Source organism: Pseudophryne corroboree, chromosome 3 (assembly GCF_028390025.1).
Source record: "Pseudophryne corroboree isolate aPseCor3 chromosome 3, aPseCor3.hap2, whole genome shotgun sequence".
Lineage (NCBI taxonomy): Eukaryota > Metazoa > Chordata > Amphibia > Anura > Myobatrachidae > Pseudophryne > Pseudophryne corroboree.
The window spans coordinates 123,995,255-124,135,869 of record NC_086446.1 but is presented as its reverse complement, the minus strand read 5'-3'; the positions used below and the strand labels follow the sequence as shown (position 1 = coordinate 124,135,869).

At 46.4% G+C, this 140,615-nt stretch overlaps 2 protein-coding genes across 2 annotated transcripts; one reads left to right on the top strand and one right to left on the bottom strand.

Moving 5' to 3' along the window:
• Nucleotides 1-30,599: 30,599 nt before the first annotated feature.
• On the top strand, nucleotides 30,600-74,131 carry LOC135054945 (zona pellucida sperm-binding protein 1-like). Its single transcript, XM_063958439.1, has 11 exons — nucleotides 30,600-30,791; nucleotides 37,007-37,128; nucleotides 54,713-55,040; nucleotides 55,384-55,559; nucleotides 55,638-55,735; nucleotides 57,989-58,116; nucleotides 67,485-67,674; nucleotides 70,912-71,029; nucleotides 72,386-72,467; nucleotides 73,000-73,083; nucleotides 73,182-74,131. Exons 1-11 carry the CDS (start codon nucleotides 30,620-30,622, stop codon nucleotides 73,325-73,327), a joined length of 1,644 nt encoding a protein of 547 aa, XP_063814509.1. The 5' UTR covers nucleotides 30,600-30,619; the 3' UTR covers nucleotides 73,328-74,131.
• Nucleotides 74,132-74,440: 309 nt separating this feature from the next.
• Nucleotides 74,441-104,755, bottom strand: CAPG (capping actin protein, gelsolin like). Its single transcript, XM_063958440.1, has 10 exons — nucleotides 104,622-104,755; nucleotides 104,399-104,428; nucleotides 95,274-95,443; nucleotides 93,376-93,530; nucleotides 92,193-92,357; nucleotides 89,188-89,337; nucleotides 79,789-79,884; nucleotides 79,586-79,712; nucleotides 75,423-75,511; nucleotides 74,441-74,736 (listed from the first exon to the last, which is right to left on the bottom strand). The coding sequence occupies exons 2-10, from the start codon at nucleotides 104,419-104,421 to the stop codon at nucleotides 74,671-74,673; spliced, it is 1,041 nt and encodes a 346-aa protein (XP_063814510.1). The 5' UTR covers nucleotides 104,422-104,428; nucleotides 104,622-104,755; the 3' UTR covers nucleotides 74,441-74,670.
• Between the last annotated feature and the right edge of the window lie 35,860 nt (nucleotides 104,756-140,615).

The window sequence follows — 140,615 nt, the reverse complement described above, 5'->3', positions numbered from 1 at the left end:
CAATGTGACTGGAACTTTTTCACTGAATCATTTCATCTCCAAGCACCGCCTCCCCAGTTACCAAACCGACATGTTGCCGGATCTGGCTGCCTGTTTGTAATGGGTCTAAGGCAAGTCGCACCCGGAAAGGAGCCGTATATAAATCCTGGGTGTGACTCTGCAAGTTATACCGCTTTTATATCTAAATGCAATCGCATAATACAGAGAATGACCTTGATACTCCTCTCAAGTTATGTATCTTGTACTGTGACTGAAACACACTTTCTGTCTTCAGAGTAGAAAAGTAGTTTTCATACTTACCATTTTGGAGCCTCGTGGGCAATTATTTCAACTGGAGAGCCATTTAGTAGGTTTGATTAATGGGCAAGGCCCACTCCTAGTTGCTTAGAGAGTCAGATGTAGCCCAAGGGTCACATTTTGGTGGTCATTCCGAGTTGAACGCTCGTTGCCGGTTTTCGCTATGCTGCGATTTGTTGCTAAATGCGCATGGTACGCAGAGCGCATGCGCTAAGTTATTTAACACAAAACTTAGTAGATTTGCAGGTGTTTGTTTGACGCTTTTCAGTCGCACTGCTGATCGGTGAATGATTGACAGCAAAGGGGTGTTTCTGGGAGGTAACTGAGCGTTTTCCAGGAGTGTGCTAAATAACGCAGGCGTGTCAGGGAAAAACGTGGGAGTGTCTGGAGAAACGGGGGAGTGGCTGGCTGGCCGAACGCAGGGCGTGTTTGTGATGTCAAACCAGGAACTAAATGGACTGAGCTGATCCCAATCTGTGAGTAGGTCTGGAGCTACTCAGAAACTGCATGGTAATATTTAGTAGCAATACTGCTAATCTTTTGTTAGCAATTCTGCTAAGCTAAGATACACCCCAGAGGGCGGCGGCCTAGCGTGTGCAATGCTGCTAAAAGCAGCTAGCGAGCGAACAACTTGGAATGAGGGCCTTTGCCCATTACTGTTCTCCCACCTTCCTGTAATTAACACACTTCCCTTCAATTCCAGATGACCTTGCCTGCACCATTTCTCACCAGCTTTTTTTCTTGACAATCACTGTATCTTGATATTTCCCACTAATAACCCCTATTCCAGTAATTGTCTCCTTGCTATCTGAAACCCAAAACTTTTCACCTCAGATTTCTGGACACAGTTCCACCCTGAGTCAGAACCTGTTTACACTGCACATTGGACCTGGGTTATTCCCAGGTCAGCCCCATTTACACTGAAAGCGGGTCTTCCCTGCATGACACTCACACCCTCGCTTGAGGTGGACCTCTGCATACACAGCCAATCAGCAGCCTTTAAGCTTAGCCCGCGTCACGCTGTTTACACTGCACCGTTACCTGGGTCCAACCCTGGTAGCTAGCAGGTTTGGATTCCCTGGTCACTCGACTTCGGTTATTTTTCAAAGACCCTTTTACACCAAGCTGTGACTTGGGGTGTAGCCAGCAATAACCCAGGTCAAAAGCTCCTCGTTAAAGGGGTATTACTGATGGGAGAAAGGCAGAACTAATTGCATAGTTTATGCAAACAAGACCCTCCCCCACCCCCAAAGAAATTTTCTCTGACGTCCTAGTGGATGCTGGGAACTCCGTAAGGATCATGGGGAATAGACGGGCTCCGCAGGAGACTGGGCACTCTAAAAGAAAGATTAGGTACTATCTGGTGTGCACTGGCTCCTCCCTCTATGCCCCTCCTCCAGACCTCAGTTAGAATCTGTGCCCGGCCAGAGCTGGGTGCTCCTAGTGGGCTCTCCTGAGCTTGCTAGAAAAGAAAGTATTTGTTACGTTTTTTATTTTCAGTGAGATCTGCTGGCAACAGACTCACTGCTACGAGGGACTGAGGGGAGAGAAGCAAACCTACCTGCTTGCAGCTAGCTTGTGCTTCTAAGGCTACTGGACACCATTAGCTCCAGAGGGTTCGAACTCAGGGCCCGACATCGATCGTCCGTTCCCGGAGCCGCGCCGCCGTCCACCTTGCAGAGCCAGAAGACAGAAGAATCTACGAAAACGGCGGCTGAAGACTCCTGTCTTCATTAAGGTAGCGCACAGCACTGTAGCTGTGCGCCATTGCTCCCACAGCACACCACACACTCCGGTCACTGGGGGGGGGGGCGCACTGGGCAGCAATTAGTATACCTTTTGGCAAACTGCACATAGTACAGTTTATAAAACTGTATATGTACCTAAACCCCCGCCATTAACATTATCCAAAAAGCGGGAGAAGCCCGCCGCTGAGGGGGCGGGGCCTTCTTCCTCAGCACACCAGCGCCATTTTCTCTTCACAGCTCCGCTGGAAGGACGCTCCCCAGACTCTCCCCTGCAGTATACACTACAACAAGGGTAAAAAAGAGAGGGGGGGCACATAAATTTAGGCGCAAATGTGATATAAGCAGCTATTGGGAAAAATTCACTTTTTTGTTAGTGTAAATCCCTGTGTTATATAGCGCTGTGGTGTGTGCTGGCATACTCTCTCTCTGTCTCCCCAAAGGACTTTTGTGGGGTCCTGTCCTCAGAGCATTCCCTGTGTGTGTGCGGTGTGTCGGTACGGCTGTGTCGACATGTTAGATGAGGAGGGTTACATGGAGGTGGAGCAGGAGCAGATAAGTGTGGTGTCGCCCCCGACGGGGCCGACACCGGAGTGGATAAATATGTGGAAGGTATTAACCGACAGTGTCAACTCCTTACATAAAAGGTTCGATGACGCAGCAGCCTTGGGACAGCCGGCTTCTCAGCCTGCGCCTGCCCAGGCGTCTCAGAGGCCATCAGGGGCTCATAAACGCCCGCTAGCTCAGATGGCAGACACAGATGTCGACACGGAGTCTGACTCCAGTGTAGATGAGGATGAGACAAATGCACAGTCCACAAGGGCCATCCGATGCATGATTACTGCAATGAAAAATGTATTGCACATTTCTGACATTGACCCGGTTACCACCAAAAAGGGTATTATGTTTGGGGAGAAAAAGCTGCCAGTGACTTTTCCCCCATCTGATGAGTTAAATGAATTGTGTGCAGAAGCGTGGTGTTCCCCTGATAAGAAACTAGTGATTTCTAAGAGGTTACTGATGGCGTACCCTTTCCCGGCAACGGACAGGTTACGTTGGGAAACATCCCCTAGGGTGGACAAGGCGCTCACACGCTTATCAAAGAAGGTGGCACTGCCGTCTCAGGATACGGCCGCCCTAAAGGAGCCTGCGGATAGAAAGCAGGAGGCTATCCTGAAGTCTGTATATACACACTCAGGTACTATACTGAGACCTGCTATTGCTTCAGCATGGATGTGTAGTGCTGCAGCAGCATGGTCTGATACCCTGTCAGACAACATTGATTCCCTCGACAGGGATACTATTTTGCTAACCATAGATCATATAAAGGACGTCGTCTTATATATGAGGGATGCACAGAGGCACATTTGCCGGCTGGCATCTAGAATTAACGCAATGTCCATTTCTGCCAGGAGAGTATTATGGACTCGGCAGTGGACAGGCGATGCTGATTCTAAAAGGCACATGGAGGTTTTGCCTTATAAAGGTGAGGAATTGTTTGGGGACGGTCTCTCGGACCTCGTATCCACAGCGACAGCTGGGAAGTCGATTTTTTTACCTCAGGTTCCCTCACAGCCTAAGAAAGCACCGTATTATCAAGTACAGTCCTTTCGGTCTCAGAAAGGCAAGCGGGTCAGAGGCGCATCCTTTCTGCCCAGAGGCAGGGGTAGAGGAAAGAAGCTGCACCAGGCAGCCAGTTCCCAGGAACAAAAATCCTCCCCTGCTTCCACTAAGTCCACCGCATGACGCTGGGGCTCCACAGGCGGAGCCAGGTGCGGTGGGGGCGCGTCTCCGGAACTTCAGCAACCAGTGGGTTCGCTCACAGGTGGATCTCTGGGCGGTACAAGTTGTCTCTCAGGGATACAAGCTGGAGTTCGAGGCGACTCCCCCTCGCCGTTACCTCAAATCAGCCTTGCCAGCTGCTCCCAGGGAAAGGGAGGTAGTACTGGCGGCTATTCACAAGCTGTACCTCCAGCAGGTGATAATCAAGGTTCCCCTCCTTCAACAGGGACGGGGTTACTATTCCACAATGTTTGTGGTACCGAAACCAGACTGTTCGGTGAGACCCATTCTGAATTTAAAATCCTTGAACACTTATATAAGGAAGTTCAAGTTCAAGATGGAATCGCTCAGGGCGGTGATTGCAAGCCTGGAAGAGGGGGATTTTATGGTGTCACTGGACATCAAGGATGCTTACTTGCATGTCCCCATTTACCCACCTCACCAGGAGTACCTCAGGTTTGTGGTACAGGACTGTCATTACCAATTCCAGACGTTGCCGTTTGGTCTGTCCACGGCACCGAGAGTATTTACCAAGGTAATGGCCGAAATGATGATACTCCTTCGGAAGAAGGGAGTCATAATTATCCCGTACTTGGACGATCTCCTTATAAAGGCGAGGTCCAAGGAGCAGTTGTTAGTCAGTGTAGCACTATCTCGGAAAGTGTTACAACAGCACGGCTGGATTCTGAATATCCAAAAGTCGCAGCTGATTCCTGCGACGCGTCTGCTGTTCTTGGGCATGATTCTGGACACAGAACAGAAGAAGGTGTTTCTCCCGGGGGAGAAGGCCCAGGAATTGTCATCTCTGGTCAGGGACCTCCTGAAACCAAAACAGGTGTCTGTGCATCATTGCACGCGAGTCCTGGGAAAGATGGTGGCTTCTTACGAAGCAATTCCCTTCGGCAGATTCCATGCAGGGATCTTTCAGTGGGATCTGTTAGACACATGGTCCGGATCGCATCTTCAGATGCATCGGTTGATCACCCTGTCCCCGAGGGCCAGGGTGTCTCTGCTCTGGTGGCTGCAGAGTGCTCATCTTCTCGAGGGCCGCAGATTCGGCATACAGGACTGGGTCCTGGTGACCACGGATGCAAGCCTCCGAGGATGGGGGGCAGTCACTCGGGGAAGGAACTTCCAAGGACAGTGGTCAAGTCAGGAGACTTCACTACACATAAATATACTGGAACTAAGGGCCATTTACAACGCCCTGAGTCAAGCAGAGTCCCTGCTTCAAAACCAACCGGTGCTGATTCAGTCAGACAACATCACGGCGGTCGCCCATGTAAACCGCCAGGGCGGCACAAGAAGCAGGATGGCGATGGCAGAAGCCACAAGGATTCTTCGATGAGCGGAGAATCACGTCCTAGCACTGTCAGCAGTGTTCATTCCGGGAGTGGACAACTGGGAAGCAGACTTCCTCAGCAGGCACGACCTCCACCTGGGAGAGTGGGGACTTCATCCGGAAGTCTTCACACTGATTGTAAATCGTTGGGAATGGCCACAGGTCGACATGATGACGTCCCGCCTCAACAAAAAGCTAAAAAGATATTGCGCCAGGTCAAGGGACCCTCAGGCGATAGCTGTGGACGCCCTAGTGACACCGTGGGTGTACCAGTCGGTTTATGTGTTCCCTCCTCTTCCTCTCATACCCAAGGTACTGAGGATAATAAGAAAGAGAGGAGTAAGAACCATACTCATCGTTCCGGATTGGCCAAGAAGAACTTGGTACCCAGAACTACAAGAAATGATCTCAGAGGACCCATGGCCTCTGCCTCTCCGACAGGACCTGCTACAGCAGGGGCCCTGTCTGTTCCAAGACTTACCGCGGCTGCGTTTGACGGCATGGCGGTTGAACGCCGGATCCTAACGGAGAAGGGCATTCCAGATGAAGTGATTCCTACGCTGATAAAAGCTAGGAAGGATGTGACAGCAAAACATTATCACCGCATATGGCGGAAATATGTTGCTTGGTGTGAGGCCAGGAAGGCCCCAACAGAGGAATTCCAGCTGGGTCGATTTCTGCACTTCCTACAGTCAGGGGTGACTATGGGCCTAAAATTGGGGTCCATAAAGGTCCAGATTTCGGATCTCTCTATTTTCTTTCAAAAAGAACTTGCTTCACTGCCTGAAGTTCAGACATTTGTTAAGGGAGTGCTGCATATTCAGCCCCCTTTTGTGCCTCCAGTGGCACCTTGGGATCTTAACGTTTTGTTGGATTTCCTGAAATCCCACTGGTTTGAGCCACTTAAGACCGTGGAGTTGAAGTATCTCACGTGGAAGGTGGTCATGCTGTTGGCTTTGGCTAGGCGCGTGTCAGAATTGGCGGCTTTGTCCTGTAAAAGCCCATATCTGATTTTCCATATGGACAGGGCAGAATTGAGGACTCGTCCCCAATTTCTCCCAAAGGTGGTATCAGCGTTTCATTTGAACCAACCTATTGTGGTGCCTGCGGCTACTTGTGACTTGGAGGATTCCAAGTTGCTGGACGTAGTCCGGGCCCTGAAAATGTATGTTTCCAGGACGGCTAGAGTCAGAAAGACTGACTCGCTATTTATCCTGCATGCACCCAACAAGCTGGGTGCTCCTGCTTCAAAGCAGACTATTGCTCGCTGGATCTGTAGCACGATTCAGCTGGCACATTCTGCGGCTGGACTGCCGCAGCCTAAATCAGTAAAAGCCCATTCCACAAGGAAGGTGGGCTCTTCTTGGGCGGCTGCCCGAGGGGTCTCGGCTTTACAGCTTCGCCGAGCTGCTACTTGTTCGGGTTCAAACACATTTGCTAAATTCTACAAGTTTGATACCCTGGCTGAGGAGGACCTTGAGTTTGCTCATTCGGTGCTGCAGAGTCATCCGCACTCTCCCGCCCATTTGGGAGCTTTGGTATAATCCCCATGGTCCTTACGGAGTTCCCAGCATCCACTAGGACGTCAGAGAAAATAAGAATTTACTCACCGGTAATTCTATTTCTCGTAGTCTGTAGTGGATGCTGGGCGCCCGTCCCAAGTGCGGACTCTCTGCAATACATGTATATAGTTATTGCTTAACTTAAGGGTTATTGTTATGAGCCATCTTTTGAATGAGGCTCAGTTTTTTGTTCATACTGTTAACGGGGTATAGTTATCACGAGTTGTACGGTGTGTTTGGTGTGGCTGGTATGAGTCTTACCCTGGATTCCAAATCCTTTCCTTGTTGTGTCAGCTCTTCCGGGCACAGTTTCCCTAACTGAGGTCTGGAGGAGGGGCATAGAGGGAGGAGCCAGTGCACACCAGATAGTACCTAATCTTTCTTTTAGAGTGCCCAGTCTCCTGCGGAGCCCGTCTATTCCCCATGGTCCTTACGGAGTTCCCAGCATCCACTACGGACTACGAGAAATAAAATTACCGGTGAGTAAATTCTTATTTCTCTGACGTCCTAGTGGATGCTGGGGACTCTAAGGACCATGGGGAATAGCGGCTCCGCAGGAGACTGGGCACATCTAAGAAAGATTTAGGACTACCTGGTGTGCACTGGCTCCTCCCTCTATGCCCCTCCTCCAGACCTCAGTTAGAATTTTGTGCCTGGCCGAGCTGGTTGCACACTAGGGGCTCTCCTGAGCTCTTAGAAAAGAAAGTATATATTTAGGTTTTTTATTTTCAGTGAGATCTGCTGGCAACAGACTCACTGCTACGAGGGACTTAGGGGAGAGAAGCGAACCTACCTGCTTGCAGCTAGCTTGGGCTTCTAGGCTACTGGACACCATTAGCTCCAGAGGGATCGAACACAGGCCCAGCCTCGGTCGTCCGGTCCCGAAGCCGCGCCGCCGTCCCCCTTGCAGAAGAACGTCCAGCAAATCGGCGGCTGAAGGTAGCGCACAGCACTGCAGCTGTGCGCCATTGCTCCCCATGCACACCACACACTCCGGTCACTGATGGGTGCAGGGTGCTGGGGGAGTACCTTAGATTGGCAAAAAAACCCACATAATATAGTCCGTAGGACTATATATGTGTAAAATCCCCTGCCAAAAATATCCTTAAAAAAGCGGGAAAAGTCTGCCGAGAAGGGGGTGGGGCTATCTCCCTCAGCACACTGGCGCCATTTCTTCTCACAGCTCCGCTGGAAGGACGCTCCCAAGGCTCTCCCCTGCAGTTTCCAGGCTCAATTGGGTAAAAAGAGAGGGGGGGCACTAAATTTAGGCGCAAACTGTGTTTTTATAGCAGCTATAGGGGAAAAATCACTGTGTGTAGTGTGAATCCCTGCATTATATAGCGCTCTGGTGTGTGCTGGCATACTCTCTCTCTGTCTCCCCAAAGGACTTTGTGGGGTCCTGTCCTCAGTCAGAGCATTCCCTGTGTGTGTGCGGTGTGTCGGTACGGCTGTGTCGACATGTTTGATGAGGAGGCTTATGTGGAGACGGAGCAGGGGTCGATAAATGTGATGTCACCCCCTGCGGGGTCGACACCTGAATGGATGGACATGTGGAAGGAATTACGTGACAGTGTCAACTCCTTACATAAAAGGTTTGACGACATAGCAGATGTGGGACAGCTGGCTTCTCAGCCCGTGCCTGCCCAGGCGTCTCAAAAGCCATCAGGGACTCTAAAACGCCCACTACCTCAGATGGCAGACACAGATGTCGACACGGATACTGACTCCAGTGTCGACGACGATGAGACTAGTGTACATTCCAATAGAGCCACCCGTTACATGATTACGGCAATGAAAAATGTGTTGCACATTTCTGATATTACCCCAGGTACCACAAAAAAGGGTATTATGTTTGGGGAGAAAAAGCTACCAGTGGTTTTTCCCCCATCTGATGAATTAAATAAAGTGTGTGAAGAAGCGTGGGTTTCCCCCGATAAGAAACTGGTAATTTCTAAAAAGTTACTTATGGCGTACCCTTTCCCGCCAGAGGACAGGTCACGTTGGGAGACATCCCCTAGGGTGGATAAAGCGCTCACACGTCTGTCTAAAAAGGTGGCACTACCGTCTCCGGACACGGCCGCCCTAAAGGAGCCTGCGGATAGAAAGCAGGAGGCTATCCTGAAGTCTGTATATACACACTCAGGCATTATACTGAGACCAGCTATTGCTTCAGCATGGATGTGCAGTGCTGCAGCTGCGTGGTCAGATTCCCTGTCGGAAAACATTGATACCCTAGACAGGGACACTATATTGCTAACCATAGAGCATATTAAAGACGCAGTCTTATACATGAGAGATGCACAGAGGGATATTTGCCGGCTGGCATCTAGAATAAACGCAATGTCCATTTCTGCCAGGAGAGGATTGTGGACTCGGCAGTGGACAGGAGATACAGATTCTAAAAGGCACATGGAAGTTTTGCCTTACAAGGGTGAGGAGTTGTTTGGGGATGGTCTCTCGGACCTCGTTTCCACAGCGACAGCTGGGAAGTCAACATTTTTACCCCATGTTCCCTCACAGCCAAAGAAAGCACCGTATTATCAGGTACAGTCCTTTCGGCCCCAGAAAGGCAAGCGGGTTAGAGGTGCGTCCTTTCTGCCCAGAGGCAGAGGTAGAGGGAAAAAGCTGCAGCATACAGCCAGTTCCCAGGAACAAGTCCTCCCCCGCTTCCTCTAAGTCCACCGCATGACGCTGGGGCTCCACAGGCGGAGCCAGGTACGGTGGGGGCCCGTCTCAAGGACTTCAGCGACCAGTGGGCTCGCTCACGGGTGGATCCCTGGATTCTACAAGTAGCATCTCAGGGGTACAAGCTGGAATTCGAGACGTCTCCCCCTCGCCGTTTCCTCAAATCTGCCTTGCCGACAGCTCCCTCGGACAGGGAGGCAGTGCTGGAGGCAATTCACAAGCTGTATTCGCAGCAGGTGATAGTCAAGGTACCCCTCCTTCAACAAGGACGGGGTTACTATTCCACAATGTTTGTGGTACCGAAACCGGACGGTTCGGTGAGACCCATTTTAAATATAAAATCCTTGAACACTTATATAAGAAGGTTCAAGTTCAAGATGGAATCGCTCAGGGCGGTGATTGCAAGCCTGGACGAAGGGGATTACATGGTATCACTGGACATCAAGGATGCTTACCTGCATGTCCCCATTTACCCTCCTCACCAGGAGTACCTCAGATTTGTGGTACAGGACTGTCATTACCAATTCCAGACGTTGCCGTTTGGTCTGTCCACGGCACCGAGGGTATTTACCAAGGTAATGGCTGAAATGATGATACTCCTTCGGAAAAAGGGAGTTTTAATTATCCCGTACTTGGACGATCTCCTTATAAAGGCGAGGTCCAGGGAGCAGTTGTTGGTTGGGGTAGCACTATCTCGGGAGGTGCTACAACAGCACGGTTGGATTCTGAATATTCCAAAGTCACAGCTGGTTCCTACGACACGTCTACTGTTCCTGGGGATGGTTCTGGACACAGACCAGAAAAAAGTGTTTCTCCCGGAGGAGAAAGCCAAGGAGCTGTCATCTCTAGTCAGAGACCTCCTAAAACCGAAACAGGTGTCAGTGCATCACTGTACGCGAGTCCTGGGAAAGATGGTACCTTCTTACGAAGCAATTCCATTCGGCAGGTTCCATGCAAGAATCTTTCAGTGGGATCTGTTGGACAAGTGGTCCGGATCGCATCTTCAGATGCATCGGCAGATAACCCTGTCTCCAAGGACCAGGGTGTCTCTGTTGTGGTGGCTACAGAGTGCTCATCTACTAGAGGGCCGCAGATTCGGCATACAGGACTGGGTCCTGGTGACCACGGATGCCAGCCTTCGAGGCTGGGGAGCAGTCACACAGGGAAAAAACTTCCAGGGACTATGGTCAAGCCAAGAGACTTCCCTACACATAAATATTCTGGAACTAAGGGCCATTTACAATGCCCTAAGTCAGGCCAGACCCCTGCTTCAACACCAGCCAGTGCTGATCCAGTCAGACAACATCACGGCGGTCGCTCATGTAAACCGACAGGGCGGCACAAGAAGCAGGATGGCGATGGCAGAAGCCACAAGGATTCTCCGATGGGCGGAAAATCCCGTGTTAGCACTGTCAGCAGTGTTCATTCCGGGAGTGGACAACTGGGAAGCAGACTTCCTCAGCAGGCACGACCTCCACCCGGGAGAGTGGGGACTTCATCCAGAAGTCTTCAAAAATGATTGTGAACCGTTGGGAAAGGCCACAGGTGGACATGATGGCGTCCCGCCTCAACAAAAAGCTAAAAAGATATTGCGCCAGGTCAAGGGACCCTCAGGCGATAGCTGTGGACGCTCTAGTGACACCGTGGGTGTACCAGTCGGTTTATGTGTTCCCTCCTCTTCCTCTCATATCCAATGTACTGAGGATAATAAGAAGGAGAAGAGTAAGAACTATAATCATTGTTCCGGATTGGCCAAGAAGAGCTTGGTACCCAGAACTTCAAGATATGATATCAGAGGAACCATGGCCTCTGCCGCTCAGACAGGACCTGCTGCAGCAGGGGCCCTGTCTGTTCCAAGACTTACCGCGACTGCGTTTGACGGCATGGCGGTTGAACGCCGTCCTGAAGGAAAAGGGCATTCCGGAGGAAGTCATCCCTACGCTGATTAAAGCTAGGAAGGAGGTGACCGCAAACCATTATCACCGCATATGGCGAAAATATGTTGCGTGGTGTGAGGCCAGGAAGGCCCCAACGGAGGAATTTCAGCTGGGTCGATTTCTGCACTTCCTACAGTCAGGGGTGACTATGGGCCTCAAATTGGTTTCCATTAAGGTCCAGATTTCGGCTCTGTCGATTTTCTTCCAAAAAGAACTGACTTCACTGCCTGAAGTTCAGACATTTGTTAAAGGAGTGCTGCATATTAAGCCCCCTTTTGTGCCTCCAGTGGCACCTTGGGATCTCAACGTGGTGTTGGATTTCCTAAAGTCGCATTGGTTTGAGCCACTTAAAACCGTGGAACTAAAATATCTCACGTGGAAAGTGGTCATGCTGTTGGCCTTGGCTTCGGCCAGGCGTGTGTCAGAATTGGCGGCTTTATCATGTAAAAGCCCTTATCTAATTTTCCATATGGATAGGGCGGAATTGAGGACTCGTTCCCAATTTCTTCCTAAGGTGGTTTCAGCTTTTCATGTGAACCAACCTATTGTGGTGCCTGCGGCTACTCGGGACTTGGAGGATTCCAAGTTACTGGATGTAGTCAGGGCCCTGAAAATATATATTTCCAGGACGGCTGGAGTAAGGAAAACTGACTCGCTATTTATCCTGTATGCACCCAACAAGCTGGGTGCTCCTGCTTCTAAGCAGACTATTGCTCGCTGGATCTGTAGCACGATTCAACTTGCACATTCTGCGGCTGGACTGCCGCATCCTAAATCTGTAAAAGCCCATTCCACAAGGAAAGTGGGCTCTTCTTGGGCGGCTGCCCGAGGGGTCTCGGCTTTACAACTTTGCCGAGCGGCTACTTGTTCGGGTTCAAACACATTTGCAAAATTCTACAAGTTTGATACCCTGGCTGAGGAGGACCTGGAGTTTGCTCATTCGGTGCTGCAGAGTCATCCGCACTCTCCCGCCCGTTTGGGAGCTTTGGTATAATCCCCATGGTCCTTACGGAGTCCCCAGCATCCACTAGGACGTCAGAGAAAATAAGAATTTACTCACCGGTAATTCTATTTCTCGTAGTCCGTAGTGGATGCTGGGCACCCATCCCAAGTGCGGATTGTCTGCAATACATGTATATAGTTATTGCCTAACTAAAGGGTTATTGTTATTAGAGATGAGCGCCTGAAATTTTTCGGGTTTTGTGTTTTGGTTTTGGGTTCGGTTCCGCGGCCGTGTTTTGGGTTCGACCGCGTTTTGGCAAAACCTCACCGAATTTTTTTTGTCGGATTCGGGTGTGTTTTGGATTCGGGTGTTTTTTTCAAAAAACCCTAAAAAACAGCTTAAATCATAGAATTTGGGGGTAATTTTGATCCCAAAGTATTATTAACCTCAAAAAACATAATTTACACTCATTTTCAGCCTATTCTGAACACATCACACCTCACAATATTATTTTTAGTCCTAAAATTTGCACCGAGGTCGCTGTGTGAGTAAGATAAGCGACCCTAGTGGCCGACACAAACACCGGGCCCATCTAGGAGTGGCACTGCAGTGTCACGCAGGATGTCCCTTCCAAAAAACCCTCCCCAAACAGCACATGACGCAAAGAAAAAAAGAGGCGCAATGAGGTAGCTGACTGTGTGAGAAAGATAAGCGACCCTAGTGGCCGACACAAACACCGGGCCCATCTAGGAGTGGCACTGCAGTGTCACGCAGGATGTCCCTTCCAAAAAACCCTCCCCAATCAGCACATGATGCAAAGAAAAAGAAAAGAAAAAAGAGGTGCAAGATGGAATTATCCTTGGGCCCTCCCACCCACCCTTATGTTGTATAAACAAAACAGGACATGCACACTTTAACCAACCCATCATTTCAGTGACAGGGTCTGCCACACGACTGTGACTGATATGACGGGTTGGTTTGGACCCCCCCCAAAAAAGAAGCAATTAATCTCTCCTTGCACAAACTGGCTCTACAGAGGCAAGATGTCCACCTCATCTTCACCCTCCGATATATCACCGTGTACATCCCCCTCCTCACAGATTATCAATTCGTCCCCACTGGAATCCACCATCTCAGCTCCCTGTGTACTTTGTGGAGGCAATTGCTGCTGGTCAATGTCTCCGCGGAGGAATTGATTATAATTCATTTTAATGAACATCATCTTCTCCACATTTTCTGGATGTAACCTCGTACGCCGATTGCTGACAAGGTGAGCGGCGGCACTAAACACTCTTTCGGAGTACACACTTGTGGGAGGGCAACTTAGGTAGAATAAAGCCAGTTTGTGCAAGGGCCTCCAAATTGCCTCTTTTTCCTGCCAGTATAAGTACGGACTGTGTGACGTGCCTACTTGGATGCGGTCACTCATATAATCCTCCACCATTCTATCAATGTTGAGAGAATCATATGCAGTGACAGTAGACGACATGTCCGTAATCGTTGTCAGGTCCTTCAGTCCGGACCAGATGTCAGCATCAGCAGTCGCTCCAGACTGCCCTGCATCACCGCCAGCGGGTGGGCTCGGAATTCTGAGCCTTTTCCTCGCACCCCCAGTTGCGGGAGAATGTGAAGGAGGAGATGTTGACAGGTCGCGTTCCGCTTGACTTGACAATTTTGTCACCAGCAGGTCTTTCAACCCCAGCAGACCTGTGTCTGCCGGAAAGAGAGATCCAAGGTAGGCTTTAAATCTAGGATCGAGCACGGTGGCCAAAATGTAGTGCTCTGATTTCAACAGATTGACCACCCGTGAATCCTTGTTAAGCGAATTAAGGGCTGCATCCACAAGTCCCACATGCCTAGCGGAATCGCTCCGTGTTAGCTCCTTCTTCAATGCCTCCAGCTTCTTCTGCAAAAGCCTGATGAGGGGAATGACCTGACTCAGGCTGGCAGTGTCTGAACTGACTTCACGTGTGGCAAGTTCAAAGGGCATCAGAACCTTGCACAACGTTGAAATCATTCTCCACTGCACTTGAGACAGGTGCATTCCATCTCCTATATCGTGCTCAATTGTATAGGCTTGAATGGCCTTTTGCTGCTCCTCCAACCTCTGAAGCATATAGAGGGTTGAATTCCACCTCGTTACCACTTCTTGCTTCAGATGATGGCAGGGCAGGTTCAGTAGTTTTTGGTGGTGCTCCAGTCTTCTGTACGTGGTGCCTGTACGCCGAAAGTGTCCCGCAATTTTTCTGGCCACCGACAGCATCTCTTGCACGCCCCTGTCGTTTTTTAAAAAATTCTGCACCACCAAATTCAAGGTATGTGCAAAACATGGGACGTGCTGGAATTTGCCCATATTTAATGCACACACAATATTGCTGGCGTTGTCCGATGCCACAAATCCACAGGAGAGTCCAATTGGGGTAAGCCATTCCGCGATGATCTTCCTCAGTTGCCGTAAGAGGTTTTCAGCTGTGTGCGTATTCTGGAAAGCGGTGATACAAAGCGTAGCCTGCCTAGGAAAGAGTTGGCGTTTGCGAGATGCTGCTACTGGTGCCGCCGCTGCTGTTCTTGCGGCGGGAGTCCATACATCTACCCAGTGGGCTGTCACAGTCATATAGTCCTGACCCTGCCCTGCTCCACTTGTCCACATGTCCGTGGTTAAGTGGACATTGGGTACAACTGCATTTTTTAGGACACTGGTGAGTCTTTTTCTGACGTCCGTGTACATTCTCGGTATCGCCTGCCTAGAGAAGTGGAACCTAGATGGTATTTGGTAACGGGGGCACACTGCCTCAATAAATTGTCTAGTTCCCTGTGAACTAACGGCGGATACCGGACGCACGTCTAACACCAACATAGTTGTCAAGGACTCAGTTATCCGCTTTGCAGTAGGATGACTGCTGTGATATTTCATCTTCCTCGCAAAGGACTGTTGAACAGTCAATTGCTTACTGGAAGTAGTACAAGTGGGCTTACGACTTCCCCTCTGGGATGACCATCGACTCCCAGCGGCAACAACAGCAGCGCCAGCAGCAGTAGGCGTTACACGCAAGGATGCATCGGAGGAATCACAGGCAGGAGAGGACTCGTCAGACTTGCCAGTGACATGGCCTGCAGGACTATTGGCATTCCTGGGGAAGGAGGAAATTGACACTGAGGGAGTTGGTGGGGTGGTTTGCGTGAGCTTGGTTACAAGAGGAAGGGATTTACTGGTCAGTGGACTGCTTCCGCTGTCACCCAAAGTTTTTGAACTTGTCACTGACTTATTATGAATGCGCTGCAGGTGACGTATAAGGGAGGATGTTCCGAGGTGGTTAACGTCCTTACCCCTACTTATTACAGCTTGACAAAGGGAACACACGGCTTGACACCTGTTGTCCGCATTTCTGGTGAAATACCTCCACACCGAAGAGCTGATTTTTTTGGTATTTTCACCTGGCATGTCAACGGCCATATTCCTCCCACGGACAACAGGTGTCTCCCCGGGTGCCTGACTTAAACAAACCACCTCACCATCAGAATCCTCCTGGTCAATTTCCTCCCCAGCGCCAGCAACACCCATATCCTCCTCATCCTGGTGTACTTCAACACTGACATCTTCAATCTGACTATCAGGAACTGGACTGCGGGTGCTCCTTCCAGCACTTGCAGGGGGCGTGCAAATGGTGGAAGGCGCATGCTCTTCACGTCCAGTGTTGGGAAGGTCAGGCATCGCAACCGACACAATTGGACTCTCCTTGTGGATTTGGGATTTCGAAGAATGCACAGTTCTTTGCTGTGCTGCTTTTGCCAGCTTGAGTCTTTTCATTTTTCTAGCGAGAGGCTGAGTGCTTCCATCCTCATGTGAAGCTGAACCACTAGCCATGAACATAGGCCAGGGCCTCAGCCGTTCCTTGCCACTCCGTGTGGTAAATGGCATATTGGCAAGTTTACGCTTCTCCGACGACAATTTTATTTTAGGTTTTGGAGTCCTTTTTTTTCTGATATTTGGTGTTTTGGATTTGACATGCTCTGTACTATGACATTGGGCATCGGCCTTGGCAGACGACGTTGCTGGCATTTCATCGTCTCGGCCATGACTAGTGGCAGCAGCTTCAGCACGAGGTGGAAGTGGATCTTGATCTTTCCCTAATTTTGGAACCTCAACTTTTTTGTTCTCCATATTTTATAGGCAGAACTAAAAGGCACCTCAGGTAAACAATGGAGATGGATGGATTGGATACTAGTATACAATTATGGACGGACTGCCACGGTTAGGTGGTATAAAAAAACCACGGTTAGGTGGTATATATTATAATAATAATACAATTATGGATGGACGGACTGCCTGCCGACTGCCGACACAGAGGTAGCCACAGCCGTGAACTACCGCACTGTACACTGGTTGATAAAGAGATAGTAGTATACTCGTAACAACTAGTATGACACTATGACGACGGTATAAAGAATGAAAAAAAAACCACGGTTAGGTGGTATATATTATAATAATAATACAATTATGGATGGACGGACTGCCTGCCGAGTGCCGACACAGAGGTAGCCACAGCCGTGAACTACCGCACTGTACACTGGTTGATAAAGAGATAGTAGTATACTCGTAACAACTAGTATGACACTATGACGGTATAAAGAATGAAAAAAAAACCACGGTTAGGTGGTATATATTATAATAATAATACAATTATGGATGGACGGACTGCCTGCCGACTGCCGACACAGAGGTAGCCACAGCCGTGAACTACCGCACTGTACACTGGTTGATAAAGAGATAGTAGTATACTCGTAACAACTAGTATGACACTATGACGACGGTATAAAGAAAGAAAAAAAAACCACGGTTAGGTGGTATATATTATAATAATAATACAGTTATGGATGGACGGACTGCCTGCCGACTGCCGACACAGAGGTAGCCACAGCCGTGAACTACCGCACTGTACACTGGTTGATAAAGAGATAGTAGTATACTCGTAACAACTAGTATGACACTATGACGACGGTATAAAGAAAGAAAAAAAAATACCACAGTTAGGTGGTATATATTATAATAATAATACAATTATGGATGGACGGACTGCCTGCCGACTGCCGACACAGAGGTAGCCACAGCCGTGAACTACCGCACTGTACACTGGTTGATAAAGAGATAGTAGTATACTCGTAACAACTAGTATGACACTATGACGACGGTATAAAGAATGAAAAAAAAACCACGGTTAGGTGGTATATATTATAATAATAATACAATTATGGATGGACGGACTGCCTGCCGACTGCCGACACAGAGGTAGCCACAGCCGTGAACTACCGCACTGTACACTGGTTGATAAAGAGATAGTAGTATACTCGTAACAACTAGTATGACACTATGACGACGGTATAAAGAATGAAAAAAAAACCACGGTTAGGTGGTATATATTATAATAATAATACAATTATGGATGGACGGACTGCCTGCCGACTGCCGACACAGAGGTAGCCACAGCCGTGAACTACCGCACTGTACACTGGTTGATAAAGAGATAGTAGTATACTCGTAACAACTAGTATGACACTATGACGACGGTATAAAGAATGAAAAAAAAACCACGGTTAGGTGGTATATATTATAACAATAATACAATTATGGATGGACGGACTGCCTGCCGACTGCCGACACAGAGGTAGCCACAGCCGTGAACTACCGCACTGTACACTGGTTGATAAAGAGATAGTAGTATACTCGTAACAACTAGTATGACACTATGACGACGGTATAAAGAAAGAAAAAAAAATACCACGGTTAGGTGGTATATATTGTAATACAATTATGGATGGACGGACTGCCTGCCGAGTTCCGACTGCCGACACAGAGGTAGCCACAGCCGTGAACTACCGCACTGTACTGTGTCTGCTGCTAATATAGACTGGTTGATAAAGAGATAGTATACAATACATACAACAATATACTACTATACTGGTGGTCAGGCACTGGTCACCACTAGTCACACTGGCAGTGGCACTCCTGCAGCAAAAGTGTGCACTGTTTAATTTTAAATTAATATAATATTATGTACTCCTGGGGGCTCCTGCTATAACAACCTGCAGTGCTCCCCAGTCTCCCCCACAATTATTATAAGCTTTGCCTTTTATACATTGATGTGCAGCACACTGGGCTGAGCTGAGTGCACACAGACTGAGTCACACTGTGTGACTGGCTGCTGCTGTGTATCGTTTTTTTTCAGGCAGAGAACGGATATAGCAGAGAACGGATATATTATATTAAAATAAATAAAAGTTAACTAACAACAACTGCACTGGTCACTGTGGTAAACTCTGTCTGACTCTGCACAATCTCTCTCTCTCTTCTAATCTAATTTCTAATGGAGAGGACGCCAGCCACGTCCTCTCCCTATCAATCTCAATGCACGTGTGAAAATGGCGGCGACGCGCGGCTCCTTATATAGAATCCGAGTCTCGCGAGAATCCGACAGCGTCATGATGACGTTCGGGCGCGCTCGGGTTAACCGAGCAAGGCGGGAGGATCCGAGTCTGCTCGGACCCGTAAAAAAAACATGAAGTTCGTGCGGGTTCGGTTTCAGAGAAACCGAACCCGCTCATCTCTAATTGTTATGAGCCATCTGTTTGAGAGGCTCAGTTGTTAATCATACTGTTAACTGGGTATAGTATCACGAGTTGTACGGTGTGATTGGTGTGGCTGGTATGAGTCTTACCCTGGATTCCAAAATCCTTTCCTTATTGTGTCAGCTCTTCCGGGCACAGTTTCCTAACTGAGGTCTGGAGGAGGGGCATAGAGGGAGGAGCCAGTGCACACCAGGTAGTCCTAAATCTTTCTTAGATGTGCCCAGTCTCCTGCGGAGCCGCTATTCCCCATGGTCCTTACGGAGTCCCCAGCATCCACTACGGACTACGAGAAATAGAATTACCGGTGAGTAAATTCTTATTTATTCTACACATAATACATGTTATCTCTTTGGTAAACTCAGTGCTACTAGGAATGCATTTAGTTAATGCCCAAATATAAGGGATATCCGTAAAAATCGGGTGTGGTATGGCTGACTGACGGTCAGCAAACCGATGCCGGGATCCCGGCGGGGTGGAGCGAGTGCAGCAAGCCCCTTGCGGGCTCGGTGGTGACCTGTGGTTACCACGGGTTATATTCCCACTCTGGGTGTCGTGGACACCCACGAGTGGAAATAGTCCCTGTTGGTTGGCATGTCGACCGTCGGGATAGTGAGGGAGGTTGGTCACATGCATACCATCCGTAAAAATCAAACCCTAACAATTAAATATTGGGGAAAGGGAAGTTACTTTATTATGAAGGAAAATTGTAGGTTACAATGAGGTAAGTTTTTTTCCCACTTTATTTCTCTGACGTCCTAGTGGATGCTGGGAACTCCGTAAGGACCATGGGGAATAGCGGCTCCGCAGGAGACTGGGCACAAAAAGTAAAAGCTTTAGACTAGCTGGTGTGCACTGGCTCCTCCCCCTATGACCCTCCTCCAAGCCTCAGTTAGATTTTTGTGCCCGAACGAGAAGGGTGCAAGCTAGGTGGCTCTCCTGAGCTGCTTAGAAGTAAAAGTTTAAATAGGTTTTTTATTTTCAGTGAGTCCTGCTGGCAACAGGCTCACTGCATCGTGGGACTAAGGGGAGAAGAAGCGAACTCACCTGACTGCAGAGTGGATTGGGCTTCTTGGCTACTGGACATTAGCTCCAGAGGGACGATCACAGGTTCAGCCTGGATGGGTCCCGGAGCCGCGCCGCCGGCCCCCTTACAGAGCCAGAAGAGCGAAGAGGTCCGGAGAAAGCGGCGGCAGAAGACGTTCCTGTCTTCAAATAAGGTAGCGCACAGCACTGCAGCTGTGCGCCATTGCTCTCAGCACACTTCACACTCCGGTCACTGAGGGTGCAGGGCGCTGGGGGGGAGCGCCCTGAGACGCAATAAAAACGATATGTAAACCTTATATGGCTAAAAAAAAAATGCATCACATATAGCTCCTGGGCTATATGGATGCATTTATCCCCTGCCAGTTTCCTGAAAAAAGCGTGAGAAAAGGCCGCCGTGAAGGGGGCGGAGCCTTTCTCCTCAGCACACAAGCGCCATTTTCTTTCACAGCTCCGCTGGAAGGACGGCTCCCTGACTCTCCCCTGCAGTCCTACACTACAGAAACAGGGTAAAACAGAGAGGGGGGCACTATTGGCAGCTAATATATAAATACAGCAGCTATAACAGGGAGTAACACTTCTATAAGGTTATCCCTGTATATATATATATATAGCGCTCTGGTGTGTGCTGGCAAACTCTCCCTCTGTCTCCCAAAAGGGCTAGTGGGGTCCTGTCCTCTATCAGAGCATTCCCTGTGTGTGTGCTGGGTGTCGGTACGATTGTGTCGACATGTATGAGGAGGAAAATGATGTGGAAGCAGAGCAATTGCCTGTGTTAGTGATGTCACCCCCTAGGGAGTCGACACCTGATTGGATGGTAGTAATTAAAGAATTACGTGACAATGTCAGCACTTTGCAAAAAACTGTTGACGACATGAGACAGCCGACAAATCAATTAGTGCCTGTTCAGGCGTCTCAGACACCGTCAGGGGCGCTAAAACGCCCGTTATCTCAGATGGTCGACACAGACCCTGACACGGATACTGAATCCAGCGTCGACGGTGACGAGACAAACGTAATGTCCAGTAGGGCCACACGTTACATGATCACGGCAATGAAGGAGGCATTGAACATTTCTGACACTACAAGTACCACAAAAAAGGGTATTATGTGGGGTGTGAAAAAACTACCAGTGGTTTTTCCTGAGTCAGATGAATTAAATGAGGTGTGTGATAAAGCGTGGGTTTCCCCCGATAAAAAACTGCTGATTTCTAATAAATTATTGGCACTATACCCTTTCCCGCCAGAGGTTAGGGCACGGTGGGAAACACCCCCTAGGGTAGATAAGGCGCTCACACGCTTATCAAAACAAGTGGCGTTACCGTCTCCTGATACGGCCGCTCTCAAGGAACCAGCTGATAGAAGGCTGGAAAATATCTTAAAAGGTATATACACACATACCGGTGTTATACTGCGACCAGCGATCGCCTCAGCCTGGATGTGCAGCGCTGGAGTGGCTTGGTCGGATTCCCTGACTGAAAATATTGATACCCTGGATAGGGACAGTATATTATTAACTATAGAGCATTTGAAGGATGCATTACTATATATGCGAGATGCACAGAGGGATATTTGCACCCTGGCATCTAGAGTAAGTGCGATGTCCATTTCTGCCAGAAGAACGTTATGGACGCGACAGTGGTCAGGTGATGCGGATTCCAAACGACATATGGAAGTATTGCCGTATAAAGGGGAGGAGTTATTTGGGGTCGGTCTATCGGACCTGGTGGCCACAGCAACGGCTGGAAAATCCACCTTTTTACCCCAGGTCACCTCTCAGCAGAAAAAGACACAGTCTTTTCAAACCCAGTCCTTTCGTCCCTATAAGGGCAAGAGGGAAAAAGGCCGCTCGTTCCTGCCCCGGGGCAGAGGAAGGGGAAAAAGACTGCACCATGCAGCCTCTTCCCAGGAGCAGAAGCCCTCCCCCGCTTCTGCCAAGTCCTCAGCATGACGCTGGGGCTCTGCAAGCAGACTCGGGCACGGTGGGGGGCCGTCTCAAGAATTTCAGCGCGCAGTGGGCTCACTCGCAAGTGGACCCCTGGATCCTGCAGGTAGTATCACAGGGGTACAAATTGGAATTCGAGACGTCTCCCCCTCGCCGGTTCCTGAAGTCTGCTCTACCAACGTCTCCCTCCGACAGGGAGGCAGTATTGGAAGCTATTCACAAGCTGTATTCCCAGCAGGTGATAATCAAGGTACCCCTCCTACAACAGGGAAAGGGGTATTATTCCACGCTGTTTGTGGTACCGAAGCCGGACGGCTCGGTAAGACCAATTTTAAATCTAAAATCTTTGAACACTTACATAAAAAGGTTCAAATTCAAGATGGAGTCACTCAGAGCAGTGATAGCGAACCTGGAAGAAGGGGACTATATGGTATCTCTAGACATCAAGGATGCTTATCTCCATGTCCCAATCTACCCTTCTCACCAAGGGTACCTCAGGTTTGTGATACAAAACTGTCATTATCAGTTTCAGACGCTGCCGTTTGGATTGTCCACGGCACCACGGGTCTTTACCAAGGTAATGGCCGAAATGATGATTCTTCTTCGAAGAAAAGGCGTATTAATTATCCCTTACTTGGACGATCTCCTGATAAGGGCAAGGTCCAGGGAACAGTTAGAGGTCGGAGTAGCACTATCTCAGGTAGTGCTACGTCAGCACGGGTGGATTCTAAATATCCCAAAATCACAGCTGATTCCAACAACACGTCTACTGTTCCTAGGGATGATTCTGGACACAGTCCAGAAAAAGGTCTTTCTCCCGGAGGAGAAGGCCAGGGAGTTATCCGAGCTAGTCAGGAACCTCCTAAAACCAGGACAAGTGTCAGTGCATCAGTGCACGAGAGTCCTGGGAAAAATGGTGGCTTCTTACGAAGAGATTCCATTCGGAAGATTCCATGCAAGAACTTTTCAGTGGGATCTGCTGGACAAATGGTCCGGATCGCATCTTCAGATGCATCAGCGGATAACCCTATCTCCAAGGACAAGGGTATCTCTCCTGTGGTGGTTACAGAAGGCTCATCTTCTAGAGGGCCGCAGATTCGGCATTCAGGATTGGATGCTGGTAACCACGGATGCCAGCCTGAGAGGCTGGGGAGCAGTCACACAGGGAAGAAATTTCCAGGGCTTGTGGTCAAGCATGGAAACGTCTCTTCACATAAATATCCTAGAGCTAAGGGCCATTTACAATGCCCTAAGTCAAGCAAGGCCTCTGCTTCAGGGTCAACCGGTATTGATCCAGTCGGACAACATCACGGCTGTCGCCCACGTAAACAGACAGGGCGGCACAAGAAGCAGGAGGGCAATGGCAGAAGCTGCAAGGATTCTCCGCTGGGCGGAAAATCATGTGATAGCACTGTCAGCAGTGTTCATTCCGGGAGTGGACAACTGGGAAGCAGACTTCCTCAGCAGACACGACCTCCACCCGGTGGAGTGGGGACTTCATCCAGAAGTCTTCCAAGTGATTGTAAACCGTTGGGAAAAACCAAAGGTGGACATGATGGCGTCCCGTCTCAACAAGAAACTGGACAGATATTGCGCCAGGTCAAGGGACCCTCAGGCAATAGCGGTGGACGCTCTGGTAACTCCGTGGGTGTTCCAGTCGGTATATGTGTTCCCTCCTCTTCCTCTCATACCAAAAGTACTGAGAATCATAAGAAGGAGAGGAGTAAGAACGATACTCGTGGCTCCGGATTGGCCAAGAAGAACTTGGTACCCGGAGCTGCAAGAGATGCTCACGGAGGACCCGTGGCCTCTACCTCTAAGGAAGGACCTGCTCCAGCAGGGACCTTGTCTGTTCCAAGACTTACCGCGGCTGAGTTTGACGGCATGGCGGTTGAACGCCGGATCCTGAAGGAAAAAGGCATTCCAGATGAAGTCATCCCTACCCTGATCAAGGCCAGGAAGGATGTAACTGCAAAACATTATCATCGCATTTGGCGAAAATATGTTGCGTGGTGTGAGGCCAAGAAGGCCCCTACGGAGGAATTTCAACTGGGTCGTTTCCTACATTTCCTGCAAGCAGGATTGTCTATGGGCCTAAAATTAGGATCCATTAAGGTTCAAATTTCGGCCCTGTCGATCTTCTTCCAGAAAGAACTTGCTTCAGTGCCTGAAGTTCAGACGTTTGTCAAAGGGGTACTGCATATACAGCCTCCTTTTGTGCCTCCAGTGGCACCTTGGGATCTCAATGTAGTTTTAGGGTTCCTAAAATCACATTGGTTTGAACCACTTGCCACAGTGGATTTGAAATATCTCACATGGAAAGTGGTAATGCTGTTGGCCCTGGCTTCAGCCAGGCGCGTATCAGAATTGGCGGCTTTATCCTATAAAAGCCCTTACCTGATATTTCATTCGGATAGGGCGGAATTGAGGACTTGTCCTCAATTTCTCCCTAAGGTGGTTTCAGCGTTTCACATGAATCAACCTATTGTGGTACCTGTGGCTACTAGGGACTTGGAGGACTCCAAGTTGCTGGACGTAGTCAGGGCCCTGAAAATATATGTTTCCAGGACGGCTGGAGTCAGAAAATCTGACTCGCTGTTTATCCTGTATGCACCCAACAAGCTGGGTGCTCCTGCTTCTAAGCAGACGATTGCTCGTTGGATTTGTAGTACAATTCAACTTGCACATTCTGTGGCAGGCCTGCCACAGCCAAAATCTGTAAAAGCCCATTCCACAAGGAAGGTGGGCTCATCTTGGGCGGCTGCCCGAGGGGTCTCGGCTTTACAACTTTGCCGAGCAGCTACTTGGTCAGGGGCAAACACGTTTGCTAAATTCTACAAATTTGATACCCTGGCTGAGGAGGACCTGGAGTTCTCTCATTCGGTGCTGCAGAGTCATCCGCACTCTCCCGCCCGTTTGGGAGCTTTGGTATAATCCCCATGGTCCTTACGGAGTTCCCAGCATCCACTAGGACGTCAGAGAAAATAAGAATTTACTTACCGATAATTCTATTTCTCATAGTCCGTAGTGGATGCTGGGCGCCCATCCCAAGTGCGGATTGTCTGCAATACTTGTATATAGTTATTGTTACAAACAAATCGGGTTGTTTATTGTTGGAAGCCATCTTTTCAGAGGCTCCTACGGTTATCATACTGTTAACTGGGTTCAGATCACGAGTTGTACGGTGTGATTGGTGTGGCTGGTATGAGTCTTACCCGGGATTCAAGATCCTTCCTTATTATGTACGCTCGTCCGGGCACAGTATCTTAACTGAGGCTTGGAGGAGGGTCATAGGGGGAGGAGCCAGTGCACACCAGCTAGTCTAAAGCTTTTACTTTTTGTGCCCAGTCTCCTGCGGAGCCGCTATTCCCCATGGTCCTTACGGAGTTCCCAGCATCCACTACGGACTATGAGAAATAGAATTATCGGTAAGTAAATTCTTATTTTTACTAGCCATCTTATATAAGAAAAAAAAAAAAACATTCTACATGAAGAATATGAGTAGATGTTATAGGGACACACAAATAAACATTTGTTTGTGAAAATCACACCCGACCCCTATAGCAATGGCGTACATTATAATGCACAAAGTGTATCTGTACTCATGATAAATGTGCCTGGATTATAAACAAAGCACATTAATAAATCAATATGGAAGTAGGCTTTTGGGGACTCTTAGCTTCTAAATGCAGGACACACCTGACTTGTCCCAAATTGCCACCATAAAATGCGTTTACAGACTTATCTGCTATTGCTACCATATGTAAAGTGGCAATGATCTCAGGATGAATGCCGGTCAGCTACAGTGACTTGTATCTGGTTTATGACAGGTATATGTCACGTATGCGAAAGCTATTAGACATAAATGGAACTTTAAAAAATAAAAAAAAAAAGCATAATTCAGCAGAAACAACTATCCAAACACAAGCAGGAGTAAGTGGCAGAATCACGTAACTTGGCATAAGTGCGCATGCCCAGATGCACACACGCTTTACTGTCGCAACTGCTGCAGTAAGTATTCTGCATAAGACCCACATTATTCAAGGTGATTATTGGGAGGGGGGGTGATGGTATGCACCCACCATTACCATGTTACGGTCATCCTTTCTGGGGGACACTGCAGAATGTGGGATTAGACGAGGCTGGAGGAGTAGGCACTAAATACTTAGGCCACAGGTTCTCAAACTCGGTCCTCAGGACCCCGCATGGTTCATGTTTTGCAGGTCACCTGTAGATTTTTAAAATGTGACAGTTGGTGATCCACAGTGCACCGGCCGGGTGACATGGAAAACGTGAACCGTGTGGGGTCCTGAGGCCCGAGTTTGAGAACCACTGACTTAGGCTATTGGAGCAGAAACTCCCCCTTTCCCCCATAAGCCCTCCCATCTGCTCTTATTGTATCTATAGGTATGCATAACAAGCTAAAATACAATTATAAGTAAATGATAGCAGGCATCGGATATAGTCTCCATCCAGGTTTTATTACAATTTTTGGATATAATACACAGTCCTAATCAACATTCAGAAAAAAACTGAGTATGTAACAGATAAAAACCAGCAGGAACGTGCCGCTTACTCTGATTTGTGTTAGCTTCTAGTACCGAGGGGAGACCAAAACAAGCCCAGATGATAACCAAAACCAGCTGTACCGGGTCTCATGGGAAGAATCCGTATATATTTGTCAAGCTATGAGCGCTCCCCCCCCTCTTTTTTTCTTCTTAAATATCTAAATGTGTAAAAGCATGCAGACATGGTCAAAACAGAACAGAACTTCCCCCCCACACAGACCTGAAACCTCCCCAAACGCTCATTGAAAATAATGCACCAAATTGAACCCCCCCCTCCGAGTTGATAATCCCCCAATGCCTCAATGAAACTAATACCCTAGAACCATTGGCGTTTCTATAATGGGTGCAGTGTGTGCGAGTCACATGGGCCCCCAGGGTCCAGGGGGGCCCACCCCGCACACACTGCACCCATTTGCTTAATACTTACCTCTCTGAAGTTCCCTGTTGAAGCCATCCCTTTTCGGCAGCGCAATAGAGTCTGAACACTAGGGGGAACAAACTCTATTGCGCCTGCTGAAAACTCCGGAAAGATTGCACGGCGGCCATGTTTCCGGAGTTTCACGCATTAGCAAAATCTTTGGGAAAATGGCCACCGCGCCGTGTTCCCGGAGGTTTGCGCATGCGCAATAGAGTCTGTTCTCAGACTCTATTGGCTCGGAGAAGGGTGGCACCGCCGGGGGACTCCGGAGAGGTAAGTGTTAAATCCTGTGCATCAGTCAGAGAGGAGAGGGCCCCTGAAGCAGAAGGCTGCACACGGGCCTCCTCCTCTCTTAAAACGCCCCTGCCTAGATCTGCCAACTCAAACCTGATAATCCCCCTCCTCTCTGACTGATGCACATGCGGTATGTCTCAAGGAAAATAATGTCCCAGAATTGTCTGAGGGGAAGAGAGGGCTGTGCTGTAGCAGCCTAAGGGGCAGAGAGAGGTGCTGCAGCAGCTAGGGCACAGATAACTGCTGCAGCATCCAGGAAAGAGAGAGGTGCTGCAGCAGCTGGACTAGACAGAGAGATGCAGCAGCTGCGAGGGCAGAGAGTAGTACTGCAGGACAGAAGTATCCCTGCTGCACAGCTATAAGCAGACTGTGAGATAAATAAAGAGGGCGGCAGAGCTCCAGCAGGTGCCGGCTGTCAGCGTCTCCTGCTGTTGCCTCTGGCCTGCCCTGTTCCCTACCTAGTCCTGCACCCTTCTGCTCCTTCTCCTCCTGTTCTGCAGCTTCCTGTACAGTGGCCTGAGGGGGGGTGCGCCCTCTAATATTGTTTGCGCCTGGAGCTCGCACTCCACCGGAGCCACCCTTGCTACACCCCTGCCCTTACTGTACCTTATACCAATTTCAATTATATTTTGCCTGTTTTGGGCATGAAATAGGGGGGGCATCTTGTTGGTCAAGGCAAATTGCAAGTGGGTGATATGTAAGTGACCATCCTCTGTGGGTTCCAAGTGCCAAATTTGTCGACCAAGGCTGTTTAACCCTTGCACAACTACAACTACTTATTAAATCAATAAAAGTAGTACTTTACCGCACTATGGCCCTCATTCCGAGTTGTTCGCTCGCTAGCTGCTTTTAGCAGCATTGCACACACTAAGCCGCCGCCCTCTGGGAGTGTATCTTAGTTTAGCAGAATTGCGAACGAAAGATTAGCAGAATTGCGAATAGAAATTTCTTAGCAGTTTCTGAGTAGCTCCAGACTTACGCAGCCATTGCGATCAGTTCAGTCAGTTTCGTTCCTGGTTTGACGTCACAAACACACCCAGCGGTCGCCCAGACACTCCCCCGTTTCTTCAGACACTCCCGCATTTTTCCCAGAAACGCCAGCGTTTTTTCGCACACGCCCAGAAAACGGCAAGTTTCCGCTCAGAAACACCCACTTCCTGTCAATCACAGTACGATCACCAGAACGATGAAAAAACCTTGTTATGCCGTGAGTAAAATACCTAACTTTTGTGTAAAATAACTAAGCGCATGCGCTCTGCGAACCTTGCGCATGCGCAGTAAGCGACAGTTTGCAATATAGCGAAAATCGGCAACGAGCGAACAACTCGGAATGACCCCCCATAAACCCTATTCAGTGTGGTTTGCAAATTCTGCTTTTTAGCCGGATTTGCAATTCTTGGCTCGCATGCTGGGTGCCGCCCATCGCAGGGCAAGGCCGCCCAGCATGCCCCCCCCCCCCCCTGCAATCCACGCTGAAACTGCGGTTGCACCGTAATTTCAGTGTGATCGTAGAAAGTAGGGAAGCCTCTTGCTGGCGCAGCCTGGCTGCAATGGCAGGAGGGCCGCCACCATCTTTGTGATCGTAGTGGCTGTGTGTGAAGTCACGTAGCCGCCCCACTGACACCCACACCATGCCCCCCACGTTCGCGTCAGTACGTCCCCGTTTTCATCACAGTGCAGTCGCCCGCCTGCAGTAAATGCGGGCACACCCGCAGGATGGGCCCTGCGCATGCGCACTCATAAGCATTGTATTTTTTGCTGTTGGATTGCGAGTTGCTATAGGGTCCTGTATCATGCCCAAAACCTTATCTGGCCAGGCAAAATGCAATTGAAATTGGTGTAAGGGGGACACAATTTTGTTTCTACAATGCTAACTTATACCGCTTTTATACTAAAATGATGGGTCGCACCTGGGAGCCGTACACATGTGCTTCTCAGGTGCGACCCATGAAGAAACCCCTTTCAGGCAGCGGCCCGACCCAGCATATTGCCAGGTTAGTGATGTCATCTGCGGAGACAGCGCTTGGACATGAAATTATCTCCAAGCGTCGCCTCTTCTCTATGCAGTAAATGAGTCCCGGGTCATATCCTGCAAGCTAGCCGAGTTGGATTCCGGGTGACGGGACCCAGGTTAACCCTTTTACACCGATCCACTCCCAGGTTACTATGGTAATAACCTGCGTTTTTAGTGGCGGTGAAAAAAGGGGTATAAGTGATCTAACCTTATTTAATGGTTTTAATATTACATATTCTGAATAACAAGCTGGAGGATGAATAAGGAGCTGGCAAAAATAAGAAGCCAAATTCAGCCTTGTCAATTACAATCCAGGTGTTTAAGATATCCATGCTTGAGCAGAGGTGACTTACTTAGTACCTCAGTCAATTTGATTTAACCATCTGTACTCAAGCATGGATATCCTTAAAACCTGGACTGTAATGGCAGCATTTGGGAAATCCTGTGCAAAGGTCTGCTTCTCTCAGTGTGTGCAATTAGTGCTGTAGCACAGTGGTTCCCAAATGTGGTCCTTAAAGCACCCCAACAGTCTAGTTTTTAAGAATATCCATGCTTAGACACAGGTGACTTAATTATAGGCTTACTATACTATTTCTTTAAACTGGGACACTTATGAATTACACAGGTTCTGTGGCTGATTAAAACCAGGTAAAATGCATGCAGGCTTAAAGCCAGCCAGCCAGCCACAGAACCTGTGTAATTCATGAGAGTGTCCTGGTTTAAAGGCATAGTATGGTAAGCTTATTTAATTAGTACGTCAGTCAGTTTGATGATACTATCTGTGCACAAGCAGGGAAATCCCTAATACCTGGACAGTTGAGGTGCCTTGAGGACCTTGTTTTGGAACCCCTGCTGTAGCAGTCGGATTCACCAGTCTGTCTCTCCGAAGTCCAGGCTGGGATGCACACAAAAAGCTCAACTGAGGAAAGGGGCACTGCAGAGAGCTGAGCCATCCCGACATTGCATTATACGGAGGCTTCCAGTCTTCTTTACCCAATCCGTGTTACTTTTGCTGACAAATGGATAGTCCGAGTCTAGGAATCAGTAGTGATGGTTACATAAAACATAAAGGTACCTGCAATCCCCAGTAGCATGCACACAGCTGCAGGGAACAGTGCATTATATGTCAGGCTGCAATTAAGGGGTAGTTCCTTCTTGTATACAGGTGTTATAGTCACTAGTGTGATGATCTTATTCCATAATTAATCCACTCTAAAAAAGATATTCTAATTGCATTACAAATTACATGATTACTGCAAAGACTCCAAATTTTGCATGCTGCTGTTCCTGCAAACACCTATCTCATCTTACACCATACTGTATTGGGCACTTGCCTTATTTTATAGCCCTCAGGGTCATGCAACCCCTCCCCCACATAAAGTATAAATGCATCCACTAAAGGGTGGTGTCCCCCTCCCCATAATGGTTTCCTTCCACTTGTGCAGTGGTCTTGGAGTCCTCCTGGCCTGTTCCTGGCTCCTCCTCGGGTCATGCAGCAACTCCAGCAAGCCCGATTACCGGTGTGGGGAGGAGGGGGTGCAGCTCCGAGTGCCAGCTGGGTATTTGGGGAGCAAGGTTAAATTCCAGGTTCGAGGTGAGTAACTTAAGTTGATGAATGCAGAGAAGGTGGGTTGAGGTTTGTGTTGCTTGCATTCATACTACCTAACTGATTTTGTAGGCATTTGGGTTTTTGGTGTGGGTGTGTTTCTACCACCTCTGTAAAAAGAAAAGCACCGTTTATTTATTTATTTTTTTACATTTTTGGGGGGAACTTATTATTGTTTTGGAATTATTGATTTTTTTTGTTTTTTTGGCTACTTTTTTTTGTATGATTGCTTTTACAGGATTTGATTACATTTTTTAATAGCATATAGTATACATAACAATATATGTGTGTATAACTATAGATAGCATTTGTGATTTTTTTTTTTTTTTTTTTAGCTTTTCTTGTTTACACCTGAGTGGAGATGTTCTGGGTAGATGCTGTCTATTCATTGCATCTAGAGGGGTAGGGTAAGTTCTACCCCTTTCACACTGCCAATGCCGGATCCCACCCGGGAATTGGAAACTGGTCCTTCCCGGGTGGGATCCGGAATTGCCTGCTGCTGCAGGCTCCCCCAACCCGGCAATATGCCAGGTGGGTTGCCAAAGCAGCGGGAGGTGGAGGCGGTGCTGGGAGATGAGATCATCTCCGTGCCCACTGGCGTGCGCAGCACATTTTATTAGGGGGTGCATGGTCGGAAGGGTGTGTCTAGCACCGCCTTTTGGGCGTGTCTAGCACCAATTATTGATGGCCAACGCAATATAAAATATCCACCCTTGTACCAATCTTAATAAAGCAGATACATTGTCAGATGTTGTGGTGTGCACCAAACACCCCTGATGGCACTCACTGCAATTACACTGCTCCTCCTCAGCCTGGTCTGGCTCCCCCTCTCGTTACCCTGCAAGCTGCAGCAGCTTACTTACAAGTCAGTCACTCACTGACAGTCGCAGACTAGTACTGCTGCTGCTGGAAAAATGAGTGACGTGTCAATGCTGCTGCCGGCCGCCTGCCAGTATTGAATTTGTCTTCCTAAGAGGAACGCTGGCTCCATGCTGATCCTCATCAGTGGCTGGCGTTGGCATAGCATAGAAGGAGAGAGGTGGGCATGTGACAGGTAGGTATGCGAGCAGCATGACGTAATCACGTCACATCACACTGTTTTTGTACATGTGGAGCTGGGTATTTGAAAGCCGGTGGCAGTGGCACCCTTGATTAACACAGGCGTCCGGTCAGTAATGCAGTCCTGACAGGGTGCAGCACAGAGGGGACAGTAATCAGCCTGCTCTGATCGGGGTGCCAGACATTAGGAGGTGCCTGTGCGCACCAGGCACCCCCCCTGCGCACACCTATGTCCGTGCCGCCTCTCCCTGCTGTAGTAAACTGGTCCCGGGTTGCATCGACGCATCGACCCGGGAGCCTGTTTACGCAGCCACTGACTTGGTATTCAACCCGGGTATAACACTGCTTTATTCCCGGGTTGAATTGCCGGGTCAGGCGACACGCGATTTCTGCTATGCCCCTTTCACACCGCACACCGAGCCGGCAATATGCCGGGTCGATACCGGGTTATTTGTGCGGTGTGAAAGGGGTATTATAGACTAGGGTATGTTGACTAAGCAGTATATACATATGATTTTTACAGGTTTTGCCTGCCAGATTTAAGGGCGATAATAATTAATGGAAAACAAACCTGCATTTGCATTCACTACTATTACCATTTTTAAATACAGCAGGCAAAATCTGCATTGTGTGTTTAGAAAATCAATTGCTCGGTACAGAGTTTCCCAACCTCTTCCATTACAGTCCATGTTTTAAGGCTATCCATGCTTGAGCACAGATGTCTTAATTAGTAACTGTCAATTTGATATAACCATCTGGACTCAAGCATGGATATCCTTAAAACCTGGACTGTAATGGCAGAGGTTGGGAAGCTCTGGCTTAGTAAAAACACCCCTGTGTTTTGATTACCTCTAGTTAAGGTTGTAGGCTATAAGAGACCTTTGCTTTACTGTACATCTAGACTAAATGACATGTTCAGGTTATAAACGTTGGCAGATTTTAACTATGGACCACAGCTCTCCTAGGTAAAATCTGTCACCCTGATCCTTGTCAGTGAAGCCAGATGCAGTAAAAGACTGCACTTGCTTCACTGTGGCTGGCAGTGACTTCCTATAGAAGGTCCTACCTGTCTGTCACCCAAAGGATAGGCATTCCCATTGGGAGGTGTTTCCTCACTCATGGACGGCCAGACCAGGCTGCGATAAGCAGAGAGCTGGCTTCCTGTAGGTAGCCGATGCAGTCCATAGAAGCTGGGGCGTCTGCACCGGTCCATTACGCTGGTGCTGGGACCCGGGCTGGCTGTCTCCTTTCCTCTGACGGCACAGAAGTAGCGGCAGCCCCCCTACTAACTGTAGGTAGGTCGCCGCTGGTTATAAACAAATTATCTATTACAGGGGTCAGGGAACTTTTTTACCTTTTACTCCAAAATATATTAAGATACGCTGATGTTACCCCCTTGATTTGAAAGGAAGGAAATCGTATATTGTGCATATATACTGGTTATCACGGTTTATATGGCATTTCTGATATACTGTGTGTTTCTTTTTATTTTTGCCAATTATTTTTTGGCAATGAATGGGTTAATTAACACTTTCTCCCCAAAACACCGGAATGAATATTAGAAGGATGGACCACGACTTTTATGAGACAGATGGTCACATCCTCACCTCAATAATGTCAGTGGGAAGTTCCCACTGTTATGTGGGCCACTGTCTGATCCTGCAGAACTCCATCAGCGGTCAGCCACAGAACACTTCAAGTTCTGTGTGTGGGTTGGCGAGCCGCAGGCGGGAGGACAGGACAGCGCAGTATGGGCGAGTGTGAGGGAGTGCGGTGTGACGTCAGTACGTCACACCGCGGGCAGGAGCACAGCGCTGGGCGGGCAGGAGGGAGCGTGGTGTGACATCAGCACGTCACATCACGAGCTAAATGGGGCTGTGTCTCGATAGCGCGACCGTCCATTACCCCCACTGATCTATTACATCTTCTAGAGCAGCGGTTGCCAACCCGCGGCTCTTTCATCCTCTGCATGCGGCTCGATCCACTCCTGGCCACCGCTGCCCGACACACAGCAACTTCTAAGGCTTAGAAGTTGCTGTGCGTTAATCTTTCTACAGTCTCTCCGGCGTGTGGAGAGGGCAGGAGAGCGCAGCGCATGCTTCTCCTGTTCCTCTGACTCCTGCGGCGGCGTCTATCTTCAATTCAGTGCCTGCCCATGAGCCAACCAGAGCTCGCAGTCCGGCAGCTAAGCTCCTGATTGGCTGCCGGACCGCGAGCTCTGATTGGCTCACGGGCCGGGGCTGAATTTAAGATAGACGCCGCCGGAGTCGGAGGGTAGGGCGAGTGGGGCAAGTGCCCTGGGTGCCTTGGCAGGCCCAGCAGAGGGGGACGCCACCGGCGGCCAGGGCGTCATGCCCCACTCGCACCCGTCACACCGCAATGTGAGGGGAGGAGAGCGCACCATCTCTCCCTCCCCCCAATGTCCTCACCGCCGCTGCCAGCAGCGATGCGTGTGTCGGGTCTCCAGCGGCGTTAGCCAATCAGAGCTTGCGGACCGGCTCCTGATTGGCTGCCGGTCCGCGAGCTTTGATTGGTTAGCGAACCGGCGCCACATAGCTGCTGCCGGAGACCTGGAGCGGTGAGGGGCAGGAGAGGCACTGCGCTCTCCTCCCCTCGCATAGCACAGCCACGGGAACGGGAAGGAAGCGGTGAGTGACCGGGGTGGGGGGGCGGCAGCAATGTATCTGGCGCTGTGGGGTGCTGTATCTGTCACTGCATATCTGGCGCTGTGGGGCAATTGTGTATCTGGCACTGTGGGGCAATTGTGTATCTGGCACTGTAAAAAGGGGACTCTGCATGCGTACTGTGCAAAAATTGAATGAAGGTGTGCTGAGAGACGACACAAGGGGTGTAGATGATGGTGTGCTGAGAGGCGACACGGGGTAGGTGATAGTCATGTTGGCATGCCCCATTTACAGTGGCCACACCCCTTCTGGTGCGTGGCCACGCCCATTTTTGCATTCAGTAGGCGCACATACTACTTTTTGTGTTTTTTTTTGGGGGGGGGGGGGGCACTCTTCATCTTGCCCTGGGCTCCAAAAACCCTAGTTACGCCTCTGCATGTGGATCTGCACTGGGGGCATAGCTGGCACTGTGGGGGCATGTGGATCTACACTGGGGGCATAGCTGGCACTGTGGGGGCATGTGGATCTACACTGGGGGCATAGCTGGCACTGTGGGGGCATGTGGATCTGCACTGGGGGCATAGCTGGCACTGTGGGGGCATGTGGATCTGCCCTGGGGGCATAGCTGGCACTGTGGGGGCATGTGGATCTGCCCTGGGGGCATAGCTGGCACTGTGGGGGCATGTGGATCTGCCCTGGGGGCATATCTGGCACTGTGGGGATATGTGTATCTGAACTGGGGGCATAGCTGGCACTGTGTGGACATGTGTAGCTGGTACTGGGAGCATAGCTGGCACTGTTGGGATGTGTATCTGGCACTGGGGGCATAGCTGGCACTGTAAGGACATGCATAGCTTGTACTGGGGGGCATATATGGCACTGTGGGGGCATGTGTATCTGCACTGGGGGACATATCTGGCACTGTGGGGGCATGTGTATCTGCACTGGGGGACATATCTGGCACTGTGGGGGCATGTGTATCTGCACTGGGGGACATATCTGGCACTGTGGGGGCATGTGTATCTGCACTGGGGGACATATCTGGCACTGTGGGGGCATGTGTATCTGCACTGGGGGACATATCTGGCACTGTGGGGGCATGTGTATCTGCACTGGGGGACATATCTGGCACTGTGGGGGCATGTGTATCTGCACTGGGGGCATAGCTGGCACTGTAAGGACATGTGTAGCTGGCACTGGGGGCATATCTGGCACTGGTGGGACATGTATCTGGCACTGGGAGCATAGCTGGCACTGTGGGGATGTGTATCTGGCACTGGGGGCATATCTGACACTGTGGGGGCATGTGTATCTGGCACTGTGGGGGCATGTATATCTGGCACTGGAGGGGGGTATATGTGGCACTGGAGGCACCCATTTTTTTGGCATTTTTAGATGTATGGCACTGTACTGGGGCATTATATGTATGTGGCACTGTACAACATGACTAAAAACGGGGTTATGACACAAGGTCATACTCCTACAAATGTCATAGTGAAAGGTGTGCGCACAAAAATGGGGTGTGGCTTTGTGAAAACTAGGGGGGCCCCCCCATTTTTGTGCGTGCGCAAGTGGCTCTTACCCTTTACTACGGATCTTTTCTGGCTCTTTAACAAAAAGGGAGGTAATCTGCGCACTGGGGTGGTTTTACTGTATGGGATGTGCTGCTAGTCAAAAGGGTGTCCTTGCCCTTTGGTTCAATATGGATATCTGGTTTTCACCTGACTGCGCTCATCCCCCACAGTTTGAGTACTCATGAAATGATGCAAATGGGTACTTATATAAAGGTGTGTTTTACTTTCACATGTATCAAATATGACACTCAATATAATGAAACTTTTCTGGCTCTTCCTCTGACTGGTTGGACACCCCTGTTCTAGAGTATGTGGGAAGGTTATGATCTGGGCCAGATTTGCCATCAAACTGTGGGGCCCGGGACTGACAAAATAAACAGGGCCTCTCCCTCCCAAACAAAAGATTCAACTGCACTGCTCCACCCCTATGTGATGTCATACATTGTGATGTTGCATATAGGTGGAGTTTTGAGGACCTACAGGCACAGTTTAGAGATGTCCCTGCGGCCCAGGTTGTTGCTGATTCACAGACTGGTGTGGCTCTACAGGTATTGGCAGCAGGAGCAAGGGGTGGGCCCCCATTTCTGTAAACGCCCGGGACACTAGTCCCAACAGTCTCCCACTGATGGCTGCCCTGATCTGGTCATCCATTACACTGAAAGGACATTAACATACCCTCCAACTGTACCTTTTTAATAGGTACAGTACCTTTTTTTTTATGGTCTGTACCGATTTTTCGCTCTCCAAACTTCCATTCAAAGTATAGGAAAAGGGGCGGGACCACGCCCCTTTACCCGTGGCCACGCCCCCTTTTCTAATTTGTACCGATTTTTATGTATAAAATGTTGGAGGGTATGCATTAATGCCTGTATATATGAACATGTATCCGGTATATATGCTAGTATAAAGATATTAATAATAAAAGGCATGTCTGTTTTTGTCTCAGATGAGTTCCAAATGGGATATGATCTGGATGGGTGTCTGTCCAAATGTCTCCTCTCAGCTATAGAACCAAGTGGAGAAAGTGTCTTTTACACCCCATACAGTGTCTGTATTGCAGTTGTGAAGGTGGGTTAAACTTTCATACAAAACTTTCATGTGTGCTTCATACAAATTTACTAAGGATTCTGTTCAGCGGGTTTGTGTACTAAATCTGGCTTTATTTTGTCTTCATTTTATCAGCAAAGTCCTATGTATAAATGTTATATTAATTTTATTTTTTTCTGCTTGAAATCTGTCCACATTAAAACAATTAGCATCTTTTTCAACCCACAAGCTCCTAATACACTTATTTTATTTCCTAGTGACCCAGCCACTGGTTTAATATAAAGGGGATTTTTGTAGAAACAAACAGCACTTGTAAACACCTTTTATTTAGCCAGTAGGACTCGTTGTCAGAAGTGCCATGTTACCCATCCTCACAGAATTTTACCTTCTGCGATGCCACGTGCCAAAATCCTGCTGTTGGTCAGTGGCTGAGAGAGGCTGCAAAAGTTCAAGTTGTGTAACCCATACTACTAACACAAACGAATGAATATTGGGTTTACGGTGACTTGCTTGCATTAGAGCTAGTCTGCTCTCCAACAGGTCATGTTTTTAGAATTTCTTTAATCATGCACAGGTGAGTTAATCTAGTTTGCTGGGTCAGTAATTATCCCACCTGTTTTCCACAGACCTAAATCTTGAAAACATGACCTGTTGCTGTTACTTGGACTGAATTTGGAATCTCCTATACCAGTGCTTTTCAAAGCCAGTCCTCAGGACTGGCATCCCTACTAACAGTGTCTGTTTTCTAGATCTACTTTCTGGAGCACAGGTGTAGTCACTACCGACTGACACATTTTAAAAAGTTCCACTGTTGGTTGTGATTCTGTGAGGAAACCTGGAAAACATGCACTGTTGGTGTATCCTGAGGACTGGATATGAGAAGCACTGCCCTACACTAATCAAACTGATGGAGGCTGGTTACAGGGAATGATTATGCATTTTTCTCAGCTAGTACAGAGCACTTTGTTAGTATTATATGTGTATCATGCAATGGAGGTAGCAGAACAGACATATCACACAGCTCTGCAGTAAGCAAAATAAACCACTGAGTAGTTAAGCCTTTCAGCACCTACAGTGGGGATTGAAAGTTTGGGCACCCCAGGCAAAAATTCATTTTAATGTGCAAAAAGAAGCCAAGGAAAGATGGAAAAATCCCCAAAAGGCATCAAATTACAGATTAGATATTCTTAAAACATGTCAAAAAAAGTTTGATTTTATTTCCATCATCTACACTTTCAAAGAACAGAAAACAAAAAATGGCGTCTGCAAAAGTTTGGGCACCCTGCAGAGTTAATACCTTGTACTGCCCCCTTTGGACAGCTGAGACCTGGCAGTGTCATGGATTGTTCTCAATCATCGTCTGGAAAGACCAGTTGATGTCAATCTCAAAGGTTTTAAAAGCCAAGACTCATCTGACCTTGCTCCAACAATCAGAACCTTGGGTTCCTCTAAGCAGTTGTGTAGAACACTGAAACTGAGAATAGTTGACGCTCACAAAGCAGGAGAAGGCTATAAGAAGATAGCAAAGCGTTATCAGATGCCCATATCCTCTGTTCGGAATGTAATTAAGAAATGGCAGTCATCAGGAACAGTGGAAGTTAAAGCAAGATCTGGGAGACCAAGAAAAATATCAGACAGAACATCTTGCAGGATTGTGAGAAAAGCAATCAAAATCCACGTTTGACTGCACGATCCCTCCAGGAAGATCTGGCAGATACTGGAGTTGTGGTACACTATTCCACTATAAAGAGATACTTGTACAAATATGGTCTTCATGGAAGAGTCATCAGAAGAAAACCTCTTCTACGTCCTCACCACAAAAATCAGCGTTTGAAGTTTGCAAATTAACATATAGACAAGCCTGATGCATTTTGGAATAAAGTTCTGTGGACCAATGAGGTTAAAATCGAACTTTTTGGCCGGAATGAGCAAAGGTACGTTTGGAGAAGGAAGGGCACAGAATTTAATGAAAAGAACCTCTGTCCAACTGTTAAGCATGGGGGTGGATCAATCATGCTTTGGGGTTGTATTGCAGCCAGTGGCACAGGGAACATTTCACGAGTAGAAGGAAAAATGGATTCAATAAGATTCCAGCAAATTTTGGACGCTAACTTGATGCCATCTGTGAAAAAGCTGAAGTTAAAGAGAGGCTGGCTTCTACAAATGGATAATGATCCTAAACACACCTCAAAATCCACGGTGGATTACATCGAGAGGCGTAAACTGAAGGTTTTGCCATGGCCTTCACAATCTCCTGACCTCAACATAATTGAAAATCTATGGATAGACCTTAAAAGAGCAGTGCATCACAGACAGCCGAGGAATCTCAAAGAACTGGAAGACTTTTGTAAGGAAGAATGGGCGAAGATACCTCAAACAAGAATTGAAAGACTCTTGGCTGGCTACAAAAAGTGTTTACAAGCTGTGATACTTGCCAAAGAGGGCAGTACAAGGTATTAACTCTGCAGGGTGCCCAAACTTTTGCAGACGCCGTTTTTGGTTTTCTTTTCTTTTGAAAGTGTAAATGATGGAAATAAAATCAAACTTTTTTTGACATGGTATAAGAATGTCTAATCTGTAATTTCTCTGACGTCCTAGTGGATGCTGGGACTCCGTAAGGACCATGGGGAATAGCGGCTCCGCAGGAGACAGGGCACAAAATAAAAGCTTAAGGATCAGGTGGTGTGCACTGGCTCCTCCCCCTATGACCCTCCTCCAAGCCTCAGTTAGATTTTTGTGCCCGGCCGAGAAGGGTGCAATCTAGGTGGCTCTCCTGAGCTGCTTAGAATAAAAGTTTAGTTTAGGTTTTTTTATTTTCAGTGAGTCCTGCTGGCAACAGGCTCACTGCATCGTGGGACTAAGGGGAGAAGAAGCGAACTCACCTGCGTGCAGAGTGGATTGGGCTTCTTAGGCTACTGGACATTAGCTCCAGAGGGACGATCACAGGTACAGCCTGGATGGGTCACCGGAGCCGCGCCGCCGTCCCCCTTACAGAGCCAGAAGAGACGAAGAGGTCCGGTGAAATCGGCGGCAGAAGACATCCTGTCTTCAGACTAAGGTAGCGCACAGCACCGCAGCTGTGCGCCATTGCTCTCAGCACACTTCACACTCCGGTCACTGAGGGTGCAGGGCGCTGGGGGGGAGCGCCCTGAGACGCAATATAACAGTATATACCTTAGGTGGCAAAAAGAATACATCACATATAGCTCCTGGGCTATATGGATGTATTTTAACCCCTGCCATTTTTACACAAAAAAGCGGGAGATAAGGACGTCGTGAAGGGGCGGAGCCTATCTCCTCAGCACACAAGCGCCATTTTCCCTCACAGCTCCGCTGGAAGGACGGCTCCCTGACTCTCCCCTGCAGTCCTGCTTCAGAATCAGGGTAAAAAAGAGAAGGGGGGGCATTTTTGGCAGCAAATAACGATAATAACAGCAGCTATAAGGGAATAACACTTATATAAGGTTATCCCTGTATATATATATAGCGCTGGGTGTGTGCTGGCAGACTCTCCCTCTGTCTCTCCAAAGGGCTAAGTGGTGTCCTGTCCTCTATCAGAGCATTCCCGGTGTGTGTGCTGTGTGTCGGTACGCGTGTGTCGACATGTATGAGGAGGAAAATGATGTGGAGGCGGAGCAGTTGCCTGTGTTGGTGATGTCACCCCCTAGGGAGTCGACACCTGACTGGATGATTGTATTTAAACAATTAAGTGATAATGTCAGCAATTTGCAAAAAACTGTTGACGACATGAGACAGCCGGCAAATCAATTAGTGCCTGTCCAGGCGTCTCAGACACCGTCAGGGGCGCTAAAACGCCCGTTACCTCAGTGGGTCGACACAGACCCTGACACAGATACTGAGTCTAGTGTCGACGGTGACGAGACAAACGTAATGTCCAGTAGGGCCACACGTTACATGATCACGGTAATGAAAGAGGCATTGAACCTTTCTGACACTACAAGTACCACAAAGAAGGGTATTATGTGGGGTGTGAAAAAACTACCAATAGTTTTTCCTGAGTCAGAGGAAATAAATGAGGTGTGTGATAAAGCGTGGGTTTCCCCCGATAAAAAACAGCTAATTTCTAAAAAATTATTAGCATTATATCCCTACCCGCCAGAGGTTAGGGCGCGTTGGGAAACACCACCTAGGGTAGATAAGGCGCTCACACGTTTATCTAAACAAGTAGCGTTACCGTCTCCTGATACGGCCACCCTCAAAGAACCAGCTGATAGAAGGCTGGAAAATATCCTAAAAAGTATATACACACATACTGGTGTTATACTGCGACCAGCAATCGCCTCAGCCTGGACGTGCAGTGCTGGAGTCGCATGGTCGGATTCCCTGACTGAGAATATTGATACCCTGGATAGGGACAATATTTTGTTAACTATAGAACATTTAAAGGATGCATTGCTATATATGCGTGATGCACAGAGGGATATTTGCACCCTGGCATCAAGAGTAAGTGCTATGTCCATCTCTGCCAGAAGAGCGTTATGGACGCGACAGTGGTCAGGGGATGCGGATTCCAAACGGCACATGGAAGTATTGCCGTATAAAGGGGAGGAGTTATTTGGGGCTGGTCTATCGGACCTGGTGGCCACGGCAACGGCTGGAAAATCCACCTTTTTACCCCAGGTCACTTCACATCAGCAGAAAAAGACACCGTCTTTTCAAACTCAGTCCTTTCGTTCCCATAAGTACAAGCGAGCAAAAGGCCACTCCTTTCTGCCCCGGGGCAGAGGAAGAGGAAAAAGACTGCACCATGCAGCCGCTTCCCAGGAGCAGAAGCCCTCCCCTGCTTCTGCCAAGTCTTCAGCATGACGCTGGGGCTTTACAAGCAGACTCAGATATGGTGGGGGCCCGTCTCAAGAATTTCAACGCGCAGTGGGCTCACTCGCAAGTGGATCCCTGGATTCTACAGGTAGTATCGCAGGGGTACAAACTGGAATTCGAGGCGTTTCCCCCTCGTCGGTTCCTGAAGTCTGCTTTACCAAAGTCTCCCTCCGACAGGGAGGCAGTTTTGGAAGCCATTCACAAGCTGTATTCCCAGCAGGTGATAATCAAGGTACCCCTCCTGCAACAAGGAAAGGGGTATTATTCCACGCTGTTTGTGGTACCGAAGCCGGACGGCTCGGTGAGACCAATTTTAAATCTGAAATCCTTGAACACTTACATAAAAAGGTTCAAATTCAAGATGGAGTCACTCAGAGCAGTGATAGCGAACCTGGAAGAAGGGGACTATATGGTGTCTCTGGACATCAAAGATGCTTATCTCCACGTCCCAATATACCCTTCTCACCAAGGGTACCTCAGGTTTGTAGTACAAAACTGTCATTATCAGTTTCAGACGCTGCCGTTTGGATTGTCCACGGCACCTCGGGTCTTTACCAAGGTAATGGCCGAAATGATGATTCTTCTACGAAGAAAAGGCATTTTAATTATCCCTTACTTGGACGATCTCCTGATAAGGGCAAGATCCAGGGAACAGTTAGAAGTCGGAGTAGCACTATCTCAGGTAGTGTTACGTCAGCACGGGTGGATTCTAAATATTCCAAAATCGCAGCTGATTCCAACGACACGTCTACTGTTCCTAGGAATGATTCTGGACACAGTCCAGAAGAAGGTGTTTCTCCCGGAGGAGAAGGCCAGGGAGTTATCCGAGCTAGTCAGGAACCTCCTAAAACCAGGCCAGGTCTCAGTGCATTAGTGCACGAGGGTCCTGGGAAAAATGGTGGCTTCTTACGAAGCGATTCAATTCGGAAGATTCCATGCAAGAACGTTTCAGTGGGATCTACTGGACAAATGGTCCGGATCGCATCTGCAGATGCATCAGCGGATAACCCTGTCGCCAAGGACAAGGGTGTCTCTCCTGTGGTGGCTGCAGAGTGCTCATCTACTAGAGGGCTGCAGATTTGGCATTCAGGATTGGATCCTGGTAACCACGGATGCCAGCCTGAGAGGCTGGGGAGCAGTCACACAGGGAAGGAATTTCCAGGGCTTGTGGTCAAGCATGGAAACATCTCTTCATATAAACATTCTGGAACTAAGGGCCATTTACAATGCCCTAAGTCAAGCAAAACCTCTGCTTCAGGGTCAGGCGGTGTTGATCCAATCGGACAACATCACGTCAGTCGCCCACGTAAACAGACAGGGCGGCACGAGAAGCAGGAGGGCAATGGCAGAAGCTGCAAGGATTCTTCGCTGGGCGGAAAATCATGTGATAGCACTGTCAGCAGTGTTCATTCCGGGAGTGGACAACTGGGAAGCAGACTTCCTCAGCAGACACGACCTTCACCCGGGAGAGTGGGGACTTCACCCAGAAGTCTTCCACCTGATTGTAAACCGTTGGGAAAAACCAAAGGTGGACATGATGGCGTCACGTCTAAACAAAAAACTGGACAGATATTGCGCCAGGTCAAGGGACCCTCAGGCAATAGCAGTGGACGCTCTGGTAACGCCGTGGGTGTACCAGTCAGTGTATGTGTTCCCTCCTCTGCCTCTCATACCAAAAGTACTGAGAATCATAAGAAGGAGAGGAGTAAGAACTATACTCGTGGTTCCGGATTGGCCAAGAAGGACTTGGTACCCGGAACTTCAAGAGATGCTCACGGACGAACCGTGGCCTCTACCTCTAAGAAAGGACCTGCTACTGCAGGGGCCTTGTCTGTTCCAAGACTTACCGCGGCTGCGTTTGACGGCATGGCGGTTGAACGCCGGATCCTGAGGGAAAAAGGCATTCCAGAAGAAGTCATCCCTACTCTGGTCAAAGCCAGGAAGGACGTAACCGCAAAACATTATCACCGCATTTGGCGTAAATATGTTGCGTGGTGTGAGGCCAAGAAGGCCCCTACAGAGGAATTTCAACTGGGTCGTTTCCTTCATTTCCTGCAAACAGGACTGTCTATGGGCCTAAAATTAGGGTCCATTAAGGTTCAAATTTCGGCCCTGTCGATTTTCTTCCAGAAAGAACTGGCTTCAGTACCTGAAGTTCAGACATTTGTAAAAGGGGTGCTGCACATACAGCCTCCTTTTGTGCCTCCAGTGGCACCTTGGGATCTCAATGTTGTGTTGAGTTTTCTAAAGTCACATTGGTTTGAACCACTTTCCACTGTGGACTTAAAATATCTTGCATGGAAGGTGTCGATGCTGTTAGCCTTGGCTTCAGCCAGGTGTGTGTCAGAATTGGCGGCTTTATCATATAAAAGCCCTTACTTAATTTTTCATTCTGACAGGGCGGAATTGAGGACTCGTCCTCAATTTCTACCTAAGGTGGTTTCTGCATTTCACATGAACCAACCTATTGTGGTACCTGCGGCTACCAGGGACTTAGAGGACTCTAAGTTGCTTGACGTTGTCAGGGCCTTGAAAATATATGTTTCCAGGACGGCTGGAGTCAGAAAATCTGACTCGCTGTTTATCCTGTATGCACCCAACAAGCTGGGTGCTCCTGCTTCAAAGCAGACGATTGCTCGTTGGATTTGTAGTACAATTCAGCTTGCACATTCTGTGGCAGGATTGCCACAGCCAAAATCAGTAAAAGCCCATTCCACAAGGAAAGTGGGCTCATCTTGGGCGGCTGCCCGAGGGGTCTCGGCTTTACAACTTTGCCGAGCAGCTACTTGGTCAGGGGCAAACACGTTTGCTAAATTCTACAAATTTGATACCCTGGCTGAGGAGGACCTGGAGTTCTCTCATTCGGTGCTGCAGAGTCATCCGCACTCTCCCGCCCGTTTGGGAGCTTTGGTATAATCCCCATGGTCCTTACGGAGTCCCAGCATCCACTAGGACGTCAGAGAAAATAAGATTTTACTTACCGATAAATCTATTTCTCGTGGTCCGTAGTGGATGCTGGGCGCCCATCCCTACTGCGGATTGTCTGCAATACTTGTATATAGTTATTGTTACAAAAATTCGGGTTATTATTGTTGTGAGCCATCTTTTCAGAGGCTCCTTTGCGTTTATCATACTGTTAACTGGGTTCAGATCACAAGTTGTACGGTGTGATTGGTGTGGCTGGTATGAGTCTTACCCGGGATTCAATATCCTTCCTTATTATGTACGCTCGTCCGGGCACAGTATCCTAACTGAGGCTTGGAGGAGGGTCATAGGGGGAGGAGCCAGTGCACACCACCTGATCCTTAAGCTTTTATTTTGTGCCCTGTCTCCTGCGGAGCCGCTATTCCCCATGGTCCTTACGGAGTCCCAGCATCCACTACGGACTACGAGAAATAGATTTATCGGTAAGTAAAATCTTATTTTAATGCCTTTTGGAGATTTTTCCATCTTTCCTTTGCTTCTTTTTGCACATTATAATGAATTTTTGCCTGGGGTGCCCAAACTTTCAGTCCCCACTGTACTATCATAACTCCTGCACATGGACTACAAGGAGTGGCGGCAAGAGAGGGTGGGAGGGTACAAATAACCTGGGCCCAGGTCTGATGGAGAGGCCTAGGTCCATGCCTCTTGTGATTAGGCCATGCCCCCTAAAAAGTACCTGGGCTCAATCAGGCTTTATACTGCCCTTGCTGGGAGGCATGCCATGCTCCTGTGAGTGGCTGCTTCTCATGTGCTAGACATGCCCCTAAAGAGGTGTGGCCATGTCCCTATGTAGAGTTTTTATTTGGCACCTAATCTACACTCCTCAGACTGCAATAACTGAAGTCTAGGTTCTCGGCTACACCAACATAGGGGGATATCCAATTATCCCCGTCAAAACATCGGGTCTGAAAAACGTCCGCTTTGGGCCGTTGATCAGACTTTTTTCTGATGTTTCACAGTTTTTTGTGCTGCGGGGTACACTGGGCTCCACAACGATGGACAATGGGGTGTGGAGTAGGATCTTGATCCGAGGCACCAACAGGATCAAAGCTCTGACTGTTCCCAGAATGCACAGCGCCGCCTCCTCTATAACCCCGCCTCCCTGTACAGGAGCTCAGTTTTGTAGTTGGTGCTGCAGTAAGCAGGCACTTAACAGAGGGGCTGCTCCAGGCAGCCCTAAGAGCTTTTTTATGAAGAAAAAGTTAAGACTTCAAGGGCAGCAGCGGTGGTAAATGTCAGAAGACATTCACTGCTGCAGCTCCAGCTCTCCCCAGCGGCGCTGTACACTCCCGAGCCCTGGTTGCCGGGTAACTACAGCAGGAGGCTCCGGTTTTCTTCACGTCAGGCACACAACGGGGGCTCTCTGGGATCACGTGGCCGCGCTTCCGGAGGTGGTGAGTGTGTCCCGCTTGCGGGACCTGGTCTTTATCGCGATCCGGCGCGGTCAGTGCGAGGCGGGCTGCGCGTGCTGGCGGTGGACACTGGCAGTACAGGCGATCCCACTAGATCACCAGGGCATGGGTGCAGGTCAGGTTTTCTCTCTAAACCAGTTTAAAAAGAGCCCACAGTACCCAGTGGTTTTGCCAGCAGGGGGATAAGGCTTAGACATGAAGCCCCTCCCCCAGGGCACCATTTCCCGCAAATGTTCCCGTCCTGGAGCTGCATATCTGTCTATCCCTCACTCCCTGTCAGTGTCTGTGCACCATTATCCCTCAGCTTCACTGTTCCTGGGACTGCTTGGGCAAATCCTCCTGTGTAAAGCCGCCTGGTTGTCAGTGCTGTGACTTTACATGACACTTAAGCATTCTACCAGTCAGTGCTAGTTAAGAAAGAGTGCATTTAGTCAGGGTTTTCTAGTACAGTTACCCTGTGATATACATCCAGTTCTTACTGTGTAGTGTTATATCTATTGTGTCTGTATATGTATATGTGTGTATATGTATATATGCTAGTCCAGTGCAGTATTATTGTTAGTAATAACCTCTGCATTGTACAAACTGTGACTATCTGTGTGCATTTGATAGCTGAGTGGTGTCCATTTCGTGTCTTTCACTCAACCTGCTATCCCTATATTCTATAACCTGAGGGGGCTTGGTGCGTCAGGTTTTATATTGATATTGCATTTTCACAAAGATACTCTAATACGTATTTTTCTCTGATTTAGTCACCATATATCTCCTTTATCTCTGCTAGTGCTGACTACACTGCGCAGGGGTTTGGGTAGGAGGTATTGTGCTGCTGACAATTGTACTGTGGTACCTGATACTGCAAGTTATATCCTGTCTGCTTCTGAGGGTAACGGTTCTGGGTCTGAACACACTGCCGGTGTTGCTGAAGCCGCAGATCCCTATGAGGGGAATATAGCAGCTATGGGCTCTGGTTCTGGCGCTCCTTGCCCCCCAGTGGGACTGTGGCAACGGAGGCACATAATGACCCACCGTGGGCCGCTTTTTCCATGCTTCTCCATACAGTAGTTCATAAACTAACACCCCCTATGGGACCCCCGATGCCGGTACAACCGTTTGTGGTCCCTGCAGCTAACCCGCCGTGGGCGGACGATTTATCTGCTCAATTAAAGAAGTTGAACTAGTCCGTGACTACTAAAAAGTCTGACCATCGCTCACCTAAGTCCAAGGGGTCCTCTAAGCGACCGCTTGTCTCCTCACAATCCACTGCTGTCACTGACACCTCGTCGGATGAAGACGGCACTTACACTGACCCCACAGGTTCTGACTCAGATATGGCTGATGGGGAGGGTAGTTCACATGTGGATGTTCCTGATCTTTTGGAGGCTATTAAGTTGATTTTACAGATTACGGATGATCCCAAGCCCTCCGTCCCTCTTAAGAAACCAGATAGGTTCAAGCGTCAGAAGGTGGTTAAACAAGTTTTACCTCACTCTGACCACCTGGTGGATATACGTCAGGAACCCTGGGAAAACCCGGGTACGAAGTTTGTGCCTCAAAAGAAGATGCTGGCTCGCTATCCCCTCGTGCCAGAGCTGTCTAAGAATTGGGAAACGCCTCCTCCAGTGGACTCGCATGTGGCTAGGATGGTGGTTTCCTCAGCTCTGCCTGTCACTACCGTCACGTCTCTAAAAGAGCCTACGGATAAACGTGTGGAGGGTTGTCTTAAAGCGTTTTACACAGGCCCACTATTGCAGCTACATTGGCTGCACAGACTATTGAAGCATGGGCCTTGAAGTTAGAAGCTGAAATCTCCTCTGACCATGCTAGACAATGCTTGTCATATATTGTCACAGCTTCTCGTTATATTAAAGAGGCGGCTTCTGATGCCGGTATCCTAGCAGCCAAGGCCTCTACTATGTCAGTCCAGGCTCGCTGGATATTGTGGCTGAGATCCTGGTCTGTGGATCTTGACTCTAGAAAAACCCTGGAGGTACTCCCTTTCAAGGGAGAGATTCTGTTTGGGGAGGACTTAAATAAGATAGTGGCTGACTTGGCTACTGCCAAAACTGCCTGTTTGCCAAATACCGCTCCTTCTGTGTCGAAGGCTAAAGGTACTTCCTTTCGCCCCTTTCGTCCTTCAGGTAAAGCAAAAGGTCAGGCGTACAACAAGCAGGCCCACACTTCCAAACCTGGTAAGCCAAAGCCCAAAAGAGCTTGGGCGGCCCGCTAGCCAGCTTCCAATGCCGATAAGCCTGCCGCATGACGGGCGGGCCTCCCCCTCCTCGATTTTGCCAGACAGACATCCCGTTGGACCAGACAAAGGCAAACACTCTCCATTCGGTGGTACAGACCCTCCTGGATACAGGAGTCGTAGTACAGGTGCCTCTTGTGCAGAGGGGTCGGGGGTACTATTCTCCGCTGTTTTTAGTCCCGAAACCGAATGGGTCCTCCCGGACCATTCTCAACCTCAAGGCATTGAACAGGTTTGTGAAGATTTCCAAGTTCCGTATGGAAACCCTTCGCTCTATAGTTCTGGCCTTGGAACCTGGGGACTACATGGTCTCCCTGGACATACAGGATGCTTACCTGCATATTCCTATAGCAGCGTCACATCAGAAATATCTGAGGTTTGCTATTGGCAACCTCCATTACCAGTTTCGGGCGTTACCCTTTGGTTTAACAATGGCTCCGCGAGTCTTCACCAAAGTCATGGCGGTGGTACTCCGCCGTCAAGGGGTCAGGATACTGCCGTATCTGGACGACTTGTTAATCGTGGCAAATTCCCCAGAACTTATCCTACGTCATCCAGATATGACGGTCCGGTTTCTACAAGCCCACGGGTGGCTCATCAACTGGAAGAAATCCTCCCTGATCCCTGCTCAGAGCATGGTGCATCTGGGAGCGCTATTGGACACTCACAACCAGAGGTTGTTGTGTCATGAGAAAGTCCTGAAGCTTCAGGACAGGATTTGTTGCTTCCTTTCTCGTCCGCAAGTGTCGATACATTCGGCGATGCAGGTGCTGGGCCTCATGGTGTCAGCATTCGACATGGTGGAGTATGCTCAATTCCATTCTCGCCCCCTCCAGAGGCTGATTCTAGCCAAATGGGACTGCCTGCCTCACCGGATCAGGTCTCAAATGATCTCATTGTCTCCGCAGGTCCGTCTGTCGCTGCTCTGGTGGCTCCAGGACCAACAATTGTGCAGGGGCCGTCCCTTCTGGATATCCTACTGGGTCCTGTTGACGACAGATGCCAGTCTAAGAGGTTGGGACGCGGTGCTGGAGCAACACTCCCTTCAGGGTCGGTGGACCAAGGAGGAGTCCCTCCTCTCAATCAACATTCTGGAATTGCGGATGGTCTTCAATGCATTGAACCTAGCCCAGCATTTAATTCAGAACCGTCCTGTTCAAGTGCAGTCGGACAACATCACCACAGTGGCTTACATAAATCATCAAGGCGGCACTCGAAGCCGTCTGGCAATGAAGGAAGTCTCACGGATTCTACATTGGGCGGAACGCTATCTACCGGCCATATCGTCAATATTCATTCCGGGAGTCCTGAATTGGGAAGCGGACTTTCTCAGTCAGGACGTACATGCGGCAAGTGGGGCCTCCATCCAGAAGTTTCAACTCCTAGTGGAAAAGCGGGGTCTTCCAGACGTAGGTCTGATGGCATCTCGACACAATCACAAGGTTCCGGTCTTCGGAGCAAGGACAAGGGATCCTCAAGCTGCATTCGTGGATGCGCTGGTGGTACCGTGGAGGTTTCAGCTACCGTACGTGTTCCTTCCGGTGTCACTCCTGCCGAGGGTAATTCGGAAGTTCAAGCAAGAAAAAGGAAATCTGCTTCTCATAGCTCCAGCGTGGCCCAGACGGCACTGGTTCTCAGACCTGCAGGGCCTATCAGAGCATCCAATTCTACTTCCACAACGCCCAGACCTCCTCGTTCAGAGCCCCTGTGTCTACCAGGACCTAGCCCGGCTGTCTTTGATGGCGTGGCTCTTGAAGCTTCCGTCTTGAGGGCTAAGGGTTTTTCTAAAGAGGTCATTAAAACTATGTTGCGGGCCCGGAAACCGGCTTCTGCCCGGATTTACCATAGGGTCTGGCATTACTACTTTGTTTGGTGCGCTTCTAACAGTTATGACGCTTCCAAGTTTAGTACAGCCAAACTTTTTGCTTTTCTGCAACCGGGCCTGGATTTAGGCCTGCGTCTGGCCTCCCTCAGGGTTCATATTTCTGCCTTGTCGGTGTGGTTTCAGAGAAAAATTGCGACTTTACCTGATGTTCATACTTTCACTCTGGGTGTGTTGCGTATCCAACCTCCCTATGTCCCACCTGTAGCTCCTTGGGACTTGTCGGTGGTTTTGGAGGCGTTGCAGGAGCCTCCGTTTGAACCACTTGGTTCAGCTGATCTTAAGTGGCTTTCCCTTAAGGTGGTGTTCTTGCTGGCTTTTGCCTCTGCTAGAAGAGTGTCGGATTTGGGGGCCCTTTCCTGTAGTTCCCCGAATCTGATTTTTCACTGTGACCGGGCGGTACTTCGGACTCGTCCCGGTTATTTACCAAAGGTGGTGTCCTCGTTCCACCTTAATCAGGAGATTGTGGTTCCGGCCTTTCTCTCCTGATTTGTCTCCCAAAGAGCGGTCTTTGGATGTGGTACGGGCTCTCCGTATCTATGTGAAGAGAACTGCTTCTATTCGAAAATCTGATTCTCTTTTTTGTTTGGATTTCACAAATGTGGCTGGCCTGCTCACAAGCAGACTCTGGCCAGGTGGATTAGAATGGTGATTGCACATGCTTATGTGAAGGCTGGTCTGTCAGCTCCTGTTCATATTACGGCCCATTCTACTCGGTCTGTTGGACCTTCTTGGGCGGCCCAACGTGGTGCGACCCTTGAACAATTGTGCAAGGTGGCTACGTGGTCCTCCGGGAGCACGTTCATTAGGTTCTATGCCTTCAATACTGCCACTTCCCAGGATGCTTCCTTTGGACGCCGGGTTCTTGTGCCCGCTACAGTGCGTCCCCTCCCATAAGGAACTGACTGCTTTAGGACATCCCCATTGTCCATCCTTGTGGAGCCCAGTGTACCCCGCAACAGAAAATGAGTTTTAGGGTAAGAACTTAGTTGTTAAAACTCTCTGCGAGGTACACTGGGCTCCACAAGGCGCCCTCCCTGACGCACTTAGCTTCTTTGTGTTGGTATGGCATTAGCCGCTGACACTTCTCCTGTGAAAGTGTGGTGTATGTGGCTACTAACCGTTGTCGTCTCTTTTCCTGCTACTGCATTGGGCTGGTTAACTAAAAACTGAGCTCCTGTGCAGCGAGGTGGGGTTATAGAGGAGGCGGCGCTGTGCATTCTGGGAGCAGTCAAAGCTTTGAGCCTGTTGGTGCCTCGGATCAAGATCCTACTCTACACCCCATTGTCCATCCTTGTGGAGCCCAGTGTACCTCGCAGAAAGTTTTAACAACTAAGTTCTTACCATAAAACTTCTTTTTTTTTTTTTAAGAGGCTATCCTGTTAAATAGTGTCTAAAAAAACAAAACAAAACAACCCTTTCTAACGAAAACAGTGAAACCTGTGTTTTCGGGTGAAACAGCCCCATTTTTGGACGAAAACGGGGCTGTTTCCGGGAATTCTGCTTCGCCTTGCGGAGGCAGGTGAAACAAAATCTCTGATAAGCCGTCATGTGCCGCTGCTTATCGGGGCTAATTAGATGGCACCCGGCAGGACAATTAGCCTCGGTAAAAAAAATTGGGCTAATTGGTTATCCCCCATAGTATGTAAATGAATGAATGGGTTAACACATAGTTATATTTAATGATGTACTAAGCTTTGAAAAGTTATACATTTCACGGTGGTAAAGGGGTCTATTTATTAAGCCTTGGATGGAGATAAAGCACCAGCCAATCTGCTCCTAACTGTCCTTTTTCAAACGTAGGGCTAGATGCATCGTCGCTTGGAAAGTGATAAAATGGAGTGAAAAAGTCCCAGCCAATCAACTCCTAACTGCCATTTTGCAAACAGTCTGTGACATGGCAGATAGGACCTGATTGGTTGGTACTTTTTCACTCTCCATTTTATCACTTTCGAAGCAATGATGCATCTAGCTGACAACCTGTAACATGGCGGTTAGGAGCTGATTGGCTGGTACTTTATCACAGTGAAATTTATTACTTTTCAAGGTTTAGTACATCTCCCTAAAGCTGCATACACAGTGTGATATGAACTACCGATATGGACTATATAGTCCATATCGGTAGAAAAAATATTACATATCGCTCTGTGTATACAGCTTGCGATACAGATGCACTCAAGTTTGACTAGAAAGTTGACAATCTAGTGCATATTGGTATTGACCGATAAAAGCCTGCGATACAGATATATGCCCCCCTGTAATATAAGCCCAGTATTTAAATTAGCTATTTCTAGTACAGGTTGAGTATCCCATATCCAAATATTCCGAAATACGGAATATTCCGAAATACGGACTTTTTTGAGTGAGACTGAGATAGTGAAACCTTTGTTTTCTGATGGCTCAGTGTACACAAACTTTGTTTAATACACAAAGTTATTAAAAATATTGTATTTAATGACCTTCAGGCTGTGTGTACAAGGTGTATATGAAACATAAATGAATTGTGTGAATGTACACACTTTGTTTAATGCACAAAGTTATAAAAAATATTGGATAAAATGACCTGCAGGCTGTGTGAATAAGGTGTATATGTAACATAAACGCATTCTGTGCTTAGATTTAGGTCCCATCACCATGATATCTCATTATGGTATGCAATTATTCCAAAATACGGAAAAATCCCATATCCAAAATACCTGTGGTCCCAAGCATTTTGGATAAGGGAGACTCAACCTGTATAGTCAAAATCATCCATAGACAAAATTGCACCGTGTGTATAGTCCATATCAGAGGTTCTGGACAAGTTAAAGGAAAATTGCAAAGTCAAAATTGGCCATAACCAGAGTGTAGGACCGGTTATGGTTAAGATTAGTGATGTGCACCGGAAATTTTTCGGGTTTTGGATTCGGACGCGTTTTGGCAAAACCTCCCTGAAATTTTTTTGTCTGATTCATGTGTGTTTTGGATTCGGGTGTTTTTTTACAAAAAAACCTCAAACAGCTTAAATCATAGAATTTGGGGGTCATTTTGATCCCATAGTATTAACCTCAATAACCATAATTTCCACTCATTTCCAGTCTATTCTGAACACCTCACAATATTATTTTTAGTCCTAAAATTTGCACCGAGGTCGCTGGATGGCTAAGCGACCCAAGTGGCCGACACAAACACCTGGCCCATCTAGGAGTTGTAATGCACTGTCCTACTGTATGTATGTATGTATGTATGTATGTATACACATACATTGCGCACAACTTAAATGCACCACAGGTATGGATGGATAGTATACTTGACGACAGAGGCAGGTAGAGCAGTGGCCTACTGTACCGTACTGCTATATATTATATACTGGTGGTCAGCAAAATTATGCACTGTACTCCTACTATATATACTACAATGCAGCACAGATATGGAGCGTTTTTCAGGCAGAGAACGTATAATACTGCTGGTCACTGGTCAGCAAAACTCTGCACTGTACTACTCCTATATAATACTGGTGGTCCCCAGTCCCCACAATAAAGCAGTGTGAGCACAGATATTTGCAGCACACTGAGCACAGATATGGAGCGTTTTTCAGGCAGAACACGTAGATATTTGCAGCACACTGAGCACAGATATTTGCAGATCCCTGAACATAGAACTGAGAGGACGCCAGCCACGTCCTCTCACGATGATCTCCAATGCACGAGTGAAAAATGACGGCGACGCGCGGCTCCTTATATAGAATACGAATCTCGCGAGAATCCGACTGCGGGATGATGACGTTCGGGCGCGCTCAGGTTAACCGAGCAAGGTGGGAGGATCCAAGTCTGCCTCGGACCTGTGTAAAATGGGTGAAGTTTGGGGGGGTTCGGATTCCGACGAACCGAACCTGCTCATCACTAGTTAGGATAAGGCTTTAAAAAACAAAAACCATGTGTTGACCATTTGAATGTTGAACTTTCGACACTGCCTATTGACAGTCTACCATGTTACTGTCAATCTCAGTCCACACCCAGGGAGTAGACAGTAAATGTCTACTGTACTAGTGACTGGAAAAAGTCAGCCATTGTCATTTGAGACGCATTAAAAAATGCTTCACTCAGACTCGAGGTTAATTATCATTTGAAAAACGGCAATATGTTCAGGACTTTGCCCCAGAAAAGTCATAGTATTGCATAGTTTCATATGAGTTGTGGCTATTAGGAGTAAGCTGAATGGTTTAAACTGTGTTTTGTTTTTTGTTTTCTTCCCGAACAGGATGGTTTGTGGCTTCTCCGTGTGAGGTTGATTGGAGATGTGAAGACAGAAGACATTGATCTAATTTGTCCCAAACCAAAATCAAAGCACGATAGGGTAATTCCCCGTACTCACAAGCCCCGCAGTACCAGGTGGACCACGCTTAGCACACCTGTTGCCAAAACTCTGACCAAAAGTCTTGAGACAACAGTACACCATACAACGACCAATGTGATTCAGGATGATGACCGTAACAAAGTAACAATACTGCCAACAGTAGGTCACCGAACTAAGGAAATGGATATCGACATATCTACAACAGGCCCACCACCAACTGCAGAGCATTTAGGTGAGATCTGTGTAATGGAATTGCTGTCGCTTCTTTCTCCCATTGCATTGCTGCATGCTTTCAGGCTCTCCAACAGATGTTCTGCCAGTATTCAAGCACTGTCCCACCAGGAAGACTATAGTGACTGATTTAGTCAATCTTGGGTCCGACTCCCACTTACTGTGGTCATGGCTCCATCATGATGCTATATATAGTTTACAACTACTGACATAGCTCTGCTTGGGTATTTTGATATGATCCTAAACTCTGGGCAGACCATATCCTTGCTTTGGAGCATCACTTCTTTCGCAACCCTTAAGACTTTTCTTAAGTGATCTTCTTTCCAATTTTATTTTCTCTGTAGTGTCAGTAACTTGCTTCCCTGACGGGAGTTTCCGGTTGACCATCTCTCGCTATGTAACCAGTCCACCCTTGGAGTTGGCTTCAGTTGAACTGGATCCTGGCACATGTCCCTCCCCTATTTTGATGGGAGACTTCTTGGAATTTAATGGTCTCCTGACGACATGTGGTAGGCACCGGGTAAGGACTTATTAGGTGTGCCTGTGTACATAGCCTCGCATTGATACTGATGATGGCATCAGCCTGTCTGTCTTTCAGTTTTCCGAAGGTCAGCTGGTGTATGAGCTGTCTCTAACCGTAAAGCCGAATATTCTGGTCTCTGCTTTAGGATCTATAACCAGAGACGGTGAGGTCAGGTAAGTGTTATATTATAATAGTGTATGTTGGATGCTTTACTTTCTAATCTAATTTAAGGCTGAAACTGATGTATTTATGGGTTACCATCGTCTGGGATCCTGACGGTCAGCATCCCGGCACTGAGATCCTGTCCGCAGAATGGCAAGTGCAACGAAGCGCCTTGCGGGCTTGGTGGAGAGCACAGTTTATATTCCCACTCTATGGGTGCATGAGTGGGAACAGTCCCTGTTAGTTGGCTGGCGAGATGTCTGGATCTGTATTGTGACCGGTGGTCTCCTGACCACCGGTCACATAACTACATCCCGTATTTATACTATCCCTTTAAAAACAAGTGGCGGTCAGCTGTGTTAATGAGTTCATGCAATAGTTTGTACAACAGACACGTTCCAGTGTAAAGTCAGTTTGACGTTCAATTAAGCCTTTTTTGTTTTAAAATCTAAAATTAACCAGCTAAATTTACTGTATGCATTTGGAAGAATGGAACATCCTTTTTCCAGCTTCTTGCCTGTCCTGTTGGATGTGTTAAATTCATCATAGACATATGTACAGGTACACCCATTAGGGCTCCCCAACCTATCAAATAAATTGTAAGCATTGGGATTGGCAGACAATGAACCCATCAGTGTACTTATGGGCTGGGTGGTTAAGCAGTGACATTGGTGTGCGCTCCAATTTAGCGCAGTCATGTCATCGGCCAGTCCCCAGGAAGACGCGTTACCTGGAGGCAGGGTAGATATGCTGTGCAGGGGACAAATTAAGTGTGGCCACGAGCGCTGAGAAGAGCGGTGTCCCAACATGGAGACGTCTGATAAGAAGTCCTAGGAGCAGAGCTGGAGGGTGTGGAAAGGTTGGTTGCCCAGGGGTACTCGGGCGCTTTAGGTATGAGATGTTTCGCCAAGCTGCAGTCTCAGGAAAAGGGAAGTCACTCCCGTATGTAATGCACAAAGAGAAAGGTATTGAGACTGCGCTGAATTTGATGAATACAACAATGTTGATATATTAAATCAGTTTTATTCCTAAAATAGTTACAGTAGGTATATATTAAAAACTAGATGGGTAAAATGAGCACATGTCAGAAACAGTAGGTATAATTTCTAATTTGCAAATTTTCAAATAAACATTCTAAGGGGTTACCCAATTCGCCAGGTAGAGAAAGAGTTTGTGGAGATTTATGCATTGACCGTTCCAGATATTTTTCCCTGTAATGTTATAGTCCAGCTTTAAACAACAGTCTCAGAATTAAGCAAGGTCCAGTGGATGGACTATTTACCGTTAGAGGGTAATGTGCTCCAGAATCTTTGATGGAGAGCTCCTCATGCGTTACGGTTGGTACAGTCCTTTATGAAGTACTTGCTATATGCAGTCCGAGAATTTGGAAAGGCCGTCTGGACAAAGGTTAGGGAAATGGTTCGGTCCTCCTTCAAATCGATTCCTGGCGAGTGTCCCTGGTTCACCTGACGCGTTTCGCTGCAATCAGCTGGCAGCTTTATCAAAGGTACCCTAGGAGCAGAGCTGGAGGGGTATGACTAGTACAATGAGGGATCACTGAGATCAGGTGAACGGACTGTGGTAGGGGAGAAGACCGCAAACCTCTTACTGACACCCCTTTCACACAAACTACCAGGTGAAGAAGTTCTACCCGGTAATTTACTGCTCAACATGGGTCCTTTTTCTGTGTGAAAGGGTCAACCTGGGTTGAAATTCCTGGGACTTCGATCCAGGAATTTACCAGGGTTGGAGACCCGGGAATTTCGATCTGGGTTGACCCTTTCACACAGACGAAATACCTGTGTTGATCTGCAAATTAACGAGTAGAAATTCTTGCCCCGTAATTTGCTTGTCTGTATGAAAGGGGGGTCAGGAAGGGACCGGCAAAATGACCCGACACTGAAAAGGGTATGAGACTGTACAAGCTTCTAAAATTGGTCCAGCCTACACTAAATGTGCATGATGAGATTGTGGACTGTGCATCTGTATGTTAAACCAGGATTAATGCACTTGGTGAGTTCTCATGTTCTGGAATTTATCCACATGAATACTTATGAGCTGCACAAAGAACTGAAGCAGCCTCCCTGCAGTAAAGGCTTTATTATCATCCTACTATGTATTAAGCAGTGAAGGACCATACTGGCATTGGGTATGGTAAGCCGGCGGCTGGGATCATGGCTACAGTTGTTCTACCTCTTAACACATGTAATGCGTGTATTGTAATGCTTTCATGTTCACTCCTCTTCTTTTTTTTTTTTTTTAAGGATATCTGCTCAGTGCTCAAGCAATAGCACCATCTCTGTATGGGTGACTTCTCATGTGGCTTCTCCACCTCCGCTTCCATCCGTGTCAAACAGCGGAGAACTTGGTGTGGAGCTGCGCATTTCTAAAGGTACCCAGAACGCATACACTGCACTAGTAATCTACAATAGTTCCAGGTGGAGGTCTGGCTGTGGTACATGTACACTAACATTAAGCTGAACTAAAGAGCCAGATTTCAAAGGGCAGATGTACTAATCATTTGAGAAAGATAAAGTGGATGATGATAAAGTACCAGGCAATCAGCTTTTAACGGTCATTGTACAGGCTGTGTTTGAAAGTTGACAGGAGTTGGTTGATACTTTATCTCCAACTTTATCTCTCTCCAAGGCTTAGTACATAGACCATTGACATCATAAACAGGTGCATTAAATAATACTATCTTGGTTGTGTGTTTTAACCAAGAGGGGAGATTAGGTAAAAAGTACTGTACTTACTCCTGATATTCTAGCATCAGTGTCTGTAGACCCAGATATAGCTTTCGGTACTTAAAAGTGTGTGTGTATATGTAACTTGTTCTTATACAGAAGGTTATGTACAGTACTAAGTGGGACATGTACTAAGCAGTGATAAAAGTAGAGAAGTTGCCCATGGCAACCAATCAACTGCTCTGTAAATTTTAAGTATGTAAATTCTAAATGTTACATCAATGCTGATTGGTTGCCATGGGCAACTTCTCCACCTGTTAATTTCTCCACTTTTATCACTGCTTAGTACATGTCCCCCCTTAGTTTTGTAGAGTGATAAAGTTGAGAGATAAAGAACCAGCCAATCTGCTCCTGTCATTTTTCAAACACAGCCTGTAACATGGCATGTAAGAGCTGATTGGCCGGTACTTTCTCTCTACTTCCTTACTCTCAAAGGGTTAGTACATCTTCCTCTGTGAGTTACTAGGATTGGTTACCCATATACATGTAGCTGGGAAATCCTGATGTAAACAGTCCTCTGTGATATACACACAATCCAGGTCCGATGAATTATGGGGGTGTATGGAGGCCTCCATATAAAAACAGGCGCAACATCATGGCCGCACAAGGATGACCAGCTGCCCAGGTGGACACACAGTTGGCCATAAGTCATGAATATTAAAAATTTTGATGCAATTTTCTTTTACATATTTAGGGAGACACTGGGGCAGATAGTGTAGTGGTGTGCATGCCCACATGTCACTAGCCACACCCACACTGCACTGATCACACCTCTTCCCCTTCTCACAGTACTATGTTCATTGTTTCCAGTCCCGGGCCTATGTGGCCCTTAATCCGGCCCTGCACACAATACACTACTGAGTAAGGCACATGGAGTATCCCAACAATGTCCCCCAGTAAAAAAAGTATCCTTGCAGGCACACTGATGGACACAGATCACTGCTGGCTATGTGCGTAGTGACCCAGTGAGCAAAAAGCGGTGGTCAACGGTAGTCTTTGTTCTCATTAAATGCAAGTCCAACGTAAAGATCAAGATCTGAGATCTGTCCTGTGACGGGTGGTCTTCAGTTTGCCAGTGGCCGGGCTCCCGACGACCAGCATACCAACGCCGGAATCCCGACCGCCGGCATACCGACAGCTTTTCTCCCTCTTGGGGGTCCACGACCCCCCTGGAGGGAGAATAGATAGCATTGCACGCCACCGTGCCCGCAGCATGGTGAGCGGAGTGAGCCCGCAAGGGGCTCATATGCGCTCGCCCAGCTGTCGGCATGCTGGTGGTCGGGATTCCCGCGCCGGTATGCTGGCCGCCAGGAGCCTGACTGCCGGCATAACATACTACACCCCCCAGGACTTGGCCAATCCAGGAAGCAGCCAACTTTTCCCAGTGCATGCCATTTGCTGATGTGTGTCTTCCCATAGTCACCATGTCTGTTCAACCAGTATCCCTCTATTGCAGGCATTCCCAACCTCTGTCCTCAAGGGACACGAACAGTCTGGGTTTTAGTGAATCCAAGCACAGATGGTTAAATCAAAATAACGGAGTACTAATTAAGTCACCTGTGCGCAAGTATGGCTATCCTTAAAACCTAGACTTTTAGTGTTCCATGCGGATCATGGTTGGTCTAGTGATTGTGTGCTCCCACGGGTCGTTAATATCTTCTGGTTGGCCGTGCTGTACGACCAACAAGAAGATATTAACAATGCAGCATGGCATGTTAGATCGTACCGTTATAGCACTGCATTGTACAGTGTGTATAGGTGGCACGATATGTGGGCTGGCATATCGGCTGGGAACACATTGCTCTGATGTGTACCCAGCCTTAGGAGCTGATTGGTTGGTACTTTATCCCTCTCCAATACCCCTAAATATTATAGAAACCTTTTCCATATCATTTACCGCACATTAGCTCAACCATCATGATTACTGCAGGGTCCATATTTTGTTAATTTCTCTGACGTCCTAGTGGATGCTGGGAACTCCGTAAGGACCATGGGGAATAGCGGCTCCGCAGGAGACTGGGCACATCTAAAGAAAGCTTTAGGACTAGCTGGTGTGCACTGGCTCCTCCCCCTATGACCCTCCTCCAAGCCTCAGTTAGATTTCTGTGCCCGACGAGAAGGGTGCACACTAGGGGCTCTCCTGAGCTCTTTGTGAAAGTTTTAGTTTAGGTTTATTATTTTCAGTGAGACCTGCTGGCAACAGGCTCACTGCATCGTGGGACTAAGGGGAGAAGAAACGGACTCACCTGAGTGCAGAGTTAATCGGGTTTCTTAGGCTACTGGACATTAGCTCCAGAGGGACGATCACAGGTTCAGCCTGGATGGGTCACCGGAGCCGCGCCGCCGTCCCCCTTACAGAGCCAGAAGAGCGAAGAGGTCCGGTGAAATCGGCGGCAGAAGATGATCCTGTCTTCAGATAAGGTAGCGCACAGCACCGCAGCTGTGCGCCATTGCTCTCAGCACACTTCACACTCCGGTCACTGAGGGTGCAGGGCGCTGGGGGGGCAGCGCCCTGAAACGCAATAAATCGATAAAACCTTATATGGCTAAAATAAATGCATCACATATAACTCCTGGGCTATATGGATGCATTTAACCCCTGCCAAAACATATAAAAAAACGGATGATAAGGATGCCGAGAAAGGGGCGGAGCTTATCTCCTCAGCACACTGGCGCCATTTTCCCTCACAGCTCAGTTGGAGGGAAGCTCCCTGGCTCTCCCCTGCAGTCACTACACTACAGAAAGGGGTTAAAAAAGAGAGGGGGGCACAAATTAGGCGCAGTATAAACAATACAGCAGCTATAAAGGGAAAAACACTTATATAAGGTTATCCCTGTATATATATATATATATATAGCGCTCTGGTGTGTGCTGGCAAACTCTCCCTCTGTCTCCCCAAAGGGCTAGTGGGTCCTGTCCTCTATCAGAGCATTCCCTGTGTGTGTGCTGTGTGTCGGTACTTTTGTGTCGACATGTATGAGGAGAAAAATGATGTGGAGACGGAGTAGAGTGTCTGTAATAGTGTTGTCACCCCCTAGGGGGTCGACACATGAGTGGATGTACTGTTGAAATTGCGTGACAGTGTCAGCTTTGTATAAAAGACAGTGGTTGACATGGGACAGCCGGCTACTCAGCTTGTGCCTGTCCAGACGTCTCATACAGGGGCTCTAAAGCGCCCGTTACCTCAGATACAGACGCCGACACGGATACTGGCTCCTGTGTCGACGGTGAAGAGACAACCGTGATTTCCAATAGGGCCACACATTGCATGATTGAGGCAATGGTAAATGTTTACACTTTTCTGATAATATGAATACCACCAAAAAAGGGGTATTATGTTTGGTGAGGAAAAACTTCCTATAGTTTTCCTGACTCTGAAAAATAAAATGAGGTGTGTGATGATGCGTGGGTTTTCCTCCGATAACAATTGATAATTCTAAAAAGTTATTGGCAGTATACCTTTTCCCGCCAGAGGTTAGGGTGCGTTGGGAAACACCCCCTACAGGGGATAAGGCGCTCACACGATTGTAAGAACAAGGGCTCTACCCTCTCTTGAGATGGCCGCCCTTAAGGATCCTGCTGATAAAAAGCAGGAGGGTATCCTAAAATGTATTTACACACATACTGGTGTTATACTGCGACCAGCAATCACCTCAGCCTGGATGTGCAGTGCTGGGTGGCGTGGTCGGATTCCCTGACTGGAAATATTGATATCCTAGATACAGTATATTATTGCCTATAGAGCAATTAAAAGATGCTTTTCTATATATGCATGATGCACAGCGGAATATTTGCCGACTGGCATCAAGTATAAGTGTTTTGTATTCTAGTAAAGTGGTCAGGGATTCCAAACGGCATTTGGAAGTATTGCCTTAAAAAAGGGCATGTACCCTAGGTCGCCTCTCAAAATAAGACGCCGTATTATCAGGCGCAGTCCTGGTTGGCAAGCGGACAAAAGGGTTCCTCTTTTCTGCTCGTGACAGAGGGAGAGGAAAATGGCTGCAGAGATCAGCCAGTTCACAGGAACAGAAACCCTTTTCCACCGCTGCCAAGCCCTCAGTATGACGCTAGGGCTTTACAAGTTCAGGCACGATGGGGGCCCGTTCTCAGTGAATTTCAGTGCGCAGTGGGCTCACTCGCAAGTAGACCCCTGGATCCTTCAGGTAATATTTCAGGGGTACAAATTGGAATTCGAGACGTATTCCCCTCGCAGTTTCCAAAAGTCTGTTTTACCGACGTCTCCCGCTGACAGGGAGGCAGTTTTGGAAGCCATTCACAAGCTGTATTCCCAGCAGGTGATAATAAAGGTACCCCTCCTGCAACAGGGAACGGGGTATTATTCCACACTATTGTGGTACCGAAGCCAGACGGCTCGGTGAGACCGATTTTAAAATCTAAAATCTTTGAACACTTACAGAGGTTCAAATTCAAAATTGAGTCACTCAGAGCAGTGATTGCAAACCTGGAAGAAGGGGACTACATGATGTCTCGGGACATCAAGGATGCTTACCTTCATGTCAAAATTTACCCTTCTCACCAAAAGGTATCTCAGGTTATGGTACAGAACTGTCACTATCAGTTCAGACGCTGCCGTAGGGATGGTCCACGGCACCCCGGGTCTTTACTGAAGTAATGACCGAAATGATGATATTCCTTCGAAGGAAGGGAATTTTAGTTATCCTTTACTTGGACGATTCCCTGATAAGGGTAAGATCCAGAGAACAGTTGGAGGTCGGTGTAGCACTATCTCAGGTAGTGTTGCGGCAGCACGAGTGGATTCTCAATATTCCAAAATCGCAGCTGGTTCCGACGACTTGTCTTCTGTTCCTAGGGATGATCCTGGACACAGTCCAGAAAGAAGGTGTTTCTCCCGGAGGAGAAAGCCAGGGAGTTATCCGAGCTAGTCAGGAACCTCCTAAAACCGAACCAAGTCTCAGTGCATCAATGCACAAGGGTTCTGGGTAAAAATGGTGGCTTCCTACGAAGCAATCCCATTCGGCAGATTCCACACAAGAACTTTCCAGTGGAACCTACTGGACAAATGGTCCGGGTCGCATCTTCAGATGCATCAGCGGATAACCCTGTCACCAAGGACAAGGGTGTCCCTCCTGTGGTGGTTGCAGAGTGCTCATCTTCTAGAGGGCCGCAGATTCGGCATTCAGGACTGGGTCCTGGTGACCACGGATGCCAGCCTGCGAGGCTGGGGAGCAGTCACACAGGGAAGGAATATCCAGGGCTTATGGTCAAGCCTGGAGACAAAAATATCCTGGAACTAAGGGCCATTTACAATGCCCTAAGTCAAGAAAAGCCTCTGCTTCAGGGTCAACCGGTATTGATCCAGTCGGACAACATCACGGCTGTCGCCCACGTAAACACAGGGCGGCACAAGAAGCAGGAGGGCAATGGCAGAAGCTGCAAGGATTCTCTGCTGGGCGGAAAATCATGTGATAGCACTGTCAGCAGTGTTCATTCAGGGAGTGGACAACTGGGAAGCAGACTTCCTCAGCATGACCTCCACCCGGGGGAGTGAGGACTTCACCCAGAAGTCTTCCAACTGATTGTAAACCGTTGGGAAAAACCAAAGGTGGACATGATGGCGTCCCGTCTTAACAAGAAACTGGACAGATATTGCGCAAGGTCAAGGGACCCTCAGGCAATAGCGGTGGGCGCTCTGGTGACACCGTGGGTGTACCAGTCAGTGTATGTGTTCCCTCCTCTGCCTCTCATACCAAAAGTACTGAGAATCATAAGAAGGAGAGGAGTAAGAACGATACTCGTGGTTCCGGATTGGCCAAGAAGGACTTGGTACCCGGAACTTCAAGAGATGCTCACGGAAGACCCGTGGCCTCTACCTCTAAGAAAGGACCTGCTCCAGCAGGGGCCTTGTCTGTTCCAAGACTTACCGCGGCTGCGTTTGACGGCATGGCGGTTGAACGCCGGATCCTGAAGGAAAAAGGCATTCCAGATGAAGTCATCCCTACCCTGGTCAAAGCCAGGAAGGATGTAACCGCAAAACATTATCACCGCATTTGGCAAAAATATGTTGCGTGGTGTGAGGCCAAGAAGGCCCCTACAGAGGAATTTCAACTAGGTCGTTTCCTCCATTTCCTGCAGACAGGACTGTCTATGGGCCTAAAATTAGGGTCCATTAAGGTTTAAATTTCGGCCCTGTCGATTTTCTTCCAGAAAGAACTGGCTTCAGTACCTGAAGTTCAGACATTTGTAAAAGGGGTACTGCATATACAACCTCCTTTTGTGCCTCCAGTGGCACCTTGGGATCTCAATGTTGTTTTGAGGTTCCTTAAGTCACATTGGTTTGAACCACTCACCACTATGGACTTAAAATATCTCACATGGAAGGTGACGATGCGGTTAGCCCTGGTTTCAACCAGGCGTGTGTCAGAATTGGCGGCTTTTATCATATAAAAGCCCTTACTTAATGTTTCATTCTGACAGGGCAGAATTGAGGACTCGTCCTCAATTTCTCCCTAAGGTGGTTTCTGCTTTTCACATGAACCAACCTATTGTGGTGCCTGCGGCTACTAGGGACTTGGAGGACTCCAAGTTACTTGACGTGGTCAGGGCCCTGAAAATATGTTTCCAGGACGGCTGGAGTCAGAAAGTCTGACTCGCTGTTTATCCTGTATGCACCCAACAAGCTGGGTGCTCCTGCTTCTAAAGCAGACTATTGCTCGTTGGATTTGTAGTACAATTCAGCTTGCACATTCTGTGGCAGGCCTGCCACAGCCAAAATCTGTAAAAGCCCATTCCACAAGGAAAGTGGGCTCATCTTGGGCGGCTGCCCGAGGGGTCTCTGCTTTACAACTTTGCCGAGCAGCTACTTGGTCAGGGGCAAAACACGTTTGCTAAATTCTACAAATTTGATACCCTGGCTGAGGAGGACCTGGAGTTCTCTCATTCGGTGCTGCAGAGTCATCCGCACTCTCCCGCCCGTTTGGGAGCTTTGGTATAATCCCCATGGTCCTTACGGAGTTCCCAGCATCCACTAGGACGTCAGAGAAAATAAGATTTTACTTACCGATAAATCTATTTCTCGTAGTCCGTAGTGGATGCTGGGCGCCCATCCCAAGTGCGGATTGTCTGCAATACTTGTACATAGTTATTGTTAACTAAATCGGGTTATTGTTGTTGTGAGCCATCTTTTCAGAGGCTCCTTCGTTGTTATCATACTGTTAACTGGGTTCAGATCACAAGTTGTACGGTGTGATTGGTGTGGCTGGTATGAGTCTTACCCGGGATTCAATATCCTTCCTTATTATGTACGCTCGTCCGGGCACAGTATCCTAACTGAGGCTTGGAGGAGGGTCATAGGGGGAGGAGCCAGTGCACACCAGCTAGTCCTAAAGCTTTCTTTAGATGTGCCCAGTCTCCTGCGGAGCCGCTATTCCCCATGGTCCTTACGGAGTTCCCAGCATCCACTACGGACTACGAGAAATAGATTTATCGGTAAGTAAAATCTTATTTTTCATATGGCTACAATTTTTCATTCAAGTATCAACCTGCTGAGTATTCTAGCTAAGGGCAGATAAATGTGATTGTACAGAGAGATACCTGCAGGACTGATTTCCCCACATAGGCATGTCTTATCTCATATCTTCCTGATTCACTAGGCAATCATGCTGCTTTGCCTGCTGCTGAGCTAGCGCTGTCACTATTGCTTTCAGTGGAGCTTCATGCGTACATACCGGCAAATAACTGCATTAGTTCTGTGCACACAATGCCTGTGTGGATGTATCAACTGTCAATCACAGCATGTGACATGACAGTAAAGAGCTGATTGGCTGGTACTTTATCACCATGCTATTTATCTCTCCAAGGCTTGATAAATGGGGGCCTCCATGTTTTATGACGATCCGTTACCTTGGCAGGGGTATAATGGCATGATTGGATGGCTTTATATTCACTGGTATTCTATATAGTAAAAAAGCACATACAATTGTGTTTCCACTGCCATGGCGGTAGCAGTGTGTTCCAGTCCCCTGAAGTAGCATGTGTCTTTTTATACAAGTGCACGCTGCACATATATGTCCCACTAACCAGTATTTTATGTGCTACAAAGTACCAGCCAATCGGCTCCAAACTGCCATGTTACAGGCTGTGTTTGAAAAATGACAGTTATGAGCTGGTTGGCTGGTACTTTCTCTGTCCACTTTATCTCCATCAAGGGCTTAGTAAATAGACCCCACAGTCGCTATTAACCATCAATCACTGCGGGAATCTCTCTAATGCAGAAGAAACAGCCCTCAGTCTTGTATACATGCCAACATCTCAAATTCTTCTGAAACATCCAATCACAAGCGGTCCGCTAGTACCAGCGACCAACATCCTCCATTATTTGTACCTACCCCGGACAACCTGCTTTCATGGGTGTATATCTTGGGTCCCACATGTTTGCAATTGTGCAATCACCACTTACTGTACTTATTCTATTCAGAACGCCCCTCTCCCACAATCTGTTCACAAGAATATTTGTTCACACCTTGTTCTGGGCACTTGCACTGTGAATTCTCACAAGATAGCTATGCCAGCTGGTCCAGCAGACACTCTACATTGTGTACACAGCACTAATAGTACAACATCGGTCTTCTCACAACATTAATCCAGCCTATGATGGTATTGAATCATATTTTTGTGTTTCCTATTTGATATTACATATACAAAAAACCAATGCATAGTGGGCATAGTGCTGAAATTCCCAGAAATACTATGTAGAAGAGATGAATAATGGGAGAGTGGATGAACACTCCATAAACAAAGCCATCAAAGGACCGAATGTAGAATTATTGATCTATAAGAGTTGGGAGGTGTTTAGTCATCTGATGTATCAGAGAAATATCACACCGCTCTTCCATCAGTTTATTCTTCCACTATGTAAGGAACTTGCCTGCACGAGAGGCCAACGTAGAGGGATGTTGAGATGAGGTTCTGCGTATGGACTTCTTGCTAGAAGTTGTGTTCTTAATTGATGTATGTAAAATCTTTCCACCACAGGTTCCTCTTATTCCTCCTTTTACACAACAGTGGACTACCCCCTCCAGATTCTACTTCGAGAACTTGTGTTCTTTGAGGCTAGACTTCTACAGCCCTCTGATCCTAGGCTGCATCTTCGTCTACATCACTGTTGGGGAGCACCAAGCTTTGATCCTGTGTCCACCACAAAATGGAACCTAATTTATGATGGGTGAGTTACAATAACCTGAGTACCCTGAGTACTTTGCCACATTCTGATGGACTCACTCCCTAGGACAAGGGGCAGACAGGGTTAAGAATCCAGTTTCCTACAGGAAAGTTTATACACACTACCTGGGTGTTATTGCTGTGGAGTGTGTGAAGGATAAAAGGATTGTGTGATCCAGTGGGCAGAGCTTTCAATGCTGACCAGCAGACAGATGATAGCTAGGGCTGGTAGGACATAGCTAGTGTCAGGAAGCCATCTCATGCATACAAATGTGATGAGTAAAAAAGCAATAGGATTAAGCCAACTGCTGTGAGAAGTCAATCATTTGTAAGCAGATTTTTACTAAATGTGTGTATGTGTGATCACTGGGATCCTGACCGTCGAGATCCCATACTGAATCCATATCAATGGGAAGCAGTTTCCCGGCTGTTGGGATCCCAGAATCTCGACCGGGGCCCGGAATCCCCACTCGGTGGTGTGTGTGGGGGTGGCCCTCCCCTCCCCACCCCACCCCTCCCCTGTCCTGTGGGGTGATACATTAGTGTAGCAAGCGAAGTGAGCCCACGAGGGGACACGCTGTGCTTGTTGTCTGTATCCCACCTGTTGGAATTCTGGTGTTGGTCTTATGACCGCTAGGATTCAATACTGGGGGGGGGGGGGGGAGAAAATAAAAAAACACAAAAAAAACCACACACATATATATATATATATATATATATATATATATATATATATATATATATATATATATATATATATATATATATATATATATATATATATATATATATATATATATATATAAAAACACAAACAGCGGCACTTGGGGTCTTAAGCATTAAAAGTGTATTGAAATCACTTCATAGATCTATGAAGTGATTTCAATACACTTTTAATGCTTAAGAGCCCGAGTGCCGCTGTTTGTCTTACTGCTCCTGTCTTATTGATATCAGAGGGCACCAGGGCATGTTAATTTACCAATAGTGGGAGTGCCGGTACATCCTAGAACTATATATATATATATATATATATATATATATATATATATATATATATATATATATATATATATATATATATATATATATATATATATATATATATATATATATATATATCACACTGATTCAGTGCACCCTATGGGAGCTCTTCACACTGTCGTAAGGGACTACACCCCCTTAACCCTAGCACACCCTTGAGGCGTGCAATATTTGTATTGTATGGAGCATTACATCCAATCATAATTGTGAGTTTAAATATTGCACGGACAAAGGGTGTGTGATGGTTAAGGGGTCGTAGCCCCTAGCAACGGCGTGAACAGCGCACGCAGGGCCTGATGAATCTCCTAGTAGGTGCTGTGGTTGGGGGAGTGGCGGGTGTGGGGGAGACACGGATGGGGTCTGTGGGTGCCACAGGTGGGGGAGGGGCGGTTGCAGGGGTGTCGCTTGTGGGGGAGGGGTGGGTGCCGCGGGTGGGGGTCTGGAGCCACCGCAGGTGGGGGAGGAATGGTTGTGGTGGTCCCACGGGTGGGGGAGGGGCGGGTGTAGGGGTGCTGCGGGAGGGGGTCCGGAGCCACAGTGGGTGATGGAGGGTGGTGTGTGGAGGTGCCGCGGATGGAGACCAGAGGTAATGCGAGTTGGGGAGTGGTGGGTAATGCTTCTCCTCCTGGAAGCAGCTTAGCTGCTGTCCTCCCTTTGGCAGAGGCTCTCCCAGAGACTCGCCAAGCAGCCAGTCACTATTGTTAGCGCCGGTGTTCCAACGCGCCACATTACAATTAAGAAGATGCACTCAATAAACTACAGCTCCCAGCAGGCCTTAGCGCCAGAATGCTTCGGTGCTAAGGTCTGCTGGGAGCTGTAGTTTTAGTGCTTCTACTTCCCTGTAATGTGGTGTGTTGGGACACCAGCGCTAACAATAGTGACTGGCTGTCAGAACTGACTGACTCGCTGAATCAATGTAAAAGGTGAGTGCTGTGCCGTGTCAGTGACACTGCACACCCACTGCACTGCACAGCACTGCTTCCGCGTCCAGACATTACCCTCCGTTATATCACCCACTCTACCTGTTAAGTTAGTCATCTCGGGGCTTCCAGGCCGGCAGCCCAGATGCTATGTTGCAGAGTCAGGGCCTCGGGGGATCTGGGGATGACTGTGGCGGGGAGGCACATCTGTGTCTTCACGCGCAGAGGGGGCTCCGGTGCTCAGAGTATGCAGCGCAGGGAGGGCTATGAAAGCCTTCCGCTACGCCGCTTTCATACACATCTATGCCGGTGGCCGCAGCAGCTTTTGTTCTTCCTGTGCCTCAGCTAGGGGGTGGGGATTGTTGATGCTGGAGGGGGCAGGTGAACTGGTAGCAGGACAAGTTCTGTACTGATTTTTGGCTCTCCAGACTTCCATTGAAAGTATAGGAAAAGGGGCATGCCCACACCATGCCCCCTTTCTGAATTTTTACCGATTTTTTTTTTTTTTTTTTTTTTGTGTGTAAATTGTTGGAGGGTTTGTTGCTAGGGCCTATTTTGGGGTGTGGACCTGGAGCTGCAGCTCCATCAGCCCCATTGTTAATACTGCTCTGGGAACACACAGCAGCCAAAGGGCAAAGCCTCCCATTGGATGTAACCTGTGTGGGAGGGTGTTTCTCGCCCAATCAGCTGTGGACTGGGTGTGATTGACCTGCTGTATGTATATATGTGTATGTATATGTGTGTGTATATATATATATATATATATATATATATATATATATATATATATATATATATATATATATATATATATATATGTATATATATATGTGTGTGTGTGTATATATATATATATATATATATATATATATATATATATATATATTATGTATATGTATATATATATATATATATATATATATATATATATATATTATGTGTGTATATATATATATATATATATAGTATGTATATATATTACACTATTTTTTAACCCCTGTAATGTTCAGTAAATCCTACATATCAAGCTTAAGTGCAGCATTTTTTTCAAAACTGGAAGGTATCGAAGCCTAAAGAAAGTTTCTATTTTTAATGTTAAGTGTATATGCTAGTTGGCATGTGTACTATGAAAGGATGAGAGGTGCTTATCGTACATCTTATCAATGTGATTAAACCCTGTTTGACATTTGATTATTATCCTGCTCTGTAATGGAGTTTCCACTTGGAGAGCGGTATAACAAGACCAGATCTCCATGTGATGGATACTCTCGTCTCCACAGATGTCCATACTCAAAAGATGATCCGATGACCAAACTTCTGCCGGTACCCGTTCCCTCAAGTTATCAAAGATTTGTGGTCTCTGCCTTCACTTTTATTGGCTTTCCAAACAACACACAGGTAATGACTGAGCAAAGTAACTGACACTGTGGCGATCAAAGCTGGCTCTGAAAATACAGGAGTTTGGGGAAAATGTACTAAGCAGTGATAAGCGTGGAGAAATGAGCCAGTGGAGAAGTTGCCTATGGCAACCAATCAGCTGCTCTGTATAATTTTAAAGTATGCAAATTATAAATGTTAGTTCAATGCTGATTTGTTGCTATGGGCAACTTCTCCACTGGCTCACTTCTCCACTCTTCTCACTGCTTAGTACATCTCCCCCCTAAGTAACATGATTCCCTGTATCTCCTAACACTGGTATTGAGGTAACAAAACATTTCTCATACTTCCTGTCCTCGTAGATTCAGTTTCCTCGGCGTGCATGGCTGATGCAATATGGAAATGTTTTGGTTTTACGAGCATTCTCTGGATTTCACAATTCACATATTACTTAAACATGTCTATATCATGCTTACCAGGAGCCTGCATTGTAAAACAGCTGCTTGCACAACTTCCTACTGGCTGTTATATGGAGATGCTTTGCAAAGGAAAATGCTCTTTTGCAGTTTAGATGGAAATATAAGTCTGTATAGGTTGTGAGGGATAACTTGTTCATACTCTAGATTGCAGAAAGCATTACACGATCACCCATGATAGTGGACAGAAAGCAGGAGGGGTATCTCAATTATTAGGGGAAAGAATACTTTACCTTAAATCTGGCTGTGTCACAATAAGACTGGGGTTTTGTGTTCAGTTATGCAGACTTAACTTTCAGATACAACTTCACAAACTCAAGATAAAGGGCCAGATGCATTATCGTTTGGAAAATTATAAAATGGAGAGTGAAAAAGCACCAGCCAATCAGGTCCTGTCATGCCACAGGCTGTGTTTGAAAAATGGCAGGTAGAAGCTGATTGGCTGGTACCTTTTCACTCCATTTTATAATTTTCCAATCAGCTTCTACCTGCCATTTTTCAAACACAGCCTGTGGCATGACAGGACCTGATTGGCTGGTGCTTTTTCACTCTCCATTTTACCACTTTCCAAACGATGATGCAACTAGCAATGTCTGCTTTTATTTTCCACGCTGTTGCAACAGATACTTGCTGTCCTCACACTTACAGGATTGACCCCTTATACTGTAAGCTTCTGAGGCAGGAACTGATGTGAATGATAAATATTCTTTGTAAAATGCTGCATAATATGGTGATGCTATAGTAATAAAAATGGTACCCTACAAGTTTACCCTACTCTCACTTTTGTGCATGAATTTGAACCTCACAGCAATATTACTGCTAATATATTTAAATACATTAGGCATGTAAGAATTTATATGTAAATTTCAAGTTCATAAATTACTATTCCGTTGTCTCCCAGGTGTATATTTTCTGCAGTGTATCCGTCTGTCTGCCTTCCTTGTCTGAAAGCTGTACATCAGAGTGTGGTAACCTCACACACAGTAAGTCCATTAGTTTATTACTGTCACTCTGGTTCCTTGCTCCCTGTTCTCCCCAAGTATACTGTAACTTCATCATGGCTGTCTTCCTGTCTAACTTGCACCTTGCCCACCCTACCCCTCTCCAATATGACTTCTTAACTGGCTTTTTCTCTCCCAGCATTCCTCATGGCTCACTACCAGTCAGGCTTACTCACAGCCTGCCCCTTCCTTCATGACTTCCTACCTAACTTGCTTTCATTCCTCTCAAATATGACTAATCTGCTTGCTCCCTTCAAGCTGATATTCTTTTTTGGTTTGCTCCCCTCCCAGTTTCCATCATGGCTGACTTCCTATCTGACTTACTACTTGCCCCTCCACCACTGTCCATTATGACTTTCTATCTGGCTTGCTCCCTCCCAGCTTCCATCATACCAGTCTTCCTGTCATGCACCCCACTGTTATGACTTCCTATCTGGCTTGCTCACTCCCAACTTCCATCATGGTTGGCTTGCTGATGTCCCCTAGCTCCTCCTTTGTACTCTTTCTTCTTTAGGAGTTCGACGTTCTCAAGCTAATTCGTTGCACTTGCTGAGCTCCACCGGGCCGCTCATTTTCCAGCAGGACGACGGAGAGTCGGGTACAGACATAAATTAAAATAAGAAAAAGAGCTGATATGGCTCGTCCTGGTTTTCTAACATGCCCTTTCTCTCCTACCCTCTACAAATGTCTCCTCAGGAATCTACTGGCTCCAGCACCTGATGCCAGCTGTTTCATGGACCATAATCGCAGCAGCATTTCTGATCGTATTGCTACTACTTACTAATACTCTGAAGTGCCGTTATTTTGCTGTTAATTTCAAAAGTAATTTACAACTTAGATGAAACTGTCCTAATCTGTAATGTCCCTGCACTTGTGGATATTAAAGAGTTTACAGAAACCTATTTATACAGCCCTTAGTGCTTGTGCATAAGACTAGGGGACTATAGCCTTTTCAGATGTAGACTTTACACAATAGGAGGCTGGGTTCAAGGAACTTACTGTTTATTTTATACACCACCTCCATCTGCTCTAGATGAATCTGTGATTCTATGAATATAGAAGTCTCATTTCATGTGAGTGAACCACAGCAGTGGAATGGGCAGTGTCTCCTTAAAATGACTCTTGGGCCATTGTTTTACGTAAAACATGGAGAGTTACCAAAGCGTGGAGAGACAACGTACTAACAAATCAGCTTGTAATTTTACAGGCTGTGTTTGAAAAATGTCAGGAGCTGATTGGCTGCTACTTTGGGGTCTATTTACTAAGCCTTGGGTGGAGGTTAAGTACCAGCCAGTCAGCTCCTAACTGCCATGTCACAGGCTGGGTTTGAAAAATGTCAATCAGCTCCTAACTGTCATTTTTCAAACCCAGCTTGACATGGCAGTTAGGAGCTGATTGGCTGGTACTCTATCTCCGTCCACTTTATCTCCTTTCAAGGCTTAGTAAATAGACCACTTAATCTCTCTCCAAGCAGTGATAAATCTCCCCAATAATTTGTTACTCCTCCGTGATGACCAGTAAAATAACATTACCTTCAATGCTTATGAATCGCTCTTTAGGATTATACGTAACCATAAATACAAGCTACCCTGAAGGGTGTGTTCTTGCTGTTTAAAATTTTGTATGAATAAAATTCTTCACAGATATTGGGGCATTTTTTTTAGAAGTTTTGAAATATATTTTTGAATTTTCAAATAAAGATTGAGAAATATTGTTGTGGCTTGAGGATGACCTGCGCAGTACTCATGCAGGTTCTGCAGTGCATGCCTCCTCCCTTACTTCTCTCTACGGGGGGAGGCTGAGGTAGGGGGTTGTGAACTGTGAGTGACAGGGATATTATGTGAGTAGTGTCAAACAGGTGGCAGCTTTCATGCTAGTGCATGGTTAATGAAGCAGGGCTGAGTCTTACTGGTGTTCAGCATCACTGCAGGTGGTAAGGGCAAAGGAACACAAACTTTATATGCAAGTTGCAATGTATATTTAATGTGACAGAATAAGCAGGTCGTCTGTCAGGCTGGGCCCTTTCCTGCAAGTGGAAACAGCTGTGATCTGCCAGCTCCTACAGGCTTAGCAGGGGCCATGTGAGATACAAAAATCTGTACTAGTGCTTTTGGAGGGCTGGAGACCATTGCTGTATCAGAGGGAGAAGGGTCACGTGGGAATGTCTGCAGTTGGACCATGGTACTCAGACCCAGTTGCTGAAGAACTGTTTGAAGAGAGGAGACTCATTTCCCTCAGATACTACCTGGACCTGTAAATAGAAAGAGAAGCATAGAAGTGATTGCAGAATAAGGAGTTCGAAGAGAATTACTAAAATGATGTGCAGAATAAGTGGTTAGTTTGGTGCCTGGGGTAAAATAGAGTTTACAGTGGTAGATAGTTGCCCTGGCTACAGTATATATTCTGTTGCTACACAATTTGATATAACTTGCCTTCCTGATAGGGTCTCAGATCTGCAAGCCACCTCTGACTGTTGGGTTGGCATTCCTCTACTATGCAAAGAGTACCCACCTGTCTCCAGTGACCGGGCTCTGTATGGCTTATTGACCCCCAGAAAATGCTAGCAAACTTGTGGAGGCATATATAACTCTGCCTTAGGTTCCAGAATTGCTTATGTCCTCCACTAAAGTTATACAGAACTGGTGTGAAGAGACCCAGCCACAAGGTTGGGGGAGAGGGGTGAGCATAAAGGAATTGAAAGTTCCACCATCGTGCCCAAGGCTTAGGTTCAACCTATGCTCCCGGAGAATGCCAAGCATTTCACCACAGCTACAGTACTCTTATGGTATGCATATCTATCTCTATGGTCAAAGTACACAAATCTCCAAAGCACTGGTTAAGTTACTTACAATGGTTTACTACTATTAACCTATTATAGGGGAAATTAATAAAGTGGTGGCTTCAACCGTAATGGTGAGACAAGGACTATGGACTCACCTGAGTTTTAAGAGAATAGTGCATAATTGTCAGGAACTCATTGGCAGTCTCCAGTGATCGCTCCCGCTCTTCTTTATTTGCTTTTTTACCTGAAAAATCACCCAAATATTTAGTTTTCTGGCATAAATGTCATTGTGTCTAAAGCTGGGTACACACAAGTGTGATGTATAGAATGGCTGTGCCAACAACGTGATATATGGTTACATTGCCCAGCCCATGGCATTGTGACACAAGCTTTTGCTATTTTTATATTGAATGTTGATTAATGTTTGGTTTTCTTTTAAGGTGCTGCTTGTAGGCTTGCATGGCATGAATAACGGCATGTATTTATATATTTTGGTCTTTAGTGCAATGTAATAGCTGGTGCAGTGACACCACATACTAAAGGACTTTTTTTTTTATTTGTAACTAGTAAGCAATATATCTTTTTTTTGTTTTGTTTAGCATTTAGTACCATATTATGGTGCATTTTATTTCTTATTAGAGGGATAACAGAAGCAACTGTAGCTTACAGAATTTATTGCCGTGCTAGGCCTTTTATCCTTTTGGTTCTTGATCAAGGAAAACTGCGACAGATATAATATATTAAGATTATTCCTCCTATATATAAAAATAAATATATATCCCTACAGACCTGTCTCTGGCATTAGACTACTCTTAAAGACTGCGATTTTGTTAGTCTTTTAGACTCTGGCCCGTGCCGCCCCCCCACCCCCCACCCACCTGCTGTTTCTGGCTTCTTCTTTTTTTTTTTTTCCAAAAGGAGAACAGTAGCACTACTGCTATTTCCGTCAGTCAGAATTGATGAAAGAGCTGGCAGGCACTAGGACCCACTGCGGCTCTAATAGCAAGTCCGTGTGGTAACCAATGGGGATGCTGGAGCTGCAGCTCCAGCCTCCCCCTGCTCACACCACAACCTACCTTCCCCACTGCCAGCCGTCCAGGCCAGGTGCGGGGTTCAAATGCCAGCATCGAGTAAGACTGTTACTTATGATGGAGCAGAAGGCTTCATAAGCCCTCACTGCACCGCACCGTTTCCCAGCACTTCCTCCCCCACTTCCTTTACCACCATGCTAGGTGCAGTCAAACTCAGCTCAGAGAAGGCGGCCCGTGTGATTGTGACAGGGCTGTCCTGCGGATGTCTTATGCTGCTTGTTGGAGATCCAACTGGCTGCTTCTGCTAATCAAAGATGGGCAATTCGTGTCCTGCAGTCTGAGTCTCAGTGCAGTGCGCAAAACAAGGTATGCTGCACCTGCCACCACCAACTAAAAACTATAATAATTATATTGTGCTGGGGTGCAATCCAGGCTCCCATAACTAATGGAACAGGTGACCAACATTTCAAGGCCCAATCAGCCTTTTCATCAGGGTGAAACATTGGCAATAAATCAGGATGTGCTCCTGCAGAAAATCATTACCTGATGGCATATTCTGTGATACCACTCCCCTTATCTGGGGGTACGCATGCCTTAGGTGCATGTAAACATAACTATTATCATTCCCCTATCATGGTGCCAACCTTTTCATTTTCTTCTGGATCCGCCCCTGACTATAAGGACTAACAAAATATGCCAAAAAGGAATAAGAGCGGCTAAAGTAGAAACTGAAAAACTAGTAGCAAAGGAAAGCAAAGCGAATCCCCAAATTTTTTTTAAGTACATCAACAGCAAGAGATTAAAGAAGGAGATTATAGGCCCTTTAAAGGACAAGAGGGGAGTCTTAATCAAAATGATAATGACATAGCAAACAAACTAAACAAGTTTTTTTTCAATGGTATTTACCAGAGAGGACCAAATGCTGGGTCTAACACAAAATCTCAACAAAGATAATGTCCCACTGCTAAATGCTTATTTATGTGAGGAGGTAGTCTGTGTCTGATTAAGAAAGTTAAAGATTAATAAGTCACCTGGTCCCGATGGAATTTACCCGAGGGTTCTTATGGAGCTGCACGCTAAACTAGCAAGACCTCTATTTTTGATCTTCATGGATTCGGTTAAATCGGGTATGGTTCCCAAAGACTAGCGTATAGCGGAGGTAGTGCCGATATTTAAAAAGGGGAGCAAAGCTGAACCAGGTAATTATAGACCAGTTCGTCTTACATCTATAGTGAGGAAAGTATTGGTAGGTATTCTAAGGGATAGCATTCAAAAGTTCCTTGAAGCAAATAAGGTCATTAAAAGGAACCAACATGGATTTGTGTAGGACAGATCATGTCAGACCAACTTACTTGGCTTTTATGAAACAGTAAGTGCGAACCTGGATCAGGGGAAGGAGGTGGATATAATCTTTTTAGACTTTGCCAAAGTTTTCGACACTGTACCACACATGCGTCTTATCTACAAGCTACAGGGCTAGGGAGTGCAATATGCACTTGGGTTGGTAATTGGTTAGATAATAGGGAGCAGCGCGCTGTGGTCAATGGATCATTTTCAAATTAGTACTTTAGTCCAAGTGGTGTGCCACAAGGGTCTGTACTTGGACCACTTTTGTTCAACATTTTCATCAACGACCTAACAGTAGGTCTAGAGAGCATGGTATCAATTTTCGCAGACGATACCAAATTGTGTAAGGTTATAAATAGGGAGGGGGATGCCGAGTCTCTTCAGAACGACTTAACTAAACTGGAAGCATGGGCAGCAAAATGGAGAATGAGATTCAACACAGACAAGTGTAAGGTAATGCACTGTGGGGGCAAGACCAAAAATAACACCTACATACTAAATGGGGTAATATTAGGGGATTCTGTACTGGGAAAAGACTTAGGGGTTCACATAGATAACAAATTAAGCAGCAGTACCCAAAGTAGGCGTGCAGCAAAGAAGGCTAATAAGATATTAGCATGCATAAAATGGGGAATTGATGCAAGGGATGAGAGTATTATACTTCCATTATATAAATCACTAGTGAGGCCTCATCTTGAATACTGTGTGCAATTTTGGGCACCATATTACAAAAATGATATCCTGGAGCTAGAAAAGGTTCAGAGGTGGGTGACCAAACTAATCAAGGGCATGGAGATGCTGGAATATGAGGAAAGACTTGCAAGGCTAGGCATGTTTACATTGGAAAAGAGGAGACATGATCAACATCTACAAATATATAAGGGGTCAATACACAGAGCTTGGGAGTTTCCGCACATTGAGGCAAAAAGGTTTTTTCACAGTAAGGACAATACGTGTTTGGAATTCCCTGCCTGAGAGAGTAATAACTGTGGACTCAGTCAACACCTTTAAGAATGGGTTAGATAAATTTCTATTGGATAAAGATATTCAGGGTTATGATGCGTAGGCACGCATTACAGTTAATATAACTAGTCCTAACATAAAAATAACTAGTCCTATAATAAGACTGCATAGGAGACCACAAATAGGTTGAACTCGATGGACAATTGTCTTTTTTTCAACCTTAGTTACTATGTTACTATGTATTTACTAAGCCTTGGAGAGAGATACAGTGGATGGAGATAAAGTACCAGCCAATCAGCTCCTAACTGCTATATTACAGGTTGTATTTGAAAAATGACAGTTGAGGTGCCCAAACCCAGTGCGATGTGTCCTCCAGGGACACCTCGCTTGTGACGGAACCCAGTGGGGTGCTGGCATCAGCAAGTGCAAATATGCTTGCCGATGCTACCAGCGATGGCGGGGGGCGAGCGGGGCTATGCTGCATTTGACAGCATGGCATTGTTTGCCACCTCATCTGATCTTTCTCCATGTTGAAGAGATCTGAGGTGGTGACGAATGACCCACGGGTGTGTGCAACGCCGTTGTTATTGTCCGTACACGTGGCACTTTTTAAACAATGTGTTGTCCCAATCGTCTGGAAACGCCCACACCGTTTAAAATATCAGGCCCTGTGTGGGAACCTTTAAGTGCTGGTTGGCTGGGTCTTTATCTCTGTCCACTTTATCTCCATCCAAGGTTTAGTAAATAGACCTATAGCTCACTGGTTCTCAACTCCAGTCTCCAAGTACCACCAACAGGTCATGTATTGTGAAGTCTTTAATTATGACAGGTAATTATTGATATTGGGTTGTAATTATCCCACCTGCTGCCACAGACTGATCCTAAAAATATGAGCTGTCAACTGGAGAATAAGCGGTGAGAGTCACTGATTGAGGTGATCATAACTATTACACTCTGATGTTACACTTCCCCCATACCTTTCCAAACATATATCTTCCTATCAGTGTCCAGGATGAAGCAGTCATCTGATAGCAATTGCTCCTTACGGTAGATTCCTCCTTCCCCGACACGAGACACTTGCATCTGCCCGCTAGCGTTTGACACCTGCAGGAATGGAGAATGCACCTGAAGCGGCAGTGGACACGTAAACCTCTTATATTAGAGTCTGTGTAGCACATACCTGATAGAGGACAGCTCCCCTTGTATGTATTTTATCTGCTTCCATGTCATCCTCCGCACAGCCTTCTCTTAGAGTCTCTGGCCTCTTCCCCAGAATCTGCAAGTTACACAAGTAATTACTCGCCAAAGGCACACAGCTGGGCACACAGGAGGCCACACGGAGATGAGGAACTGCGCCTGGCGTAGAGATAGGACACCAATGATGTGTCTAAAGATGCTCAGAGACCGAAAATCACTGTCTCAAGACGCTGCAAGTGCCTGTCTCCGTTTTGACAACGTATGTAGCAGCATAAGCGAGAGCTGCATCTGTGTTTAACTCGGAATCAGGGCCTCAGTGCTGACTTGGATATCAACAGTTAATATAAATTCAGTACTTATCAGGGTGGAATATTAATCCAACACAAGGTGATGTGATAAGGGCAATCAGCCATAAAACCACAAACAACACCCAATGGGGCAGATGTATTACGCCTGGAGAAGTGATAAAGCAGTGATAAGTGGAAGGTGATAACGCACCAGCCAATCAGCTCCTAACTGTCAATTTACGTATTGGCGCTGATTGACTGGTGCGTTATCACCTTGCACTTATCACTGCTTTATCACTTCTCCAGGCTTAAAACATCTGCCCCAATACCACAGCGCTACAGTTAATAAAAAGTCGCCGTGATTACAGACATATCAAGGTGACATTTATTCTGTAAAACATACATATAACATTTCTCAAAAAAACAGACCCACAGAACACAATAATGAGTAGGTAACTCTCATAGAGTAATAAAAAAATAATGTATTCTATGGTATCTACAAGTATATGCAAAAGGTACAGTATATGCTTATTTGGCTTAGGCAACCAGTCTTTCAGGACTAGCCAGGGGTATGGAATATGTGTATCCGACTGATCAGCTGCTATAATAGCCACTGTTAATCAAAGTTGTCATTGATCTGATCCACACAGCTTCTGCACCCTAACCTGTGCCACAACATGGGAGAGTATCAATCTTAGAGGTCCATTTATCAACGAAGTTTAGCTATTTAAACTGCATTGCGTATGATAAATGGTGCTCCAGCCAATCTGCTCCCAACTGTCATTTTTTCAAACATGCCAGGAGCTGATTGGCTGGGGCACGATTCATGATACGCAGTGAGTTTTAATAAATGGGACCCTGTGTGCCTAAGTGTTCAGTGGCGTAAGGAGCCGAGGCTGATTGTACAGCCACCCACAACCCTTTCTTTTCCATTGAGAGACCATTACAATTACAGCTTTCTAATATTCTGTATAGCTGGACATTAAATAAGCCTCTTGCATAATATTGGAGATACCCAGAGTCGGCCCTAACCAATATGATGCCCTAGGCAAGATTTTGGCTGGTACCCCCTAGCACTGCCGCTAGTTCCGCCTCTATCCCTGCACCCCTTTCCCAGCACCATCACCCGTCACCCATAGCAGTTCTCATTATGGTGCTCATATTTTAAATAGAAACAATGCACACATTCGGTGTGTAGCCCAAAAAGGGGCGTGTTCTTGCTGGGAAGGGTTATGGCAACAAAATAGTACCCCCATTTCAAATTATGCCACACAGTAGTGCAACTTTATTTACATTATATCATGCGATAGTGTCCCTTAGTCACGTTACATCACACGGTAGTACCACTTTACCTTATATACGTTACTCCTCACAGTAGTGCCCCTTATTCACATTACATCACACTGAATTGCCCCTTTTTCACATTACACCACACCATATTGCTCTTTATTCACATTATATCAGACAGTAATTCCCTTTCTCTACGTTATGCCACACAGTAGAGCACCTTATACACATAATGCCACACATTAGTATTGCCTTTATACACATAATACCACACAGTAATGTCCCTCATACATGACACACATTATTAATGTCCTTATAACATAATGCGCCTTACAAATTATACCAACCTTTATTAATGCCCTTATACCCATAATGTCCCTTACACATATGCTGCACATTATTAATGCCCTTACACACAATGTCACACATAATGCCCCTTACACATAAGCCGAACACTATTGCACAACCAACCTGACCGCACACAGCACTCACACGGCAGCTAACACTGTGACCTCTGCCTCTGCTTGGATATAGATGTGTCCTCTTACTACATCTTGCCTCAATACGCCATGCAGCAGGAGATGCCTGGCGTTAGTCAACTGGCAGCTCCCGACCAGCTCTGCTAACGTTGGGCACCTTTTTTTGCTGAAAATGCATATTATTTGCATTGCTCTGTGACTAGGACGCACACACAGCTTCTGCTGATTAAAATGATATTCAGCATGCCTATATTCTGTGTGCGACTGTGGCTGTATCTGCATACGGAATGCTACATTACAGTGATTTACAAGGATACACTGTAATGTAGCATTTCATATGTAGATGCAGTCACACACAGAATATAGGCATGCCGCATAATAAGAATTTACTTACCGATAATTCTATTTCTCATAGTCCGTAGTGGATGCTGGGGACTCCGAAAGGACCATGGGGAATAGCGGCTCCGCAGGAGACTGGGCACAAAGTAAAAGCTTTAGGACTAGCTGGTGTGCACTGGCTCCTCCCCCTATGACCCTCCTCCAAGCCTCAGTTAGGATACTGTGCCCGGACGAGCGTACACAATAAGGAAGGATTTTGAATCCCGGGTAAGACTCATACCAGCCACACCAATCACACCGTACAACTTGTGATCTGAACCCAGTTAACAGTATGATAACAGAAGGAGCCTCTGAAAAGATGGCTCACAACAACAATAACCCGATTTTTGTAACAATAACTATGTACAAGTAATGCAGACAATCCGCACTTGGGATGGGCGCCCAGCATCCACTACGGACTATGAGAAATAGAATTATCGGTAAGTAAATTCTTATTTTCTCTAACGTCCTAGTGGATGCTGGGGACTCCGAAAGGACCATGGGGATTATACCAAAGCTCCCAAACGGGCGGGAGAGTGCGGATGACTCTGCAGCACCGAATGAGAGAACTCCAGGTCCTCCTCACCCAGGGTATCAAATTTGTAGAATTTAGCAAACGTGTTTGCCCCTGACCAAGTAGCTGCTCGGCAAAGTTGTAAAGCCGAGACCCCTCGGGCAGCCGCCCAAGATGAGCCCACTTTCCGTGTGGAATGGGCTTTTACAGATTTTGGCTGTGGCAGGCATGCCACAGAATGTGCAAGCTGAATTGTACTACAAATCCAACGAGCAATCGTCTGCTTAGAAGCAGGAGCACCCAGCTTGTTGGGTGCATACAGGATAAACAGCGAGTCAGATTTTCTGACTCCAGCCGTCCTGGAAACATATATTTTCAGGGCCCTGACTACGTCCAGCAACTTGGAATCCTCCAAGTCCCTAGTAGCCGCAGGCACCACAATAGGTTGGTTTAAGTGAAATGCTGAAACCACCTTAGGGAGAAATTGAGGACGAGTCCTCAATTCTGCCCTGTCCGTATGAAAAATTAGGTAAGGGCTTTTATAGGATAAAGCCGCCAATTCTGATACACGCCTGGCTGAAGCCAGGGCTAACAGCATTACCACTTTCCATGTGAGATATTTCAAGTCCACAGTGGTGAGTGGTTCAAACCAATGTGATTTTAGGAATCCCAACACTACATTGAGATCCCAAGGTGCCACTGGAGGCACAAAAGGAGGCTGTATATGCAGTACTCCCTTGACAAACGTCTGAACTTCAGGAACAGAAGCTAGTTCTTTTTGGAAGAATATCGACAGGGCCGAAATTTGAACCTTAATGGACCCTAATTTGAGGCCCATAGACAGTCCTGTTTGCAGGAAATGCAGGAATCGACCCAGTTGAAATTCCTCCGTAGGGGCCTTCCTGGCCTCGCACCACGCAACATATTTACGCCAAATACGGTGATAATGTTGTAAGGTTACATCCTTCCTGGCTTTGATCAGGGTAGGGATGACTTCATCCGGAATGCCTTTTTCCTTCAGGATCCGGCGTTCAACCGCCATGCCGTCAAACGCAGCCGCGGTAAGTCTTGGAACAGACATGGTCCCTGCTGGAGCAGGTCCTGTCTTAGAGGTAGAGGCCACGGGTCTTCCGTGAGCATCTCTTGAATTTCCGGGTACCAAGTCCTTCTTGGCCAATCCGGAGCCACGAGTATAGTCTTTACTCCTCTCCTTCTTATGATTCTCAGTACTTTTGGTATGAGAGGAAGAGGAGGGAACACATACACTGACCGGTACACCCACGGTGTTACCAGAGCGTCCACAGCTATTGCCTGAGGGTCCCTTGACCTGGAGCAATATCTGTCCAGTTTTTTGTTGAGGCGAGACGCCATCATGTCCACCTTTGGTTTTTCCCAATGGTTTACAATCATGTGGAAGACTTCTGGGTGAAGTCCCCACTCCCCCGGGTGAAGATCGTGTCTGCTGAGGAAGTCTGCTTCCCAGTTGTCCACTCCCGGAATGAACACTGCTGACAGTGCTATCACATGATTTTCCGCCCAGCGAAGAATCCTTGCCACTTCCGTCATTGCCCTCCTGCTTCTTGTGCCGCCCTGTCTGTTTACGTGGGCGACTGCCGTGATGTTGTCCGACTGGATCAATACTGGCTGACCCTGAAGCAGAGGCCTTGCCTGACTTAGGGCATTGTAAATGGCCCTTAGTTCCAGGATATTTATGTGAAGTGACGTTTCCATGCTTGACCACAAGCCCTGGAAATTTTTTCCCTTTGTGACTGCTCCCCAGCCTCTCAGGCTGGCATCCGTGGTCACCAGGACCCAATCCTGAATGCCGAATCTGCGGCCCTCTAGGAGATGAGCACTCTGTAACCACCACAGGAGAGACACCCTTGTCCTTGGAGACAGGGTTATCCGCTGATGCATTTGAAGATGCGATCCGGACCATTTGTCTAGCAGATCCAACTGAAAAGTTCTTGCGTGGAATCTGCCGAATGGAATCGCTTCGTAAGAAGCCACCATCTTTCCCAGGACCCTTGTGCACTGATGCACTGACACCTGGCCTGGTCTTAGGAGTTTCCTGACTAGGTCGGATAACTCCCTGGCTTTCTCTTCCGGGAGAAACACCTTTTTCTGTACTGTGTCCAGAATCATCCCTAGGAACAGCAGACGTGTCGTCGGAATCAGCTGCGATTTTGGAATATTTAGAATCCATCCGTGCTGTCGTAGTACTATTTGAGATAGTGCTACTCCGACCTCTAACTGTTCTCTGGACCGTGCCCTTATCAGGAGATCGTCCAAGTAAGGGATAATTAAGACGCCTTTTCTTCGAAGAAGAATCATCATTTCGGCCATTACCTTGGTAAAGACCCGGGGTGCCGTGGACAATCCAAACGGCAGCGTCTGAAACTGATAGTGACAGTTCTGTACCACAAACCTGAGGTACCCTTGGTGAGAAGGGCAAATTGGGACATGGAGGTAAGCATCCTTGATGTCCAGAGACACCATGTAGTCCCCTTCTTCCAGGTTCGCTATCACTGCTCTGAGTGACTCCATCTTGAACTTGAACCTTTTTATGTAAGTGTTCAAGGCTTTCAGATTTAAAATGGGTCTCACCGAGCCGTCCGGCTTCGGTACCACAAACAGCGTGGAGTAATACCCCTTTCCCTGTTGTAGGAGGGGTACCTTGATTATCACTTGCTGGGAATACAGCTTGTGAATGGCTTCCAATACCGCCTCCCTGTCGGGGGTAGACGTTGGTAAAGCAGACTTCAGGAACCGGCGAGGGGGAGACGTCTCGAATTCCATTTTGTACCCCTGAGATACTACCTGCAGGATCCAGGGGTCCACTTGCGAGTGAGCCCACTGCGCGCTGAAATTCTTGAGACGGGCCCCCACCGTGCCTGAGTCCGCTTGTAAGGCCCCAGCGTCATGCTGAGGACTTGGCAGAAGTGGGGGAGGGCTTCTGTTCGTGGGAAGAAGCTGTCTGTTGCAGTCTTTTTCCCCTTCCTCTGCCCCGGGGCAGATATGAGTGGCCTTTTGCCCGCTTGCCCTTATGGGGACGAAAGGACTGAGCCTGAAAAGACGGTATCTTTTTCTGCTGCGAGGTGACTTGGGGTAAAAAGGTGGATTTCCCAGCCGTTGCCGTGGCCACCAGGTCCGATAGACCGCCCCCAAATAACTCCTCCCCTTTATACGGCAATACTTCCATATGCCGTTTGGAATCCGCATCCCCTGACCACTGTCGCGTCCATAATCCTCTTCTGGCAGAAATGGACATCGCACTTACTCTTGATGCCAGAGTGCAAATGTCTCTCTGTGCATCTCGCATATATAGGAATGCATCCTTTAAATGCTCTATAGTCAATAATATATTGTCCCTGTCCAGGGTATCAATATTTTCAGTCAGGGAATCCGACCAAGCCACCCCAGCACTGCACATCCAGGCTGAGGCGATTGCTGGTCGCAGTATAACACCAGTATGAGTGTATATACTTTTAAGGATATTTTCCAGCCTCCTATCTGCTGGCTCCTTAAGGGCGGCCGTTTCTGGAGACGGTAACGCCACTTGTTTTGATAAGCGTGTGAGCGCCTTATCCACCCTAGGGGGTGTTTCCCAACGAGCCCTAACCTCTGGTGGGAAGGGATATAGTGCCAATAATTTTTTAGAAATTAGCAGTTTTTTGTCGGGGGTAACCCACGTTTCATCACACACTTCATTCAATTCATCTGATTCAGGAAAAACTACGGGTAGTTTTTTCACACCCCACATAATACCCCTTTTTGTGGTACTTGCAGTATCAGAGATGTGCAAAACCTCCTTCATTGCCGTGATCATGTAACGTGTGGCCCTACTGGAAAATACGTTTGTTTCTTCACCGTCGACACTGGAGTCAGTGTCTGGGTCCGTGTCGACACACTGAGGTAACGGGCGTTTAATAGCCCCTGACGGTGTTTGAGACGCCTGGACAGGCACTAACTGAGCTGCCGGCTGTCTCATGTCGTCAACAGTTTTCTGTAACGTGCCGACACTGTCACGTAATTCCTTAATTACGGCCATCCATTCAGGTGTCGACTCCCTAGGGGGTGACATCACCATTATAGGCAATTGCTCCGCCTCCACATCATTTTCCTCCTCATACATGTCGACACACACGTACCGACACCCAGCACACACACAGGGAATGCTCTGATAGAGGACAGGACCCACTTAGCCCCTTGGGGAGACAGAGGGAGAGTTTGCCAGCACACACCAGAGCGCTATATATGTATAGGGACAACCTTACAATAAGTGTCTATCCCTTATAGCTGCTTATATCTGTTATTTTGCCAAATAAGTGCCCCCCTCTCTTTTTTACCCTGTTTCTGTAGTTGCAGGATGCAGGGGAGATTCTGGGAGCCTTCCTACCAGCGGAGCTGTGTGGGAAAAATGGCGCTGTGTGCTGAGGAGATAGGCCCCGCCCCCCTTCACGGCGGGCTCTTCTCCCACTTTTTTCTGGAAAACTGGCAGGGGTTAAATACATCCATATAGCCCAGGAGCTATATGTGATGTATTTTTTGCCAAATAAGGTAAATTCATTGCTTCCCAGGGCGCCCCCCCCCAGCGCCCTGCACCCTCAGTGACCGAAGTGTGAAGTGTGCTGAGAGCAATGGCGCACAGCTGCAGTGCTGTGCGCTACCTTATGAAGACAGGAAAGTCTTCTGCCGCCGATTTATGGACCTCTTCTTGCTTCAGCATCTGTAAGGGGGCCGGCGGCGCGGCTCCGGGACCCATCCATGGCTGGGCCTGTGATCGTCCCTCTGGAGCTAATGTCCAGTAGCCTAAGAAGCCCAATCCACTCTGCACGCAGGTGAGTTCGCTTCTTCTCCCCTTAGTCCCTCGATGCAGTGAGCCTGTTGCCAGCAGGTCTCACTGAAAATAAAAAACCTATTTAAACTTTTACTCTAAGCAGCTCAGGAGAGCCACCTAGATTGCACCCTTCTCGTTTGGGCACAAAATCTTAACTGAGGCTTGGAGGAGGGTCATAGGGGGAGGAGCCAGTGCACACCAGCTAGTCCTAAAGCTTTTACTTTGTGCCCAGTCTCCTGCCGAGCCGCTATTCCCCATGGTCCTTTCGGAGTCCCCAGCATCCACTAGGACGTTAGAGAAATAATTTTAATCAGCAGAAGCTGCTTGTGCCCCTAGGCATTCCAAATGCTCTAGGCATTTGCCTAGTTTGCCTATGCCTAGGGACGGCTCTGGAGATACCATAGCATGTTTTCTTACCGAGAGATATCTTTGCATTATTTTGCTCTGTGGGTCAGTTATTTTAGAAATGTTTTATACAGTGTAGGTTTTACGGAATAAAATGACACATTGATATGTTCATAATCACAGCTACTTTTTTTAATTTCAATGTGGGTATATCTAACACCCCTTTCACACCGCACAAACAACCTGGTATCGACCCAGTATATTGCCAGGTCGACGCGGGTCGCTGTGTGGTGTGAAAGGGTCACTCCAGAAATCCCAGGTCGCCTGACCCAGTAATTCAACCCGGGTTATAAGAAGGGTTATTCCGGGGTTATTACTGGGTCAGGCGCAGTGTGAACGGGTTGCCCGGGTCGATGCGACCCGGTACCTGTTCACTGCATAGGAGGCGCGGCGATGATGTTTTCTCCCAGCGCCGCCTCCGCACCCACCCCTGATGCCGGCTTCGTCCCCGCCCCTTTATGGCAACCCAACCCAGCATATTGCCGGGTCGGGATGGCGTGAGTAGGGTCCAAGGCCGGGTCCTATCCCGGAAGGACCCGTTTCCAATTCTCGGGTGGGAACCAGCATTGCGATTTGAAACTGGTATAACTGTAGTGTTGTATCAGTGTGTGTTTTTATGTTGCGTGTCGTATTCTTGCATATTCATGTGTATATGTTACATTAGATGGAACCCACTCCCTGAAACTGTAAAGACGCACTAAACTGTTTCTTTGCCAAAAAAATTGGTCTAGCTCAGGGGACAGCATATGTTCGAGGTAGAATTATGTTAACCTTGTACCCTTTCTATCCTGGTCTCCCGTACCTTTTTTTTGTACACCTTTATGAAATTTGATAATCAATAAAAAGGACTACAATACAGATATAGGATTCTGATGTTCCATCTCTTTACGGAACATCTCTACTTTCTGGATTCCGGGCCTTCACCACATCCTCATTAACAAAATACATATATGTGCCTCTTTGACATGTTCCACAATCTATTGTACTGTATTATACAAGTATCACACAAAATTTAAACAGGGCAAGATCTGAATAGAGAAAAACTGATAATGGAGAAGAGAAGACAAACAATGTTATCCCTAAATGATTACATTATTCAGAACAAAAAGGAACATAAAAAAATAGGGTACCTTTAAGGAGAAACCCTTGACTGACTATTCTTAAACCAGCTCATTAAATACGTTTACCTTACCTCAATCATTTCCTCTGGCTCCTCCCCCTCTTGTATAATTTCAACCTTTGCAGCTCCACGCCGTTCACTGTCTCGTATCTGATTGGCCAGATCCCGTGCACGATTCCTCTCCATCATGTTTGCGTTACACCCCGACCAGATATAGATAAACTGGGGTGGACAGTGGGAGGAAAAAAGTCTATTTAATTTCAGTAACAGCGATCCCAGCTGCTCATAAACAATATAAAAAAATAGCAGTGCGCAGGATTCTAAGCAAATTTGGAAGACTCATATTGAGAAAAGATGCTTAGCTAAATGTTATTCTCCCCACTACAGCTCTGTTGGGGCACAGCCGAGGAGACAGCTGCGACATGCTTAATTGTTTATTTACTCAGGTCTCAGAGGGTCCCTGCAGACTGGACTACAAGAAAATGTATATAACCTGAAGTACTTCTTGTCATTCAGTGAGGCACAGTGACCATCCTGGATGCGCGCCACCTGACGTTTCAGGCTAATGGAGAATCGGATCCCTAGTTCATTGTTTAAAACTCCCCAGACGCTCCGGGCCTTCTAACAGCACATGTTTTTCCACATCTTCAGCCCGGGGTATTAATTACTGACCAAATCATCCTTGAAGATACTGTTTCACATGTAATTCTGTGGACGGAACTGAAAAAAAAGTGCATGACCTATTGGTAACTAAAGGTGTGACTACACTTGCTGGATATATCTGTCAGCTCACGTTTTTCCAACAATGGATTTTTCTGAAGGACTTATGGAGATTGGCCACATAAGAGACATGTCAAACAAGTCACAAAGGGCCTGATTAATAGTTGTACAGTATTGCACAACTGGGTCCAAGAAGTGCCTCGACTCCCCCCGTTTTGTAGAACAGCCCCAATTTTGCCCCCCAAATGACCACGCAAGATGCCCTATTGTTAATTCGGCTCTGCTTGAAAAGACTCCTAATATAGGGCCTAATTCAGACCTGATTGCTGGGCAGCGATTTTTGCAGACCTGCGATCGGATAGTCGCCGCCTACAGGGGGAGTGTATTTTAGCTGTGCAAGTGTGCGATCGCATGTGTAGCAGAGCTGCACAAACTGATTTTGTGCAGTCTCTGCGCAGCCCAGGACTTACTTAGCCGATGCGATCACTTCAGCCTGTCCGGGACCGGAATTGATGTCGGATACCCTCCCTTCCAACGTTTGGACACGCCTGCGTTTTTCCAGACACACCCTGAAAATGGTCACTTGCCACCCACAAATGCCCTCTTCCTGTCAGTCACCTTGTGATCGCTGGTGCGATTGCTTTTTTTGCACCATCCAGTCGCTATGCATCGATCCCCGTTGCTGCGGTTCATCGCACCTGCGCATTGCGGTGCATACGCATGTGCAGTTCGGACCTGATCGCAGGCTGTGAGAAAACGCAGTCTAGCGATCAGGTCTGAATTACCCCCATAATGTCATGTCATGCCATGCCATTCCTAATCATCATACTAACAGTATAGAAATGTGTTTCAATTCCTTGTTGTATGGCAATATATAAACATTGGGGTAAATTTACTAAGATGGGAGTTGTATTTCTGTTTAAGATGGGAAGTTGCCCATAGCAACCAATCAGATTCTACTTCTCATTTCTCTGGCACCTTCTAGAAGATAATACCTGGAATCTGATTGGTTGCTATGGGCAACATCCCATCTTAAATAAAACTCCCATCTTCGTAAATTTACCCCTTTGAGTACCGGGAATGTAGGACACAAAGAAGAGCGTACAGCCTTTTTTTGTGGAGCAGGCATTGGTACGCATACAGCATAGAAACATAGAAACATAGAATTTGACGGCAGATAAGAACCACTTGGCCCATCTAGTCTGCCCCTTTTTTTTTTATCCAGACTATGGACATATAAACATGGACTGTTAACATAGAGCGTCCTCCACAAAATGCTTATAATAAAGACTGTAGAGCTCATCTAATACCTGGATATTTCACAAACAGCAGTACAACTGGGTAAATCAACTACAAGGGTTAAACATATGGGACAAGAAGATCTTTTTAAGAGTAGGGATTGCAATACCATGATCCTGCACATTTTTTGGTCCAAGAAATAACTGGGATTTCTACATTAAATATTGGGTATTACAGAATTCCAAAGGCTGGGGACTCGATCGGACGGTGAGCGGTTGGGGACGGAACGGGCGGGGGGGTCAGGGGGTCCTTGCTAGCCTGTCACTGAGAGCCACCTCATCATGTAATCTAGTTTTTCTAGTGCAGCTGGGTTTGGGAGATGACAGAATAATGTACCCACTGAATAGAGAAGTCAGGAAGAGGACCTCTTTTCACTACCACACCCACTGTGTGACTAAGGTAATTGAAAGGAGCGGACGATGGGTGAGGCAGAGTTGGATAGCATGGATGAGATGTAGCAGGTAGCGCTGTGAATGCATTACTATTTTATGAATAAATAAAAATATAATTAATCCTAACGTGCCTCATATGGTCCCAGTAATACTGAAATTAATTAATGATTTTGTGATTGGAATCCCTAACTATGAAGGAAGAACAGTAAGGAGGAGGGAAGGATATAAAAAAAGCAAAGACAAAAAGTTACCTTATACAGAGCTCAATAGGAGGCCAAGTTAGAGGCATCAATAGCAGAAGCAAGACAAGTGAGTAAGATCGAAATAAGGTGATGTGATAGGTTGTAGTAGACGTACTCAGGCAGATGAGTAACAAGTGGCAATAGTCCAACAGGGAAAGGTTAAGGAACCATCATTATTGTTTGCAGTGGATGAGCAGAGGAAAGGATGTTTTAACATATACCTATAACAGAAGGAAAGTAAAGAGCAGCTGAGAACAGGATAGGTCAAGTCATCAATCTAGCAGCTTGGATGACATAACACTTCAAGAGGAATGGACTCAGCAAAGTTTCATACATGGGACGGAATGCAGAATTTAAGATCATTGTAATAGCTTTCTAAGTATACATACAAAATGATAGTGACACAGATTGTCCAAAATCTTACCTTTCCTGTGTCCAAGATGAAGCAGTCCCCATTATTGAAGCTTGCCCAAGACAAGTCGGCCTCAACCGCCCGGATTTGTTTCCGTCCCCTCACATGGTATAGATGGTGGGCAGGAGCCACTGGCTCCTTTTCTGCCTGTTGAAAGCCTGAGGAGACACCTCCTTCCTATGGGATAAGGAGTGAAAGGAAATAGTTGCAAAATGGCATTTACAATGGTCCACACATTGTATCCTGCATTGCTTACATTGTTTATAATGCACATTGGGAGAGAAGGATTTCCTTCATCAAGTAACATATAATGCAGTGTGGCCATATGCGAAAAAAACCTATCACAGATCTAGCCCAGTAGAAGACGAGATATGTGCAGCCTAAATTAATAATTATAATTTTATTTATATAGCACTCAATCTCCTTTAGGACTCAATGAACTTAACAGATAGTATGAACATAAGACAGTACAGAAACTATGAACACAAAATAAACAGGTTTAGCTTTGCAAGAATACAGAGACCATGGAGTTACTACAAAGGGTGTGGCAGCCATTTTGGGTCAACATTTGCAATGATTATTCATCCTACCACGAAGTATCCAGGTGAGGCAGCCATTTTAGGCAAATTACATAGGATGGACACTGGGCAGAATAGGCAATGCTTGGAACTGATGGCACATAATGGGGGAGAGATAGAAATACTTGTTGAGATTCTTGCAAGTTCATGGAAACTATGCACTTTTCATTCTACACAGAGTGCCAGGCAAGGCAGCCATGTTGGGTGCACTACATTGGTTATTACAATGTATGAATAAGCAATACATGGAAACAAAGATAAAATAAACAATGAGCTAACAGGCTACCCACTGCATTAATGTATACCTGGTGCCTTTCTCATGCATGACTTGCTAGTAATGTGATTTAAACATGCACATTGTGTAAGTGGCCATTGTCCCACTGATATTACACTGTCAACATTTTCATTGCTGACAACAAAAATGTTGATAAAACATTATATATCCCATCGTTAGAAGGTTTCTAGATCATTAGATACACAAAAAAACAACAACAGCCATGCTGCAAAGATGAAAAGAATTGCCAACACTACTGCTAGTCTATAGCCACTACTGCTAGTCTACAGCCTCCACCATTTTGTTGACTAACATAAATTTTGCAGCAACGGATTTCACTAACCAAATAAGTAACTCCCCGGGGAAATAAAGCCATGAACTCCGCACTCTCATGTCCTTGTGTCTCACGGTTCTGAGTGGGTTTTTCACCCATGTGCATATGTAGCTGGGAACTGTAAATGGCTCCGGCAGCCCTCTCATCCACAGAGGTTCCATTCCCTATGTGAGAAGGGAGAACTGACAGTAATAGGAGGAGACCAGATTAAACACAGCCTAACTCACCGGCCTGGCTACTTTCTTTTGTTGTAAACAACCCACTGCAGATTTCCCAGCAGCCCGTCTGATGGATAACTGCTGCACTGACTACCAAATTTAGAATTGACTCTATGATGTAATACATACAGTACTATGCGCTTTTATGTATAGTAAATAAAATAGTATTTTAGAATATACTGTATGAGTGAGTGTACTTGTGAAAATATTAACTTGTCCTTAAGGGCTGTGAGCCACCAGTGTCATTGTATTCTTCTCATCTGTCTTTGCCCAAATAACAGACAACTATATTTGATGACTTTTCATTGGACCCCTCAGGGAGATTCCAAAAGGGTATGGATCATCGGATCGACAGTCATTAGGTCTATTGGTCGACAGTGACTAGGTTGACACCTGAAATAGGTCGAGACAGTCATTAGGTCGACGTGGAAAAAGGTCGAAACAAGTTTTTTAATATATTTTTTGGTGTTGTTTTCTTCGTATAGTGACCAGGAACCCCAGTTAGTGCACCATACTAATCGTAGTCCACGTGGATTGTAAAGTATGAAAATGTTTACTTTTTTTTTTACAACTCATGTCAACCTTTCACATGTTGACCTATTGACCATGTCGACTAATAGTTGTCGACCTAATGCCTGTCGACCTAAAGACCGGATACCTTCCAGAAGGGGTCCACGTGGCAGGTGCTGGAGTGTGGCATTATAACTTGCATCATCGAGTCATAATGCCCCCAGACCACCCACTGCACTGTGAAGTAAGCGGAATCCGGAAGGCTGGACTACTCACCTGAGAGCTCAAGAGGAGGTTAGCAAGTTTGTCAACCATTCCCCCATGTGATATCTAGGATACTTTGGAATTTTGAGGCATACTCCCACACACTGCAGGGCAGCCTCCAGCATTATGACAATGTGGGATTATGATGGCAGTGCGGCCATGTTGATGCAATATGCCGTGAATCCCAACAACAAGCCTCCGGACCACCCACTTCCCAAGGGTCTTGTTTGATGCGTTTCACAGAGAAATGCATATTCATAGTCCCGCCGTACACTACCACATAAACAGCCTTTGCTCAGCAGGGAGCAGGGACGTCAAAGGGGGTCATTCAGACTGGATTGCTTCAGCAGCTGCAATCACAAACTGAATTCCTTTGTGGAGTGCGCATGTGCAGCAGCCGCACTGCGCGTGCGCACCCCGGGAGCCCAGTGAGATGCTATCAGCATCTCACTGCTGCAATTGCCTCTGCCTGATTGACAGGCGGAGGCGTTGGTGGGGCGGGAGGGGGTTAGAACGCTGTTGGCAGGGCGCAGTCCGGACAACGGGGGCGTGTTTGGACCATTGGGGGCTGCGTGACGTCACATGTAGCCGCTGCGACTCAATGCAGCCTGCCAGGGCACAGGAGCTGCCATCGCCACTGTGCGATGCTTTTGTACCTGTGCGGCGTGGTGGTGGTGGTGGGGGGGGGGGTAGTTGTGGCAGAGCCAGACATGCGGGGCGGACTAGCCCTGTGCTGGGCGTCCCCTTGCACGTTTGTTAAACTGATCGTAGATGTGCTAAATTTAGCACATCTACAATCAGCTCTGAATTAGGCCCAAAGTCACGATTCGCAGTGCCATGTCCCCCATATCTCCCAATTATACAACCAATGACAGGATCTCCCTCCCCAAGGCTCCAGCGTTCTCTGACTCTTACCATTCCAGACAAAGATGCTGTGGCCCTCAGGTGCATTCAGGATAAGGAGGTAGGTGTCTCCAGAGTGGAATACCCCATGGCTCTCGCTGGGGACAAGGATTAGCTTCATCTTTTCAATGCGAAAAACATGCAACCCAGGGTCTGAAACAGATTGGGGGAATCGCAAATCCCTATGGTTTAAGGGGACACAAAAGTAGACAAGGTACAAATTAAATATTGTAATACAATGACATGTGATAACACTATTTTATGGCTGCACGTTACCCATGCCCTCGGTGGTATGTTTACTCATTTGTTTAGTGGAACTAACCCTGAAAAAAGAGCCCAGTCAGAGAGAACTGTAACGTCTTACCTTACCTGCTCAGTAACACTCTTTACCTAGAATTTGTTTTATACTGCAAGCTACCATATGTCTGTAAACGTTCATCCCACTGGCTTCTATAGAACTCGATCAATTAGCAATCATTTCTACAGCTGATGCTTATAGGTGCCCCAAGTCAGAAACAGCTGAGAATGTGAAAACTGCACAAATCATTCTAAAATACTAATTGATCACTCTTATATGTAGGATTACAGTAGGTGGTGCTTGCGTGGACACAAAATAACGGGTGTGGTATAACAGATAGACAGTGTCTAGTTAGACAGTCAATAGATAGACATCACGGGCCAAATGTAATAGATTGAGAGTTCAAAAAGTGAGAGATTTGGTAAGGTTTTTCAGTTTTTTTTAAAGTGGCAGAAACTTAAAAAAAGGACATCTAAGGTAATTTTTTCCGAAATATTACCCATGCCCAGAGAGACAGAGGGAGATTCAGGAGGTAAATGTGTGGCTCAGAGACTGGTGTAGGAAAGAGGGGTTTGTGTTCTTGGAACACTGGACGGACTTTTCAGTCAGGCGCCATCTTTTTTCTCATGACGGATTGCACCTGAATGAGGTAGGGGCTGCGGTGCTTGGGGGTAGGATGGTTGTTAGGTTGGAGGAGCTTTTAAACTAGGAGCCTGGGGGGAGGGTTTAGCTAGAAACTATGGGTCATGCAGCGAGTATAGTAGGGATGGTGGTAGTGAGATAAAAGGGGGTGGAGAAGGGGGGAGGGAAAGTGCAGCTGGTAAGGGTATTTACATGGGTTCTAATAAGGGTGTTAAGAAAGGTATTGCTAAAGCATTAAATAATAACAATTATGTGTCATCATTACAGCCTATAGAAAATGTTGTACGGGACTTAAGGGAAAATACTTATGTCAGGGCGGTGAATTTAGACGGGAACATTGGGTTGACCAAAGAGAAAAGTAAGGTGGGCAATACTAAGTACGGTGGGGTTGGAGAGGGAGCGAGAAGGACAGTCTGTATCAGTAACTCTACGGATGCGCTAGTTAACCAGGATGGGAAATCTTTAGGAAAACAAACAAATATTGGAACCGATAAACTAAAATGTATGCTTGCAAACGCAAGAAGTCTAGCAGGTAAAATGGGGGAATTGGAATTGTTAGCATCAAAGGCTGAGTATGACATTATAGGTATCACGGAAACATGGTGGGACGACTCTCACGACTGGGTTGCTAACTTGGAGGGGTATTTCCTTTTCAGGAGGGACAGGGCACAGGGCTAACAAAAAAGGAGGAGGTGTATGTCTTTATGTTAAACCATCACTTAAACCATACCTAAAGGAGGTTATCTATGAGGAGACTAGCGATAATGTGGAGTCACTATGGGTTGAAATCTCAAGTGGGGGAATTGATGCAAAAAACGAGTCATAGGCACGTGCTACAAACAGCCGGATATTAGCATACATGAGGAAGAACAACTATTGCAGCAAATCAAAACGGCTGCAGGATTGGGGGACATCCTTGTGATTGGGGATTTTAATTACCCCGATATAAAATGGAGTAACGATTCATGTGCTAAAGCGAGGGGCAGCAGGTTCTTAAATATGTTTAGGGATCACTACTTATCTCAATTAGTCGAGGACCCAACTAGGGGTAAAACTACCCTGGATCTAGTAATTACTAATAATGTGGACATTATATCAAACACTAAAGTTGGGGAGACTTTGGGTAACAGTGATCACTATATGATCACATTCGACATCAGTTTCAGGAAACATAGCATCAGGGGTTCCACCAAAACTTTTAACTTTAGGAAGGCTAATTTCAGTATGCTTAGATATGCACTTAACGACATAGAGTGGGAGGTTCTGTTTAATAACTTCGGAAATGTGGGAAGTTTTAAAAGGGTTGCTGGATAGCAATATTCATAACTTTATTCCCATGGGCAGTAAACGCAGGAGTATTAAACTCAAACCGATGTGGCTTAACAAGAAGGTTAAGGCAGAAATGGATAAAAAAAGCGGGCTTTCAAAGCATTTAAATCTAATGGAAAGGAGGAGTCTTTCAAGTATTACAAGGAGTGTAATAAGAAAAGCAAAAAAGCAATAAGAGCAGCTAAAATGGAAAATGAAAAGCAAATCGCTATAGAGAGTAAAACCAATCCTAAAAAGTTTTTTAAATGCATAAACGGTAAAAGGTTAAAAAAGGAGAATATAGGTCCATTAAAAGATGAATTAGGAGAATTGATAAATGATGACGAAATAAAAGCGGAAATACTGAACAAATTCTTTTCATCAGTATTCACCAGTGAAGAACTGATGGTGGGAGTAGAGCATAACAATTGTGAAAGTAATGATTCATGGTTAGACACTTGTTTAAGCGAAGATGTAGTCCGGGAAAGACTAAGCAAAATTAAGATTAATAAATCACCTGGTCCTGATGGACTTCACCCGAGGGTTCTTATGGAGCTTAGTTCACAACTAACACGACCGCTATACTTGATTTTCAATAGTTTAATTAGATCTGGCATAGTACCGAAGGATTGGCGTATAGCTGAGGTAGTGCCATTATTTAAAAAGGGATCCAAAAATCTTCCGGGAAACTACAGACCAGTTAGTTTAACATCTATAATGGGGAAAATATTGGAAGGAATTCTAAGGGACGGCATACAGGAGTATCTTCAGTCCGCTAGGATTATTAGCAAGAACCAGCATGGTTTTGTGAGTGACAGGTCATGTCAGACTAACTTAATTAGCTTCTACGAGGAAGTGAGCAATAATCTTGATCAAGGAAAAGCAGTGTATGTGGTCTTCCTAGATTTTGCAAAAGCCTTCGATACAGTTCCTCATAGGAGGCTGATGATCAAATTAAAGGAGCTTGGCCTAGGAAAAACTATTTGCACATGGATAAGCAGCTGGTTAGATAGCAGGGTACAGCGAGTAGTGGTCAACGGGAAGTCCTCAACCTGGTCCACAGTAGTCAGCGGAATACCACAAGGGTCCGTACTCGGACCACTACTGTTCAACATATTTATCAATGACCTAGAAATAGGCCTGGAAAGCACAGTGTCAATCTTTGCAGATGATACTAAACTGTGTAAGGTAATTAATTCAGAATTGGATGTGGAGTCCTTGCAGAATGATCTATCTAAACTTCAACTCTGGGCATCTAAATGGAAAATGAGGTTCAATACAGACAAATGCAAGGTTATGCATTTTGGGACTAAAAACAAACTTGCATCCTACATATTAAATGGGGAACGCCTAGGGGAAACAGAGTTGGAAAAAGATTTGGGGGTATTCATTGAAAATAGGCTTAACCATACACAATGTGAAAACGCAGTAAAGAAGGCAAGTAAGGTGCTAGCGTGCATAAAAAGGGGAATTGAGACAAGGGACTCGGATGTAATCATGCCGCTGTATAAGGCATTGGTACGTCCACACCTGGAATATTGTGTTCAGTTTTGGGCACCATTGTATAAAAAAGACATCAGTGAACTCGAAAGTGTTCAAAGGCGAGCTACTAAATTGATTAAAGGCCTAGAAGGACTGGACTATAAAGAAAGACTTACTAGGCTGAATATGTATACACTAGAAAAGAGGCGCCAAGAGGAGATATTATTAATATCTTCAAATATGTAAAGGGACATCACAAAGAGTTATCGGAGGATTTATTAAAAGAACACAGTTTAGGACACATGGGAACTCGCTGTGACTGGAGGAGAGAAAGTTCCGAACGCAACGGAGGAAAGGGTTCTTCACTGTTAGGGCAATCAGGATGTGGAATTTCCTGCCAGGGAAGGTGGTAATGGCGGACTCTGTAATTGGATTTAAAAAAGGAATGGATACATTTCTGAATGAAAAAGCTATCCAAGGTTATAATACTTAAAATATCAACATGGTTAATCTGGGGGTAACATGAGTTATAGTAGCTAACTAGTCATAAAACATTATTCAGCAAGTATGTAGAATCATCACAACTTAAAACAGGTTGAACACGATGGGCAATTTGCCTCTATTCAACCTCAAATACTATGTTACTATGTAATCATTTACACTGCAAAACCAGGTTGATCTTGCAGTGTAAATGATTGCCACTTTTTAAAAAAACATGCAAAACATTACCAACTCTCTCACTTTTTGAAACTCTCACTCTATTACATTTGGCCCCACATGTTAGACAGTACAAAGGGTCGACATGAAAATGGTTTCTTTTTTCATCTTTGGGGTTTGTGTGGATAGTTTTGTCATCTGGGACCCCCAATTGTAGAAAGGCATCCACTCGTGGGGCTCACTTCACTCCCCAAGCTTTGGGCTCGCCACAAGGTTTATAACCAACTCTATGCCGACATGGATAGAGAAGGTATGAAAAAGTCCAAATACATGTAAAATTGAAAAAAAAAAAACCTGTCTACCTTTTTTTGTCGCCCATTTTCATGTCGACCTTTTGACCCTGTCAATATTTTGACCCTGTCAACATAATGTCTGACTAACGGTTCCGGTATAAAAGATAGATAGTGTCTAGTTAGACAGTCAATAGATTAACATATGGTGTCTGACAGACATTAGGTCGACAGGGTCAAAAGGTCGACAGGGTCAAACGGACGACATGGAAAAGGTCGACAGGTCAAACGGTCGACGTGTCAAAAGGTCGACAGGGTCAAAATGTCAACATGAAAATGGTCGACATGAAAAAGGTAGACACCATGTTTCTTGCATTTTTTATGGTTTGTGTGGATAGTATTGTCATCTGGGACCCCCAATTGTAGAAAGGCATACCCTCGCTGCGCTCGCCACAAGGTTTATAACCAACTCTATGCCGACATGGATAGAGAAAGTATGAAATAGTCCAAAAACATGTTACATAAAAAAGCATGGTGTCTACCTTTTTCATGTCGACCTTTTGACCCTGTTGACCTTTTTCATGTCGACCTTTTGACCATGTCAACCTTTTCACCCTGTCGACCTAATGTCTGTCTAACATATGGTGTCTATCTATTGACTGTCTAACTAGACACTGTCTATCTATCAAACGGATACCCTGACTAACATATGGTGTCTATCTATTATTGACTGTCTAACTAGACACTGTCTATCATCCAGATACCAAAATAACTACATTTTAACTACTTCTACATGTCATTTATGTGCACTTTCAAGCACGGAAAACTGGGCATTTGTTTTGGTAGGGGCTCAGCTGTCTGGGTTTTTCCCAACACATGATAAACTGGCAAAAGAACGGTTATCTGTAAATTAATAATGTTATACAGAGGTCTTTGTATGACAAATGCAATTCTGATATTCAAGATTAAAAGATACTGTAACTTTACTCAATATAACTTGGCCTAAAAAAAACCCTACACTGGGTGATGCAATTTACCGGAATAAGTCCTGATTAGCGAAATAGAGCTTATGCCTGTCATCAGCTGTCGAAACTTCAGAACACACAATTGCTGTGATCTGTTGTGAAAAGCAACAACAGTAACTATGGAAACAATCCAGTTTTTTTTTTATCATGCCTACAAATCGCTCAAAGGAAAGTCAGTTATCTGCAACATACAGTATGTGTATCTGTCAATTCCTGGCAACTTTTTTTCTGAGTTTTCATCTGCTAATTTCAGGCATAATTACTGCAAGCATCAAGTTGTAAAATAAGCAATACAAATAAGTTATAGGGGTATATTTACTAATCTGTGGGTGTTTAGAAGTGGAGATGTTGTCCATAGCAGCCAATCAGATTCTATCTATTATCTTCTAAAACAGGGGTGAGGAATGCCCGGCCCCTGGGGCGTATAATGCCTGCAAAATCATTTGGCCTGGCCCTGCCAAGGCAACTGCAGGCAAGCCTTGGAGAGTGATAAATAGCACGGTGATAATGTACCAGGCAACCAGCTCCTAACTGTCAGTTTTCAGACACAGCCTGTAACATGGATGTTAGGAGCTGATTGGTTGGTACTTTATCACTGTGCTATTTATCTCTCTCCAAGGCTTTATAAATGGGGGCCATAATGCGCTACAGTGCAGCTGCCCCTGTATATTTACAGTATACTGCTAGTCTGCTGGCTACAGATAGAGGGAGCTGCAGCGTACACCTCATCTCAGGCATTGCCACTTCCTATGGAGACAGAGTTGGGCTGGCCGGGCGAGGAGGGGACTGGTGACTGACCTTGCCGGTGTGTGTTGGGGGGTGTCGGGGGTATTAATAAATGAAACTGGCTGGGTGAGCACTCCCTCACCTGGCAGCCGGGGGGGTACTTACCATCATGCTGCATGCTGCCTGTGTACTTACCATCACATTAGGAGTGAGTTAATTACATCTCTACTTCTAAAACCTGCACTTTAGTAAATATACCCCACAGGGCGCAAACAAATATTTCAATTAGGCATAGTATTCTTTTTTTATGGAATTAACCTTTAATATAAAAGTATTTTGCATAAAAGTGTTGACAACAACCAAGGCTGATCAGTGGAACTCCTGTGTTTCTATTTAAGGGTCTATGGGCCTAATTCAAGGTTGATTGCAAAACAACATTTTCCTCTAATGGGCAAAACCATGTGCACTGACGGGGAAAGGGCGTGGGGGGGCAGATATAACTTGTGCAGAGAGAGTTAGATTTGGGTGGGGTGTGTTCAAACTGAAATCTTAATTGCAGTGTAAAAATAAAGCAGCCAGTATTTAATCTGCACAGGAACAATATAACAAACCCAAATCTAACTCTCTCTGCACATGTTACGTCTGCCCCATCTGCAGTGCAACATGCTTTTGCCCATTAGAGGAAAATGTTGTTTTGCAATCAACCTTGAATTCGGCCCTATAAGCACTAAGGAAGCAAGTAATATTACATTAGCTGGTTGGATCTATTTTCTTTCATCTTGAAAAGGTGTGTGGGGAAAAGAAGACATCTCATTTATTTCCGTATCTCTTTGGACAGGAAGGAGGTAAACAGATTTGCCAGGCTGTTATGTACTTTAGCAAACCGCCCCACAAAACTAAAGGCATGCAAGTAGCAACAAAGATACACAATTTCTGCAATAGAAACATTGGACGGCGAGTGATAGGATGCACAGTGTGAAGAAAAACAGAAGGCTGGGTGGGTAGAGGAAATGGAGTGAAGCCACAGCAATTACGAGATTGCGGATTAGCTGAATTGTAGCTCAAAACCCAGGAATGCTATTTTTTTGATTTGAACAAATTAAGTGGCTAATTCAGACTGGATCGCTGCAGCGGCATATATATATATATATTTCCAGACCCACCCACATAACCTTCAATGCTTCCCTATCCAATTACATCCTCTCTCTCTGGGGGTCATTCCGAGTTGTTCGCTCGTTATTTTTTTCTCGCAACTGATCGATTAGTCGCTAATGCGCATGCGCAATGACTGCAGTGCGACTGCGCCAAGTAAATTTGCTATGCAGTTAGGAATTTTACTCACGGCATTACAAGGTTTTTTCTTCGTTCTGGTGATCGTAATGTGATTGACAGGAAGTGGGTGTTTCTGGGCGGAAACTGGCCGTTTTATGGGAGTGTGTGAAAAAACGCTACCGTTTCTGGGAAAACGCGGGAGTGGCTGGAGAAACGGAGGAGTGTCTGGGCGAACGCTGGGTGTGTTTGTGACGTCAAACCAGGAACGACAAGCACTGAACTGATCGCACTGGAAGAGTAAGTCTCGAGCTACTCAGAAACTGCACAGAGTAGTCTTTTCGCAATATTGCGAATCTTTCTTTCGCAATTTTGATAAGCTAAGATTCACTCCCAGTAGGCGGCGGCTTAGCGTGTGCAAAGCTGCTAAAAGCAGCTTGCGAGCAAACAACTCAGAATGAGGGCCTCTGTACAGTCCACATAACCTCACAGATTTTGTTCGCTCGTTATTTTTTTCTCGCAACTGAGCGATTAGTCGCTAATGCGCATGCGCAATGACTGCAGTGCGACTGCGCCAAGTAAATTTGCTATGCAGTTAGGAATTTTACTCACGGCATTACGAGGTTTTTTCTTCGTTCTGGTGATCGTAATGTGATTGACAGGAAGTGGGTGTTTCTGGGCGGAAACTGGCCGTTTTATGGGAGTGTGTGAAAAAACGCTACCGTTTCTGGGAAAACGCGGGAGTGGCTGGAGAAACGGAGGAGTGTCTGGGCGAACGCTGGGTGTGTTTGTGACGTCAAACCAGGAACGACAAGCACTGAACTGATCGCACTGGAAGAGTAAGTCTCGAGCTACTCAGAAACTGCACAGAGTAGTCTTTTCGCAATATTGCGAATCTTTCTTTCGCAATTTTGATAAGCTAAGATTCACTCCCAGTAGGCGGCGGCTTAGCGTGTGCAAAGCTGCTAAAAGCAGCTTGCGAGCAAACAACTCAGAATGAGGGCCTCTGTACAGTCCACATAACCTCACAGATTTTGTCTTCCAACATTGCTGGGTGATCAGGTCATACAACCCATTAAGAACCTAGCAATCTGGTGGACCATTATGCAACAGGTAGCACCTATCCTTGTATATCAATGCCTATTTCCCTATAGATTGTAAGCTTGCGAGCACGGCCTTCCTACCTCTGTCTGTCTTTGCCCAGTTTTGTTCTATAACTGTTGTTCTAATTGTAAAGCTCAACGGAATATGCAGCGCTATATGAGAAACTGCTCATAAATAAATATATATATTATGTTATATATATATATATATATATATATACACATACATGCATCTTGTGCAGAAATGAAGTACTATTTACTATAGGTGATGTTGTGCAATGTCTAGTTTATGTGAGACTCTGGTATCGGGTGACTGTCAAACAAGCAGTGTCCTTACTTTGCACTGGGGCCTCCGTACATCTTCACTCTGTAAAAAGAATACGGACAGATTATTAGTAGCTATTATATGGGTGAGCTCACAGTTAGTTTACAGCTGCGATCCTTTAGGCGGAATGCTTGCCAGTTTTAGAATGTTATTACACTATGTAGAAATTCTTCCTACTGCCCCCATCCTTTTGCTTTTCTGTCTCTCCTATATAATAAAACCCCCTGTTTCTTACCTCTTGCAGCCTGCTCTTCCTTGACAGTGAAGCTACCATTCACCACACCCTGCAGACCCTAACGACTTGCTTTTTATGTTAGAAGTCTGTGGTTTCTGTGAGGCTGACAGAAAAGGGAGAGAGAGGGAGGGCGGAGAGTGACTCACAGTATCATGTGCAAGAGACCCAGCCTGCAGCATACATTAGGGAGGGGTAAATGAGACAGGTAATAGAATACCACTGCCCAGACAGGACAAGGGGAGGAAAATAACAAGCTGCTTCATACTCCACATACAGGAAGATACAAATAATCAGTCATAATTATGTTTTAAAATTTGGTCAGATTCTCTAAAACTCAGTTTCACGCTATAGGAGCGTTTGGATTGGCCATATGTGCAGAACAGCACAGTGGCTAGCATTGTCGCCTTTACATAATACACTGATGATATCAGTGGCGTAAGTTCGTCCCAGTTGCCCGGAGGCAAGATAAATATTGGTGCCCCCCCTATTTCCTATATTAAGATAAATAAATGTATGCGTGTATGCATGTGTGCTGAAAAAAAATGTATATACTGTATTTATACATTTAATTGTCTTTAATTTGAAATCACACAATTCTTAGCAGTCATACCCAGGATTAGAACCCATGACCTGTTACACTGACAGCAGACACTTTACTGATGGAGTTATTTGCTCTTGTACAGGAAGCATGAGAATTCTAACTATATGAAGTTACGTGTAATTGTCAGAGAAGTATCTTCATATAGTTAGAATGCTCATATTTCCTATACAGGAGCAAACAGCTTCATCAGTAAGGTGTCTGCTTCCAGTGTAATAGGTTGTGGTTTCTAATCCTGGGTGTGATACTTGTAAAATGTGTTTATTCAGTATAATAAAGAGAGTGTGATTTGTAAGGTGCAGGGACCAGTGAGGAAGTCGGCCACTAAAAAGACAGCGACAAATATCAGTTAACTTAATTCTATGGTGTCACAGAATTGGAGGAGAGTTGCCCCCCTTCAGAGCAGGAGCCCGGCGGCAGACGACTCTATTGCCTCCCAGAATTCTGCCTCTGAATGCTATATAAATAATAACTTTTTATATCTCATAGCTGTTATCTCACGCCATTATCAGACCTCAGTAAGATGCACTTATTATTTTCACTTGCACACTATGGCTAAATGTTTTAACGAATATATCAGTGTGATTCTGTCATGTTCTATATGGTTACAAAAAAATTAATGCAGTTGTCTATGTATTTTTGGCTAAGAAGCAAAAATATTACGGTACTTATCAAACCCATAATTTTGGTGACCGTTTCTTTAAATTTAGTGTATTTTAATGGGTGCAAATTAATTACATGGCACTTCCACAATTTTAATTATAGTTGGCACAGCAACAAGGTTCCTATCCTTCCCTTTAGGCTGTATGACGTGGGCGGTTTTACCAAGTGTTTTCAACCCTTTTGGCTGTGATAAAGATGTCTACCCACACCTATAGATCTGAAAGCAGCCGTTCCGTCTACCACGCTGACAATTCTCCAAGAATGCAGTTTATTGTCAGACTTCTCCCACCTGTCATCCAGGTTACTGTCATTGTCTCTGATGGGATTAAATAGCTCCTGAACTTTGCAGCTCCACGGCATGAGACCTGAAAATCATTTTAGAGTTCCCTATTATTATTACTATTATTATATATTTGTTCCCATGCTATGGAGGAGGTGAAATACTGTACATTGGGCCTAAATTCAAGGTTGATTACAAAACACAATTTTCCTCTAATGGGCCCAACCATGTGCACTGCAGGGGGGGGGGGGGGGGAGAGTTAGATTTGGGTGGGGTGTGTTCAACCTGAAATCTAAATTGCAGTGTAAAAATAAAGCAGCCAGTATTTACTCTGCACAGAAACAAAATAAATAACCCACCCATATCTAACTCCACATAGAAATAGGCCCATCATCTTGAATATGCTGCAGGAGTAAAATTATCTCCCCCCTGGGTAAGGAATCTAATCTGTCAATTAGGTTACCTGACCACTTAGTAATGGCCTTAGTGATCCATGCACAAGCAATAGTGGGTCTCTGGGCCACCCCAGCAGCAGTTTATAAAGATTTGAGGGTGGTCTCTATCTTGCAGTCAGCTGTGTCCTTTAAGGAGGCTGCCCTAGGAACAGGTAAGACTAACTTACGTGACAACCTAGATACCGATGCATCCACAATTGGTGGGTTTCCCCATTTCTTTCTATCCTCCAGAGGAAAGGGAAAGGATGTAATTAATCTTTTAGGGATCTGAAACGTTTTGTCAGGATTAGCCCAAGTTTCTTCCAATAGGGCATTCAATTCCTTTGATGCAGGAAAAGTTGCTGAGGATTTCTTTTTTACATTAAAATAAGATTCCACCTCCACCTCCGCCACCTTGTCAGTAATGTGCAGGACATTTCTGATAGCTTCTATCAGGGCCTGTATTCCTTGTGACAGGACAGCATCCCCCCCACTCGCATCCACCTCACCCTCCTCTGGGTCTGATGTATCGTCATCAGTATCATCCTGCATGAGCTAGGCCAGAGTACGCTTTTGTGGGCAAATGGCGGGGGCCTGATACAAACTGAATCTCTATTCATCAGGTCATCCATAGACTGTCCTAAGAATTGCGTCTCTTTCTCAGTATGGGATAATTTAGTAGAAATAATAGATATCATACCTTTAATGGAACCTAACCATGGGGGTTCAGCCCCACTAGCCTGAGAATGTACATTATCCTGAGTACAGGATAGTCAGTCTCCGGCAGAGGACAGACACTTTTCTGTGCAGGAAACACAGTCCCTGGACATGGTAACGTGAAGGGACACCCACACACCCACACACAGAAGGTGAAAACACAGTTTAACCCACACAGAGCCCGCAGGAAAACACAGAAAATGGAGCAAGCCACACAGCGCCCTTGTAGCCAAGTAAAATCTCAGCTGGGTCACCACACTAATAGGGCTTCGTATACTACAACACTCCCCCCCTTCTAAGACCCCCTGGTACTGCTGAGGAGACGTGGAGTCTTTGTGGAGGAGCTGTGCAACCCTGTGATTCCTGTCAGTGTAAGCTGCAGAGAGGAAATGGCGCTGGTGAGCTGCTGGAACCACTCATAGTGAAGACCCGCCGCCGTAATGGCGCGCAGCTTCCCGTTTTTTTTATATTGGCCTGAGGTATTAGTGTGCCTAACAGAGGGTTAAAACCCTTGTTAGGTCTGTTGGCCAGTGTGGGTAATCACTGGTGGCTCAGTGCGCCATACTTATATGTATGTCCATACTTATGTGTATGTCCTCCTGAGCCCCCTGGAGCGCAACCTGCATCAGAGCTGCGCTCCTACCCTTGTGCCGCCATTCCCGCCAGCGACCCGCTAACCAGGACGCCGGCACTGTGCTCACCACTCTTCTATCTTCTGGCTCTGTTAGGGGTGGCGGCGTGCTGCGGCAGGGTACGCTCGCCGTGGTGGGGCTTGCGAATTACTCCCTCAGGAGCTCAGTGTCCTGTCAGTGGAGAAAGGGGACCATTAACTCTTTAGGAAGTTGGGCCGTTCTCCCCCCTAAGTCCCACGTAGCAGGCAGTCTGGTACAAACCCGGCATGCCTGAAAACAACAAACAGAAAATAAATGTAGTAAACTCTTCAGGAACTTCCCAAGTATGACCAACTCCTCCGGGCACATTTTCTAAACTGAATCTGGTAGGAAGGGCATAGAGGGAGGAGCCAGTGCACACTGTTGATTTCTTAAAGTGCCCAAGGCTCCTAGTGGACCCGTCTATACCCCATAGTACTAATGTAGACCCCAGTATCCTCTAGGACGTAAGAGAAATACAACACATTTTGTTTTGTATAAGTACACATACTGTTTTCTAGGCAGTACATACCACGCTAATATTACTAAATACACATTTGATAATTGATGAGCTTGGACACTTTGGGCCATTTCAATGATTGTTCTGAAACTGAAGAGCTCTTGGTGGTCATTCCGAGTTGATCGCTCGCTAGCAGTTTTTAGCAGCCGTGCAAATGCTATGCCGCCGCCCACTGGGGTGTGTATTTTTGCTTAGCAGAAGTGTGAACGCTTGTGCAGCTGAGCTCTGCAAAAAAAAATGTGTGCAGTTTCAGAGTAGCTCTGAACCTACTCAGCGCTTGTGATCACTTCAGCCTATTCGTGTCCAGATTTGACGTCATACCCCCGCCCAGCGAACGCTCAGCAACGCCTGCGTTTTTTCAGACCGCCTGCGTTTTTACAAACACTCCCTGAAAACAATCAGTTGACACCCAGAAACGCCCCCTTCCTGTCAATCTTCTTGCGGCCATCAGTGCGAAGGAAAACTTCGCTAGTACCTGAGCACAACCACAAAGAGCTTTGTACCTGTACCTGCGGCCCATACGCATGCGCATAAATGCCGATTTTTCACCTGATCGCTGCGCTGTGAAAATCGTCAGCGAGCGAACAACTCGGAATGACCCCCACTTGTCTGCAAAACTAAAAGCATCACCTTAAAATGGGATAGACAGATATAAAACATCCCAGGCATACAGAAGGCCCTAGCACACATTTACATCTACCTGTTGGCACTGTGCTTTAAACCTGTGACTTCTGGGTTACATAGGTGACTGCGAAACACTTTACGTCTGAGATCTAGGACCATCCCACTAATAGTCAGGGGCACTATGGAAATGCTATATTTGCATGGGGCAGTGTACTAAGCCTTGGAAAGTGATAAAGTTGAGAGAGATAAACTACCAGCCCTTACTGACATATCACAGGCTGTGTTTGGTTGGTAGTCTTCTCCACTTTATCACTCTCCAAGGATTAGTACATCTGACCCTTTTAGCCTAGACCTAATCTCAAAACTCTTAGTCTGGACCTAATCTCAAAACTCTATTCTCATATTTGGGCCACTCCCTCAATTCATGAGAACTTTTTCTCCTAGAACACTGTTTATTATACTTTATGTAATTTATGATAGCAAGGTGAAATTGTGAATGCCATCTCCTATATATTCTCCCAGATCTGTCACTCTGTGACTGTGTGCGTGTGGCTAACGCTGGGGGGACCCACATCAATGGGCGGAGACAGCATCTGCAGGGAAATACACCAGTGCCAGCAGCAGACAGAGTCACAGAGTGACAGATCAGGGAGAATATATATGAGACTAGGTGATTCATTGCGCCCTACAGGCGCTCTTCATACCGTCGTAAGGGGCTATGCCCCCTTAACCCTTGCATACCCTTGGGGCGTGTAATATTTGTATTATGGAGTATTACCTCCAATCATAATTGTGTGAGTGGTTAAAAATTGCACGGACAAAGGGAGTGCGGTGGTTAAGGGGTTGTAGCCCCTTGCAATGGCGTGAACAGCGCACACAGGGACTGATGAATCACCTAGTAGGTGCTGTAGTTGGGGGAGTGGCGGATGCGGGGGAGACGTGGGTGAGGGAGGGGTCCAGGGGTGCCGCGGGTGGGGTGGTTGCGGGGGTGGCATTGGAGGGGTAGGGTCTGGTGTGGTGGTGGGGGAGGGGCAGGTGTTGCGGGTCGGAGTCTGGAGCCACTGCGGGTGGGGGGGTGCTGCTGGTGGGGGAGGGGGTCCGGAGCCACCGTGGGTGGTGGAAGGGGTGTGTACGGGTGCTGCTGATGGGGCCCGGTGGTACCACAAGTGGGGGAGGGGCGGGTAATGCTTCTCCTCCTGGAAGCAGCTAAGCTGCTGTCCTCCCTTTGGCAGTGGCTCTCCCAGAGACTCGCACAGCAGCTAAGCAGCCAGTCACTATTGTTAGCGCTGGTGTCCCAACGCACCGCATTACATGGAAGAAGATGCACTCAATAAACTACAGCTCCCAGCAGGCCTTAGCACCAGAATGCTTCGGCGCTAAGGGCTGCTGGTAGCTGTCGTTTGTTTAGTGCGTCTACTTCCCTGTAATGTGGCGCGTTGGGACACCAGCGCTAACAATAGTGACTGACTGGCAGAACTGACTGACTCGCTGAATCAGTGTAAAAGGTGAGAGTGCTGTGCAGTGTCAGTGACACTGCACACCCACTGCACTCCACAGCACTGTCACCTTTTACATTCATTCAGTGTCTAGACATTACCCTCCACGATATCACCCACTCTATCTGTTACATGAGCCATCTCGGGGCTTCCAGGCCGGCAGCCCAAGTGCTGTGATGTGGAGTCAGGGTCTCTAGGGATTTGTGCGCGGCTGTGGCGGGGAGGCACTTCTGTGACATCACGCGTAGAGGAGGCTTCGGGGCTCAGAGAGTATCCGGCGCAGGGAGGGTTATGAAAGCCTTCTGCTATGCTGCTTTCATACACATCTATGCCGGTGGCCGCAGCAGCTTTTGTTCCACCTGCGCCGTGGTTAGGGAGTGGGGATTGTTGATGCCGGAGGGGGCAGGTGGACTAAATTTAGCACAGCTACAATCACTTACACTGACATGCGGGGGGACGCCCAGCGCAGGGATTCCTCCCTGCACAAGTACAAAAGCATCACACAGCAGCGATGCATTTGTACTTGAAGAGTAACTCCCAGCCAGCGCAGCTCCTGCGGCTGGCTGGGAGTTACTTGTTGGTGCCCTAGTCGCAGCAGCTGTGTTGGCCAGACCATGCCCACAAAATGGCGACCAAATGCCGCCGTGCCCCCCCTCCCTCCCAGTGACGGCCTCTGCCTATCAATCAGGAAAAGGCAATCGCTAGGCAATGACAGCCATCGTCTGTCAGCCATGCGCCGGCGCACTGCGGTGCCGGCCCATGATTGCTGCGCTGCGATGAACTGCAGCGATTGATCAGGTCAGAATGATCCCCATAGGACGCTGCAATAAAAGGTGTCCCCCGCCTATCTACAGCACAGAGACTTGCTGCATATGCAGTGTTATACCCTCCAAGTGTACCTTTTGGCAGGTACAGTACCTTTTTTATGGTCTGTACCAATTTTTGGCTCTCCAAACTTCCATTGAAAGTATAGAAAACGGGGCGTGGCCACGCCACTGTACCTGAGGCCACACCCCCTTTTAGATTTTGTCCCGATTTTTATGTGTAAATTGTTGGAGGGTATGTTGCTGCAGATGCAGTGGGCCTATTTTGGGGTGTGGAGCTGGAGCTGCAGCTCCATCAGCCCCATTGTTAATCCTGCTCTGGGAACACACAGCAGCCAAAAGGCAGAGCCTCCCATTGGATGTAACCTGTGTGGGAATGCATTTCTCGCCAAATCAGCTGTGGACTGGGTGTGACAGACCTGCTGCTAACCCAATGAGAGCTCCTAGCCACTCCCAGCGTTAGCCACTATGGATTTATGGGCTCATATCATATATGGTTATTAATATATGGATATATTTTAATAAATATGCGTTTATCATATATATCTGCAAATATATTATGTCAGGCTTACAAACTAATTGGCTGATAAATATATGCAGTCCTTATACATATGACTTATGAAATTATGCAGTTATGATTCCTTAAAGAGAGTTCAAACTTGAGATTACCGCTCCTTTTATATGATTACTTATTTACAGGCAGATCAAATCGTACTGAATAAGATATACACAGTAGTGATATATATATACCAATATTATTTTATGCTTCCTTAATTCATAGTTACCTACTTTGCTGCCGTTGTAGGTGTATGGGGGGAGTGGCCGGCACCGGATAGGCGGTCCGGGGGCGTGGCCGGCAGCAGGATGGGCGGTCCGGGGGTGTTACATCAGGGTCGCGTCATCGTGACTCCGCCCCCCGCTGTGCTGTGCCGAGAAACGAGTCGCTGCATAGCGGGGGGCGGGGCTAAGATGACGCGATTCAGCGCGAATCGCGTCATCGGACCCCCTCAGGCCGCCCGCTTGTTCTCTGCTGCGGGCGGCCAAGGGGGAATGCGGGAGGCTTGCCCACCTTTCCGGGGGGCCGGGAGGGTCACCCGATTTTCGGGAGCCTCCCGGCCATTCCGGGAGGGTAGGCAAGTATGCCTTAATTATATAATAAACATAACATAATACAGTTTCACAAACGTTGACAATTACTAACACAGTTTATACTTGCAAGTTACAGATCCTTTCCTTCTGCATCCTCTCTCCTTCTCCTCCTCCTCTTTATGACTTCTTGACTTCCTTCCTAACTACTAGCTATCAGACCTGCCTCTTTTTATGCCATATTTCACTAATTCAAACAAGCATATCTCCACAGTTTCCAATGGAATAGATAATTATAGGTTTGCCAGATTCCAAGGTGTCATAAAACATGCTCTGCTCCAAGTTGGATTATTCTGCTCAAGCAGGCATGGTGTCATAAAACGTGACATGCCCAACTAGGCCCCAAGCAAGCAGAGCATTGTAAAATCCGGAATGTCTTTTATACACAGTTCTGTTGTATTGACACATTTTGCCTGAAGTCGTTTAGACCATGGGGTATATTTACAAAGATTCGTGTTTTGGCCGTTTTGAAGGGTGTTTGAACTCGAATGGTATCTGGTGCATTTTACTGCAACTTTTTGAATCCTGATACGATCATTCACTAAGCTGCCGAGTTTTGCACAATCGTTTTTTCCGGTGTTGATGTGATTCGTAATATCAGGCAGTGTTTTACGGGAGTGATGAGTAAAACACTGCCTGACAAAACACAGGGAATCCCGGACGGATCTGTGAGATTTGTGCAGGGCTTTATTGTGTACCTTAAAAAGTTGATTAAAGTCTTAAAAAATCTGAAAAAAATTGCGTGGGGTCCCCCTCCTAAGCACAACCAGCCTCGGGCTCTTTGAGTCAGTCCTGGTTGAAAAAATATGGGGGAAAAATGACAGGGGTTCCCCCATATTTAATCAACCAGCACCGGGCTCTGCGCCTGGTCCTGGTTCCAAAAATACCGGGGACAAATAGCGTAGGGGTCCCCCGTATTTTTGAAACCACCACCGGGCTCCACTAGCCAGGTAAATAATGCCACAGCCTATGCGCTCCATTGTAGCCAATGGTGGGAACGTTGCGGTCAGCGGTGAGGTTACTTTCGGTCAACCGCTGACCGCAAAGTTCCCACCATTGGCTACAATGGAGCGCATAGGCGCTACATTGTATCTGTGCCGTGTGCTGCCTGACAGACACTACAGGAGCAGACAGCCAATCAGGAGAGTGCCACGACGTGGCGCTCCCTGATTGGCTGAAGGGACTCTCTTTGACAGGAGTCAGGGGGGGTCCTGGCAGTCGGGGAAAGGGGTCCCATGTGTAAACATGGGACCCCTTTCAGTACGTGGTCGGGTTTCCGTTTTATTATTTTGCCAAGTATGTGGATTATACAAAGGTCTGATTCTACACTGGATTATGTGAGTATACTTTTTTTCACAGGTACCCCAAGGATTCTACATGGAGAAGAGGACCGAGCCTCGTGGGAACATAGGTAAGTATGTGTGTATGGAGGTGTGCATGTATGTAATAAACTTATACTTTCACGGTGTGTGTGTCCTGTTTTTTTTGGAGTATTTTTTTAGTAGTAGTACTACAGGTAACAGCGGGCCCGGTTTTCCACCGCATGCTGGTACTTGTGGTTCTCCAAGTACCAGCTTGCGGGGGAGGCTTGCTGGGACTTGTAGTACTGCTACTAAAAACAATATTCACATTTTTTCAAAAGGCTATCAGCCCCCCATTCGCCGCCCTTGGATGGGGGGGACAGCCTCGGGCTTCACCCCTGGCCCTTGGGTGGCTGGAGGGGGGGACCCCTTGATTTAAGGGGTTCCCACTCCTCCAGGGTACCCCGGCTAGGGGTGACTAGTTGGGTATGTAATGCCAGGGCCCAGGGACCAGTATAAAAGTGTCCCCCGGCTGTGGCATTATGTACCTGGCTAGTGGAGCCCGGTGCTGGTTTCAAAAATACGGGGGACCCCTACGATTTTTGTCCCCCATATTTTTGGAACCAGGACCAGGCGCAGAGCACGGTGCTGGTTGATTAAATATGGGGGAACCCCTGTCTTTTTCCCCCCCATATTTTTTCAACCAGGACCGGCTCAAAGAGCCCGAGGCTAGTTATGCTTAGGAGGGGGGACCCCACGCAATTTTTTTTTCACTTTTGACACTAAACACACCCTTTCCCATAGATAACCATGCACAGATCTCACTGATCCATGCATAGTTATCCAAACTCGACTGGAAAAAGCAGGTCTATTTTTTTGCTGCTTTTTTTAACGAATCGAAAAAAAAAGACCCGCACTTGATCACTCAGAAACTAACACCCAAATACGAATGAATAGTGAATGCCCGTATTGTATGAAATAACAGCCGTGTTTGACCGATGGTCTATTCATTCGTATTTCAGAATTTTGCAAATCAAACCATTACGAATAGTCCAAACACTGCCGAGATTGGTGCTTAGTGAATTCCCGGATTGGGACTTAGAAAAAAAAAACACAAATCGGACAAACTCGAATTCTTAGTAAATATTGGCCCATGTTTTATCAATAAATGTGATCTCTTTTTGTAGTAGCTAATGTAAGCTACTGTTTTATGACCCATGATCTGACCTATAACTGGACCATTGACCAATTAGTTTTATAATTGCCAAAGGTATTGCAAATCTTGATTCTGAGCTACTGTAAGCACACCTGTGAATTCCAGTGACCAAAAGAGCTCTCAGTCACATACCTATTATCATTTATGGCCTAATACCTGGTCAGACCACAATGACTCTTGATCTTACTGTTGTCAAATACTGTGACAGAGGCAACATTCTAAAGGCCTAACAGCTATATATATGTACTACGGGATAGTACGTATATTATGCATACACATAATAATCACAATATCAAAGGTGACCTCATATTCACCATTATAGTCTAAAAGCATAATAGACTCCATTTTGTTTCTATCTTATAGAGGAAAGTATATTAATTTGAACTTTATACAGACTAAAAAGAACAATAACAAATTAGTCAGCTGAAGAGCCACGTACACACATCCTAAAAGCTCCTGGAGTCCAGTGTAACTCCTAATATGGACACATAGTTGAAAAGCACAAGTCAGCCTCATCACAAGGATGTGTTGGCTAAATATCTCTTGGTTGTCATTGCCAATTGTCCTAATATTGCATAACACTGTACTCAAGATGCATGAAATCATATGGGGGAGTTATAAGAATGGGGCGTAACTGTATGTTATAAAAATCATTGTATTGACATGTTTTGGGGTTGATTCATTTTGACCCAGGGAGAGAGAATGTGGTCTCTCAACCTGTATATGGGCGTGGTCCTTAAAATAAATATTCACTTGCTTTTCTAAATCTGACTTCCATACAGTCATTTACTTAACATTAACTCAAACAACGACAACATGGTTAAAGTAGTATTAATCAATTTGGGGGCTCGATCCTTTGGACCTACAAATCTCAATCTCTTCATTGAATTCTCAAAGTGTGTGCCAGCCAGCCAGCAGCTGAGGATGGAAGTAATATCCCAGGATCATTACAGCACTGGTAAGTATAGAATATCATGGTATGTGCTATATGCCAGTACATGCTGTTTCTATACCTGCCAGCTGTCTGTGTGATTTTATTTTTATAATATGAGAATTAGGAGTGAGGAGATTGACTAAGCTAGGAAAATAACTCAGGGACCTGTTTGTTGTTGCATGTAAATGTGGTAAATTTAATCCAATAGTTGTGATATTGACAAAAAAATAGTAACCTCTGTTTTTCACCCTATGACTAATTGTGTGAGTAAATGCTGTGGACCACCTTCACTGGGTTTGGATGTGTTCCAATCTGAGCTCAAAGTATTATGGGCCCATAGTTAACGCTGTGTGTGACAGATAAGATAAGGGCCAAAGTAATGTGAAAACACATAGATCACCTCCCTCTTGAATAGACAGCTACATACGTGTGCAAGAGTGTAAATGAGTATAAATAGGGTGATTACCCAAGGTTATAGTTGATTATAAGTAATTGATTGTAATTATACTGTAATACTGTGCTGCTGCTGATTGTTTTAATCATATTTGGATTCTGGTAAATAACGGAATCTACGGACTAGAGTCCCAAGTATATTCTGAGTCTGTTTGCTAACCTTGTTTATTAATATTGATTATTGGGCACAAAAGAACTGAACAACTCTAAAGAGGTGTTGTTTTAACCATATCCTGAGTCTGTTTGCTAACATTGTAGTGCACTAAGAGACAAGCAACTTTTAACATGAGTGTTGCTCTGTGATTGTAGTTTGGGATAAGAGGGACTACTGCAGTATCCCAGTTGACATACGTGTCGCGCGTGTGAAAGATTGCAGGGATTGCAAATTTTTCAGTGTATGGGAAGGGCAGGGAGGATTAACCCTAAGTGTGTATATCATGTTATGGAAGAAACATTCTAATATATGCACCGATTTTGTATAGTACTGTGACCAAGGGGTACAGTCTACAGAAAATGTGAAGAAAAACAAACAATATTGTGCATTTCAATTATGCTGTATAAGTTTGGCCTGATCAACCAATACAATAGGAAGCATATATTGAAATCTGCAAGATATTGAAGTTTGCAAACTTTTTGTTTAAATTATTATTTCATTTATGGGTACCCAACGTATAAAATGTATATGGATTGCAGAATAATATGAGTAATGAAGCTCAGATTCATGGACGAGAGTACAGTATGATATGAAAATGAAATATTGTACATCGGACTGGAAATAAAAAAAAGGAGAGGTTAAAATAAATAAATATGAAAAAGACTATGAAACTATGGTACCAAAAGGACACTCCCTGCGCTCGCGAAACTGTATGTCGTTTTGTATTTTATGGTGTCTTGTATGTCCGACATGAAAATTGAGTGTTTGTACTTTTGAAAGCACAATATCTGTTTCTGATCTGTGATTGTCTCATGTTTACAAGTCTTGTGAATAATGTTTATATATGTGGTGAACTGAGGAAAGAAAAATAGAGTAAAAGATTTGAGTGTTCATGTTCAAATGGCTTTTGGCAGATCTAAAAGATGTGTAATTAGAAATATGTGTTTATCTGGTGTTATTATTTAACTATAAAGTGAAGTTTCCATACAAGGGTATATTTACTAAGCTCCCAATTTTGACTGATTTGGTGTTTTTTCTTCAAAGTGTCATCTCGGGAATTTACTAAACTCAAATCACGGTAGTGATGAGGGCATTCGTATTTTGTGGAAGTCAAAGAAAAAAAATACAAATGAATACACCATCGGTCAAATGCACCTGTTATTTTATACAACTCGGTAATTTACTAAAAATTGTAATTCACAAACACTGCCGGCAATAGCAAAACACTGCCGTGGAAAAATACAAATTGTAAAAAAAAGCAGTTTTAAAATAGACCTGCTTTTTTTTACCATGTTCTGATAGGCATGCATGGATCAGTGAGATCCGTGCATGTTTATCAGTGGGAAGGGGTGTGAAAGTGTTAAAAATCAGAAAAAAATTGCGTGGGGTCCCCCCTCCTAAGCAAAACCAGCATTGGGCTCTTTGAGCTGGTCCTGGTTGAAAAAATATGGGGAAAAAATTGACAGGGGTTCCCCCATATTTGATCAACCAGCACCGGGCTCTGCGCCTGGTCCTGGTGCCAAAAATATGGGGGACAAAAAGCGTAGGGGTCCCCCTTATTTTTAACACCAGCACTGGGCTCCACTAGTCAGAGAGATAATGCCACAGCCGGGGGACACTTTTATATAGGTCCCTGCGGCCCTGGCATTAAATCACTAACTAGTCACCCCTGGCCGGGGTACCCTGGAGGAGTGGGGACCCCTTAAATCAAGGGGTCCCCCCTCCAGCCACCCAAGGGCCAGGGGTGAAGCCCGAGGCTGTCCCCCCCATCCAAGGGCGGCAGATGGGGGGCTGATAGCCAAGTGTAAAAAATATATATTGTTTTTTGTAGCAGTACTACAAGTCCCAACAAGCCTCCCCCGCAAGCTGGTACTTGGAGAACCACAAGTACCAGCATGCGGTGGAAAAACGGGCCCGCTGGTACCTGTAGTACTACTACAAAAAAAAATACCCAACAAAAAACAGAACACACACACCGTGACAGTAAAACTTTATTACATACATGCACACCTACATACACACATACTTACCTATGTTCACACGAGGCTCGGTCCACTTCTCCATGTAGAATCCACGGGGTACCTGTGAATAAAATTATACTCACACAATCCAGGGTAGCTTCTGTCCTCTTCTACTTGTAATCCACGTACTTGGCAAAAAAACAAACCGAAAAACCTGAACCACGCACTGAAAGGGGTCCCATGTTTACACATGGGACCCCTTTCCCCGACTGCTGGGACCCCACGTGACTCCTGTCAAACAGGGTCCCTTCAGCCAATCAGGGAGCGCCACGCCGTGACACTCTCCTGATTGGCTGTGCGCTCCTGAGCTGTCAGTCAGGCTGCGCACGGCAGAGATACAATGTAGCGCATAGGTGCTCCATTGTATCCAATGGTGGGAACTTTGCGATCAGTGGTTGACCGCGAGTAACCTCAACCGCTGAACCGCGAGTAACCTCAAACCTAATTTGTAAGTTACAGCGTAAAATATACTGTATCACTGATGAGGTATTTCTACAGATTCCAGAAAGTAAAGAGTAGGGACAGATTCAGTTGGATACATAGCATACATATATATCACTTGCCCTGTGATTCTATAAATGAAGGTAAAGGATATGCTTGCTAAAATCCATAACAAAGTATAGGCATTGATATATTAGATATAGATTGCAAAGGTTCTTAGTGGACTGCACGATATCCAGTGATGAACCAGGTTCTGTAGCCAGATAATGTGAGCGGTTTTGATAAGTTTGTCTGAATAAGTAAGTTTTCAGGGAATGCTTGTATGTGGCAAGGCATTCCATAGAATGGATGTAGTCCAAGGAAAGTTTGTAGTTGTGCATGGAAGCAAGTAATGAGTGTGGATGAGAGACGTAGATCTTGTGAAGAGTGGACTGAGTGGACTGGCCAGTCTGAGAGATATTTTGAGATAAGCAAAGAAATGTATAGTATGTTGGTGTAGTATGATTACTAACCTTGTGTGTAAGTAATGGTAGAATACAGACTACCCAATGAGAAAAATTTGATGTTGATGAAATAAATTACACTGTATTGGACTAGATTAAGCAAAAGATTTATAAACAATCTTTCTTTGTACTTGCAAAAATAACCTGCAATCTTTTGTACCTACAGATGATGTACCCAGTATGTGGATGATATACCTTTGTGCTCTAACTTATTTGAAGTATCGGTGTTAGATACTAAACAGTTGTGTTTTCTTGCAGAACAGGACACAAGGTGTCGCAAGACAAAATTCAACGGTGTGCTGACATAGTTAACTACCTAGGTCATTATTTGGCACTAGGCCAAAGACAGTTAAACCCAGTTAAACCCTCAGAGGGTGGAGCCATTTATTAAGAGATATATATGTATGACCAGATGATAAATCTCTGAATACAGTAATTTTTTTTTGTAAATTCTATGTGCATGCATTCAAGTTCATAACCAAAGAAATTAGAGAAGGTAATACAATATATTACACTTTATCATGAATAATATTTGATGGATACACAGTCAGAGCCAAACTTATGTATAAGCAAGAACAAAAAAAAAATTATGTTTAAAACTGTGGTTAAGCAGTAGATTTTGTATGATGTGTACATCTTGCCTCTGACAGTATACAACTTTGATACAGCTGCATACTTGTCTTCCTCACCCTCAAAAGTGGGGAGTATAAGGAATATAATGTGGATGAGTAAGACAATTATAATTATTACATTGCATTTTTACATTGCATTTAAAAACTGACAGTAACAGGAGAATACTTTCTCTAGCATCCATAGGGGATACTGGGATGGTGAATTACAGTGTGTTAACTGAAATTAGTATGTGAATTAGTGAATTAGTATTAGTAATAGTAGTAAAGTGTTGCTGCCAACTTTTGCTATGGGAAATGTCATGAGTTATACACATCTAAGGGTAACTAGCATGAAATAGATTGCACAAGCTTTCTATGGTAGGATGAAGTTTAATGGAGAAATATGCATTGTGTTCTGGCATTTGACCAAAATAACAAATTATGTGATAATGAGAGGGATAGTGATGGTGATAAAGAAAGCTATAGTATGTTTACTGCGGATGTTTGGGTTGATTAAAAACAACATTGTTTTAATACAACATAGTTTAATGCTAAAAAGGAACTATAGTATGTGTAACAGGTGTTAAGGGATAAAGTAAAGCAACAGAGTTTGCTGCGCTATTTGAGAAATGAATAATAAGGCCAGATGTGTGGTCTATTGTTTCAAAGGCAGTAAAGTTTCTTTACTGATAGAAAGAGTTTATAGGAGTTTGGAAAATATTTTTCAATTAATATGTGTAATGTTGAGAATAAAAAGTCATAATTTGACAGGGAAGGTTTAAAGAATTAAGCTTTATTAATATACAATGGAGACAGGAATGGCAGAATTTGAATCATGGCATGGTCCAATCGTTGGTTCAATAGTGGTAGAATTACACCTAAGCCTCTGCTTAGTCTCTCGTCTGTATAATTTTTTTTGTTATTCTTTTTAGAATCCAGCAAAGATATATTATCCAGAGACTGATTCAAAACTACAAAATGACTTGACTGTTCAAATGTGTCACACAAATTATTTAACAGTTACAAGAGTATCAAAAGCTGCAAGAATTTTGGAAGGAACACTCAGTCCGGCACAGGACAAATCACTGAGAGAGTGGAGACGGTGTTATGGGGAGAAGTTGCTTATGTTTCGGTTCCATTACAGATCGCATAGGATGGTCCTTGGCAAGTACCGCTGACTACTGATACAGCCGTTGCAAAGACTGCAGAAGGACACCTAGATCCGTGAGCTCACATTGGAATGAAAAGGTCAGAGACCGGAGCTTAAAGGAACCTAAAACTAAAAACAATTGTATGGAGATACAGAGACTTTTACTACTGTTACTACAACAGAGTTGTATTTGAATGAACCCTTCAATCGAGATGGAGATGATTATGATCATTGATAATAGACTATGTGCTTATAAACTAATATCCTACAGAACTTTTAACATTTTTGAAAGTATACTGGGAGCGGTTATTTATAACAGCATTAGGACTTGTTTTCTTTTTCTTTGAAGAGAGAGCGAGCAGACGTGTGGTGTAGGTATGAGTACTCATCCATTATTGTGGATGGGGATTATTTCAATAAAACCCTTCCTTCCTCTTCTCTAAACAGGAAATCCAGAGAGATTTATGACCGGTGTAAAGAACACCCTTTGTGAGTATTGTACTCCACTTGAAGAGAGATGTATAGATTAATGTATGGATTATTTCATAATTTAGGATATTATTCTGAGTAGTATCCAGTCCAGCAATACCATTAATTGTTGGAAAGATTTTGGGTAATGCTGCTATATAAATGTTATTGCTAATTATTATTATTATAATTGTTAGATATGTATACAAAGACACTAGCATTGTATAGTAACAGACCAAATTTCTCTATGTAAGTTACATTTGATGTGATTACCAAAACTTTATAGAGTTGTGATAATAGTGAAACAGGTACATGTGTATAGCTATAACAGTATCTCAAGATAGAACTACTAGTGATAATATCAGCTACACATACGGAGTGTATTTCATTTAGTGGAAATAAAATAGGTCAATAATACAGGAAAAATTAACTTATGCAGATAGGAAAGGTTGATTCAAGGAAATGTGAAAGGATTGTTACCATATACAAACCTAATGTTTCTAGATGTGCTAGATATAATGAGTTAGGTATATAAAAAGTAATGGTTACATAGGATGTTCATTAAAGTTTATGATTTAGTAAATTTACTTTACCAGGAGTAGATTCAAAGGCTAAAGGAGATATCATACATAACGGAGAATGTTAGTTGTCACTATGTCTTTAGGATATGATATACAATTGGTTACCTATTAATTCTGAAGATGAAAGTTATTTAAGAAGATTTATTTAGCAATGTTATACAAAAACACATAATAACTTGAGAAAAGTTTTCTTGCAGGATGAACTATTCCTAAAAAGAGTGATTGACTCAGAAATCAGGAAACATGTTCCTGCCACCAGAGCATCAATAAAACCTTGAATTTGTGGAGGTGGCTAATAAGTTCTCCTATGGCTAATGGAGTCTTATGATTAATCAACTGGGAGTTGACGTTTTATTTCATCTAAAGTTATTGATAACATGGCTGAACTTTATGATAAGACATTCCAGGACATTGGACATGAACTATTACGATACCACATTGTTCTACATTCTTTAATACCACAAATTGGAGGATATTGTTTGATTTCCGGAACAGCACTTTGAGTTCACTGCTGTGCTTATTTGACCAATGACATTACAGATCCGGATATGTGTATTGCCAAGTATATAAATGAGGCCCAAGATATAAAAGAAGAACTTTAAAAAAGACATTATGATATGGACTGGAAAAGGATAAATGTGTAAATCCTAGTATTCAATTTTCAGGATTAGGAAAATGTTTTTTAAGTATATTGTATGTGATGATGTATTCTGTGATGAGGTTTATTCTTGTGATCATTATAGCCATTCTTTTGATGTACACTGTCCACAGTTGTGGCCTATGCTGTATTTAGAAGGCCACTGCCAGACGCAGAACAGCAGTACTACATGAAATGATCATTAGCGAACTATGTGTTCCCAGAAATTCCCCTGAGATGACAGGACACATGTATAATGTCCCTGATCAGAGGGTGGAACTGTCAAATACTGTGACAGAGGCAACATTCTAAAGGCCTAACAGCTATATATATGTACTACGGGATAGTATGTATATTATGCATAAACATAATAATCACAATATCAAAGGTGACCTCATATTCGCCATTATAGTCTTAAAGCATAACAGACTCCATTTTGTTTCTATCTTATAGAGAAAAGTATATTCATATGAACTTTATACAGACTAAAAAGGACAATAACAAATTAGTCAGCTGAAGAGCCACGTACACACATCTTAAAAGCTCCTGGAGTCCAGGTTAATTCCTAATGTGGACACATAGTTGAAAAGCATGAGTCAGCCTCATCACAAGGATGTGTTGGCTAAATATCTCTTGTTTGTCATTGCCAATTGTCCTAATATTGCATAACACTGTACTCAAGATGCATGAAATCATATGGGAGGGTCATAAGCAGGGCCGGATTAACAATGGGGCGGATGGAGCTGCAGCTCCAGGCCCCCCATTGAAAATAGGCCCACAGATCCCCTGCAGTGTTGACAGTTAAAAGTCCCTCCTATGTCAGAGTCAGACTCTGGGGCAGCCGAAACACCATGTCCGACCTTTAAGAAGCTCTGCACCCGTCATTGCGATAGCTCCCCCTGCCGTACCCCTCAGAAACTCTGCCTCCACACCCAACAGAATCCCCGCCTCAGGCACCTGACAGAAGCTCTGCCTCCCGCAGCCGTCAGAAGCTCTGCCACCCGCACCTGACAAGATCCGCCTCGCGCACCTGACAAGATCCGCCTCCCGCACCTGACAGAAGCTCCGCCTCCCGCAGCCGTAAGAAGCTCTGCCCCCCGCAGCCATCAGAAGCTCTGCCACCCGCACCTGACAAGCTCCGTCTCTTGCAGCCGCCAGAAGCTCCGCCTCCAACACCTGAGAGAAGCTCCGCCTCCCGCCCCCGTCACAAGCCCCACCAAACGGACACAACCAAACAAAGCCTCGCCTCCTGTACCCGTTGGAAGTTTCGAAGCTTCACAGTCACGATGTCAGTCAGTGTCAGAAGATCAGAACTCTTGATCGGCAGCACGTGAGTAGAGCTGGGGGTCAGTGAGGATGCCCAGGGGGTGCTGGTGAGTAATGGACCATTTAGGACAGAGGTCTACTACTTGGTTGCCAGGAATTTCACAATGCAGCAGTTAGCACAGGGATCTCAGCTCTTCCTGTGGCTATGCTCCGCCCCATGCCACCATTTTTGCTCCTACCCTATCTGCTGCTCTTCCACCAGTATCTATGCTTTCCTCTCCACCTGTATCTCTGCCCCCTCCCCACCTTTTTCTCTGCCCCCTCCCCACCTGTATCGCTGCCGCCTCTCCACCTGTATTGCTACCCCCTCCCCACCTGTATCGCTGCCCCCTCTCCACCTGTATCGCTGCCGCCTCTCCACCTGTATCACTACCCCCTCCCCACCTGTATCACTGCCCCCTCTCCACCTGTATCGCTACCCCCTCCCCACCTGTATCGCTACCCCCTCCCCACCTGTATCGCTGCCCCCTCCCCACCTGTATCACTGCCCCCTCTCCACCTGTATCGTTGCCCCCTCTCCACCTGTATCGCTGCCCCCTCTCCACCTGTATTGCTCGCCTCCTCTCCACCTGTATCTCTACCCCCTCCCCACCTGTATCGCTGCCCACTCTCCACCTGTATCGCTGCCCCCTCTCCACCTGTATATCTACCCCCTCCCCACCTGTATCGCTGCCCCCTCTCCACCTGTATCGCTGCCCCCTCTCCACCTGTATCGCTACCCCCTCCTCACCTGTATCGCTGCCCCCTCTCCCCCTGTATCGCTGCCCCCTCTCCACCTGTATCGCTGCCCCCTCCACCCGTATCTCTACCCCCTCTCCACCTATATCTCTACCCCCTCTCCAGAGCCGGCCATAGGCATAGGCAAACTAGGCAATTGCCTAGGGCATTTGATATGCCTAGGGGCATCAGCAGCTTCTGCTGATTAAAATGATATGTGGCATGCCTATATTCTGTGTGTAGCATTTCATATGCAGATACAGCCACAGTCTCACACATTATATAGGCATGGTGCATATTATTTTAATCAGTAGAAGCTGCTTGTGCATCCTAGCCACATAGCAATGCAAATAAGATGCATTTTCATTAAAAAAAGGTGCCAGATATTAGCATTGAGGCAATATTTATGAGGACACATCTGTATCCAAGCAGAGGCAGAGGTCACAGTGTTAGTGGCAGTGTGAGTGCTGTGTGCATGTGAGTGGGTTGGTTGTGCAGTAGTGTTTGGAATATGTGTAAGGAGCATTATGTGTGTCATGTAAAAATGCATTAATAATGTGCAACATACGTGTAAGAGACACTATGCATGTCATTATGTGTATAAGGGCATTAATAATGTGCGGCATATGTGTAAAAGGGTACTACTGTATGTGTGTCATTATGTGTATAGGGGCACTAATAATGTGCAGCAAATGTGTAGGGGGCACTATGTGTGTCATTATGTGTATAAGGGCATTAATAATGTGCAGCTTATGTGTAAGGGACATTATGTGAAAAAGGGCATTAATAAATGTTGTCATAATGTGTAAGGCGCATTATGTTTATAAGGACATTAGTAATGTGTCTCATATGTGTAAGGGGCATTACTGTGTGGTATTATGTGTATAAATGCATTACTAATGTGTGGCATTATGTGTATAAGGTACTCTACTATGTGGCATTGCATATTGAAAGGGCACTACTGTGTCGTTTAATGTGACTAAAGAGCAATAGGGTGTGGTGTAATGTGAATAAGGAGCAATTCAGTGTGATGCAATGTGAATAAGGGGCTCTACTGTGAGGAGTAACGTTTATAAGGTAAAGTGATACTACTGTGGGATGTAATATGAATTATGAACACTATCGCATGATCAAATGTGAATGAAGTTGCAGTACTGTGTGGCGTAATTGGAATTGGAGTTACTATTGTGTAGCCTTGCCCCTTGTCAGCAAAAACACACCCCTTTTTGGGCTGTGCGTCAAATGTGCGAACTGTTCCTATTTAAAATATAGGGGGTACAAACACCAATATAAGGACTGCTATGGGTGAGGGGTGATGGTGCTGGGAAAGAGGTGCAAGGTCAGAGGCGGAACCAGCGGTGGTGCTAGGGGGCACCAGCCAAAATCTTGCCTAGGGCATCATATTGGTTAGGGCCGGCTCTGCCCCTCTCCATCTGTATCTCTACCCCCTCTCCATCTGTATCGCTACCCACTCTCCACCTGTATCTCTACCCTCTCTCCACCTGTATCGCTGCCCCCTCTCCACCTGTATCGCTGCCCCCTCTCCACCTATATCGTTGCCCCCTCTCCACCTGTATCTCTGCCCCCTCTCCACCTGTATTGCTCGCCTCCTCTCCACCTATATCTCTAACCCCTCTCCACCTTATCTCTAACCCCTCTCCACCTGTACCACTGCCCCCTCTCCACCTGTATCGCTGTCCCCTCTCCACCTGTATCGCTGCTCCCTCTCCACCTGTATTGCTCGCCTCCTCTCCACCTGTATCTCTACCCCCTCTCCACCTTTATCTCTACCCCCTCTCCACCTGTATCTCTAACCCCTCTCCACCTGTATCTCTAACCCCTCTCCACCTGTATCACTGCCCCCTCTCCACCTGTATCGCTGCCCCCTCTCCACCTGTATCGCTGCCCCCTCTCCACCTGTATTGCTCGCCTCCTCTCCACCTGTATCTCTACCCACTCTCCACCTTTATCTCTACCCCCTCTCCACCTGTATCTCTACCCCCTCTCCATCTGTATCTCTACCCCCTCTCCATCTGTATCGCTACCCACTCTCCACCTGTATCTCTACCCTCTCTCCACCTGTATCGCTGCCCCCTCTCCACCTATATCGTTGCCCCCTTTCCACCTGTATCTATGCCCCCTCTCCACCTGTATTGCTCGCCTCCTCTCCACCTGTATCTCTAACCCCTCTCCACCTGTATCTCTAACCCCTTTCCACCTGTACCACTGCCCCCTCTCCACCTGTATCGCTGCCCCCTCTCCACCTGTATCGCTGCCCCCTCTCCACCTGTATTGCTCGCCTCCTCTCCACCTGTATCTCTACCCCCTCTCCACCTTTATCTCTACCCCCTCTCCACCTGTATCTCTACCCCCTCTCCATCTGTATCTCTACCCCCCCTCCATCTGTATCGCTACCCACTCTCCACCTTTATCTGTACCCCCTCTCCACCTGTATCTCTAACCCCTCTCCACCTGTATCTCTAACCCCTCTCCACCTGTACCACTGCCCCCTCTCCACCTGTATCGCTGCCCCCTCTCCACCTGTATCGCTGCCCTCTCTCCACCTGTATTGCTCGCCTCCTCTCCACCTGTATCTCTACCCCCTCTCCACCTTTATCTCTAACCCCTCTCCACCTGTATCTCTAACCCCTCTCCACCTGTATCTCTAACCCCTCTCCACCTGTACCACTGCCCCCTCTCCACCTGTATCGCTGCCCCCTCTCCACCTGTATCGCTGTCCCCTCTCCACCTGTGTTGCTCGCCTCCTCTCCACCTGTATCTCTACCCCCTCTCCACCTTTATCTCTACCCCCTCTCCATCTGTATCTCTACCCCCTCTCCACCTGTATTGCTACCCACTCTCCACCTGTATCTCTACCCTCTCTCCACCTGTATCGCTGCCCCCTCTACACCTGCTTCGCTGCCCCCTCTACACCTATATTGTTGCCCCCTCTCCACCTGTTTCTCTGCCCCCTCTCCACCTGTATTGCTCGCCTCCTCTCCACCTGTATCTCTAACCCCTCTCCACCTGTATCTCTAACCCCTCTCCACCTGTACCACTGCCCCCTCTCCACCTGTATCGCTGCCCCCTCTCCACCTGTATCGCTGCCCCCTCTCCACCTGTATTGCTCACCTCCTCTCCACCTGTATCTCTTCCCCCTCTCCACCTTTATCTCTACCCCCTCTCCACCTGTATCTCTAACCCCTCTCCACCTGTATCTCTAACCCCTCTCCACCTGTACCACTGCCCCCTCTCCACCTGTATCGCTGCCCCCTCTCCACCTGTATTGCTCGCCTCCTTTCCACCTGTATCTCTACTTCCTCTCCACCTTTATCTCTACCCCCTCTCCACCTGTATCTCTACCCCCTCTCCATCTGTGTCTCTACCCTCTCTCCACCTGTACCGCTGCTCCCTGTCCACCTGTACCACTGCTTCCTGTCCACCTGTACCGCTGCTTCCTGTCCATCTCTACCGCTGCTCCCTCTCCACCTGTATCTCTACCCCCTCCACCTGTATCTCTGCCCCCTCGTCATCTGTATCTCTGCTTCCTCTCCACCTGTATCTCTGCCCCCTCCTCACCTCTATCTCTACCCCCTCTCCACCTGTATGACTACCCCCTCCCCACCTGGGTCTCTGCCCCCTCTCTGAATATGTTTCTGCCTTCTCTTTACTTATGCTTCCGCTTACCTCTCCACTTGTGTCTCTCACATCTTCACTACCAGTCTCTCTGCCACCTTAACTACCTGTCCACCCCTCTTGCCACCTGTGCCTTCCTACTTGTGCCTCAGCCTCATTCCCCACTTGTGTCATTGCCCCCTCTCTACTTGTTTCTCTGCATTCCCCCCACTGTGTCCCTTCTCCACCTGTGCTTCTGTCCCCCTTTACACATGCGACTCTGCCCCCCTATCCACCTGTGTCTCTGCCTTCCACACCACCTGTGGTTCTGCCTTCCCTCTACCTGTGCTTCCACCTCCCTCCCCACCTCTCCAAATGCATCTTGGCCTCCGTCCCCACCTGTATCTTTGCCCCCCTCTCCACCTATATCTATATCTTCCTCTCCACCTGTCTATCTACTCTTCCGCCTCCCTCTCCAAATGTATCTCTGCCTTCCTCCCCACCTGTGGCACTACTCCCATCGACCCATGCTTCCACCCATCTCACAGTAACCAGATTCACAGGGACAGAACTCTCTGACAAGCTCTGTCCGTGAATGTGATAATATGCCCCATAGAGATGTAGTGTAGTAGTGATTGTATTAAGCAGAGATAAAAATGGAGAAGTGGGCAAATGGAGAAGTTTCCCATGGCAACCAATCAGCATTGACATAACATTTATAATTTGCATACTATAAGAGTATACAGAGCAGTTCCACTGGCTCACTTTTCCACTTTTATCACTTTTTACTACATCTCCCCCACAGCGAAGAGATTTCCGTTGTTCGCAGAGCAGTGATCAGGCAAAAAAAATGGCATTTCTGCGCATGCGTATGGCCCGCAATGCGCACACGCGTCGTACGGGTACAATGTCCATTGTGGTTGTGCACAGGTTTTAGCGAAGATTTCAGTCGCACTGACGACCGCACGAAGATTGACAGGAAGGGGGTGTTTCTGGGTGTCAACTGATCATTTTCAGGGAGTGTTGGCAAAAATGCAGGCGTGTCTGAAAAAACGCAGGCGTGGCTGGGCGTTCGCACGGCAGGTGTATGACGTCAAATCCAGACACGAATAGGCTGAAGTGATCGCAAGTGCTGAGTAGGTTCAGAGCTACTCAGAAACTGCACAAACTGTTTTTGCAGAGCTCGGCTGCACATGCGTTCGCACTTCTGCTAAGCTAAAGAGAGCTAAAGAGAGAGAATGTGGTCTCTCAACCTGTATATGGGCGTGGACCTTACAAATAAATATTCACTTGCTTTTCTAAATCTGACTTCCATACAGTCATTTACTTAACATTTACTTAACATTAACTCAAACAACGACAACATGGTTAAAGTAGTATTAATCACTGTAAAACACAAATATATACAGTATATCTATATAAAAACATATACAAACCTAATTTCTTAAATCAGCTAAACATTACCTCATACATTCAAACTTATTTCATATCTATTCCTTCCTATATATATATATCCACTATACTATTCAGTATGGTTACATCACCTATTTATAATGAATTATATTTTAATTCAGACAATATCCATTGCCCTAATATTATATCAAGTGCGGACAATTACTCATATGGCAACACCACACAGTCACAGAGTGACAGATCTGGGACATTATAAAGGAGATAGGGAGGTGACCATGGTACATGGCTGGCCAAGGGACGCTAACTCATGTACCCCTATACCGCTGAGGCTGGCCACCAAGGACGGACATGTCACCAGTGCACATGTAATACCCTCTTCTGCTGCCCTCTCTGCATCTCCGATTGCCCGACGCTTCCCTTCGCTAACAGTCCACGTAGTTTCCCTTTCTCGCAATCTGCCTCCTCACTGCCATGGGCACTTTACTCTCTATGGAACATGCGCATATCATACAAGATCCCGTCATGCGCACGTTGGTCTGAGATTCCGGAGGGAGGTTGGGTGAGATTTGCATGCGCGACACCGCACAGCTCACAGTGACCACGGCGGAGAGGAGTCGCAACAGGACAATATACCGGACCTGGGAGCAAGGACCTGCGCCGGTCAGGAGGAGAACTATTTCAGCAGTAGAAAAAGGTTAGTGCGTCCCACCCTATGGACACCATACTCATCAAGTCACTGTTGCCAGAGTCTCAAACAATGACCCTGAACCTCTAAACACACTATTTGACTGTCCACACCCTGCTGCGCCTATTGCCCATCTCCTCCACCACCCTCAACACTGACCCGCACATCACTCACCCACCTGAGGCAATGTCCTAACCTACTTCTGTCCCCTCACATCCTGTAAAGCTGGATATCTCTGTTGTTCCATTTCTCAAGTAAATGTAACTTGCTGGTGTGGTGTGTGTAGACTATGTGTAAATTATGCACTATGTGGATAAAATATCAGATATGCGTATGCTTCCGTATTTGCTCATACCACATGCTAATACGCAGGGCTTCGTGAGCCAATGTACGCAGCGTGCGAGTATGTGCATGCACGGCAGAACACGTGCACATACGGAGGCCACTCTGTGTGGTGTTTGCACATGTTGGATGTGGGTATAATATTTTCGACTTCGACAGTCCACCCTTTGGCAGTAAACAATAACTGCCACAAATTACTAATAGCACTGAAAATATTTCCTATACAATATGTACAACATTCGAGTGGGCACCTTTAAACAGGAGGAAGAGTTGTAGGTGGGAAATATATGGCCTAGTGGGATAGGAAAAAGCGTGTATGTATGAGTAAATGTTTGAGGTGGATGTATCATCATGCCATGTAAGTTCTAATCCCGTATTAAGGGTCTGTACATGGTCAAACAAACATTACCGAGCACTTTCTAGGCAAGGGCTATTCGCCCTCACCTTGTTCGGCTTCTTATAATAATAAATGGGGAGCACATTTATCTGATGATACATCCGGGGAGATGTATATGTATGCCATTATGTGTGGATAACGTTTATCAGCTATGTGTGTTATTAACTGAAGTTTGCAGAGATGAGGGTAAAACATATAAAGGAACATTCACATAAATTAGGGTACACTGATGTAATTTCCGGTTGTAGATCTCTGGGTAGAGGGGAAAACAAAGAGATGGTGAAAGAAACAGGCCATGATATTCATTTACATTCATTATCACAACACTGTTTCTATGGTTGGGTCGTACATCAAATCTGGCGCATTAACAATGCACCCGCTCATTAGACTCATCAAATTTGTGTTATGTCTTCTTCGCCGCGTCAAAGTACGAACACACTAAATATCAGACCGATAATTATGGTGACACCCAGGATACAGAGGAGAAACTTTCCCACACTTGCAATCACACTTTGTGCCCACTCTCCTAACCCAGAGAACAATTTGAGTGGGTTCAACCATGAGGCCCAGCTGGTCAATTCATTACCCACAGCCGCTAAAGTGAGATTATGTTTTCTTCTGAACTTCCACTTCAACTGCAAGATCTCGTCCATCTTTTGATCGATGATCTCCGTTGGGTCCTCAGTACTGTTCGTAATATACGTGCAGCACTTCACACCATATTGAGTCACCAAAGTAACACAATACCCACCTGTCACGGCCGTGACATAATTTAGGACCATCCTGTGCTGGACCAGTTCCTTCTTGTAGGCCTGTAGTTCCTTAACCGTATACCTGAAGGTGTCATCATACATCTAAGTGATATTATCTATCAAGTTCACTAGCGCATGGATGTACCTATAATTTATAATTCCTTTGGCAGTATGGGTGATATCTAATGCAAGAAGAATCTGAATCTCTGTAGATTCATGGATCAAATTAGAGGCTGCGAGCTCTCCCCTGTCTATGAGGTGTCTCTTGAAAATGTGTTCATAGTGGGTGTGAGTATAAGGAGGCGGAGAGCTGCGGTGAATATCTTTCATTTTGTCATGTGCGATGGTCATGACCTCTGGTAGTACTCTGCCTATGTAACACAACCCTTCAAAGTTCGGAGTAAACCACTTGTACGCTTTCCTTCCACATATGAAATAGGCGTCATCTGGAAGAACATAGGGGACAAAATACGTCAAGATCATATCACAAATAATTTTCACGAAGAAACCGGTCCCCAGTTCTCCCATATGTTTGATACAAGTATCTGGCTGGATGATGTGAGCACAATATCCCTGTGTCACTTTTCCAGCCCACATGGTTTTGATCCCACGTGTATACCTGTATCGGAAGTACTTCCCACTTGTGGTTATCCCACGTACAAGTTCGGAGTTGATGGGTTCTTTATCAGCCCTTTGTGAGAAGGTCATTATCTGGTTGTTCCATGTCACTTCCCAATTTCCTGGTTTACGTAAAATTGGAACCGTTAAAACACAGTAGTGACCTATCTACGTGGTACTGGTGGAGTTTCAAGCTAGGTGGCCTAGATATATTGAATTTCCTGTCCACCGGTCTCCCCGCATGTAATTCGAGTACCTCATTCACTGTTAAGGGGTATGGCACTAATCCCAATTTACTCTGTCCTTGAGGTACTTGTGAGCACACCCAGCATTCCTGTCACAACTGAGGGCCTGAGCTGACGGGAGGCAGCCTCAGTTGTAGGGGCTGAGATGTACCGGAACCTGGGAGGTTGTATCAGACCCCTGGACATGTAAGTAACATGAATAATAACTGCCCGAAGGCGTGACCACGACAACTTGGATAAAAGTCAATGATGTTTATTATGACAACTCCGCAACACAGCAGCAGTAAAAGAAAACATAAAAAGTCAGCAAAGAATAAATACAGTTCCTGGGTACTACAGGATGGCAGGAGCCACAGGGCACTGGTAGTGTGAGATAGTTCTTATGATCTTCTAGATGGAAAGTCCTTACCAGGCCCGACTGTAGCAATGGAGATAACCCAGGATTGTGCCAGCTGGTGTTCCAGGAAAAGCTTGGTTGCTGAAGATAAAACAGCTGCTGTGGATACTGGCTGGAACCAGACTGTTGTTAGCACGGAGTGGATACTGGCTGGAACCAGTTAAATAATAAATGAACTTGGGAGCGATGAAATATGAACTGAAATGGAGAACTTGAGAGCGGAGAAATAATAATACCGGTGGAGAGTGGTAAAGTGTAGAAAGGACACCGGCCCTTTAAGGGAAGCTGTACTCTGCTGGAAGCTGAGCTGGAAGCAGGTTATGTTGTAGCTGGAAACAGATGAATCCACAATGGATTGGAGAGTCAGGCTACACCGCAGGTGGAATGCTGGTGCGGGTCTCTATGGTGGAAGTCTTGAGACAGGAGCTGGAACCTGGAAGACAATCACAGGAGAGAGACAAACAGGAACTAGGTTTGACAACCAAAGCACTGACGCCTTCCTTGCTCAGGCACAGTGTATTTATACCTGCAGCAAGGAAGGGATTGGCTAGGCAATTATGCAGATTATCAATACTGAGAACAGATTGGTGGAAATGATCAGCTGACAGAATCCAAGATGGCTGCGCCCATGCAGACACTTGGAGGGAAGTTTGGTTTGTAATCCATGTGGTAATGAAAACAGTAATGGCGGCGCCGGCCACCGGAGACAGGAGGCGCCAGGCTGACAGATGCACATCCAACCACGCGGACACAGTGGAGGCCGCGGCTGACGTAATCGCCACTCAGACACTCTGCATGCAGAAGTTCAGGGACGGCGGCGGAGGCCGCGGGAGACGCCATGCCAGGTGTAATATGGCGTTTACTGTGACAGCGTCCCAGAGTGACAGGAGAGGATACAGGAATGTACACATCAGGATAACAGATGGGATCCGGTCCTGGAGCGCTGAGCCAGCCTTAGGAGGCATCTGATGGGTAAGAAATGGCGTCCAGATACCCGGATCGTGACAGCACCCCCCCCTTTAGGAGTGGCCCCAGGACACTTCTTTGGCTTTTGAGGAAACTTGGAATGGAATCTCCGGACCAAGGCAGGAGCATGGACATCAGAAGCATTGGTCCATGAACGTTCCTCAGGACCATAACCCTTCCAGTCAATAAGATATTGTAGTTGACCGTAACGGTGACGTGAGTCCAGGATCTTGGCCACTTCATACTCAACGCCTCGTTGAGTTTGGACTTTTGGAGTTGGAGGAAGTGAGGAATGAAACCGATTCAAGATCAGCGGTTTCAACAGGGAAACATGGAATGTCCTGGGTATTTTTAAGAAGGGAGGCAACTGGAGTCTGTAAGCAACAGGATTGATGACTTGTTCAATCTTGAAAGGACCGATATAGCGAGGTGCAAACTTCATACTGGGAACTCTTAACCTCAAATTCTTCGTGGATAACCATACCCGATCACCCACCTTGAGAGCAGGAACTGCTCGACGCTTCTTATCCGCAAACTTCTTGTACCTGAACGATGCCTTGAGCAGAGCTGATCGTACGCTCTTCCAGATATTGGCAAACTGATGCAAGGTGATATCCACTGCGGGAACAGAAGTTGCTGGAAGCGGTTGGAACTCAGAGACTTTAGGGTGGAATCCAAAGTTAGTGAAGAATGGTGTTGAAGCAGATGAAGAATGATACTGGTTGTTATGACAGAACTCGGCCCAGGGAAGTAATTGAACCCAGTCATCTTGAGAGGAGGACACATAGATGCGGAGGAAGGCCTCCAAGTCCTGATTCACCCTCTCGGTTTGACCATTGGTCAGGATGGTAAGCCGTGGAAAACTTTAGCTTGACTTGGAGGACTTGACATAAACTTCGCCAGAATTTGGCTGTGAATTGAACTCCTCGATCTGAGATAATTTCTTCAGGAAGACCGTGGAGTCGGAAGATCTCTTGTATGAATACTTGAGCCAACTTGGAAGCTGACGGAAGACCGGTGAGAGGAATGAAGTGTGCCATCTTGGTGAACCGGTCAACTACCACCCAGATGGTATTGAACTTGTTGCACATGGGTAAGTCTGTAATGAAATCCATCGACAAGTGGGTCCATGGTCGACGGGGAACGGATAGTGGAACCAGTTGCCCCGCAGGCGACTGGCGGGATACTTTATGTTGGGCACACTTTGGGCAAGATGCAATAAACTCCAAGACGTCCTTTTTCAGAGTTGGCCACCAATAGGACCTAGAGATAAACTCCAGGGTTTTTTGGATACCTGTATGTCCGGCAAAACGGGAAACATGGGCCCAATGCATGAGCTTCTTCCTTAGCATCGGCTTCACAAAACTTTTCCCTGATGGGGGCGTAGAGTCCATCCCTACCGTGGAGAATGCCAACGGATTTATAATAGGATGCTTGTCTGAAGACTCTGACTCATTTTCTTGCTCCCATGAGCGGGAAAGGGCATCGGCCTTGCGATTCTGAGAGCCCGGACAGAACTAGAGTTTAAAGTCGAACCTGGAAAAGAAAAGTGCCCATCTGGCCTGACGAGGGTTGAGACATTGTGCGCCCTTCAGGTATAAAAGGTTCTTGTGGTCTGTAAGTATGGTGATTGAATGAGAAGCTCCCTCCAACAGATACCTCCACTCTTCTAGAGCGAGCTTGATGGCTAGCAACTCCTGGTCGCCAATGGCATAGTTGCGCTCAGCTGGGGAGAACTTCTGGGAGAAGAAACTGCAAGGGTGTAAATGGCCATCTTTAGCCCTCTGAGATAACACCGCTCCTACTCCAACGGAGGAGGCATCCACCTCTAAGATGAAAGGAGAGTCGATGTCAGGCTGTTTCAGAACAGGCGCAGAGATGAACCTTTGTTTTAAAAGATGAAATGCTTGCATGGCTTCTTCAGACCACTTGGACGGGTTAGCACCCTTCTTAGTGAAAGCAGTAATAGGCGCCACAATGGTGGAAAAGTCTCGTATAAACTTTCGGTAATAGTTGGCGAACCCTAAGAACCTCTGGACCCCTTTGAGGGTTAAGGGTACCGGCCAATTTTGGATTGCTTGTAGTTTCTCAGGATCCATCTCTAGTCCGGAACCGGACACAATGTACCCTAGAAACGGAATGGACTTGACTTCAAAGACGCATTTTTCTAATTTGCAATAGAGATGATTGACACGGAGACGGGACAGAACCTCTTTAACCCAAAAACGATGTTCCTCTAAATCGTTGGCAAAAATGAGGATATCGTCTAGATAGACCACGACATGACGGTATAGAATGTCTCTGAAGATCTCATTGACAAAATGCTGGAAGACAGCTGGAGCATTGCTCAATCCGAAGGGCATGACGAGGTACTCATAATGTCCGTCACGGGTGTTAAAGGCGGTCTTCCACTCGTCACCCTCACGGATCCGGATGAGATTGTATGCACCTCGCAAGTCCAGCTTTGTAAAGATGGTAGCTCCGCTAACTCTGTCAAAGAGCTCAGTAATCAGGGGTAAAGGATAACGGTTCTTGATGGTAATGTCGTTCAAACCTCTGTAGTCGATGCACGGCCGCAGACCACCATCTTTCTTTTTTACAAAAAAGAAGCCTGCGCCGGCTGGAGAAGAAGAAGGTCGAATGAACCCCTTTGCTAGGTTCTCTTTAATATATTCCTCCATAGAATGCGTCTCAGGCAGAGACAACGGATAAGTTCGGCCTCGAGGTGGAACCTTCCCTGGAACGAGATCAATCGGACAGTCCCATTCTCTATGAGGAGGAAGGATATCAGCAGAAGCTTTACTGAACACATCCGTGAAATCTTGATATGGAGGAGGTGGAACATCAGACGACCTGGGGGAGGAAGAACAGACAGGCAATACTTTAAACAAACATGTCTCAGCACAGGAGGAACCCCATGCCAGGATTTGCGTAGTCGTCCAATCAATTGTAGGATTGTGAAGACGGAGCCATGGAAGGCCCAGGACCACAGGATGTGTGGCTCTTGGAATCACTAAAAGTGAAATAAGTTCGGAATGAAGAACTCCCACTCTCAGACGAACTGGTAGAGTCCTTAGAGCAATAACTGTATCAAAAATTTTACTGCCATCCACGGCAGTTAAGGAGATGGACGAAGGAAGTCTCTCGGTGGGTAGGGACCACCGTTTAACATAGGCTTCGGTAATAAAGTTCCCAGCTGCTCCGGAATCAAGGAGGGCAATGACGTTCCGATAACGTTGAGCAATTTGGAGCGACACTGGGAGATTACAATCATGAGGAGATGGAGAGGAGATCATTATTCCTAGCCGGCCCTCTCCTGGGCGAGCTAGGGTTTGGAGTTTTCCCGGACGTTCGGGACAGGCATTGATGGTGTGAGACGGAGCTGCACAGTAAAGGCAAAGAGACTCAGAGAGACGTCTTCGGCGCTCAGCAGGAGTTAAACGGGAACGGCCAAGTTGCATGGGCTCATCTTTAGATGGTGACAGTTGACGAGGAGGAGGAGCAGAAGATTTTGGAGCAGATGATCTTCTACGCTCAGTTGCTCTCTCTCTGAAACGTAAATCAACTTTCGTGCAGAGTGAGATTAGCTCATCTAACTTAGAAGGTAAGTCTCTGGTAGCTAACTCATCTTTAATACGCTCAGATAAGCCATGCCAGAATGCAGCATACAGGGCCTCGTCGTTCCATGCCAGTTCGGATGCCAGGATCTGGAACTGTATCAGATATTGTCCTACAGTACGTGACCCCTGGCGTAAACGGAGAATCTCGGATGAAGCTGAGGTTACCCGGCCTGGCTCGTCGAAGATGCGCCTGAATGTTGACACGAAGGCAGTGTAGGAAGATAGCAGGGTGTCGGACCTCTCCCATAACGGTGATGCCCAATCAAGGGCTGAGCCACTGAGAAGAGAAATAATGTAGGCAATTTTTGTACGGTCACTGGGAAAATTGCCAGGTTGTAGCTCAAACTGAATCTCACACTGGTTGAGAAATCCCCTGCAGAATCTTGGAGATCCGTCAAATTTTGCTGGCGTTGGAAGATGAAGACGTGGAGCAGAAATGGGTAAGGTGGGTGGGGTTATAGCTGGAGTCACTGTGGTTGACGCACCAGACGCGCCTGATCCACGGAGAGTTGTCTGAATCCCATCCAGCCGAGTAGAGAGATCCTGGAGACAGCGGATGATGTGGCCCTGTGCAGCCTCCTGATGTTCTAGTCGGGCTGCCAGTTCTTGCATCGGCCTGGCCGCTTGATCCTGGTCTCCGGCTGGATTCATTAGGTCAGTGCTTACTGTCACAACTGAGGGCCTGAGCTGACGGGAGGCAGCCTCAGTTGTAGGGGCTGAGATGTACCGGAACCTGGGAGGTTGTATCAGACCCCTGGACATGTAAGTAACATGAATAATAACTGCCCGAAGGCGTGACCACGACAACTTGGATAAAAGTCAATGATGTTTATTATGACAACTCCGAAAAACAGCAGCAGTAAAAGAAAACATAAAAAGTCAGCAAAGAATAAATACAGTTCCTGGGTACTACAGGATGGCAGGAGCCACAGGGCACTGGTAGTGTGAGATAGTTCTTATGATCTTCTAGATGGAAAGTCCTTACCAGGCCCGACTGTAGCAATGGAGATAACCCAGGATTGTGCCAGCTGGTGTTCCAGGAAAAGCTGGGTTGCTGAAGATAAAACAGCTGCTGTGGATACTGGCTGGAACCAGACTGTTGTTAGCACGGAGTGGATACTGGCTGGAACCAGTTAAATAATAAATGAACTTGGGAGCGATGAAATATGAACTGAAATGGAGAACTTGAGAGCGGAGAAATAATAATACCGGTGGAGAGTGGTAAAGTGTAGAAAGGACACCGGCCCTTTAAGGGAAGCTGTACTCTGCTGGAAGCTGAGCTGGAAGCAGGTTATGTTGTAGCTGGAAACAGATGAATCCACAATGGATTGGAGAGTCAGGCTACACCGCAGGTGGAATGCTGGTGCGGGTCTCTATGGTGGAAGTCTTGAGACAGGAGCTGGAACCTGGAAGACAATCACAGGAGAGAGACAAACAGGAACTAGGTTTGACAACCAAAGCACTGACGCCTTCCTTGCTCAGGCACAGTGTATTTATACCTGCAGCAAGGAAGGGATTGGCTAGGCAATTATGCAGATTATCAATACTGAGAACAGATTGGTGGAAATGATCAGCTGACAGAATCCAAGATGGCTGCGCCCATGCAGACACTTGGAGGGAAGTTTGGTTTGTAATCCATGTGGTAATGAAAACAGTAATGGCGGCGCCGGCCACCGGAGACAGGAGGCGCCAGGCTGACAGATGCACATCCAACCACGCGGACACAGTGGAGGCCGCGGCTGACGTAATCGCCACTCAGACACTCTGCATGCAGAAGTTCAGGGACGGCGGCGGAGGCCGCGGGAGACGCCATGCCAGGTGTAATATGGCGTTTACTGTGACAGCGTCCCAGAGTGACAGGAGAGGATACAGGAATGTACACATCAGGATAACAGATGGGATCCGGTCCTGGAGCGCTGAGCCAGCCTTAGGAGGCATCTGATGGGTAAGAAATGGCGTCCAGATACCCGGATCGTGACAATTCCATTTGGTTTAAGACCGTACCCACTAACAAGTGGTAATCACTCAAAGGATGTCCGTCAATATTGATATTATTGTTTGACTGACATCTCTGGATGCACCCATCTTCGACTATGTTATCGCAGTACTTACATATGCAGTATTCATCAGACAATAACCCTTTACATTGCCTCCGAGCTCCGTGACTACCAGATCTCTTACTGATACCAGCTTTGACCAAAGTGATGGACTGATCCTGGGGTTCTACCAATTCATCCTCTCCATCAGAACCCATTCCAGATCCTTGTTCAACTTCTCAGGGGCCCTCACAAAAAACAAATTGTCCTGATCAAAAATAGAATCACAAGAAAAAGCCGGAACACAGTCTCTTGATGTGGATCCATTTCGGTAAGGGGAAAAAAAAGAAGGGCGGAGAGGAAAAAAAATGAAGAGGGGGGGTGTTTGGAGAGAAAAAAAGGGACAACCGTCCTTGATTTTTTTGCTGTTCACCACACTCAGG

Excerpts from the sequence above, each read along its gene's own strand:
- LOC135054945 (XM_063958439.1), top strand. The coding sequence starts at position 30,620 with ATGGTTTCCTTCCACTTGTGCAGTGGTCTTGGAGTCCTCCTGGCCTGT. Across the intron at positions 55,736-57,988 it reads ACCAGAGACGGTGAGGTCAG|GATATCTGCTCAGTGCTCAA; the intron begins GTAAGTGTTATA and ends TTTTTTTTTAAG. Across the intron at positions 72,468-72,999 it reads GTGTGGTAACCTCACACACA|GAGTTCGACGTTCTCAAGCT; the intron begins GTAAGTCCATTA and ends TTTCTTCTTTAG.
- CAPG (XM_063958440.1), bottom strand. The coding sequence starts at position 104,421 with ATGTACGGAGGCCCCAGTGCAAA. Across the intron at positions 95,444-104,398 it reads TACGGAGGCCCCAGTGCAAA|GGATTTGCGATTCCCCCAAT; the intron begins GTAAGGACACTG and ends CTTAAACCATAG. Across the intron at positions 75,512-79,585 it reads GAAGATATATGTTTGGAAAG|GTAAAAAAGCAAATAAAGAA; the intron begins GTATGGGGGAAG and ends GTGATTTTTCAG.